Here is a 144,179-nt window from a genome sequence, read left to right as displayed (position 1 = left end):
TTCTCATTCTTGGTGTACATGGAGCAGAATCACTTGGATGGTAGGATAGGCAGGGCTGGTCTTTGTAAACTATATTTGACCCACAGGAGATTCCACTATCTCCACTGATTATGAGCCCTTGGCAGTCATTATTACTGTTGGGAATATGATGGGAAAGAACAATGCTTGAAAATATCTACGTCTGTTGTTTTCATGGCTTATGAATATACAAACCGTGAGTTTTCAATCAGACCATTTGGTCAGTATCACAAGTTCAGATACAACATCATCTCTCTTCACTCTTGTTTCTTCTTCTACTGACTTGACCATCAATCTCATGCCTTAGGTTACTGTGTCTAGTCCCAACTAGGAATTGTAATGGTGCTAATTCCTGGGAATTTGAATTGGGGATGAAGGAAGGGAGAAGTAAGTATAGACAACTGTCCATTATGAACAAAAAGACTGTGATTTCTCAGAATTTATTTGTCTCTAACACTGTAGTGGAATCTGTGAAACATAGTCTGAATTGGACAGGGCTGCACAGCAGGATTCAAACCACTGAAGTTTGTTTGAGAAGTTCTAGTCAATGTCAGTTCTCTTTACTATTGTTATTTTGGGCAGGAACCTTCACAAGGCCCTTTGGACTAAGGAGTTGGTAACTTGAGGAAAAGCAGAAAGGTTGGAATAGATTTTATTGAATCCCTGAGTTGAAGAGTTCTGTAGCTGAGGTTCTTATCAGTTGGCCGGTGAAGACTGGTCTGTTTTCATTGGTTTTTACTTGTTTGATGCAAAATCAGAAGAATATAGATAACATTACAGTTTTCCTTAAGGCTAAAATATTTTAATTCAAATTGCCATCCTTTATCCTGAAATTTAAAAACATTTTATTGGGAAAGAATTATTTTTCTTATGAAATAATGGTAAAATGAATGGGAGCCTTTAAAAATGTTATTACTGTCATGAATTGGCAAAATACTATTTCAGTCTCTTCCCCCAATTAATAAAATTATGATCTGTGAAAAAACAAACTGGGTAAACTTTGCTCTGTCATCTATTCTAAAGATATTTTAAAATGTGGCTGAACAGCCCTTCCTTTTTTCCCCCCAAATGACATCTTACATGGAAATTTACAGGCAAAGTGGAATTCTCTGAATAAAGTGGAGGTGGGGCGTGGTCTCCTTGCCTTCCGCTCAGCTTCTGAGATAACCCTTCCATAGAATCTTTGGGTTCCCTAAAACATAGTTTTATGTACTTATGTATGCATGTATTCAATTTATTTCTTTCAGCTTTATTGAGGTATAATTGATATATCAAATGGTAAGATATATATTTAAAGTGTGTATCCTGGTGATTCGATATACATATACATTGTGGAAGCATTCCCCCCTTCTCGTTAATTAACACATCCATCCCCTCCCATATTTATCCCTTTTTTTTTTTTTTTTTTTTTTTTTGCGGTACGCGGGCCTCTCACTGTTGTGGCCTCTCCCGTTGCGGAGCACAGGCTCCGGACGCGCAGGCTCAGCGGCCATGGCTCACGGGCCCAGCCGCTCCGCGGCATGTGGGATCCGCCCGGACCCAGGCACAAACCCGTGTCCCCTGCATTGGCAGGCGGACTCTCAACCACTGCACCACCAGGGAAACCCTATCCCTTTTTTATATAAGAACATTTAAGTCCTACTCTCAGCTAATTTCAATTTTACAATACAGTGTTATCTACTATAATTACCAGGGCTTACATTATATTCTCAGACCTTATTCATCTTCTAGCTGAATGTTTGTACCCCTTAGTTTTGGAAGCAGTGGCTTAGACCAGTGTTTCTCTCAACCTTGGCTTTATTTGACATTTTAGGCTGGAAAGTCTTTGTTGTGGGGTGTCCTGTGCATTGTAGGTTGTTTAGCCGCCTCCCGTGTCTTCACCTACTAGAAGCTGATAGCATCCGCCTCCTCCAGCTTTTTGGATGGAGACCAAAAATGTCTCCAGACATTGCTAAGTATCCCCTGAGGGGCACGATCACCTCTGGTTAAGAACCAATGGTTTAGACAGCAGAAGGACCCACCCAGCGGAGATGTGAAGAGATGAGCTAAGAAGTATTAAATGATGGTTTTTATTTCTTTGGTTTTTGTTCTTTTAAATCTGAAATCCTACTGCCTTTCCTATGTTCTAACTATGCTTTGGCCTCCATGCATCAGGAAAATGGAAGTCATAGCTGAAATGCAAAAAGAAGCTAAGTGAGATAATGCTGAGCTTCTGATCTCCTGAGGACTAGATCTTAGATTAAGCAATAACTATGGAAGAATACTTAGCTATCCTCTCTAACCTGGCACAGGGAATGAATACAAAAGCCTCTGGGCTGGAATAGACAGGCTAGAAATTTTGGGAAGGGAGTAAGAATATTAGGTGAAGTGTGAAAATTCTGTGTGTATGGTGAGGGTGGAGGACAGACTCTTTTAAAACTTGAAGATCTGAGATTAAAGGCACCGTTCCTCTCCCTGTGGGTGAAGGCAAAAAAAGCAGAGAATTGTCCTGTGCCACCATGGCTAGATGCCCAAGAGTAGAAATGGCAGTGTGGTCTGTCTAGGTGTGAGAAGACCAAAGAAAACCTGTTAAGTTTCCTGAAGCCACAGAGGGGGATGGGAGAATATGCAGAGGTTCTTGTGCCTCATTCCCTGCCCCTTGCCAAGTGTAAAGGAAGATTAGTTAAGAAAGATATCCATGGGCACACAGGGGTTTTATCCACATTGGAGGATGTGGAGAACAACCCTCTAGGGACTGGATAAGCCCCCAGTTATGTCTCAACTTGTGGGGGCAGAGATGGGGATTTTGTCTGAGGACCAGACAGGATACAGTGCATCTGAGATGATTCCATCACAGGAGAGATACTGGTCAAGATTGAGAAGTAGATCTATCCACCTCTCTGTACCAATGCCTCAGTCCCTTTGTGTCAACCCCAGAGAGGAGGAGAGGGGTGATGGGTCAGTCTTGAATTTCACTGAGTTTAAACCTGAAATATCTAAGGAAAATCATGATCATGAAAGCAACCGAATTTACCTCAATTTGATTAGATTACATTTTCTGCGCTTTGCTGAATAGAGCTTGAGATAGAAATCTATTCCTCTTCATTCCCACTTCTCATATTCCCCATAATATTGCCAGTAGAATGATCCTGTAAGTAAAACACCTTCATTCAAGTAAACAGATTCAGTACTGAAAAAATGTCTTTGCAAAAATGGCTAAAAGTACCAATGCAACCATTTAGCGACTAGGGTAGCACCAAGCGAAAGAGAAATAAAAACCACTCTGAGATGTAGGGGTACTGAGGTCTGTAGCCTGCTTTGAAATGCTTCAAAAAATAAGATGGATAAATTGGTGGATATATGAATATAGCAAAGTATTATTTATAGATTCTAAGGGGTGTGTATACGAACATTCACTGCAGAGTTCATTCAGTTTTTCTGCATGTTTGAAAATAGTCATTATAACATGTCAACAAAGCAATAAGGATTGTCACTGTACGTGTGACTAGTATTCAGATTAGGTTTATTATATAGTAGTAGAAATGTCAGAAATGGTTTTAACTCTTTAAATGCATCTATGTGTGTGTGCAGCTATGTGTATGTGTATATACAGCTGCTGCCCTGGACTCTTTAGGGTCATTTTTAGGATTAGCTGGCATTATCCCCACTTGCCCTTGCTTCTCACGTTTCACAACTCCTCCTGGAATTTTCTAATAATTGTACATCAGTGTGTTGTGGTTCATCATCTTGACTTGACACTTTTTTGGGGGGGGTGATGTAAATAAAAATACTTCTCACTACTACTGAGGCCTTTGAAACATAAATTAGAATTCCTTGTCCTAATTTGCCGTTGACAAGTCTTAGAGGCACAGGTAAAACAAAATTCTTGAACCAGCAAACTTGCTTCCACAAGTACAAAGGAATTTCAATAGTAGCCTCAGGAAAAAATGGATGAAACTGTCAGTCACATAAAAGAATTTAAGGGGGGAAAAGGACTGATGCTTCATCAAATGGGAGAATTCAAATGTTTCAGCATGTCACTGACCCCGGTACCAAATCTTACATTCTTTCAATCCCTAAAGATAAAGAAGATGGTTAGATGCCTCCATTAAGATCTACTAGAAAATGCTCACATCTCACATATAATTACATGGACCATTACCCTACGTAAAAATACCAAGTCTTAAGAACTTCTGGTGTGTAACTATTTTGAATGTTTGTGATGTTTCTTTTAAAATTGAGATATTAACATGTAATAAAATGCATTTATCTTAACTATTCAGTTTGATGAATTTTGACAGTGCAGCTGCTATTCAAAAATATTTATGACATTCTTAAATTGAGTCAAAACTTTAAAATAGTTTCAGGTATCTCACTGCTGATTAGCAGTGGTATGAAATCAATAGTGGGTTTTGCTGTAAGTAATAATTTTGAATAGTGCATGATCATCTTGAAGTCGTGTATAATAATGAACTTTCTTAAAATTCACTGTGATACATTTCCTGGGGAGGAAGAAACCTAACTAGTTGACTATAAATGTTTGGTTTTTATAGGCTTTAAAAATCTTAATGACCAAACCTGGGAGTCTTGACTGATGTAATTAATTTCACAGAAATTAAACTTTATTATGGCTGGGGAAAATGAATTCCAAAGAAAATAGTAAATTTGTATTTGATTGGTTTCACCCTTTCCAAGGGTACTGTGTTTCCCAGAAACAAACCGACTGCTATCATGGCCACTAGTAGCCATTGGCAGTGGAACCCCATCCTCCCAGCGCTAGGGATCCACCTCCAGGTCTGTTGTAGGGCCAGACACACATCTGGTGGGTCTGGTGTGCAGTGCTGGAATCTTACGCCCTGGCCCAAAGGCTCTTCACTCCAACAGGAACATTAAATATATATCTGCTCTGCAGCAGGTATTGGATAGGTACACTACAGCCCTTATAACCTTGTAACCTCCTTATTATACTATTCCCATTTTCAGGATGAGGCATCTGAGGCTCAGAACAGTTAGAAAACTTTCCAAGGTCATCCAGCTACTAAGTGATGAAGCTCTTAAGTAGTGTTTGTTGAACCCTATTGTCCAGAAAGTCAAAATAAAATTAAACTGATTCAGCAAAAAACCCCACCAAACTATATTAAAACACAGTTTCCTTTTAGGTATTCAAAACACATAGTTAATAAACATCTAGCACCATAAAAATGTTACCACCAATCCTAATGGTTTCTAAACTGTGTTCCTACTTAGAGAAGAGAAGAAGGGGATAACCCATAAATTCAGTTCAAAACTGCCCTACTTTTATCTGTTTAGTTTGTTTATACTCAGGCTGTTATAACAAAATACTGTAAACTAGATGGCTTTGTAAGAACAGACATTTATTTCTCATAGTTCCGGAGGCTGGGAAGTCCAAGATCATGGTGCTAGCATATTTGGTGCCTGGTGAAGGCTGCCTTTTGCTGTAACCTCATATGATGGAAGGAACAAGCTAGCTCCCTGGGGTCTCTTTTATATGGGTACTAACCCCGTTCATGAGAGCTCCACCCTCATGACCTAAGCACTACTCAGAAGCCCTACTGCCAATATCATCATCTGGGCATTAGGTTTCAACATATCAATTTTGGAGAAACACCAATATTCAGTCCTTAGCACTCATTTCATTTGAACAAGAGTTTCCACGGGAAGGAAGTCTGAAGACCACTGATCTGGTCTAACTATCCCATCTTACAGGTAAGGCAACTGGACCTACAGAGTGGCTTGTATAAGGTTATATAATACCAAAGAAAGTGGGAAAGCCTATACTTTCAGTTCTACTCAGTTCAGTAAGCATATATAGGGTTTCTGCTATGCATGTGGCCCTGAGCTAGATAAGTAAGTTAATATACAAAATCTTGGTCCTCTAGCAGCTCACAGTCTGTGGGGGAACTCAAGTTTCTTGACAACAAGGCCACTAACGTTTGCCCTATCATTTTGCTGCTTGTTTAATTCTGCCAGTTCATACACAGTCTCTAATTGGCCAGTCCTTAAAAGAGAGGACCATACTACACTAATGTCACACTAGAATGAATAGCTTTGCTTGCAACTCACTTATTAGATCCGCTTCCCTGCTCCTAAGAGGTTAGCTGCAGAGAATTGTGTACTTTGGGAAGAGGAATTAAGGAGAGAAAGAAGGGGATCGTCTGAAAGATGAAGAACTAATTGCTGAGGCGTCCTGAGTGGGTGGTAGGCAGGAGCATACAGCAGACAAACTTTGACTATACTGTGTCTTAACCCAAACCCCTTCTAGGCTTTAGAGTCTTGTGCATGGTACTGCAGGATCTTGGAAAGTCAGATAGCCCAAGTAAAAGTGTAACCATTGCCTTTGGCATGTAATAATCCTTAACAGTGTACTAATAATTGTAATAATTCTTAACATCAGTTTTCTCATCTCTAAAATAGTGATTACGATAGTACCTACCTCCTAGGACTTAATTGAGATGATGCATACAAAGTATTTGGGACAGTGCTCAGTAAAAGTGCCTCATAGCGGTCCTGACTATGGAATGGTACCCAGACCAGGTGAAGGGAACTGGCTATATTTTGAGTTGAATCACAATGACCTTGCCTGGTCCTCTGGCCAGGGCATTGGTTTCCTGTGCTTATCATAAAGTCAGAGTTCTGGGAAGGTACCTGGAGAATCTCTGCAAGGCATCTTGAATTATTCTTATTTTTGACTTGCTTTCAGAATTAGCTAATTCCTGGAGAGATAATCCAGATGCAGATTATAAACTTGCATGATAGACCTGCTCATGTGGGGAAAACCCATGGCTTCCTGACAGTGAACTTGGTCGCACCAACCAAGAAAAGAAAGGCCCTTGAGCAGATGGGAGCACAATTGCTTCTCTCGATGTTATCACTCCATGAACCAATGCTAGCCCTCTGCGCAGGTGGAGGTTCGTGTTTGAGCGCCATTGAACACTACCCATTTCCCTAATGCATCATAATTAAACACCTGTGCTAAAAAACTTCTCACTGATCCACTGTGGCAATTTGCTGGGTGCTCAACAGTCCTTGACATTTTCTATATCATACTTGGGAGGGTGGTCTCAAGGTTATGCTTTGGTTCTCTTAAAAAAAAAAAAAAAAAAAGGAGGGGGTAGCCTCCTTCCACTCTGTAGAAAACTCTGAGGGGTGGATTTCAGGACCTTTCAAGGACGCTCAGGTAAGAAAACATTTTGTGAATTTGGGAGCCATTTGTGCTTCCTCAAAAGCACAGTAATTGGGGCTTCCCTGGTGGTGCAGTGGTTGAGAGTCCGCCTGCGGATGCAGGGGATACAGGTTCGTGCCCCGGTCTGGGAAGATCCCACATGCCGCGAAGCGGCTGGGCCTGTGAGCCATGGCCGCTGAGCCTGTGCATCCGGAGCCTGTGCTCTGCAACGGGAGAGGCCACAACAGTGAGAGGCCCTGCAAAAAAAAAAGCACAGTAATTAAAATACATTGTCCAACAGTAAGATGACACAAGAGCTATGTATTTTTTTAAAGACATCACTGATGCAGTGAAGAGAATGTCTGGAAATGCAGTGCCTTTTAAATGAAGTTGGCTGTGCTAAAATGAGGAATATATGTAAAACAGGTGAACCAGAGTTGTCCTGTGTCATAAGGCTCAGCAAAAAAATGACGCTTTTAGGTTATCTTGTTCATAGTTGCAATACACATCCATACCCCATTGAGTATTTTTCTTTCATCTTGAACAGCAGATAGCAAACAGGTTTGGCCCTGGGCTAAAAGTGTGGCTTGAGTGAAGCCTATCTTCAACTTGTAATACTTCCCTTTCTTGGTGGTTACCTCACATTTTGGGTGTTGTGTGTCTTTGCTCTTTGAGTTGTTCCCTCTGTCAAAACAAGAGACAGTAAGACCTAATGGATACTGTTTGTTGAGTATCTATCTATCTACATCATCATCATCGTCTGCTTTACCTGTATTGTTCATGTAAAGTGAATAAGGTACATTTTTAACCCCCATGTTATACATGAGGGCATTTATACTGAGAGAGGTTAAGGCATGCTTATCATGTCATATAGCACTTAAGTGTTACAGTTGGGAATTGAACCTACAATCTGTGGGTCACTAAAGTCTGTGAACCTTCCACTCATGAGGGGCATCTGAATCCATGATTTGTGGTTGGTGATTACAGTATTTCTATAATTAACCTTTCAACAGTGTATCTTCTCAACTAGGAATTTTAATTTTAAGCTTTTAATTTCTAATACTGGAGGTTAAGGGAAAATCCTGTACATTATCAAGAAGATAGGGAGAACCTTGGAAATCCCTTCAGATATATGTTGTATAAGTAGGGGATTCTCCAGATTTTTCTTGATTTTGTCACTTTAAGTGATGGATTGTGGGAAAGATCTGTACCCTCAATTCTCTTCCCCTTTGCCCTTCTTCTTTATCTTCCCAGAAAAATCTACAGCCCTGCATTGATTCCTGGTCTGTAGAATGAGCAAGAACCCCTGAGGAAAATATCATCACTGTGGGTTTGGTGACTAGTGCTATGATTTTGTGTTTCCAGAATCAAATGAGTCCTCACTTCTTCTCAGTGATTCCCAATTCTTCCATTCATAGCAATAGCAATTCCACATTTTTATCATGTTCCACGGGATTTAACTGTCTCCCAGATGATGACCTCACCTACCATTCACAGAAAAAAAATGACAAAGTTCTCAGGTGAGAATTTCATATGCTCTCTGGGAACTCAGTGAATATTAAAACCACATCTATTGATTTTCTCTTTCTCTCTTTTTAGGAAATGATGTGTCTGTGCTCTTACTCAGAAACAATCATTGCATCTCTGTTCTGGATCCTCTTGGCCTCCCTACCTTGCTTCATCATTTATTCCTTTTCTCTTATGCAACTTTTATATTTTCATTTCAACTGATATCTTCCTCTTTCTTATCTTATACTCTAATTTCCCCTGTCTTAAAAAGAAATAATAATTTTGAAAACTAACCATGTTTCTCTTGATTTTGTATCTCTCTATATTATTCTGTCTCTGTATTTTTCTTTCAGGTTTGTTGGTGTGTGAAAGACTGACTTTTTTTTTTAATTGGGGTATAGTTGCTTTACAATGTTGTGTTAGTTTCTGCTGTACAGCAAAGTGAATCAGCTATACATGTACATATAACCGCTCCTGTTTGGATTTCCTTCCCATTTAGGTCACCACAGAACACTGAGTAGAGTTCCCTGTGCTACACAGCAGGTTCACATTAGTTATCTGTTTTATACATAGTAGTGTATATATGTCAATCCCAATCTCCCAATTCATCCTACCCCTCCTTTCCCACCTTGGTGTCCGTACGTTTGTTCTCTATGTCTGTGTCTCTGAAGACTGACTTCTTAACCATCCAGCCCCATCAACAAGCCAGTGACTTCTACTACCTACACTCTGATGATGTGAAATTCCGTATCTCTACCTCAGATCTTTACTTTGAGTTCTTGTTGACGTTACCACTTGGATGTACCATGGGATCCTCAAACTCTTTTTTTTTTTTTTTTTTTTGCGGTACGCGGGCCTCTCACTGTTGTGGCCTCTCCCGTTGCAGAGCACAGGCGCTCCGGACGCGCAGGCTCAGCGGCCATGGCTTATGGGCCCAGCCACTCCGTGGCATGTGGGATCTTCCCGGACCGGGGCATGAACCCGCGTCCCCTGCATCGGCAGGCAGACTCTCAACCACTGCGCCGCCAGGGAAGCCCCGTCAAACTCTTTATGCATTCATTCATCATCTCCCCTTACACAGCTCATCCTGCATCTTATTTCTGATCCTGATTAAGGACATCGTCTTCATCCAGATTCCCAAGCCAAAAATTGAGGAGTCTTTCTGTATACTTCCACCTCCCCACTTTCTTTCCAAATGCAATTTGTATCAGTTCTTACGCCTAAATATTCCTTAAAGTTGTCTTTTTTGTCTTATTACCAAGGCTTCAGTTCAGCCCTTCATCGTGTTGCCTGGACCACTCAGCAGTCTCCTGATTGTTATGATTATTACTATTGGAAACAGAGAAATCAGTTAAAATATTTTGCAGCAGTTTACTCCCCAAATAAAGGTTTCCTTAACTACGGTAAGGGCTTTGGAGACAGAGGCTGAGGGAAGCTTTGGCAGGGTGACCAGTGTGAAGAAAACAAAGAAGGTATAAAATAGTGAAAAACTAGAAAGATTACGTTACCCCCCAAAATGAAATACTTAGGTATAAATCTAGAAAAATATGTATAGGATTTATATGAGGAAAACTACAAAACTCTGATGAAAGATATCAAAAAAAAAAAACCCTTAAGTAAAAGGAGAGATTTTCCAAGTTTATGGATAGGAAGATTCAGTATTATCAGGATAGCAATTCTTCCCAACTTGATCTATAGATTCGGTACAATCCCAATCAAAATCCCAGGAAGTTATTTTGTGGATATTGACAGACGGATCTGAAGTTTACACAGAGAGGCACAAAACTAAGAATAGCCAACACAATATTGAAGGAGAAGAACAAAGTTGGAGAACTGGCAACTTCAGTTGGAGAACCTGACTACTTGACTTACTATACAGCTGCAGTAATCAAGACAGTATGGTATTGATGAAAGAATAAACAAATAGATCAGTGGAACAGAATAGAGGGACCAGAAATAGACCCACATAAATGTAGTCCACTGATCTCTGACAAAAAAGCAAAGGCAATACAATGGAGCAAAGATAGTCATTTCAATAAATAGTGCTAGAACAACTGGACATCCAAAAGCAGAAAATGGATCTAGATACAGACCTAACACCCTTCTAAAAATTAATGCAAAAGGGATACAGACCTAAATGTAAAATGCAGACCCATAAAACTCCTAGAAGATAATATAGGAGAAAATCTAGATGACCTTGAGTTTGGTGATGATGACGTTTTAGATCCATGATCCATGAAAGAAAAAAAATTGATAAGCTCAAGTTCATTAAAATTTAAAATTTATGCTCTGTGAAAGACAATGTCAAGAGAATTAGAACGTGTACTACAGACTGGGAGAAAATATTTGCAAAAGGCACATCTGATAAAGGATTGTTATACAAAATATGATAACTCTTAAAACTTAACAATCAGAAAACAAACAACCCAATTAAAAACGGGCTAAAGAACTTAACAGACGCCTCACTAAAGAAGATGTACAAATGGCAAATAAACATATGAGAAGATGCTTCATATCAAATGTAATCAGGGAAATGCAAATTAAAACAAAAATACCACTGAATACTTATTAGAATGGCTAAAATCTGGAACACTGCACTGACAACACCGCTTTGGAAGATAGTTTGGCCATTTCTTACAAAACCGAACATATTCTTTTATTCCATGACATTCTTCTCCGTGGTGAATGGACTGATAAACTGTGGTACATTCAGACATTGGAATATTATTCAGTGCTAAAAAGAAATGAGCTATAAAGCCGTGAAAAGACATAGAGGAAACTTAAATGCATATTACTAAGCTAAATAAGCCAATCTGAAAATGGTTCAGTCATCACACTGTATGATTGCAGCTATATGACATTCTGGAAATCGTAAGACTATGCATACGATAAGAAGATCAGTGCTTATCAGACTGGCAGGGAAGGATGGGGAAAGAGATGAATAGGTGAAACATAGAATTTTTAGGATTGTGAATATACTCTGTATGATACTATGATGGATATATGTCATTATACATTTGTCCAAACCCATAGAATGTGAAACACCAAGAGTGAACCCTAATGTAAACTATGGACTTCGAGTGATTATGATGTGTCAGTGCAGATTTATCAGTTGTAACAAATGTACCACTCTGGTTGTTGAGAATGGGGGAGGCTATGGATGTGTGGGGGTAGGGAGTATAGGGGAAATCAATATACTTTCTGCTCAATTTTGCTAAAAAAGTAAAGTCTTAACAACAACAATAATAAAGAAACAAAAGAGAGCTGACCAGGGAAATGCAGGAGATCTCTCAAGCAGCCCAAGACCCACTTGAAACACTCTATCTAGTGGCCCCATTCTGCACACTTGATGCCTCCAGCAGCTCCTATATAGGCGAAGAGAAAGCGGGCATGGGGCTTTGTAGTGGGTGGAGATTTTTGTGAATGTTAGGGTGAGGCAAATATATTTTACCTATGGGATGGATATGAGTCTTTAGGGGTCAGTAGATAAAGTATAGTAGACATAATAATGCCTTTCTGAAATAAATAGATCCTAATCCCTGGAATATATGAAAATTACATCATGTGGCTAAAGGGACTTTACAGGTGAGATTAAGTTAAAGATTTTGAGAGGGGGAGATTCTTGATTCTTACGGTGGACCCTAAATATAATTAAGAGTGTCCTTGTAAATGGGAGACTGAGGAAGACTTGACCAAAAGGATAACCTTATGTGATCACTGGAAAAAAAGGTTCAAGTGATGTACTTTGAAGATGAAGGAAAGGAGCCATGAGCTAAGGAATATAGGCAACCATCAGGAGGTGTAGCAGGCAAGGAAATAGATTTCTCCCTCAGAGCCTCTAGAAAGAACTAGTTCTGCTGACGCCTTGACTTTGGCCCAGCGAAACTGACTTTGGACTTTTGATCTCAAGAACTTTACGAGAATACATTTGTTGTTTTAAGCTGCTCAGTTTGTGGTAGTTTGTTATAGCAGCAATAGGAAACTAATACAGGCTTGATTCAGAGTTGAGGTTTCGGCAGAGACATGGGCAGAAAAGAAAAAGGCAAGATAGTAGGGAAGAGCTGGAACAGAGTAGCTGAAGTAATATTCCAAGTATTCAGTTTATTAGGGCAGAAGTGGAGATGTACAGGGACTGATAGGGAAAAAGTAGAAGGCTCAAGGGATTGGAGAGTCCAGTGCAGGACCAGGAGATTTCTACTTCGTCTGAAGTATTTGGGTGAATTGCTTGTAAATTATACAAATTAACCTGAGGTCAAAAACATTCCCGTACTACTGCAGCTAGTAATAATATAAATATCATTAACAATGGGTCTGTAAATCCATATAAATATCTTTGTTCACTTGTGGGACCAACAGATATTGGGTTGAAAGATAAATGGGAGTAAACATAAGAGACTATAATTTCCTGAATATTGTGGATTTTTCTAATAGGCACAACAGTGTTAGAAATTCTCTCTTTCATCTTCAAATATAGGTTGATCAAGTTGTTAACAAAATATTAAAAGTACATGCTTCATATATACACTACTATATTTAAGACAGATGACCAACAAGGACCTACTGTACGGCACTGGTAACTCTGCTCAATATTCTGTAATAACCTAAACGAGATAAAAACTTGAAAAAGAATATTGTTAATCAACTATGCTCCAATACAAAATAAAAATTTTTTAAAAAGTGCATGCTTCAGTAAAAATTTAGGAAAATAGTAGCTCAATCTGCATTAAGATAGAAATGAAAAAAAAAATCAGCTAACAAACCTGAAAATCTGCTCTTTGATAAAAACAAATAAAATAATAAAACTTTGTGATATATCTGAGTTCAAAGAAATGTCACAAGAAATCCTCACTCACAAATGTACACACACATAGGCAATTATGTGACTAGTAGAAGAGGTATAGCAAATTTGGGAACTTAAACATATCAAAGCCCATTGCAAAATATAATAGCAAATACAAGCCAATTTATTATTTGGATATCCATAAACAGTCACCAAATAAATATTTCAAAACTATTCAAAAAGATGTGCTCCTTCTAGATATTGTCTCACCAGAAAAGTCTTTCTGTACTAAGACATACACTTGGCCATAAGGCCATACTATTATAGTGTTCATATCAGATTCGTAAGAGTAATACGGATGCATTGTATTTATGTGACACTTTGCTTGGTACTTCTGTTACCTAGGAAAGCCTGCCTTCTTTTAGCGCTATTGCATGACTTAATTTATAGAGAAAGTGGCTGTCACTTTTTTCCGCATCTCTTCTCTCCTCTGGGTTGTTATGTCTTTCTATTGCTGTGAACTTCATGTAGTCCAACTATAAACCCATCCAAAGGAAAACTTAAACAGCTTCATTGTCAGCTGGACTGTATGCCTTTGTTCTGTAAGCAATAAAACTATATATCCCTGGCTAAATGTAAATAGATGAGGTTTAGTATTATCTTTCTAGAGATAAACTACAATGGTTGATTTTTCCACACTGAATCGTTCAATGGATTTTTTCCATGTGAAGTTTTTTATATGCGAATGAAACATATAAAGTATGGCATTAAATAGCATAAGTGTTTAAGTAGCACTGACATGGTAAGACTGGAAAATTACTTTCTAAGTTCTGATCCTTGTAATGCATTTAAAAGTCAGTACAACCAAACTGTCTTTGGCAGTAACACATTTCAATCATTCCAACAATGTTACAAATAATATACTGACTAATTGCATCAAAAGTGTATTATATATTAGGGCATAGATCAGCAAATTCCAGTTGATAGACCATACCTGGTCAGCTACCTGTCTTTGTAAATAAAGTTTTATCGGAACGTAGCCACACTTTTTCATTTACATATTGACTGTGGCTTCTTTAGCTCTGCAAGGACAGAGTTCAGTAGTTGTACCAGAGACCTAATGGTCTGCAAAGCCTAAACGATTTGCAATCAGTCCTTTTAAGAAAAAGCCCACCAACATCTGCATTAGACAAATATGCATGTGGTACTTATATTGTGCCTTATTTTGCTATTTATGTTGAATGTTCTGAGATAATTTTGCTTTCAAATTTTCTTTTTTCTTCACAAATGATTTAAGGGTCCTAGGAATTCTAGCCTCAATACCCAAACTTCACTTCTTGACAAAAATTTTTTTTTTTTGAAAATGTGGTGCCTATTTCTATAGTGTACTCCTTTCCTTTTAGAAAGTAAATGAATATTGAATTACCTCTTATATTCATGTTGTATGAGATTTTATCTAATGTGTGATTTCAAATCCAAATTCAAATCCTGTGAGTTAAATCCATAAATAACAGAGCCCATTCTGTGCAGTTTTATTAACAGTGGTAACTTCTTAAAAAAAAACAAAAACAAAACATTGGTAACTTCTTTAATGCCACTTTCATGAACTGTCTGACTTCAGACTCCTCATGTGATTGTGGTGTAAGCTAACTTACCTTACCTGTAAAATCAGACCAATAACTCTTATCTTCAGGGTGATGAAGCCCATTGGACTTCAGAGTCTATGCTCTTGACTGCTACTCCATGTTTAGTTGGAAGTGATGCTTCTTGATTGCCTAAAATATTATTAAGGGTCTATTTGCTCCCCCCAAGAGTCGCATATTTTGTAAAATGGGAGCCCTCATCATCTGCTTTCGCATGTTGGTCTGTGGATCTCCATTAACCTGTGGCAGGAAGCACAGGCCACTCTATATGGGCCCATCTGTCTTCACACAATATGTTTTGGTATATTGGGTGGACAAATGAGGCATGCGGTCCTTGGAAAGAAGAAGCAAAAGGGAGGTTTTCTCCTCTTAAAAGGAAGCCATCCTACAGTAAATACGCTGCTCTTTGCATTCCTGAGAAAGGTACATTTTCTTCTGGAGTCATGAGGAGGCAACCACATAGACCATGAATTAAATAGACAAGGTTCTTAAAAATACTCAATGAATTCTCTCTCCCAGGCCACCACAGTATTTGTAAGTGATCTCCTATAGGTGGTGGTTTAAATTCATTTGGACCCTTGTGTGCAAGTGAATTTGTGTTGAAATCTCCTTTTTTCCTAGAACAAAGCTAATGGAAATCTAATTCTGAGAAATAAAAATATACGTTAAATGCATTCAAATTCTCAACCATTTCCATTTCATTGGTTTTGGAGGAAGTTTAGTGACACTGCCCATAGGCAGAAGACAAATTCAGAAAAGATAGGAACCTGCCTGTATAGAAGATTTTGTAAGAGTTAAAATTCCTAGTTTTATTTACTAAGAAAAAAGGTTTAGTTAGGATTAAAATTACAATGCTTTCTATTTTAATGAGTACTGAAAATGAAAGACCCAAGCAGGGCTCTGTGACCCCCCAGGAGTGCTGGGGGATTCTGTGATGCTAGTGAAAGATGCATTTTAGAAATTTAACTTCTCTTTCTGTATTTTTATTGATGAGGCTTTTTAATCGTTTTATTGATGAGGCTAAACAATCATTGAGACTGTTCCTCCACCCACGCCTCCATCTAGCCAACTCTCAACAGCACCAAACCAGGTTAATGCAACTTCTACTCTTTCTGTGAATGGCCCAAAATACCTGGATTAGGAATTCTATGACTCTCTCATTAGGTTCATTTTGTGCTGTATTTGGAAATATCTATTCCATTAAACCAGTTGGTGGGTGACACTACTCCATGCACACAAAATGTTCTCTGTGACCTTGCTAGAATGGCTCCAGATGAAGCTTTCCTAAGCTGCCTAATTGTTCAGTGTGCCTGCCCTCCTGGTTCAGGGTACAATGTGAGCGCCTTTCTGCCGTCCACAAAAGGCAGGTACTCACCTTCAGCTCTGCTTTACTTGCTTTCAACTCTCACCTCTGATCCCTTAAGATGAGCGAGTAAGAGCCATCCAACCAGTAAATTCCTGGTCCATTCCTGACCAGGCAAATTACTTAACCTTATCTGTAAAATGGAAATTATAACAATAGTATTGACTTCATAGAGTCATATAATGAATAGATATTTTTAAAGGGCTTAGAAGAGTATCTGTGCCATGTTGTATACCTCCAAAGAATTAGTTCTAGATAATAAAATCAAAGTGTCCTCTGAAATGTGCAAAGCAGCATTTGTACAGAAATAAGCAATGATATTAATGTTCATTATTCTTATTAAGCTGAATATCAAATTAGCTTATATTTATAACTTCACTATGGTCTTATTCTTTGTTTCTTTCTGTTTATTTTTTCCCTTGTCACCTTCAATCTTACTTAGAACCCTTTCCCAACCGGTCTTCCAAGGATCTATGTCTGGTGTATTTCTATTCTATGATCTTGTTCACAGGTCACTCAATGCACTCGTTGTCACCTCATTCTCCAGCTATACCTCAATATTGGTTATGGTCTTCTTGGGAATATAAAACAATGGTATATCTTTCCAGAATGGTATATCAATAAGCTTACTATGTGTGTATGTGTGATGAGTTAACTAGAACCAGGGCATAACTCCAAGCATTAAGGTTTTGTGGGATTTGTTATTTGTATTTTTCCAATTCCTTTTGCGTTCATATATTTTCTTAAATAAGGACATAGCCCATCAAGATGGCTGTTACATGAAAATTCTGAAGACCCAACTCAATTTCTCTTCTTACTTTTTTATACCCACACTCCCCAGACATACTTGCAGATGTATCTTCAGCCTCTTCTTGGCAGTGGCCAGGTGTCTGACCCCTTGAACGACCAAAAATTATACCTCAAGCTCCATGTTACTCTGTCAGAGAAGTACACTTGGGGCTGCTATGGAGACCCTCATTTGCCATTTTGAGTTTTGCTGATTTTAGCGATTGAAAGAATGATTCCTGAGGCATAAACTTGACTGTAGGTCAAAGGATGTGACTTTCTCCAATTCTAGCAGCGGCTCTGGTTCTTTTATCTATAGGTCATCATAACCCACCTCCACAGTGAAAATCCCAGGCTTCTATTCTTAAATTCCTGACCCAATAATCTGAAGAATACCCCAATCTCCTCCCAAGGAGAGACTTTAACTTCCTTTTTCTAGTTCTGCTTCTAGAGAATGGATGCCTGATCCTAAATCTTACTTCTGTGACTGGAAAACTGCTACTTACTGTTTGGTCTCCATTTCTTTGGCTGACTACCCTGATCTGAGAGGTCTAACTGCTGGCCCGGATGGAGATTTGCAGTTCCTATATATCTTGGGTATTGTGTTTCTATATTAGGCGGACCCTTCTCTATTCACAGAAGGCTTCCTCCTCAGTACCTTCTAGGTCATTATCCTAATTCATCTCCAAGCTCCTTTCTGCTTTAAGTAACTAGGCTACAGTTGGGCTGGTTTCAAGTTGTGACATATTACAATTATAGAATAATATGTAATTGAATATTAGATTGTGTATTGCAGTTCTATTTGTGTATATAAGGTTTTTAAGAGATAATATGAATCAGAATTCTTTCACTCTATTTATTTTGAAATTTCCTATTTCAACTTGTAGTTCTAATAATTTTTATTTTATATATATTATGATATTTCTATATGTAAACAAGTTAAATATTGTTACACATTTCTAGTGAACTGAACTTTTTTTTTTATTATGTTGCGACTGATCTTTCTCCTTATAATAATGCAAAATATATTGTGCTTGATACTAACATAGTTACAACAGATTTCTTTTGGGTATTAGTTGCATGGTTTACCTTCCAAACTTTCTGTATATATATGTATTAGATGTGTATACATATATATGTATATATATGCAAACTGAGCCCTTTTTTGTCTTCAGAGCATTTAGTTTACTTTATTTAATGTAATTACTAATACATTTTAATATATTTGGCTTTATGTATACAATTTATTTGTGTTATCTCTTCTGTCTATTCTATATTTTTCTTTCCATCCTTTCTTTGGTGTTAATTCCATTTTTTCCTTCTAATCGTTCATAAGTTATACTTCTTTTACTGCTCATTCTGGAAATTTTATGGTATACATTTTTAACTTGTCAAAGTCAAAAGTTAATCATTGCCCTCACCTTCTAACCTGATAATGCAAGATTCTTAAAACATTTAACTTTATTGTTTATGCTTCTTCTTAAGTTAGTATTGTTCTGAATTTTACTTCTGGGTTGGCATTTTAAAACTCCAAGACATTATTATTGTTCTATTTAGTATTTATTTAGAACTACCCCCATTATGTTCCTCCATCTTTGTTATTTGTTTATTATCACATCCTTTTTTTTTTAACATCTTTATTGGAGTATAATTGCTTTACATTGTATATGTATACTTATATCCCCATATCCACTCCCTTTTGCATCTCCCTTCCACCCCTCTAGATGGTCACAAAGCACCGAGCTGATCTCCCCGTGCTATGCGGCTGCTTCCCACTAGCTATCTATTTTACATTTGGTAGTGTCTATATGTCGATGCCACTCTCTCACTTTGTCCCAGCTTACTCTTCCCCCTCTCCATATCCATAAGTCCATTCTCTACATCTGCATCTTTATTCCTGTCCTGCCCCTAGGTTCTTCAGAACCATTTTTCTTTTAGATTCCATATATGTGTGTTAGCATACAGTATTTGTTTTTCCCTTTCTGACTTACTTCACTCTGTCTGACAGACTCTAGGTCCATCCACCTCACTAGAAATAACTCAGTCTCGTTTCTTTTCATGGCTGAGTAATATTCCATTGTACATATGTGCCACATCTTCTTTATCCATTCATCTGTCGATGGACACTTAGGTTGCTTCCATGTCCCGGCTATTACAAATAGTGCTGCAATGAACATTGTATCACATCCTTTTTAAGATTGCTTCTGTCATTTTCTTCTGTGCTTTAGAATTTCCTTTACTATGGGTTGCAGTTGATAAACTTTGTCATTTTTGGGGGGGGGGCAGAGGTATCTGAAACAGAATAGACTTAAAATATCTTTAAGTCTTTCTCTTTCTTAAAAAATACTTTTGGTAGGTATAGGATTTGGAGTTGACAGTTATTATATTAAGCCCACTAAGACTTCCTTTCACTGACTTCTGTAACCATTTGTCACTTTAAAGACAGTTGTCAGTCTGTCATCCGTTTTAAAGTAATCTATTTTTCTTTTGGTTGTTGTTAAATGATTTTAATACTTAGTCTTTAACTTTTTTTGTGTTTGGCAGTTTTACGATGTGTATAGGTGTGGATTTATTTTATTTATCCTGCTGCAGATACCCCGTGCTTCCTGAATCTATGGATTGTTCTCTATTGTTATATTTGGGGAATTCTCTCCATTATCTCTTCAGATACTGCCACTGCCACATGTTGTTTCTCATCTCCTTCTGAGATGCCAATTAAATGTGTGTCAGACCATTTCATTCCATACATTCTCCATGCCTCCTAACTTTCAGTTACCTAATTTTCTCTTCAGTTATGTCTATTCTGTGGTTAAACTCATTTTTGAGTTTTAAATTTTAGTTATTTTATTTTTTATTTTCATTTTTTTCACATCTGATATATTTTTAAAAACTAGCTATTGATTCCCATTTGATATTTTAAGCTTATCTTTTATTTCTTTAAACATAGTCAACACAGTTATTTATAATCTTTGATAATCCCAATATCTCATTTCAGTAATTCCAGTATTCAATGTTTTGATGGTCCTATTTCTGTTTTCTCCCTTTACTGCTATTTATTGCTCATTCTGCCTTATTGGTATGCTTTGTTATTTTTATTATTTGTGTCTCATTTATCTTATAATATTATTCATAAAAATTCTTTCAGCACTAAGTTTAAGAGTTATAATCCTCCAAGGAGAGTTTCCATTATCTTCTGTCAGGTGCCTAATAAACTAGTTTCATGGCATGAGGTTTTCCTTTTTTTTTAATGAGAGGAGGTATATGAGATTTTGTATTGCAACTCCTACTGAAGGCAAGCATGTCACCACTCATAGACGTGACCGCTCTCTCCCAAAGAGAGATAAGACAACTTTACCGAGGAGTGGCGAGCTAAGAGAGCTTTGCTTCTGGTTCATCCTTATGCTGAGGGGATAGCCTTGTGAAGTCCCAAGCCTGTGAGTGGGAGAATCTTTTATTTAGTTTCCCCACTGTGGGCAGATCCTGGCTTTTGAGTATCTTGTGTTCCCAGACAGACTTGGAAGCCAGAGTCTGCTAAATTCAGCAAATGCCTCAAGACAAAAGTGGCTTCATTTAATTCTTTGAGTAAGAGCTTTTACTTAGATTTTGGCCTGTTAATTCTCTATAAATTGTCCATCTTTTGTTTTAATATGATGAAAATACATTATTCCTTTTTATCATAATATTTAGTTTTTTCTTTGGGAGAGGGGGCCAAGGAATGGTCTTAATAACTTAACTCACAATTCTAGAAACTTCAACCTTTTGATTGGTATTTTATATTCATATTTTACATCTATTTTATTAACAAGCTTACATTTATTTTTAAACAGATTCAAAATTTTTTTCTCCAATTTTTTAAGTAAATTTTTAGCTGGCCTTTCTTATTTTAAAATTCTAAGGCTTAAACCTGTATATCTATGCTGATTTCCTACCATAATTGGTCTTGGTAACAGCAAATAAGAAAAGCGTCAAAGAGAGGGTTTGTAACAGGTCCTTTCAGGATCTGCCTTATCTCACAATCATGGATGGAAATTTGGTATTAAAGCAAATAAAACAAAATTAATGGAGAAGTATTGGAGAACCTGGTCAAATAATCTGTTTAGTGTCAGCCATGGGATAACAGATTAGAGAGATTCAATGGTCCTTGGAGAGAGGGTGTGATAACTTCTTCCTAAACCTATTTCCCTTTCCCTTGTCTGGGCAGTGTTCTCCCAGTGGGTGTTCATGGATTCTGTTTAAAAAGTCCATCATATCTTTCTGTGAGTTTTACTGCTGTACGATGACATTTAGAAATTGTTCAACCAAATCATAATGGAAGGATTTGGAGGCACCATTGGGGGGTGTAAGAATTTCCCTCCCCTGTAGCTCTGGTAGTAAGAACATGGGCTCTCAGGTCAGAATGCCTGGGTTCATCTTGGGAGAGTGACCCATCCACTCACTCAGTGACTTAATTTCTTCATTTGTAAAATCAGAATAATAAGAGTATCTATCTCAGAGTTGTTGTGAATATCGAAAGAGTTTATACACGGAATGTGCTTTGAACTAAAGCTTACACTTAGTGTTTTATGAATCTTAAAGGGGATGGAGCTTTTCAATGCACAGTGGAGGATGAGTGAAAATACAAATACTTCTGGGAGAGGAAGTGCATGGATTATGTTCTCCTGAGCAGACTAGTTTTAGGGAGTGAGGTGCAACGGGATGGAGGGCATTAGATGCCTAAGGGATGGGAATGAGAAAGGAGTTTAGGACAGATGTACAGAGGTGCGGTTCTTAGCCTATTCACATTTAGCCCAGGGCTATTGCTTTTTTTGCCCCTCACTGCTCTCTTCCTTCAGTTACATAGGTCTAATTCTCTTTCTTAGAAGCCAGTGAGTATACAGACTGATTTTTCTTTTAACCAAGGAATATATTAAGTAAGGTTGAACATGAATTTTTATTGTGCCACAAGGGGAAAAAAACTGATTCAATTTGATTCTCAAGTGTATTCCTACACTGAATAATAATGACATCATTTAATTATTTAGACATTAGCTTCATTCGCATGTGTAGTTTGGGACCATTTAGGAAAAAAAGAACCTAGAAAGAACAATATTCTGTTTTTATTGTAGAACCCCACTGTTAAATATCTCACAGGCTAATGTTTAATCACATTCTTAGGCTTGCACAGTTCTTGATAATAATTAACCTGAAATAACTACTTTCATACGTGAGTTGGGGGACACATTTGCTCTTGTTGTTTCAATTTCCTTTCTCAGGAAGTTAAATGGTTAAAACTTGCAGATCTAAATTGCCCGTGAATAGCCATAAGAGGAAAAAGCCCATGAAATATGGAGATTGGGAAGTTTGTATGTATTTGCCAATACAAACCCAAGCATTTATCAAACATTTAAAGACTATATTTAAATGACTGTTTCTTTTCAATGTCATGGGACTAGAACATTAGCAAGTTTGAAAATCTTAGACCCCACTATGGGCAGTTTTTCTCCTGTTCTGGTGACTAAAATCAAGAAAAGGGAATTATCAAGCCACTCATTAAAGGTAACTTCGGTGAGCCAAGTTGTTGGTCTACAACACAAGGATTTTATGTATATATCTCTTATTTTCTCTCTACTTTTTCTCCTTCATTTCCTCTACCATACTTTGAACACACAAGCCTATTCATTTATCCAGGAGATGATATAATAGTTTTCCAATTAACTATAACAAAATCAATAATAACATGTTTCAGAATTTTAAAAGATTGCTGAATCACCAAATACGTATATTTATTTTGGTAGATTGTATTACTTTTCTAACTTTTCGATCCCTTCCCTGCTTGTTGCCATAAAAAGTCTTCTTGTCTTCAGAGTTTACTTCCTTACCTCATTGTCAGTTGGCCAAATAATTTGTTGGGCCATTGGAATGTGAGAAGTGACAGAACGCCAGACCCAGGTGGAAGTTTCTAGAGGCATCTCATGTTTCTGCTATTTCTTGTGCTTTTCCTGCTGCCACAAGAAGGCACATCTCAAATAAGAGCCACTTCTTCAACCAGAAAATGTATGTAGTAGAGCTACTGCCTATAAACTTCAGCCTCTGACTCATAAGAAAACCCAGAAATAAGTGTTTTTGTTCTAAACCACTGAGATTTGGAGTTGTTTCTTACTGCAGCAAAGTTGACTAATACATATGTTAAAATGACCTCTGGTATTTGTAATGAACACAAGAAATAAGTGTTTTTGTTCTAAACCACTGAGATTTGGAGTTGTTTCTTACTGCAGCAAAGTTGACTAATACATATGTTAAAATGACCTCTGGTATTTGTAATGAACTATAAACCTACTGAAGCTACATCGTGTAACATTATGTACATGGTAATGCCTCTCAGTGAGCCGTTTCGTTCTATTATTATTTATTTATTATTATTATTTTTTTGCGGTACACGGGCCTCTCACTGTTGTGGCCTCTCCCGTCGCGGAGCACAGGCTCCGGACGCGCAGGCTCAGCGGCCATGGCTCATGGGCCCAGCCGCCTCGCGGCATGTGGGATCTTCCCGAACCGGGGCACGAACCCGCGTCCCCTGCATCGGCACTCAGACTATCAACCACTGCGCCACCAGGGAAGCCCTCGTTTTATTATTTAATTACTGGTCTTTGAAAGCAGACCACTAAAAATTCTCATTAATAGCTAGATAAAAATGAGAGTTCACGGTCCTAGGTACTTCAAGGCTTCAAATTTTACCAGCTTACTATCTAAACCAAAATTATGTAGACAATTCACAGAGTGCAAATATTTTATTTTGTATTTGATATAATTACATATTGAGCCTTATATTTGGGGAAAATGTCCATATTTTTCTTGGCATACTTTCTTTTCATATTTTCAGTGTGCTTTTTGGAATTTTTAAAGCACTTACAGAACTAATTTTTCATGAAGATTTAGATTAAAGATAGAAAAGGGTATGTTGCCATGCATGTCAAATGAGGGAAAGCATGCAGAATATCTTTCTCTCCTTTGCACATCGAGTTTCTATTGTCAACAGGATTAAGTATTTCTCTTAAGGCGTATGTTTTTTGGATGCTTAAGGGATACATTCTCACGTCCATGTGATAGAGTAGCTTCTACTTTTACTAGAGGGAGATACTTTCATGCATCAAAAGTATGTGAGATTACTTTTTCAATTTTAATTGTTTCCCCCCACTTTTGATTGAAACTGTGTCACCAGGTTACTATTTTTAGATTATTGTCTCAGGGAAGTCACACAGGATGTCTTTGTATAAATACCTGTAGCCTATGGCAATGATTATTAATTCTTGGATAGAACCTCACCAGATTCTGCCCCAAAACACATTCCTAAAAGACACTATAAATGATCCTCGTACTTCAGGTTCTATCCTAAGTCAACTCCATCACCTCCTTGAAACTCCCTGATCACACCTGCCAGGACCAGTCTCTTCCCCTCTTTTACTCATCCATGTTGTACACTGGTGCCCATTACATTGGGGGTGCTTTGAGGGTGGGGAATGGTACCCTGCCACACCTCCACGCTCACTGAATACATGAGTCTGTCAGAGAAGGAGAGTATGCACTGATGAATAAACTAGATCCTGTGAAGTTTAGTAGGTGGGTATCAGCTGGTTTTTCTTATACTCTCATTAGCTCTTATCGCCCTCGCAGTACAGGGAGCTTCTTGAGGGCGGTCATCGTGTCCCTCCACTGTTGTCTCACACAGCACAAGGCACACAGTTGTTGCTGAGTATGTACTCACTGAATGTAATTGAATTGAGTTCAGTGGGTAGGAAATAACAAAGATTTGTTTGAATTGGGCTTCATTCATTTAGCATTGAAACACCAGTCCTCAGAGTCACAAATCTAGTCGTCATCACCTCACTGTTGGGGACAACTTGCACTAAAAAAAATCCATGGATGGCTGCTGAACCCATTCTCATTTTGTGAACAAAATTTAAGCAGTTGAGAGAAGAGAAGGACTCAGGCATTTTTGTATTCATTCACACCATCAGTGTGTGCTGGCTGGAGTAGGTGTTGGGTATAATGACCATTGTCACCCCACTCCATAGTACAGACATTTTCTGACCCCTGTGACAGTGCCTGGGGATGCAGGCATTTTGAAGTGTTTCCAGCACATGCCCAGAAGTAGAGGAAGCTCTCTGGATCTGGGGAGAAGAGCATGGTATCTTCCACCAGATATAGACATGAGTTTGAATCTCACTTCCATTACTTATGCTTATGAGCTGAAGTCTTTTCACATAAATGCTCTAAATCACAGTTGTCTCATTTATCGAATGGGAACCAATGCCTACTTCACAGGCTTCTGGGAGTGTAAGAGAGAAGGTGATGAGGTGCCCCTGCAGTGCCTGACACAGGGCTGAGATGTTAGCCTTTGTTACTGTTTACATCTCTAGTCCCTAGGTCTGGTATCTGGTAGGATAATAAGTGCTAAATCAAATTGACCCCAGTAAAAAAAAACTCTATTGGGCTCATGAAACAATTTCTGTTTTGATGACAGGAAAAGAAACTATGGAGAGGTCCATTAAATGTGAATTTTTATGAATTAGAGGAGGTGGAAAAGTCTTTGTTCTCCTAGCTATATATGGAACTGTGTGGTATAACTTACGCATCAATACTTTATTAAGTGTCTACTGTCTGATTAGCACCGAGAGCACTTTTTCATGTAACACAAAGGATTTAAAAACAGTAAAGACAGAACTGGTGTTGAAAATTGGTGAATTCTGTTGTGGAATTAGAAGGATGGCGGACAAAGCATCTAAACCAGAAGCACCTGCTGTCATGGTATCTGACATTCCGTGATTAGAAACCCATCCCTCTGTTGTTCATTACTACTTACCATGACAATGCCAGGCACTTGTGTAGCACCTTAGAGTTTATGATGCACTTTAATAGACACTATTTCAATTTATTATTTTTATACCAATCCAATGAAGTAAGAAGAAATTATTACTCCTATTTTGTAGATGACCATATAATTGGAAGTTTATGAAGCCAGGAAACCTCACTTCTACTCCAGAGCTCTTCTCCTCTGTGGACTTCTAAAGTCCTCTACTAATAGAGGAGATCTAGAAGTCTAGTTCCCAAAGAACGATGGGCCATTGGCTTCACAACGTCAGGGGTTCTTGGAGGGGTGAGAATTCTCTAAGGTAGGGTCTTCAGCCTGAACACACTGACATTTGGACATAACAGCTCTTTGCTGGAGGAGCTGTCCCGTGCACTGTAGGATATTTAGCAGCATACTTGCCCTTACCCATTAGATACCAATAACACCCCTCAACTGGGACAACAGAAAATGTCTCCAGCTGTTGCCAAATACCCCTTGGGAAGAGGGAGCAAAATCACATTCTCGTTGGGAGCCAGTGCTGCAGAGAAGAGGTAAAAAATAAACTTCACCTCTTCTATAGTTATCATCATGGCCAGATCTAAGCAGAAGTCCTGGAGCCAAGGCAGTTACTATTTTTCACAGATACAGGTACAGCCCTGCTTCTTAAGAATAGTTTAGTTGGTGCTGAAAGCTTTAGAATACAGCGGGGATAGTGAGACACTCATCCCTGAGGAAGAGATATGGCTAGTCTCATAGGGAGAAATCTGCTAATATTCCAAGGCATAAGCCCAAGTAAGACTATTCATTGAAACATAAAGAGGGAGAATTGTCCAATGAAATGTACCCAGGGTGGACCAACCACACATGCTCTTTTGTGTAGTGTGCTATATAACAAGCATGGGTGGTGCCACTATCTATTTCTGTCTCCAAAATACCTTGGACCCTTTCTCGCTGTCAGAACCACTCTGCTTTAATACTCTAAAGGGTGAAGTGTGGGAGAATACAAGACTATGAGTCTGGAGATGTAAGATTTGACTTTTTCGGGCTCTAGTCACTAGGGTGTAACCTTAGTTAGCACTTTACCTCCTTGGATCTAGTTTTCTATATCTGAAAAGGAGATTAATTTCAATATCTCCAAGCTTTAAGTTTGTATAGTTTTCCTACTCTTACGACCACAACTAAATCACTACTAATACTGCCAGCTAGTATGAATATAAGATTATACTGCAATGCACACCACCAGAAGTAATATGGTAATATTGGTGGTATCATTCCTGTAAAGTTAAAAAAATGTTCTAATGAAGCAGATTAAGGCTACTTACAATATATGCATCCTTGGGCTCAGGAGGACTAGGTAGGAAATGATCTACTTGGATATGAGAAATGAAGTAGCCAGGGCATTGAAATCCATAACTCACCATGGTTAATGAATCTTCCTCTCCCTAGCCCAATACCCCAGGCAAAAGATAGGCATTGGTACCTATTAAATAAGAGCTAGGAGAAAAGGAATTACAGTCAAAACCCTCTTAAGACATTTTCAAAGGAGCAGCCATTAAAACTTCTAAACCAGGAAATCATCCTTGGAGAGAAGTGAAAAATCGCAGGTACAGTGCCATGCAAATGTGGCCACTTAATGAATACTAGTGGATAGGAGGATGATAAGCATAAATGCACGCTGGAGGGAAAAGTGGGAAGCAGGAGCCTCTAAGGGGTGGTTAATGTTTTAACAAACTGTGAATTTGTACTAGAGGAAATGTCATCTGACCTGAAGATAGAGATTCTTAATGGACTGATTTCTCTCACTTCAAATTTGGGCTTCGGTGGTCATTATGGCCACACAGATGTAAGGGGCACATTTTCCGTTTTTCTGTTTTCAGAGGGAGGGACCATCACTTTCACAGTCAGATGCTCTCTTTGAAATGAAAAGGCCTGGACTTCCCTTCCCTCACCTGTGACTACTTCCCTGGGCAATAGGGGAAGTTACTGGGCACCTGTCCCTCTAGCCCTTAGTTCTGTAAAAGCAACAATAAAGACATGCAGACAAGCAACAATTAAATGATTGATTTCCTGAATTTATTGATTAAGGAAGTGCTTATAGGTGTTACCACAAGAGAAAAGTTAGCTTTTTAAGTAACTATTGTGGTAACATCAAAATGATCTCTCAAGAGAATTTAGAATTGGTCAAATTCCTTTGGGAACCTTTACTACCCTCTCCATAGAAGCATAGATATGGATGAATATTGGTGTTTTCTGCCACATCGTGCCCTTCTGGTCATCAGGTATCCACTGACTCCTTCCAGTCCAAAGTCCAATCAGTTACTGCATTGATCTTCACATCTAACCTCCAGATATCTGGTCATGATTTGATGATCTAAGAACCATAAAGGCAAATTATCCAAACATCAACTTTATTTAATATAAAATGGAGCAGAAGGGATGAGTTAATTGGAATATAGTATCTGTCACAGGCTATCTCTCCAGGAAGCAGACTCTAAGACAGGGACTACCATGCAGGAAGTTACCCAGGGAGTGCTCTTGGAGCCCACATGTAGAAGGGAAAGGAAGAAAGCGCAGTCCTCAGCCAATCCCATGATGAAACTGCAGGTGGCCCTGCAGAATTGCCCAAAGGTAGGATGAGCAGGCTGGACCATTATACCCTAGGTTGACCAGTTATTGGGTTTGGATGCCTCTGGAAAGGGGCATGACCTTGGACAAAATATGAGGCAGCTCTCAGCTACAGCTGAGACAGTTATTGAAATGTGCTGAGTGCTGCTGTCATGTGGCAGTTTTACCAAATAGTTACTACTGCACAATACAGATCAACAGTCTGCTATATCTGTTTCTTTGTCTTATATATTATATATTTGAGATATTCATTTTTGCAGCATGTCACTTCAAGCTACCAATTTCTGTATTTGTCACTAGGTTTACCACTAGAACAATCAACTCTCAAATCTCAGTGGCTCGACACTATGCAAGCATCTTTCTCATTCATATCATATCCAATGCATGTCAGGTGGTTCTCCTTCAAGCACTGATTCCAGTCTTGTGAATCAGCCCCCTTCCATCTTTTGATACCACCATCTGCAACAAATGGCATCTAAGATTTTCTAACAGGAGAAAGAAAACAGAGGATGGAGCTTGGGGGATTTGGAAAGGCTTGAAAATTAGGCTTGTTAGGCTGGAAAATTTCAGACATCACTTCTGCTCACATTCCACTGTCTGTGACTCAGTCAAATGCTTCTTTTAACTGCAAGGAGGCTTGGAAATATATTTTAGTGTGTGTATAGCATGAAGGGCACAAATAGAGTGTTGATGGGCAGCCATCTTTTGCTCCAGATGGGTTGGAGCAAGAATTTTTTTAAAAGTTGTGAAGGACCTTGTACTACCCTGTTATGGAAGCTCGACAATAATGTTGAAAAGTGATTAAGGGAGGTGGCTAAAGAGAAAGAGAGGTGGCCTAAAGAGAAAAATTAAAGGTGGCTGGTGAGGTATAGGAGAGGAGGATCCAGCAATGCAAAGTGAGAAGCAATATTCAGAGAGGTGTTGAAGAGTCTTAGGAGAGAGTGAGGTTCTAGAAGCCAAAGGAGGAAAGGTTTTCTAGAAATCTAAAGTATCAAATACTAGAGTGATCAAAATGATGGACAGTGAAAGGGCAAAAGCAATACCAAGTGCTAGAAAGGTGGGGGAACAGCCTGAATGTTGATATACACACTTTGGAAAACTCTATCGACTAATGATGAAAAAGAAGTGTATTTTTATGTGATCCAAAAGACATGTTTGGATGTTAATAGCAACACTATTTGTAATAGCCAAGAACTGGAAATGATTCAGATGCTCATCAGCAGTAGAATGGTTAAATAAGTTATGGTATAGTCATGCATTGGAATATGCTATTGTAATAAAAGTAAGCATTGTGGATAAATCTCACAAACAATGTTGAGCAAAAGAAGCCAGACGCAGAAAGTATATTCTACTTACATAAAATTTAAAACAGGCAAATCCAATCTATGGTATTAGAAATGAGGATAGTGGTTATCCTTGGTGGTTAGGTGTGGCTGGAAGGGGACAGGAGAGGTCTTTCTGGTAATGTTTGAGATTTGGGTAATGGTTACATGGTGTAATAGAATAATGACTCCCCCAAAGTATCTGGAATCTGTGAAAATGTCACCTTACATGGCTAAAAGGATTTGGGGTTGAGACTGGAAGATTAGATTAGTCTAGATTTTATGTATGTGTAAAATATGTGTGTGTGTATATATATACATACATTTATATATCAGACTTTAGTAAAAATTTATATTAAGAGAAGGATTGGACAGGAGAATTGTCTTTGGATTTAACAGTTAGATAGTCATTTATAACCCTATTGAAAGTAGTTTCAGTAGAGTGGTAGCAGTAGGAGCCAGATTATAGTGGCTTGGAAGGCAAAAGGAAGTTGAGGAAGGCAAAGAGTGGGTATGGATTCTTTCTTTAAAAGTTTACCAGTTATGGGAGAAAAAAGTTATGTTTTTAGTTGCGGGGTGGTGCATTGAGATAGGATTACGGGAAGAGTTCTATTTAGGCTGAGAGAGCCTTAAATAATGTTTTAGGCTGAAGGGAAGAAACTAGAGAAGTTATAGGAGAGAATGCTCAAATAAGAAAGAGATGAAAATAGTCTCTTTTTCAAAGATGAATATTTCCTTTTCTTTTCCCCCAGTAAGCAAGAGGAAAACTGAATATTTATCAACACATAAAGGAGCATCTGGAGATTTTATGCATATGGGAAGCTTAGTGCCCTTTCTGCTGCTCCATTAGGGTACCTGGACTAAGTTGTTTCATGTATATCTGTGTCAGTTAGCTATTGCTGTGGGACAACACACCCCAAACTTAGTTGCTTATGCTGAATATGATTTCTCTAGCTCCCGAGTTTATAGGTCAGTTGGATGGTTCTGTGGTCTGGGTTGGCTTGGTTGATCTTTGTTAGGCTTTCTCATTTGTCTGCCGTCAGCTGAGGAGTCAGCTGGTCTACAATGGCCCCAGCTGGTCTTGTATCCATCAGCAGGCTTGCCTTAGCTTATCTCACGGGAGAGGCAGGGTTTCAAGAGAGCAAGCGGAGCTATGTAAGACGTCTTGAGGCCTAGGCTTGTAACTGTCACCCGGTCACTTCCACCTCATTCTTCGGGGCAAATCGTGTCACGAGACAAGCCCAAATTCAGGCAGTGGAGAAATGAATTTAACCTTTTAGTGGGAAGAGCTACAGAATCACATTGCAAGAGGCATAGATACAGGGAAAGAAATAATTCAGGCCATTTTTGCAATCAATATACTATAATAGTCTTCCTTTTTTTTTGTTTTGGCTTCGCTGCGCGGCTTGCAGGATCTTAGTTCCCCGCCCAGGGATTGAACCCGTGCCCCTTGCAGTGGAAGCACAGAGTCCTAACCTAGGGACCGCCAGGGAAGTCCCTAAAATATTCTTTCCAAGTCATGGAATTATGGCCAAAGATAGCATTTGAGGGATATTTTTCTGTGTTGATTTAGCTCTAGCTTTGTTGTTACTCTGACTTCATTTTCTCAGGGGCTGCCTTCTAGTCCATAGGACAGACTCCTTTGGCCACTGGACAGTCAAGAATTGGGATGACTGGTGGTAGAGTGTTTGTTTTTCTGAGGTGTCCAGAAACTACTGACCCAATGTTCTGTAAGATCATGCCTTTGTACCTCTCCCAGTTTTAGAGGGAGGGAAATTTTGTTCATTAGTAGCTGAGATATGTAGTCAATACAGTATTCAGGTTTAGATTTATCAAGAGATAATTCAAATTATCTCACTTAACAGATTCCGGATCTGGTTAAACTCACTGAAAATCTGGATCAAATATTAGCTTTTCTATTACAGGGATATCAAATTTCGGATATGCTTCATTATGATTCGACTTCTTGGCACATGCTAAAAAGCACACCAGTGATCTCGTGAGAACGAATGTGAAACAGATCACAGACCAGGCTTTGGGTCAAAATGTCCCCTCCTCCTCTCCACCTTCTCATTCTATTTTTTTTTCCTGAATAGGATATACCCCATATTAATATTCAGTACAGATACCTAGCATGCAATTTATTATGTCAAACTGAAAAATGCCTGTGGTAATACAGGTTTTTATAGCTGTGGTTTTCTCCAACTCAAATTGTTTTGAGTATCTATGTGTCGGCAGAAAGTTCGACATAGGCTGGATACAGAAACCATGAGTGGACAGAAGACACCTTTAGGAACTACAAACCGGCAACGAGAAAGCCTTTTAGCTGTAAGTCAGCAGACTTTTATGTCAAGCTTGGCTGACTAATTATTGCTTATAATTTGCATTAGGATTAATTAACTAATTAGAGAGGAATGTCTGAAGGCAAAGTTATGGCTCTGCTTGTCAAGCTGAGGAGTTTAATTATTCTGATATTTTTAATTATAATCAGCTGCTGAATGAGTATTACATTGTCAGCTACTATCACTGAAACTAGGCTGGGCCACGGAGCCGGAGGAGTGATGGGTCGTCACTCTTCCTCCTACAGCATGGGAGAGGTATGACCCAGCCACCCCTAGGAAGAAAACTTCTAACAGCAGCAGTCTTTAAAACTGCACATACATCTGGATAAACCACTGCAATTCAGGTTGGTTTGCCAATTAAAAATGGAAGTAGAGACTTCTCCTAAGCAGAATAAAGAGATCTGCCTTGTGCCTATGTCTGACTGTAGCTGGCAAGGAGTCTTGGGAGGTGATCCTACGGACAGACTGGGCTTATCCTGGAAACTGCTTTGACTGTTCCAAAGAAAGTTACTAAATAAATGTGCCTAGTACAGGGTAAATACTCAGTAAAATTATTGAATAAATTGCGACATATCGGTATATACTACACAGAAACTAGCAAATTCAAATTAGCCCAGCAGCTAATTTCACAGGATACCTGGTAATTCTGCAAGAATATCAGAAATAAAAATCAAATCCTTCATCCTAGATGTTACAGTTAAACAATGGTGAGAAACATAGTGGAAAAAAAAGGCCTCCAAATGAGTCATCGAAAGATGAAAGATGATAATTTTTTCTTGGTGGTTGAAGAGCTAAAAACTTCTCAGATAATCACAACAAAGAAAGTCTAAACTGAAGTGACGTTAAAGGTTCCAAATGACTTACAAACTGGCAAAGGCCTGCAGATTTACTGTCCAGGCGCAACACAAATGTTGTACTGATTTCTTAAGATGCCCAGAAATGAATTCAAAGATCCTCAATCACACAGACACTCCATGAGAATCGGCAGTGTTTTCTTTGAGAGTGTGGTTTGGGAATGAGGTCAGACTATTAGCCCTTCATTATAACAAAAATGCTCTGCATTTAGCAGTTTTCCACCTTTGTACAGAGGGGAGCAAATAAGGGGACATGGCCATTCATAAAATGATAGCCTTGTAAGACCTGGAAAAATCTGTAGTGTTTAAGAGCATGGGTGCCTCTTTTTATTTATTTAACAAACACTTGTATAGCCTTTAACTTGTGCCTGGTACTGTTTGAAGCACTTGCAAATGACCTTATAAGAAACCCCCATATTGCTGAGGCCCAGAGGTTAAGGGACTTGCCCAGGGTAACACAACCAGCCTGCGCGGGGCTGGGAATTGAGCCCTGGCTCAAGAGGCCGTGCTCATCATGGCTATGATATGCTGACTCACTCGATGTGACTTGAATCCTGACCTCTCTTAATTCTCGTGTTCTCATCAGTCAGTGGGGAATAATAATAATACTTATATCATGGAGTTTTGGGGAGCATTCAATGAAGTAAGGCCTGTGGAGCATTTCTCACAGGTCCAAACTATAACACATGCTTCATATATGTGCTGTTTAGGTAGATACAGGTCCAGCTCCCCAATTTTGTACTGTTAGGAGCCAGGGATCAATGGTTAAGTGACTTGCCCAAAGTCAACATCAGCAGATATCTCAGCTAAGAGAGGGATGTTTGGTATACAGTTCCCAGTCCAAGTTCTTTCCAATGACTGCATCATGCTTTTAGAATGACTAATTTGTCTCCCAATTTGTCTGGGACTTTCCCAGTTTTACTACCGACAGTGCTGTGTCTCAGGAGACCTCTCCAAACCCCCTCAGAAACTCATCACCCTGCTTCTCATCTAATTGTTCTCTGCAGCAGACAGGTCATCCTGCCTTGCTCCCTGACTTCTGACTTCTTGGTGAAAAGTTCCCTCCAACTTTTAAACCCTTTGCACCAAACCTAAGTGAGAAAGCTCTAAATAGTCTCAGAGCATGCAAATATTTCTACTACCTTGGAAAACAATAGAATTGGCTGATCCTGTCACTGCTTTATCAAGTGTTCTTGTGTTCTGTTCACACACACACACTCACACACACACAATATCACAGAAGGTACAGCACCATGATAACACTTTAATGTATACTGCTTTACATTTTCAAAACACTTTCAGACCCGTTATCTCATTTGGCCTTGTTTAATCTTTGCAATGTTCTATCTCCATTTTGCCCGTGAGGAAATGGGAGCTCAGATAGTTATGACTTGCTGAAAGTCACAAACCTGGGCCTCTTACTCAAAGACTAATGCTCTTTTTCCTACCCGGTATTAGTACATGGTAGGACTTTATAATAATGGATAATTCTTTTCACTCAAGCCAGAGACAGGATAAGAATAGGGCACTTACCTCAGTGCAAAATTTAAGGAGTCATCAAAAAACTCAGTAATCAAGATAAATAATATTCTAATTTAATATTTGAGAAGTAAAAACGTATGCAAAAAACCATGATGAGCAAAATACCAACTTTAAAAAAAATGATTGGACATTCATATAGAAAAAAAATAATTTAGACAGACCGTATAGCCATCACAAAAATTAACTCAAAATGGATCGTAGACTGAAATGTAAAACACAAAACCGTGAAACTCCTAGAAGATAACTTAGGAGAAAATCTAGATGGGCATGGCAGTGCCTTTTTAGGTACAACACCAAAGAAATAACTTATGAAATATTTATGAAAGAAATAATTGCTAAGTTGGAATTCAATAAAATTAAAAACTTCTGCTCTGCAAGTGCTCTGTGATGACCTAGATGGGTGGGATGCGGGGGGAGGGAGGTCCAAGAGGGAGGGGATATATGTCTACATATAGCTGATTCGCTTCATTGTACGGCAGAAACTAACCCAATATTGTAAAGCAGTTATACTCCAATAAAAAAAAAAGACAGTGTCAAGAGAATTAGACAACAAACCACATATTGGGAGGAAATATTTGCAGAAGGCATATCTGATAAAGGGCTGTTATTCAAAATATACAACAGTAAGAAAACAACCAACCTGATTAAAAAATGTACCAAAGACTTTAACAGATATTTCACCAAAGAAACTATACAGATGGCAAATAAGCAGACAAAAGATGCTTCACATCATATTCCATCAGAGAAACGCAAAGTTAAAATAACAATGAGATACCACTACACACCTATTAGAATGGTCAAAATCCAGAATGCTGACAACATCAAATGCTGGTGAGGATGTGGAGCAACAGGAACTCTCATTCATTTCTGGGGGGAATGCAAAATGGTACAACCACTTGGGAAGATAGTTTGGCGGTTTCTTACAAAACTGAACATAGTCTTACCATAAGATTCAGCAGTGATGCTTCTTGGTATGTATGCAAATAAGCTGCGTACTTACGCCCACACAAAAATTTGCACATGTATATTTATAGCAGCTTTATTCATCATTGTTAAAACCTCTAAGTAACCAAGGTGAGTGAATGGATAAATAAACTGTTGTACATCCAGACAATGGAGTATCGTTCAGTGCCTGAAAGAAATTAGCTATCAAGCCATGAAAAGATACGGAGGAGCCTTAAATGCATATTAACAAGGAAAAGAAGGCAATCTGAAAAGGCTACATGCTGTATGATTCCAACTATACGATGTTCTGGAAAAGGCAAAACTATGAAGACAGGAAAAAGATCAGTGGTTGCTAGGGGTGGCAGGTGGGGCGAGATGAATGGGCAGAGCACAAAGGATTTTTAGGTCAGTGAAACTACTCTGTATGATGGTATAATGATTGATATATATCATTTTACTTTTGTCCAGATCCATAGAATGTACAACAGCAAGAGTAAACTATGGACTTTGGGTGATTATGATGTGTTAATGTAGGTTTATCCTTGGTTAAAAAAGTATACGATTTTGGTGAGTGGTGTTGATAATGGGGGAGGCTCTGCATGTGTGGGGCAGGGGGTATTTGGGAAATCTCTGTACCTCTCTCAATTTTGTGGTAAACCTTAAACTGCTCTGAAAAAAAAAGTCTTAAAAAAAGGCAGGATTTAATCCTGTGTTTTCGCAACCTTGCCTCACTCTCCTCACCCTAATCCTGGTCTTGCACACAAGTTCTTTTGCTGTAATGAAGAAGAATGAACTCCCTTGGTGGACTGGAATAAAGATTCAGTTAGTAAACTTTCTGGGTTCAGCAAACCTACCTCGTTCGTTTTCCTTTTTATTTTCTAACTTATTTCCTTCTTGGAGCATTTTCCTCTCTTTTTTTATTCAAGTGTAGCTGATTTACAATGTTGCATTAGTTTCAGGTGTACAGCAAAGTGATTCAACTATACATATACAAATATATATATATATATATACACACACACATACATATATATATTCTTTTTCAGATTCTTTTCCCTTATAGGTTATTACAAGATATTGAGTATGGTTCCCTATGCTATACAGTTAGGACCTTGTTGGTTATCTATTTTCTATATAGTGGTGTGTACACGCTAATCCCCAACTCCTAATTTATCCCTCCCCCCTTTCCCCTTTGGTAACCATAAGTTTATTGTCTATTTCTGTTTTGTAAATAAGTTCACTTGTATCATTTCCTCTCTTGTCAATACTTTTTATAATAGTTGTAAGAACCCGTCTTCTGAGTCATCTGTGGGTAATTCTCCAGAACCTGGACCTCCTAGAAAATGTGTGGCCTGCTTAACCTAGGCCCACCAAACACAGCTCACCCAGCATGGGCACGTCTGTGAGAATGGGCCATGGTGCAGGAGTGCTGCTGGGTCTTTCAGAAGCATGAACTGTAGCCGGAATTGCAAAGACAGCACTTACAGGGCCGGGGCGTTGGGGGACTGGGAGGGTCATCACGAAGGCGATGCCAGCAGCTCCTGGGGCTGCAGGTTCTTTCAGATGTTTATGATTTGGGGCCTGCCTTACAAAGAAATCTTCTGCTCCAAAAGGAAGTAGTGTACTCACCAGCAGGGGCTGGCTGACTGTTCTTGATTAGAGACCATCTGTGGTGAGTATTAGAAGTAAACGTCTCTGGAAAAAGTGTACACTTTTATGCTCTGGCATGCCATTTGCATCACACTGCCTCCTCGGCAAAATATGTTTAAAAAAATCTCAAGCTGGTTGCTTTTTTTTTTTCTTCCTCACCAGTCAGCATTCTTTTGCTTGAAAGGGCTTTCATCTACAAGGCTGCCTCTTCCTGTCACTTCCCTCACCCCTTAGGAATCAAAAGCCACTTCATCAAGCTCAGGCATCAAAATGAACAAAACAATGAGATTGTCAGTGTTCAATGACTAATGCAGATTTGCCGCCCATGATGCCGATATGGAGACAAGTGTGGAATACCTATAATGCTTTCTAATAACAGCAGGCGGATCAGCATTGTTTTCTCGGTTATATCACTAATTGTAAAGTAGGGCAAAGACGAAAATAGGGCAGAAAATCTTAGAGATGCTTTCACCTGAGAGGAAAAACAGGTCCTTCATTCCCAGAACACCAAAAAAGGGAAAATACCAATGTGGGTTTTTTGTTTTGTTTTGTTTTGTTTAGAGGGAAGAAACAGAAATGTATAGAGGGCAAACACACACGTGTATGCACACGTGCATATAACCCTGACACAAAGGGCACTAAACAAAAGACAGTGGTTCCCCAGTATGAGCAGAATACTGAGTACCTTAGAAGGAGAGATCTTATAGCCTCTTTGAATTCTTATTGTCCTTACAAAAGAAGTGTTTATCAACACAGGACCACCTCTGTTGTCACACATGGCTGTGAAAGAAACCATTCCACAAGAGTAAATATTTTAAGAAATGGGCATTTTTAAGGTCCCCAAACAATACATTGATCCTTTGGCCACTAAGGGGTGGACCACCTCATGAGGCTCTACCAGCCGTGATCAGTTATCATCCTGTGCTCTCACCCGGTGGTGCCTCTGGCGTCTTATTTACGTGCATAGAGTTTCTTGCCTGTATGCTAAGTCGCCCCAGACTCTACTTTTTCATCCAACGCCTTGTGTCAATTTCAGTAGTTTTTATATCCCCTTTGTTGACAGCTATCACTGTTGTCAACATTTCATCAAATTGTATCTGTCTCCAGAGGTCTTCCTAGCAGACCCAAATGTCTCTTCTGATTTATTCTTTTTACCTACTGTGGGTCGGTACACTGGGGAACCAAACGTTTTAGATTTCTGTCTAAAAGGAGGCTCCAAGAAAGGGCTTTTCTGTAGATCACGAGCATAAGCTTTAGGTCATGAGTTTAAGCTCCAACTTCTTCCTGTGTTCTGGATAGCTGAGCCTGCTAGGAAACTGAGTTTCAGGTACGTAGGATGTCTTGTTGTGAAGTTATTTTTACATAGGTCATCTCTCCAACATCACTATAAGCTCCCGTGTGGCAGGGACCCGTCTTACAAGATTCTGAATGTGTGCACTGCCTAGAGTGGAACTTTATACAGAGCTGGACTTTAACAAACATGTGATACATGGACCCTCCGAGCTTCAGTTTCCTCATTTACAATGCAATGGATGTTATCGCCACGAGCAATTCCCTGGGGAAAAGGGCCGCTAAAAATAAGATTATTCTAGTGTGTGTACCTGTGACACTATAAGGATGGTGAATCTCTTTTGTTCTTTCTAAGGTTATATTGGTCCTAATACTTGGTGCTCAAACAGCCTTTCTTTTATGAAATGGTGACTATAATAAGTGATTCTAAAAATGTCTTACCTGTGATGATATACTACATTGGCCATCCATTTCAGTATCTCAACTGAAATGAAACAAAACTATTATTAGTTTGTAAAAATCAGTTAAAAGTACTGAACTAGAGCAAAATTCCAATCATAACATTCTATTCATTTATAAGTGTTTCTTAAAATACACATATTTCTTAAAATATGTATAAACCTCAACAATACATGATAGATTGAATATATAAATAGGTTTAAGAAAGATTGGTTAAATTCCTTTAGGCACAGTCCCTCATGCATACTTAAAGTCAGCAAATTTCTGGAGGGACAGAGTTTACTTACTTCAGTTGATGTCATGAAAGCCTCCTGCACTTCCCAGGCTTTTCCTTTAGTTCCTCACAAAGTCAGAAAACAGGCCAGAACAATCGGCTATCTGACCCTGGAGGGCAATTCTGAAAGGTGTCTAAACATTCTTCCTTCACGTTCCAGCGGCCCCCATCCCACTCCCCTTGCCAGCTCTTGGTTCAGAAGAAGGTGAAGAAAAAGAGGAAAGAAGGGACGTTAGTTTAACTGTTGGGGTGTCTGCAAGAACACTTGCTTGAAACTCTCATCCAGGCATTTTTATGCTGAAATGCCCTTAGTGTGCAACTTGGCTCTGCTGAGGGAGGCTCAGTGAGAGTTGATACGTGTCACATGGGAAGTTCTTGGTGGGACAGCCATACGCTAAGGTGGGACAGAGCCGCCCAGCACAGACGAGTCATTTCTCCCCCGTGTTCTCTTCTGTCCTTGCGAAGAGAGGCACTGTGTGTGTCCCTGAGGACACGGGAAGGAAAACCCTCCGTCTCGTCTCCTCGGCTTCCTTGGCTGCAGCTTGCTTGGAATTGCTCGCCTGAACCAGTGGTTTCAGCGACGGCTGGCGAAGCGGCTACCCTCTTTCCCTTCAGGAGGTGGTGAGAACGGAGCAGGAAACTGAGTGGCAGGGGCAGCTGTGGAATGGAGTGGCCACAGCCGGGGTCACTGCCGTTGAGGAAACTCAGGAACAGTGCCTGGGACGTTACCCCCTCTCCACAGTTGTTTAGAAATGCTGAGTACTCAGCAAACACCTGAAACCCTTTGGAGGACAGACTATGTCATCCTTAGGGAACACTCCACTGGGCTGATTTTCTTTCATGACCTTTTCAAACCTTCATTTAGAGAGCCACCTAGTCTCGACATTCATACACTTACTTATTCAATAGGTATCTATTCAGCACTGAATGTGTGCCGTGTGCTGTGTGAGATTCTAGGGGTTCAAACATAAACGTCTGCCCTTGAGGAACCCATAGTCTGGCAGGACCTAGAAAGAGATGAGCACCCAACAATACTACAGTAGACTGAAGGGTCATCAAGGCTCCCACACTGTGTTCCAGGCATGGGTGGTGTGTGTGTGTGTGTGTGTGTGTGTGTGTGTGTGTGTGTGTGTGTGTGTGTGAGAGAGAGAGAGACTCTGCTGGTGATGACGAGAAGTAATCAGGGAAGAAGTTACCAGGGAGGTGAGATTGAAATTGGATATCACAGAAGTATGGGACCTTGTGGTGTACCAAGAGGGCGGGAAGGAAGTTGAGAACAGGGAGAACCACCTGTATGGAGACATGGAAGGATGGCCACGTTTGTAACTGGATAGATGAGGATGGCTGGAATATTGGGTGTGTGTTTGCTTGAGCTCATGGGAGATGCTGCTGGAAAGGGGACAGTTAAGACCCCATAGAGTTCCACAGGTTCTCATCCCCACTGAGGAGAGATGCTGGATTCCAGAAGCCCATTTCCGTTTTATGTCCTGCTCTTCACCTGAAACACAAAGAAGCAGGAGGGAACCCATGGGACATGAATTATGTATGTCAAGGTCAGCCGCTGAGCTGGCCGCTTTATATGTTATCTTAATCTTTACGAGCAACCAGAGAATTACGAGATGTTCACATTTGACAAATGTGAAAACTGGGTCTTGCCCAAAGCCACAAAGTCGGCATATGATAGTCTTGGATTTCTACTCGGACCTGTATGGATTTATAGTCCTTCTCAATTGTTGCTTCTGATGGTTACTTTCAAAAATGATGAATGACCCTCTTAATATGAATATAAAAATTGGATTAATTTTATGGACTTGGTGAAAAAAACGTGGGCTTTATTCCACAGACCACAAAATGCCCTTCAAAATGTCCTTCACGGGGACAAGGAGACTGGGAGCCCTGGAGGGGCTACCTAGGACTGCCACCGGCTGTCTGGGGGTGCCTGGCAGGAACAGAGCCCATCAAGCGGGAGAGAAGGGAGCAGCAGATAGCCAGTTGCAAGCCCTGGAGAAGCATTCCCAAATCAGGGGATTTGCATACTAAAATTGAAAGCATACTTGCATTCAGGAATCAAACGCATGCATTACCACTGTCCTGGAAATAGGCTGACTCAGACCATACAACTAAATAAAAGAATAATGTTTACTCAGAACTGATGTACTTGTTTAAAAAGTTAATGTTTTAAGCTTTCTGCCTTCTAGCCAAACATCGCTAATCTAATTAGAGCTTTCCAACCCCACTTGGCCTGCAAGCAGGCCTGCAGTGCATTGACTGCTCGCCAGACAGGATGGACCCCAGGCCCTTTCTCCTCGCCCCCTCAGCTTAAAAAGTTCAGCTGTACCCTCCTTCCCATCACCAAATGTTTTCTTCTCATTTCTAAGCCAGCCACCAGGCACATTCCAGCACTTTGCACTCACTCCCTAGAATCCTTTCGAAAGTGAGTTTATTTGGGTGATAGGTCTTTCCTTAAAGACATTCTTAGAACACTGTGTGGTGAACAGCACATATCTAATTGCAAAGGCAAGGAGATTTCAGCAGCAGAGGGATTTTATAACATAAGGCTGCTTCCAGAGGGGAAGGATCTTTGAGACTCTCCTACCTCAGACTGCAAGTTGGTTCTTTGAAACTTTTCCCCCATTCTCAAGTTGTAGCCGGCTAATTTTTACTGTCTAGGGGACTGGCAGGTGGTGGGCTGGAGAGGTTGTGGATGATGAAGTTTAAGTTTAAGTAGCCATAATCCCATTCTAAACCTAGTTTGCTTTTAATCTTTCAAGATCCAGGAAGGAGCGAGCGCAAAGGGTATTACAAAAAAATCATGAAATAAAAATATGAATGCCAGTCTGTGAAGTTTTCCTGCAATTTACACAGAATGGGAACTAGTCTGGCTGCAGTGGTGTCTGGGGGTGCTGGTTGAGAACAGGGGTGTAGCCCTGCGTTACTCCTCTCCAGTTCCCACAGCTGCTGACGCTGGAGGTGATGAAGGGATGGAGTAGAATTGGGATGAGGGGTAGTAACAGTGAACGTCTGGATCCCAGGACTCCCATTGTCTCAGAGCCCTCCCCTGTCTATCCCTCACTTCATATTTACACAACCCAGGAGGGGAGTTAGTGCAGGTATTGGTGTTCCCAGGTCACAAGGGAATCACGTGGGTCATAGCTGTTACGTGGTTTGCATAGCAGTGCACAGATGTTTCACACCACAGGTGGGATTAAACACTTAGTAAGTGCAATTTTCAAAGTTCTGAATGGTTAGGGTACTCAGTGTAAGGAATCGATAAGGTTCCTCCTCTTGCTCGTGTAAGTTTCTAGAAGTGAGATGGAGGGAGGCAAGATCATGACCATCTCTTCCTCATGTCAGCCCCCCCCCCCCACCTTCCAAAGGTTAAAGTATGTGTTAGTGTCACCTTCAAAAGGTTGAAGTATGTGTTAGTGTTAGTGACAAGGTACCCTGGGACCCAGTGAGGCACTTTTCCATCTTTGGATTCAGAACTCAGTGCATGACCCTTTCACCCTCTGCTGGGGCTGAGCAGCCTGACCCTTGTCCACACCCCAGGAGGCACTTGGCTCCTGCCTTTGCAAGCACTTAGGTCTCTTCGAGTCTGATGGTCTTATTTTCTTCCAAATCTCAACGTCTGAACCTTACATTAAGTTCTGGTGGGTGAGGTTTAAGAACCCTGTTGAGGAAGAGTTATGCAACTGTGAAACCAGCAGTTAAAACCAAAACCAAAACCAAGCAAACAAAACAAAACAGAAAGTGTGTTTATTGTTCAGAACAAATATGGTAGAGGGAAACCAGCTTATTTTCTCAAGCTTTTACTCAAACATATTAATGTTGAATGAATTTGGGGGGCACACTCTGATTTAGTTCACTTCTTCATGGTTTGCTTGAGTCAAATTCTGTGTCTTCCACTGAGAAAAAAGCTGTGGTCCTGCTTCCTACCTGCCTTGTTAATTATACTCCGCCCAAACACAGCGGTAGCGTTGCCATTATCTTATGGATCACGTGCCACGTTGCACAATACTTGCATTGTAACTCAGAATTCAGCCATCACCCAGTTGCAGTATAGGGGAGATTATATCAAAAGTAGTGTTTACAGTGTACTAATAGCCTCATAAAGATAAACATCGGAAATTCATTTGAAAACCTAAATCATTGTGTCAGTTCTTAAGTTTCCATAAACAGCTTCCTTATGTATGTGTCTCTGCTTTGGTGTGCATACAATTGCAAGGCTTTCAGCAGACCCTGCCTCTGCCCCATTCATAGAAGAGTGCGAGCACAGCCCACGGACACAGAGGAACATTTGGCTTCACAGGCCACCCCCACCGCCACTTCCCTTTGGTTCCAGGGCCAGACACACAGGGAGAGGAGACTTTCAATTTAGAAGCTGAGCAGACTGTTCAAACATACTTCCTGATGATATGTCTGAAGAGTCTTGTTCTGTTTGTGCTTCTACTCAGGAACGGAGTCTACGAGGCAACATTCTGACTCACTGTTTGGGTTCACATTTTTGAACGAAGAGAAAAAGGTTGATGCAGGACACCTGAAATGCCCATATTTCCCTATGCGAGGGCTAAGAATGCTGGTTCTGGAGTCAGAGAGACTTCAGGTTCAGCACCAGTTCCATCACTTGCTAACTGTACAAACTTGGATGAGGTACTACTTAACCTCTCTGAGCTTCAGTTTGCCTGATATTTCAAATGAGAATAATTTATCTCATAGGGTATTTGTGAGGTTTAACTAAGTGCACATAGAGCACCTATCCCAGTGCTCCATACCAAGCAAATGATCAGAAAGGTTAATTAGTATTATTATATTGGCCACCCTGGAGGACCACCTACAGGGTTGTTACAGAGAATAAATATGATAACGCCAGCGAAAGCTCTTGGCACAGCCTTTGGTCCATGCCCTTAGATTTTCTCGTATGGCAAGGAAAAAAATCGGTATTCATAGTCAATCCATGGATTTTAATTAGTGAGTAAAAGTAACTATCTCTCTAGTTTCCATGGGGATACAGGTGTGAGATTCTCTTTTAAAGGCCCTTCTCATTTCTATTTGCTGTTCCTTTGTTCTGAAACATGGTGGGTAGGTGGGCGTATTTCCAAAGCTGAAACATCTGGATGTGGTCGAGTCAAAACTTTGTCTGTGGTTTATCTTGTGATCGCTCAGGTTATCCCGGGAGACTAGAGACCAACTGGAGACTTCAGTTTTGGCATCCAAAGTAGGCTAGCATCCTCTGTAGATGAGCACCCAAGTACCAGGAATATATGTCTGTTGATACATAAATATATAAACAGGGTGAAAGCCAGTACCCTTAGCTGGTGGTGAGTCAGTCTGAGCCTCAAGAGCCAACAGGACTGTGAGGTGCTTCTTACGCAGAGCCCAGAGGCCCTTGGGTTGAAGTCTGATAGGATTTTAGGTCTAAGCACACCTTAGCAGGTAATAATGCCACCTGAAATTTCCATGGCACTATGTTCTTTTCAAAGAGCTTTCACATAAAATATCTTATCACAGTTGTTCTGTGATGTAGACAATGCAAAAAATTTCATCCCCACTTTACCTTTAGAAGAAAATGTAGGTTCAGAAACATTAAGTGGTTCCAGGAACACACTGAGCTGGGACAGCCTGGACCATGAAAAGGTGCTCCCATGGCACTGGAGAAAAAGCTGTGCCATGAGGAGAGGTCCCCTGGAAGGGTGAACAGCTAAAGAGGGGTTGCCTCTTATTTCTGGGATGGGGTCTCCTTATAAATGAGTTACCTCTGTGGTCCCTTGGATCCCACAAGCTGTGCTGATGTCTCCTGATTCCCAGTCCTTCTTGCCTACCTCAGGGATCCTCAGGTAGTTTGTGGTTCCCATTTCTTTTTGTTTTTCTAGTTATTTCTGAGACATACATTTTAAAGTAATAACTAGAATTATGACTTATAACATTATAACAGAACATATAAGATTTTTAGGAATTTCATGTAATGTCTGAAGCACTTATATTAACATATTTCCATACAAATAACCCAAAGAAAGTTTAGTATTAGATTTTTGTTTAGTTTTTTAATACAGCAGGTTCTTATTAGTCATCAATTTTATACACATTAGTGTATACATGTCAATCCCAATCGCCCAATTCAGCACACCACCATCCCCACCCACCTCGTGGTTTTCCCCCCTTGGTGTCCATATGTTTGTTCTCCACATCTGTGTCTCACCTTCTGCCCTGCAAACTGGCTCATCTGTACCATTTTTCTAGGTTCCACATACATGCGTTAATATACAATATTTGTTTTTCTCTTTCTGACTTACTTCACTCTGTATGACAGTCTCTAGATTCGTCCACATCTCAACAAATGACTCAATTTCATTCCTTTTTATGGTTGAGTAATATTCCATTGTATATACGTACCACAACTTCTTTATCCATTTATCTGTTGATGGGCATTTAGGTTGCTTCCATGACCTGGCTATTGTAAATAGTGCTGCAATGAACATTGGGGTGCATGTGTCTTTTTGAATTATAGTTTTCTCTGGGTATATGCCCAGTAGTGGGAGTGCTGGATCATATGGTAATTCTATTTTTAGTTTTTTTTTAAGGAACCTCCATACTGTTCTCCATAGTGGCTGTATCAATTTATATTCCCACAAACAATGCAAGAGGGTTCCCTTTTCTCCACACCCTCTCCAGCATTTGTTATTTGTAGATTTTCTGATGATGCCCATTCTAACTGGTGTGAGGTGATACCTCATTGTAGTTTTGATTTGCATTTCTCTAATAATTAGTGATGTTGAGCAGCTTATCATGTGCTTCTTGGCTATCTGTATGTCTTCTTTGGAGAAATGTCTATTTAGGTCTTTGGCCCATTTTTGGATTGGGTTGTTTGTTTCTTTAATATTGAGCTGCATGAGCTGTTCATATATTTTGGAGATTAATCCTTTGTCCATTGATTAGTTTGCAAATACTTTTTGTCTCCCATTCTGAGGGTTGTCTTTTCGTCTTGTTTATGGTTTCCTTTGCTGTGCAAAAGCTTTTAAGTTTCATTACATCCCACTTGTTTATTTTTGTTTTTATTTTCATTTCTCTAGGAGGTGGGTCAAAAAGGATCTTGCTGTGATTTATGTCATAGAGTGTTCTGCTTATGTTTTCCTCTAAGAGTTTTATAGTGTCTGGCCTTACATTTAGGTCTTTGATCCATTTTGAGTTTATTTTTGTGTATGGTGTTAGGGAGTGTTCTAATTTCATTCTTTTACATGTAGCTGTCCGGTTTTCCCAGTACCACTTATTGAAGAGACTGTCTTTTCTCCATTGTATATCTTTACCTCCTTTGTCATAGATTAGTTGACCATCAGTGTGTGGGTTTATCTCTGGGCTTTCTATCTTGTTCCATTGATCTGTGTTTCTGTTTTTGTGCCAGTACCATATTGTCTTGATTACTGTAGCTTTGTAGTATAGTCTGAAGTCAGGGAATCTGATTCCTCCAGCTCTGTTTTTTTCCCTCAAGACTGGTTTGGCTATTTGGGGTCTTTTATGTCTCCATACAAATTTTAAAATTATTTGTTCTAGTTCCGTAAAAAATGCCATTGGTCATTTGATAGGGATTGCATTGAGTCTGTAGATTGCTTTGGGTAGTATAGTCATTTTCACAATATTGATTATTGTAATCAAAGAACATGGTATATCTCTCCATCTGTTGGTATCATCTTTAATTTCTTTCATCAGTGTCTTATAGTTTTCTGCATACAGGTCTTTTGTCTTCCTAGGTAGTTTTATTCCTAGGTATTTTATTCTTTTTGTTGCAGTGGTAAATGGGAGTGTTTCCTTAATTTCTCTTTCAGATTTTTCATCATTAGTGTATAGGAATGCAAAAGATTTCTGTGCATTAATTTTGTATCCTGCAACTTTACCAACTTCATTGATTAGCTCTAGTAGTTTTCTGGTGGCATTTTTAGGATTCTCTATGTATAGTATCATGTCATCTGCAAACAGTGACAATTTTACTTCTTCTATTCCAATTTGTATTCCTTTTATTTCTTTTTCTTCTCTGATTGCCATGGCTAGGACTTCCAAAACTATGTTGAATAATAGTGGTGAGAGTGGACATCCTTGTCTCGTTCCTGATCTTAGAAGAAATGCTTTCAGTTTTTCACCATTGAGAATGATGTTTGCTGTGGGTTTGTCCTATATGGCCTTTATTATGTTGAGGTAGGTTCCCTCTATGCCCACTTTCTGGAGGGTTTTTATCATAAATTGGTGTTGAATTTTGTCAAAAGCTTACTCTGCATCTATTGAGATGATCATATGGTTTTTCTCCTTCAATTTGTTAATATGGTATTTCACACTGATTGATTTGCATATATCAAAGAATCTGTGTATTCCCGGGATAAACCCCACTTGATCATGGTGTATGATCCTTTTAATGTGCTGTTGGGTTCTGTTTGCTAGTATTCTGTTGAGGATTTTTGCATCTATATTCATCAGTGATATTGGTCTGTAATTTTCTTTTTTTGTGGTATCTTTTTCTGGTTTTGGTATCAGGGTGATGGTGGCCTCATAGAATGAGTTTTGGAGTGTTCCTTCCTCTGCAATTTTTTGGAAGAGTTTGAGAAGGATGGATGTTAGCTCTTCTCTAAATGTTTGATAGAATTCACCTGTGAAGCCATCTGGTCCTGGACTTTTGTTTTTTGGAAGATTTTTAATCACAGTCTCAATTTCATTACTTGTGATTGGTCTGTTCATATTTTCTATTTCTTCCTGGTTCAGCCTTGGAAGGTTATACCTTTCTAAGAATTTGTCCATTTCTTCCAGGTTGTCCATTTTATTGGCATAGAGTTTCTTGTAGTAGTCTCTTAGGATGTTTTGTATTTCTGCAGTGTGTGTTGTAACTTCTCCTTTTTCATTTCTAATTTTATTGATTTGAGTCCTCTCCCTCTTTTTCTCGATGAGTCTGGCTAATGGTTTATCAATTTTGTTTATCTTCTCAAAGAACCAGTTTTTAGTTTTATTGATCTTTGCTATTTTTTTCTTTGTTTCTATTTCATTTATTTCTGCTCTTATCTTTATGATTTCTTTCCTTCTGCCAACTTTGGGTTTTTTTGTTCTTCTTTCTCTCGTTCCTTTAGGTGTAAGGTTAGATTGTTTATTTGAGATGTTTCTTGTTTCTTGAGGTAGGCTTGTATAGCTATAAACGTCCCTCTTAGAACTGCTTTTGCTGCATCCCATAGGTTTTGGATCATCGTGTTTTGATTGTCATTTCTCTCTAGGTATTTTTTGATTTCCTCTTTGATTTCTTCAGTGATCTCTTTGTTATTTAGTAACGTATTGTTTAGCCTCCATGTTTTGTGATTTTTACGTTTTTTTCCCCTGTAATTCATTTCTAATCTCATAGCGTTGTGGTTAGAAAAGATGCTTGACATGATTTCAGTTTTCTTAAATTTACTGAGGCTTGATTTGTGACCCAGGATGTGATCTATCCTGAAGAATGTTCCGTGCGCACTTGAGAAGAAAGTGTAATCTGCTGTTTTTGGATGGCATGTCCTATAAATATCAATTAAATCTATCTGGTCTATTGTGTCATTTAAAGCTTCTGTTTCCTTATTTATTTTCATTTTGGATGATCTGTCCATTGGTGTAAGTGAGGTGTCAAAGTCTCCCACTATTATTGTGTTACTGTCAATTTCCTCTTTTATAGCTGTTAGCGGTTGCCTTATGTATTGAGGTCGTCCTATGTTGGGTGCATATATATTTATAATTGTTATATTTTCTTCTTGGATTAATCCCTTGATCATTATGTAGTATCCTTCCTTGTCTCTTGTAACATTCTTTATTTTAAAGTCTGTTTTATCTGATATGAGTATAGCTACTCCAGCTTTCTTTTGATTTCCATTTTCATGGAATATCTTTTTCCATCCCCTCACTTTCAGTCTGTATGTGTCCCTAGGTCTGAAGTGGGTCTCTTGTAGACAGCATATATATGGGTCTTGTTTTTGTATCCATTCAGGAAGCCTGTGTCTTTTTTTTTTTTTTTTTTTTTTTTTTCAGTACGCGGGCCTCTCACTGCTGTGGCCTCTCCCGTTGCGGAGCACAAGCTCCGGATGCGCAGGCTCAGCGGCCATGGCTTACGGGCCTAGCCGCTCCGCGGCATGTGGGATCTTCCCGGACCGGGGCATGAACCCATGTCCCCTGCATTGGCAGGCAGACTCTCAACCACTGCACCACCAGGGAAGCCCCAAGCCTGCGTGTTTTGTTTGGAGCATTCAATCCATTCACGGTTAAGGTAATTATCGATATGTATGTCCCTGTGACCATTTTATTCATTGTTTTCGGGGTTTTTTTTTGTAGGTCCTTTGCTTCTCTTGTGTTTCACCCTTAGAGAAGTTCCTTTAGCATTTGTTGTAGAGCTGATTTGGTGGTGCTGAATTCTCTTAGCTCTTGCTTGTCTGTAAAGCTTTTGATTTCTCCATCGAATCTGAATGAGATGCCTGCTGGGTAGAGTAATCTTTATTGTAGGTTCTTCCCCTTCATCACTTTAAGTATATCATGCCACTCCCTTTCCCTTCTGATTTGTAGAGTTTCTGCTGAGAAATCAGCTGTTAACCTTATGGGAGTTCCCTTGTATGTTATTTGTCATTTTTCCGTTGCTGCTTTTAATAGTTTTTCTTTGTCTTTAATTTTTGCCAATTTGATTACTATGTGTCTTGGCATGTTTCTCCTTGGGTTTATCCTGTATGGGACTCACTGCGCTTCCTGGACTTAGGTGGCTATTTCCTTTCCCATGTTAGGGAAGTTTTCTTCCCTGGTGGCGCAGTGGTTGAGAGTCCGCCTGCCGACGCAGGGGAAACTGGTTTGTGCCCTGGTCCAGGAGGATCCCACATGCCGCGGAGTGGCTGGGCCCGTGAGCCACGGCCACTGAGCCTGCGTGTCCAGAGCCTGTGCTCTGCAATGGGAGAGGCCACAACAGTGAGAGGCCCGCGTACCGCAAAAAAAAACGTTTTCAACTAAAATCTTTTCAAATATTTTCTCTGGTGCTTTCTCTCTCTCTTCTCCTTCTGGGATGCCTATAATGCGAATGTTGTTGCGTTTAATGTTGTCCCAGAGGTCTCTTAGGCTGTCTTCATTTCTTTTCATTCTTTTTTCTTTATTCTGTTCTGCAGCAGTGAATTCCACCATTCTGTCTTCCAGGTCACTTATCCATTTTTCTGCCTTAGTTATTCTGCTATTGATTCCTTCTACTGTAGTTTTCATTTCAGTTATTGTATTGTTCATCTCTGTTTGTTTGTTCTTTAATTCTTCTAGGTCTTTGTTAAACATTTCTTGCATCTTCTTGATCTTTGTCTCCATTCTTTTTCCGAGGTCCTGGATCATCTTCACTATCATTATTCTGAATTCTTTTTCTGGAAGGTTGCCTATCTCCTCTTCATTTAGTTATTTTTCTGGGGTTTTCTCTTGTTCCTTCATCTGGTACCTAGCCCTCTGCCTTTTCATCTTGTCTCTCTTTCTGTGAATGTGGTTTTTGTTCCATAGGCTGCAGGATAGTAGTTCCTCTTGCTTCTGCTGTCTGCCCTCCGTGGTTCCCATTTCTGATGTGAAATCCTTCTTGTGGTTACACACCTACCAGCTGCTGCCAGTATTGCTACCTCTATGAAAAGGTTCTCACACTTTTGTGTGCAACAGACTTATCTGTAATGTTCATTAAAAATGAACTCTGGATCAAATTTTGAAATTCTGATTTAAGAGACTCTGGATGGAAGTGTGTGTGTGTGTCTGTGTGTGTGTGTGTGTGTGTGTGTGTGTGTGTGTGTGCGTTGTGGATTCAGTGGTTGCTGAAACTGGCTTGGAAGAACCTATGGGGTGCATCTTTTCCTATGTCTGCATTCTGTGCCATAGTGTCTTGAAATCGGCTTTGGTGGGAGTTTTGGCCCATGGAGATCAGCAAATGTTACAAATCAGCACCTCTGCCCCAACCACTAGTTGGTTGTTGAACATTTACTGGCACACCACTGAGTGGTTCCATTGAGTTCCAGCTGCTCACTCAGCCCTCAGATAATTCAAACCTGTGCCTGTAAATCATAGGTGAGATACTCGGACAGACAGATCATAAACTGACAACTTCCTTTTCTTTGCCCTATTTTTCCCTGTGAAATATTTTTAAAAATGCAAATTATGCTTTTCCTTTCCAGGAAGGCTTAATTATATAATTTTTGTATTTCTAGTATATGTCACAGCTCTTTCCGTAATAAGAATCATTTAGCACCTACTATTTCCCAGCCCTATTCTAGTGAATAAAATAAAGCCCTTTCTCTTTTGGGACAAGCACAGAATTCAAAAGTCTATAACTCCTTGGAAATTTCATGGAATTGGAGGAGATTCCATGTAGCTGGAGCAAAGTGAGGGAGTGAGAGAATGATAAGGGATAAGACTGGCTTTGTATGCAGACACAAGTAAAGAGTTTGTATTTAATTTGAAGTTTAATAGGAAGCCTTCTTAAATCTCAAGCAGAGGAGATTTATGTTTCAAAAAGATCTCTCTGTTTGCTGTTTGGGAACTTACTGTAGAGGGCAAAAAAGAAATCTGGGTAATGAAACTCATTTTTTCTTAAATTTTTTCAAAGAAAAATTTTCTACAATCCCTTTAGGCCCTCTTAAGGACAGATTTCTTCCTTACAACTTCAGGAATCCATATCTTCGAGCTGAACACTGTGGGAGAATTGCATCATTGGTAAATAGGTGGAATCACTTCAGAAGCAACATGTTGTAAGAAGTTATATAAGTACTTTCTATTTTTTTAATACTTGATCTCTTTTGACCATTAGGCCCAGGCCCTAGACTTCAGGTTAAAAAACATTCAACCAGCACCATCCAATAGAATTTTCTGCAGTGATAAAAGTATTCCATAGTTGTGGTCTCCTAAAATGGTAGCTATCCTCCACATGTGGCTAATGAGCACTTGAAATATAGCTAGTGTGACTGAGGAGTTGGATTTTAAATTTTATTTAATTTTCATTAATTTAAATTTAAACAGCCACATGTGGCAAGTGGCTACCATATTGGACAGTGCAGCCCTAGAACTTCTATGTCTCTGGCCATGCAGGTGACATCTCTGAGCCCCTGTATTTAGTTAATAATACTTACCTGTTAGAAGAGGATTAAATGATACATGTAAAAGCATAAAGCCTGGTGTCTGGCAGCTCCCAGGACCACAGTGGAGGTTGGATTCAGTGGTGCACTGGAACAGGAATGAACTGGCTCATGAGAGTCAATTTCTCACATCCCTTCCCAACTCTGAGTTCATTGACAACATACTTAGTCGTGGTTGGAATATCTATACCATGGAAATCAGCAACCACTATACTTCGGGGCCCCCCACCCCATCCTAATCCAAGAGCCAGCTGTTAACAATTTACCAACACACCATTGGTAGGGTGCATTTACACATCCTATTTATTTATACTTGTTTCTACTACCAGAAATTTAATTCTTTCATGGATCCTTTTCCTTTTCATTATTTCTACAACATCGTTTTAGTATTCCATTTCCTTCCTTACCTGACTTTCACAAGCCTTCTGTGCTTTTGGGTTTCTGCTTCTGTGTTTCAGAGAAGCTTCTGCCTGAGGAAGTTATGCATCTTTTTTTTTTTCCTTTAATACAACTTCTAAATTTTAGGTCATTCCGGTTTGCCTATTCCTTCTTTGCTGTGAAGGAAGCAACCAGCTGGCTACACAATGTAGTCACAATGACACTTTCAGAGAAAAACCCGGATGCTCTGTGTCTCCCTCTGTCCACCCTAATCTTGGGCAGGTGCTCTGTCTTCAGTTCCTAAACTTTCACACTCACCAGCAAACCATTTTGTAAAACGATGCAAAGTACATCTCTGTTTTGCTCCTGTCTTCCTGTTTCCGGTTATTTTTACTGGTGTTTCATCTGCAAACTAGATTAGGAAGATTATGTATTCATTATTGATGACTCTTTTTTCTCAGCAATATGGTTTTAAGGTAACTATCCAAAAATTTTACGTCCCTAAACCCTATCTCAGCCAGGGACTTAGTAAAACATCTGCAGATAGTTTATCAGTTAAAAAGCTTACATTAAAGATGATACTGAATGAAGACCTTTTGCCGTCAAAACTGTTGAGAGCCTGTTTTGACTTGTGAGCTCTGACCTCTACCACAGGTTAACCCTGATTAAATTTCCAGGTGTGATCCCATCTGGATGAACTCTAAGAAACTCTACGCTATTGATTTTCAAAATACTTTCATTTTTTTTAAAGCAACAGAATCCTTTCTTCAAAGATAATTTACATGGAAGTCCAGTACATAAGAGGCAAATGCTGAGTTTTTCTGGTTTTGGTGTAGGCAACAAATCTACCCAGAAGGAGGGACTTTAAATAGAATCGTTTGAAAAACATTGACTTAATTTTTTTGAAGGCAGTTCCATTCTTTACCAATATTAAACAGCCATTCTGTGGGTGGACAGTCTTTCTGAACTATACTATATTTTCTCTTTTAAAAAACTATACATCTTGGTTTCTGAGGCCAATACTTTCTATAAATATCAAGAGAGCAAGCAGACTTTAGGTATGTCTTTTCTATCTAAATGCTAAACAAACAAACAAAAAGAGAGAGAGAGAGGGAACTGCTACAAAAAAATGGATAACTGTTGAATCATATGTCTCTGAAAACTAATATTATGTTAACTAATTTAATGCCACCTTCTATAGTTACCTGCCAATATAACAACCTTTAAAGCAAAAGAACAAAAATGAATTATTTGTTCTTCATAAAACACAAGATTTGAAAATGTATGAAATCCTTTAAGACAATTTACAGCATAATAACAATATACTTAAAATAGAATATTAATTTAATTTAATACATTTCTTGTGAAGTCATATAAGGCCTAAATAAGAAAAGCCTAGAAAGGTCTTTTCAAAAGTCTTGTACTCTTAGCAACAAATTTGCCTCGGCAGATTTATTAGTCAACAGTCTTACTCAAAGTAACAATCTAATTTGAATAGTATAAGGGTCAAAGTTAATTTGGAAATACTCAAGAGTAAAGAAGATTGGGTGTTAAATAGATTATTTATTCACTAGTAACCTCTGAACTGTTTCTAGAGAATAATTCGTTTTGACAAACAGCATGTCTATGGGCCACCATGTGGAAATAGGAATATTGTCTATGAAAGGAGGGTTTTGTTTGGGCTTCTTGCTTGATTTCTGCAGTAAGTCAACTGTTCATGTGTTTTCTATAATTACTCACATTTAATTTGTTTCTTAGTGCACAGCAGAAGCTCTGATGATAGAAACAATGTCTATTGAGTATTATAGGAAAGATCTGTAGTCTTCTCTTCTTCCAGGAAAGATTCCTAATCTGGAGTCCCAGGACCCACAGTCAGCAGCTGACAGTTGGGATTTAAGAAATTTTTCAGCTCCTAAAATTGTAAAAAACAGAACATTTGTATATATAACATGTGTGATTTTCTAAGGAGTTCTAACTTTTACAATCTTCTTAAAAGGATTCGTGTGAAAAAAAAAGATAAAGAGAACCTATCAAAACATTATATTCTTTTTTTAAATTAAAGTGTAGCTGATTTATAATGTTTCAGATGTACAGCAAAGTGATTGTTTTATATATATGTATATGTGTGTATATATATATATATATATATATATATATATATATACACACACACATACATATTCTTTTCCATTATGGTTTATTATAAGATATTAAACATAGTTCCCTGTGCTATGCAGTAGGTCCTTGTTGTTTATCCAATTTATATATAGTAATGTATATCTGCTAATCCCAAACTCCTAATTTATCCTTCCCCCACTTTCCCCTTTGGTAACTGTAAGTTTGTTTTCTATGTCTCAGTGTCTGTTTCTGTTTTGTAAATAAGTTCATTTGTATCATATTTTAGATTCCACATATAAGTGATATCATGTGGTATTGTCTTTCTCTGTCTGACTCAATTCACTTAGTATGATAATATCTAGGTCCATCCATGTTGCTGCAAATGGCATTATTTCTATCTTTTTATGGCTGAGTAATATTCCATTGTATGTATATATACATATAACATCTTCTTTATTCATTCATCTATCGATGTACATTTAGATTATATCCTTGATCGTATTATCTTGAACCTTGTCTTCCTGCCTGACTCACTTACCTCCTTCTTGCCCAAGAATAAACCAGGCTAAATGGTGTTTCAAGTTTGAACCCAAAGTTTTGTAGAAGTTTTGAGAAATAGACCTGTGAAATCTTTAATCCCATCTTGTTGGAAAGCTGCTGAGGATATTGTTTATCATGTTATTAAGAACCTTCCCTAAGAAGACCCATTTCAGAAAATTCTTCTACAGATTATCCTTCTTAAAGACTTCACTTCTCCCATGAAATTGACTCTTTTTTTTTTTTTTTTTTGATAATAAGTCTGGAATCAACTCTAAGCATCAAAAGCTGCGTGAGGGCTCACACTACCTGCATAGTGTTGCACGATCCTGGCCCTGGTTTTGAGTTTCTGCTCTTATTGTTATTTTTCTTTCTATTCTTATTTATATGTTCTATTTTTTATTCACTGTTGATGTAAGCCTTCTCAAAGGAGAGTTAAGGGGAAAAGTAAATGAATATCCAACCTGCAAGTGGGGAAATTAAATTTCAGTTTGGTGGCTACCTCAAAGTAACAGAGCCCATTCCACGTGTATTCTTCAACCCAGGCCTCTCACATACCAGATCTGTTCTTTGGATAGTTTGCCCTATAGACGGCTCAAAATACTGGTTATTAGGAAGCAGGGAGACTTGTACATCTATGGGAAACTCCCCTCCCCTCTCTCCCTTCCCAAGTTGTGAAACTACACCCTCTTTAGCTTTCTGGAAGTATTACCTTACTACAGGCGATGTAGTGACTATGAAATTTGTCTTTTCTGTTTGCAAGAGCATTTTAGGAAAGTGGGAGTAGGAAGGCTTCCCTGGTGGCACAGTGGTTGAGAGTCCGCCTGCCGATGCAGGGGACACGGGTTTGTGCCCCGGTCCGGGAGGATCCCACGTGCCGCGCAGCGGCTGGGCCCGTGAGCCATGGCCGCTGAGCCTGCGCGTCCGGAGCCTGTGCTCCGCAACGGGAGAGGCCACAACAGTGAGAGGGCCGCGTACCGCAAAAAAAAAAAAAAAAAAAAGTGGGAGTAGGAGCAGAGTGCAAGACAAGCGTGGGGGCAGAAAAGCTTTGGTTGCATGTCTTCCTGCTCTTTCTGCCTGCGTCCCCTCTTGCAGAGAGAGAGAGAGTATTATAGTTGTGAGAACATGGACTGTGTAGCCGAACAGATCCATAAAGTCCAGCTCCCCACTTGCTACCTGTGTGACCTAGGGAAAGTTGCTTCACCTATTTGTGCAAAATTATCCTTTATCCTCTAAGGATAGGATAGTTGTGCCTGTTGAGGAGTTAATGTATATAAAGCACTTAGAACAGGGCCTGGTGTATAATACAATCTCAGCATGTATTATATATTATAATTACTGCCAGAACTCTGGATAGGTACTGCATGAACATTCTCACCTTGTGGAAAGAGATTGCTTGGAAAACGTAGGAAAGTCAGCTCTTTCTCCTACCTGTAAAAAACATTAGTCCTCTGTGTATTTTCACCAGGGCAGAATTCAGTGAGCACAGAAAATGGGTTTAAGAAACATCCAGATGTCATTTCGCATACAAATCAAGAGCAGGGTCTGAATTTCAAACCATTCCTTTGGTACCTGCCCAAATCGATTTTGGCTGAGAGCGGGAGGGATGGAGTGGGAAGAAGTCATCGAAATTGCGTGCACAGTGTTGTTGTTCCAACTTGGGAGGTTGGAGTGAAGCCACCTCGAAGGTTTGGCCTTGTATGTTTGTGATCCTAGGAAATTTCCCCAGCATGAAAGTTGTGCTTCGGGGAACAGAAAGAAATAATGATTTTTGTATCTGTAAATAAGGCCGTTGCTATGTGTGAGTGGCAGTGTTCCAGAGACATTAGCTATTTTCACTTTCTTGTGGTCCACCCATGAATTACAAAGCGCAAAAGGGTGTTCCCTTCCCAGCTGAAAATAGCTTTTGGCAACATTTTCTGACACAGTTCTTCAATGCACCACGGGACCTGTCACCTCAATCATTTTGTGTTCCCTTTCATCCTCCCACAAAAGTGATTTTAAGAAGGGAGGGTAACTGATCAGATGAAGCCAAGAGATGTGTGAGTGTGTTAATAACAACCTGTCAAAACCTGGGATAGCCAGATGCAAACATGCTAGATTAGGGGTGAGGTGGGCTCCTAAACTGCTCATAACCTGATTTACCTTAAACTCTGCAAGTGTCCCTTTCTCCACCCATCCTGAGAATGATATTCTCCTCTCATCTTCACCAATATCGTGCTAATCAGTAGCAAACCTTTTTTTTTTTAAATTTTTTTTAAAGCATATGCAAGGCTCACAACTCATAAAAATCCACTCCTGGCCTCCTTGATTCCCAGAAGAATATTCTTTACTGGGAGAAACTCAATCACATCATCATCAAGTATTTCACGGGAATTTTAACATCATGAAGTCCAAATCTTCAAGTAAGCCTTGGCACTGGAGATAAATGGAAGCCTTAAGAGATACAAAATGGACCACTTTGGTCCAAGTATTGTTCCAAATGCTTTACTTATATTAATTAATTTAGACCTCCATAAAGACGTCATGAGTTTAGTACTAGGATTACCACCATTTTACAGGTAAAGAAACTGAGGCACAGAGGAGCTAAGGATCTTGCTTATGTTTGTACAACCCATTAGGAATTAGAGGAAGGATTCAAACCCAGGTAGGTGTCTCCAGGAAACTTTTCTGGCCGTACCATGTGGCCTCTTGTGATAAAGACAACGTACTACAAGGTTGTCAGTTCTTCTGAGAGACAGTGATAATTGAGAATTCAGTGAGGTTTCTTCCCTTCTTACGGATCAGCTGGAGTAGAAATATAAAAAAACTCCAGTTGCCCAGGTACATTAGAGATTGCTTAGGTCCAAAGACATCTCACAGCTAGTTGGTGAGAGACCCAGGGCTCAAAATCTGGCTTCCTTTCTCCTTGTTTCTTGACCATCTCTTATACCACGAGTGACTAATTAAAGTGGGTTTCACTGAGAAATATTCTCAAAGAAGTCTTCCTTGTTTCCTCCTGTGTTCTGTTCCACTCCCAGTGCCTCCTACTTCAAGATGTGGAATGCCAGAAGGAGGATGGCCAGGTGGTCAAGATCCTGGGATTTGAGTCCCGACTCTGACATTTTCTAGCTGTGTGAGCCTAGGCAACACTCTTTATCCTGGGACCACGTATCTCCCCATCTAGACAATGGTAGTAAATGCCTGCCTTTTTTGTTTTTAAATTGGGGTATAGTTGTTTTACAATGTTGTGTTAGTTTCTACTGTACAGCGAGGTGGAATTCCCTGTGCTATCCAGTACGTTCTCATTAGTTATCTATTTTATACATAGTAGTGTATATATGTCAGTCCCAATCTCCCAATTCATCCCACCCTTCGTTTCCCCACTTGGTGTCCATACATTTGTTCTCTAAGTCTGTGTCTCTGTTTCTGCCTTGCAAACAGGTTCATCTGTACCATTTTTCTAGATTCCACATATATGTGTAAATACACGATATTTGTTTTTCTCTTTCTGACATATTTCACTCTGTATGACAGTCTCTAGGTCCATCCACATCTCTACAAATGACCCAATTTCTTTCCTTTCTGTGACTGAGTAATATTCCATTGTATATATGTACCATACCTTCTTTATCCATCCATCTGTTGATGAGCATTTAGGTTGCTTCCATGACCTGTAAATGCCTGCCTTTTTTTCATGTCCTTGGGATTTTTTCAAGAATCAACATTTCTATATCTGTAGATCTCTGCTACTTGAGGTATGGTCCACACATCAGTGGCACTTGGGCCAGTTAGAAATAAGGGATCTCAGGCACAACTTCAAATCTACTGAATCCGAATCAGCGTTTTAACAAGATCTTTGAGGGATCTGTGTCACATTAAAGTTTGAGAAGCACCATGAAAGTGTCACAGCTTTCAAGCACAGCACAGAGAGGAAGGGTTGCTATGGCTTTCCACCTCTTCCCGCCTCTCCCTTCTGCTGCTCTAAAAGGGTAATTCAGGCCACGAATCCCTTACTCTCAAAACCAGTTTTGGAATCCAGAATTTTTTGTATTTTGAAAGGCAATATGCTACATGTGCTGTATATTATTTAACACCTTCAGTAGCATCAGGGTAGCTAGCACCCTTAAATAAAGCACAGTGACTATTATACTGAGTGAGATCGATAAAGATGAAATAAATCTTTATTATTATCTTCAGTGTGGTTGCTGCAAACTTTGAAGATAACTTTTGGGCTTCAGAGATTTTTGGGGTTTGGAATGGCTGGTGAAGACTGTGGATTTGAACTTCCCAGGGACGTGCTGACCTTGGTCTGGTAGAGCTCTGGGATGTCATTTTCACCTGGAGCAGCTCTTCTCTGGGCAAAGCCTGTGTGGCCATGGTTGGACCAAGGGTGGGAACATGAGGTCCCAGGATGATGCTGCCCCAGGATTCTCTGGGGTACCATCTGGGGCTTCCCGCCTCTGCAAGATCCTACTGACCGCCTAAACCCAAGGCAGATGCATGGTTTGGGGGAGAGAGACAGCTCATTTTCTCCTTTGTCCTGGAATATTAAGCCTGAGCAAAAAGTGGAGTGGGTAGTAGGTGTAGGCAGCTCTCTTCACATCACAACAAAAATAGCATGATTCCTAAGAAGAAGGGAACTTAGCTTATTGTTGCTTTTTAATCCTCCAGAAATCAAATAAATAACTCAATGAAATTAAAATGTCTCTTGAAGGTATTAATGATGAGGGTGCTTTAATTACATAAACAAATGTTCTAATGATAAAACTTCTCAAAAAAAAAAAAAACCAAACAAAAAAACAGAACAAACTACACCCCCAATCTGATCCTTCACACTCTCCCTTTTACAACTACCTTAAACTTACTCAAATTATGTCTGAGGGCTCCAGCAGGCAGAACATTTGGGCTGCGTCTCTAGCATGGATGCCTTTGTTGTAGCTCTGCTGGAAGAAAAAGAAAGGGGAAAAAAATCCATTAGTGTAACTTCATCACTGATACTCAAAATAAGATCTACCTGAAAGGAAAAACCCTTTGAAGAGCCTGCAAGGTTTAAAAGATGGAAAAGAATAAAGCATCTGGTTCAGAAGAGTTAGTGTCTGATCCCAGCTCTTCCCCAAGCTGCTGGGAGGAACTGGGACACTCTCCTCTATTTGTCATCTGGTGGGTAGGTGATGCTGGACCAACAGGGTATGCCTTTCCCACCAGAGATATCTGCCAACTCACCCCAGAGCCCTTCCAGAGACAGTGGAACGGAAACGACCAGCTGCTCCAAAGTGAGCCAGCTCTGGAGCGTGTATAGGAACTCATGTCTGATGACGCCCAGAGCTTCTTTTATTAGGGCAGGATCTTCATTTGTATTATTTCAGTTAATCTTCATAAAACCCTGGGAGATTATTCCCGCATTCTGTGGAGCAGGAAACTGCAGCTCAGGAGGTTAAGTTAATTGCCAGAGGCCACACAGCTAGAACCCAGGTCTGCCTAACCCCCAAAGCTGTTCTCTTAAGCACTGTGGCTTCCAGTTTTATCCCGAGGCTTAGACTTGCTTGAGGAGCCCTGGAGTTCAGAGTATAGTTGAGGTGCCCTGGGCAGCAAGGCTGGACATAAGTACTGTCCACAGAAAAGGTGTTGGGTAAGGAGTGAGGGGGCAGCAGGACCAGGACTCATGAGTCCACAGGTGATTTATGGCTCCTTTTCAACCTGCCTTCTTTCTTATAATCATAGGATTATAGTGATGAAATGAAACTCCTAAAACCAATCTATCCCCTGCCTTTAGGCAGTGGTTCATTTAAACCAGACAATTTTCTCCCTTTGTTTAAAGTTCTTAAGAGGCAGAATTTCCAAATCACTCAAAGATACCTATGACAGGGGCTCACAGGTCTCGTAGTGATTAATCTTTTTGTGATAATAAGCCCAAATTAATTTCCAAACATTTATTGAGTCCCTACATTGTGCCCTGTGCTTAGGTGGTGTGTGTGTGTGTGTGTGTGTGTGTATGTGTGTGTGTGTGTGTGTGTGTGTGTGTTAGGTGTTATAAGGAGGCACAGGTAGCTTGTCCTTAGATTTCTTATAATTTTCTTGGATCAAGAGTAATACACTTGTAGTAATTAAAACCCACTTTAGATATATTCAAAAATTACTAGCTAAGTAGCAGTAATCTACTTCTGATTCTGCCAGAAATGAGCCATATGACTTGGTACATGTCACTGACATTCAGCTTCCTCTTGTTGGAAAGTGAGGGGCAGGCAATCTTGCCATGACGGTTGCCTAGCAGCCTGCAGAATACAGGTTCTGGGATGTGTGGTGGAGACTGTGAGGGTGATAAGAGCTCAGAAGAGGAGAGCTCCCGGAGGGACTGGCTAAGGCTTTGGGGAAGAGGAGGGACTTCAGTTGGTTCCTGAAGAATGGGTAGCCTTGGCCTAGGGAGAGGGGAGGACACTTAGGAAGACAGCGGGAAACAAGAATAAGCATTACCTGTTGACCAGCTAGTGAGGGGCCAGCTGAGGGCACAGCTGGGAAGGGAAGAGTGGAGACAAATTAACTAAAATTGCACTTAGACTTGAGGTATTGGGGTTAGAGGGGGCATCTCATTAAAAACAACAACAACCAAAAAGAAAGGTAAAAGAAGAGAGAAAGGAACTTATAGAGCCCCTGCAGTACCCCAGGCACCAAGCTAGGTTCTTGAGATCTAGAACCCTCTCCACCTTCCAGAAGTAGAAATTAGTTTTCTCACCCTACAGATGATGCAGTGAGGCTCAGAGAGGTAAAGTAACTTGCCTCTGGTCACCTTGTAAGAATGGATTCAGGTCTATTGAGCTCAAAGCCTGAGATTTCTGGATGGGCCAGGATATGAATTATATATGTGGTGGAAGTTTTATGAAAAAGTGGAGTGAGGGCTTCCCTGGTGGCGCAGTGGTTGAGAGTCTGCTGGCAGATGCAGGGGACATGGGTTCGTGCCCCGGTCCGGGAAGATCCCACATGCCGCGGGGCGGCTGGGCCCGTGAGCCGTGGCCGCTGAGCCTGCGCGTCCGGAGCCTGTGCTCCGCAGCGGGAGAGGCCGCAACAGTGAGAGGCCCGCGTACCGCAAAAAAAAAAAAAAAAAAAAAAAAAAAAGTGGAGTGAGAATCACCTAGCGTTAAGGAAACCAGAGGAACGCAGAGGTGAGGCAAGCTTAAGGGCAGCAGGATGAGGCAGAGAGCAGTCGTTCTAAGGAATATTCTGGAAGACTTGAAGGGAAAGTAGATTGGTTATGGTGTTACGGTGCTAGGAATGGATAAATAAAAGATGATGACAATGTCTGGAATATGAAAAACTTGGAAATCCTTGACTCTACAGATACCAAATAGGAAGAGAAGCTCGTTTGGAGATGAAGATGACAAATCTCAGACATGCGGAGTCTGAGGCGAAAGTGATCTCCTCCGTGGCGTGTCCAGAAGGATGCTGCCGCAGTGGATGCAGGAGTCTAGGCTTAAAGGCAGGGCTAGTGACAAAGCCATGGGGATTATTAGTGAAGAGAGCTAATGGAAATCTTGAAAAAGGGGGAACTCTGCAATGGAGATAAGAGAATGGAGCTCTCTCAGGAGGTATATGGGAAGAGCAGCAGAGGTCTGCATGGGAGACAGAGTGGGTATGCAAGAACACAGGAACACCAGAGTGCAGAACACCTCGAAGCTGCGTGGAAAGCGACTTACAGGAAAGTGGGGCCGAATGAGGAGGGCAGGGGTGTGGGGGCGCATTAATCCTCAGAAATTCTCATTATAACAGAGAAGTCTATTAGAATGGAAGATCCAGACCATTTGTGTGTGTGTGTGCATCATTTCAAAGATCTTTTCTCTTTTGCTATTTCTTCAGGCAAATTGTATAATTATAATCCTCAGATTTTCTGCAAGAGAAAAGCTCTATTGCAAAATTTGCTCTGATATAGCTTTATACTGGAAAACAGTACACTTTCCTAGGTTTCCATAGGGTGTTAACTGCCGAAATTGTCATACAGATCTTTGGAGCAATTACAGGCTCACTTGATAATCATTTAAGTTCCTCCCGTGAGCCAGGCTCTGGGTTAGGCAGGCAGAGTCTCACCTCTCTACTCATCCACAAGCCCTGTTATCATCAGCTCAGCTAGACAAAGGGAGTAGAAGAGGGAAAAGGATGCCCCTGGGAGACTGAGGGCAGCTAGTGGCTGAACCAGTTTCAGCCTCAGTAGAGCTGGGGATAAATTGCATTTCGCTTCCAAACAGTGTGACCCTCAATTGCATAAACAAGCCTGAAGTGAATGTCAGCTCTAGCCCAGGAAGCCACTTTCCTCAAGGCAGATTGGCAGGGAGCTCAGGGGTTTTGCCCCTTTCCCCCCCAACCGTGATCATCTGTTGGGATCAGGTGGGTGTCACCCCAGCAATCAATACCCTGGGTGAGCTGCAGGGGCAGGAAGGGCAGCAAGTGGGCTGGGCCATTCCTCAAACCTCCTTTGACCTTCAAACTGAGTGTTCGCCTGCCTGCTTTGCAAAGGTAAATCCAGTCTGTTTGAAATGAGTACAGATTTAGTTAAAAATGAGGTATGTCCCTTCTTCCATGATACTCATTTCCCTGACAAGCAGGAGTTTTGGAAAATCGCAGTGGATTCGTCTCTGCAGCTCTCTCTCTCCATCCCCTGCCACACCACTTAGACACACAGAAGCTTTTCTATTCTGCATGTTTTCATACATGCAGCCAAATATGGAGGAAGGAGAAAGCCTTTAAAAATAATAATAATCTTCTATTTTTCTTTGTCGGATGAAAATTTCCTGCACTTTTGTTCATGTCAACGCAAAATTATGCTTCTGCAAGTTGAGGTGGTGGCAGTTCCTGAACACAGTTATATTTTGCAGATAACAGGATTAACTTGGATGTGGGTAATAAGTTGGTGAATCTCCCCCCGGCCATTTCTCAACACTGTGAGAGCACTAATCCTTTATGCTTTGATGTCTTCTAGCTTTCCATCAGGTGCGCCATGGACTATTTGTCCTGGGGCAGTCAGCTCTCTTATAAGATCTCATAGTGTCCTCATTAGCTGCGCCTATTTACCCAGCCAGCCTGTTGAACCCAATTTATAGTTTATGTGATTAATTCCCAAAGTACAGTAAACCCTAGCTCTAAGGCTCTCTATTATATGACTGCATCTCCTTTAAGGGCAAACACAGCTCCAGCTCTTTTGCTATGTGACTGCCTCGTATATGATACGCTAATAATTTTACTCTTGACGACGCATTGAACATCTTTCTATACACTTTCTTTACAGCACAAAAGAATGTTCCATAAAGAAAAGGATACTCCATATTGGACTGTAAAGTGCTAACTCTGTGCGGGAGTCTTTGTTTTTTTTTTGCTTTAAAAATGTTATTTTAGCTGATAATGTGGCACCGCCCTCCTGTCAGGTTTGAATAGGAAATTGGCAAACCATGTTACTGTACAACTCTTTATCTACCGAATTATAAGTTTCAAAAGGCTTAAGAGGTAATGTGGCAGCACAAACCCATGGGCTCCTTCTCATCCTTAACATGCAGGCTTGGAAGATAAAAGGTTCAAGTGCATGCATGTGCACGTGTGTGTGTGTGTGTGTGTGTCTGTAGGGAGCCAGAGAGGGAGACAAAGACAGAAAGCAAAATGAGGAGAGGCACTCTCAAGGCACCGTATGTCAACTTTGTTGCCATTTTTTCTCACAGCAGAAAGAATTATGGAAAAAGTCACTTACAGTTGGAACAAGAGGGAAAAAAATAACCGCTACACCAGTGGTTCTCAGCTGGGAGTATTCCCCTGGGACACTGGACATTGTCTAGAGATATTTTTGGTTATCACAACTCAGGGGCACGCTACTGGCATCCAGTGGATAGAGGCCAGGAATATGGCTAAACGTTCTACAGGCAACTCCTATGACAAAAGTTATTTGGCCCCAAATGCCTAGAGTGTCAAGGCTGAGAAATCCTGCCTTGCACCTTTGGGTGACGGAATTGAAAGTGGGAAACTTAATCGCTTCTGCTTAACTGACCTCAAAGTGCATGAAGAGACAGTGGCTTCATGTCATTTCAAATATTCTGACCCTCAATCTGCAATCCTTTGAAATACAGAGAGTAATGCTTGACTCTCTCATGGGGATGCAGGAAGAATCATTCATAAAACACACTGTAAAGTTTTTATAAAACTTCCAAGTACTGTAATAAATTTGACGTTGATACCTTTCAGTTACAAAATTCTTGACTTTATGACTAACCAGGGAATTATCACAATCTGTAAAAATTCAGTCTGTGATAGACTGTCCTAAGGCAGAACTTAATTCTCAGTGATACTGCATATTTTTTGTTTTGTTTTTCAAAATACCGTCAACTCTTGATTTTCCTCATAAATGGAAAAAGTGATAATCTCAAGAAGATGAGATTCAAAAATTTCTTTTAATTGAGCGGCATAAATTAGACATTTTTAGTATTAAAATAAGCTTACATTTGCAGAGCATGTAATGATGACAGATCATATAGAAGAAGTGCTTACTCTGTCCTAGGAACTGTGCTGAGCATTCTAAACAGATTATATCCATTAATCCCTAAAATAATCCTATGAGGTAAATTGCTGTTATGATCACCAATTTACTGAGCAGTAAACTGAGGTTTACAATGGTTATGTGACTTACTTAACCACACATAGTAAGAGGCAGTGACTGGATCCAAACTGGAATCTTTCTGACTCCAGAATCTGAGCCCTTAGCCACTCCATCACAACACATTGCTTGGGTTCTAACTACCGAGGAATTTCATTAGGACTAACATTCATGGTTTTCCTATTATCTGTTATTGAAACACACTGGACTGAAATCTCTTGAATTTAGCAACTCAAGCATATTTTTATTTCATAGTTGGTAAAAGTAGAGTAGTTCCTGAGAAATAGGTAGAAAGTAGAACATTCTTTTATGTCCTCTTCAGTTGCCTGAGGAAAGTTAGAGAGTGACAATGCCTTCTCACAATTCAGCATAGTGGGAACCTCAGCAATTCTTTGCAGAGCAAAGCTTTTCCTCTTCTGCCTGGGGAGGGGGTACTTTAGGATGCTAAGTAGATCAGCTCTGGGCTCAGAGAAAAACAGTCCTAACTAGACATTGGTTAATCTGGAATAAAGAGCATGATATCAATAGTGATAACAAGGTAAGGTTTTCCTTTCTTCTCTGACCATCATCACCACACCCTCCCCTCAAAAAAACAAAAACCCTTTCAACACTAGAAGGCTTATGATAGACATAATTTCTCTGAAATTTTCACATGCTCCACAAAGTAGCTTAGGCATATAGAGGTTGGGGAGGTGTAGAGTACTCTGAGTTTAGGAGGCTGAGAGAGAGAGAGAAAAAAAAAGTAAAACGAAGACAGTGTTATGGGGCATCTGCTATAGGCCATTGAAATGGTAGGTGAGGAAAAACCAGCTGGTGAGGTCAGTTGAACTCTCATAACGTTGAACTCCGAAGGGACTTGGATTCCCCGGACATCTGCTGGGTTAAAGACCCACGAAGGATCAAAGGAGTTACTGAATTGGAGAACTGCAACTTTCTGTTACCAACCATAGCTAATGTAATTAAAGGAGAAATTATGTTCGACCCCCTGCTCGTGGACAGGTAAGATTTTATTGAAAGTAGGAAAGCAAGAGATAGGTTGAATACTATTGCCCATGTGATGATGTGTACATAGCAGAGTAAAAATGAGAAAACTGAATGCAACAGTACCAGGGAATTAAACTCTGAGGAAGCATATTAAGCAATGGAGTAAGGATGCGAGAAAATATTAAAACTCCGGAAGGTGGTAGCGGGCCAGAGCAGTCTTGGGGACAGTCATAACTGCAACTTTCTGGACTGCAATTCCTCAGAAAGAGAAAGGTGGAGAAACGATCTAATAAACCCTCACGCAGCTGAGGCTGCGTGTCAGCTTGGTGTGGGCTAGGCAATGCTGTCCAGGAAGTGCTGCAGCCCCACAGCAGTTAAAGCTCTCAGGGCAGTGGAGATAAGGACAGCAAGTCATCTAGAATCCATTAACGATAACAAGAGGGTTAAAGTGAAACCGGGATTTTTTTGAGATACGCTAGGCAAATGGAAGAGGTCAGAGAGAAAGTTGTCCCGAGTATCTTACTGAAGCAAGGCTGAGAGTTCAGAAGTCATGAATTCAGATTTTAATCCCAGTTCTTTCTAAGATATGAGGACAAGGACTTGACTTATTGGCATCTAAAGTTTCCCCTTCGGTGAGAGTGAGAGGAGCCAGTGTTCAAGTAACTAAGCAGAAAGATATCGATTGTTGAAATTTCAGGAAGCTCTGAAAAGCTCCAGGGTTCTCCCCACATATCATCAAAGCCATTAATGTCTGGCTGTATTCAATAGTGAAGTTAAAATATGCCTGGCAAGGATAACACATTACATTTCATCAAGGGTGCAGAGGTACTTTCCTCCGAATAGGCTTTAAATTGGACCTTGGCATTAATTTGGCCATTCGAAGATGGAGGTCACCAATGAGTAGGAAGACATGGCCTGAACTGGGCGATGGTGAAGTTGGAATACAGGTTTTATCTACCTCATAAGCTTGTGTCAAGACAGTTACAAAATGGTACTAATTCTCACCATATCATGGTCTACCACAGGTGACACTTCTTTAACGCAGCCAAAAAAAGAGAGGGAACAATAAACTGAGGGAAGATCTTTCTTAACTATTCTCTCTCTCTCTCTCTCTCTCTCTCTCTCTCTCTCTCTCTATATATATATATATATATATATATATATATATATATATATATATAGTGATTGTTGAGGGCAGTAATTGCTGGTTGTAGGAGAGAGAGAGGTGATTGATCCATCTCGATTCGCTTTTTGCCTTGGGGATACATTCCTGGTAGAAAGGAACTTCCCTTCTCCAACTGTAGAGGAAAAGCATCATACTCTGATAGAACTATAAAATAGCCCATCTGCAAGGGGTCTTAAAAGTAAACTAAATCCTGCCTCCTCTCTTTAGAATGAAAAAATTGAGACACAATGAAGATGTTTGGCCCACTCAGCTCATTATTAGTGTCAGATCCTGGAGACTCCTGACATCAAAGAGACACCATTGGCAGTAAAGTGATATATGGAATAACCAGAAAACACTTTTTCTCCCCCAAGCACTTCTAACAACTTAACTGCTTAGACTGCTGTCTCCCTTTCTCCCCTCTTGCCTCTCACTTCTGTCTTTGACTCTTATATTTTTGGAAAGTAAGAAAATAAGCATTCTGTTTTTCAAGAAATTGTAAGATAAAAAATAAAACTAAAGTTTCCTTTGATCTTTCTTTCCCCACACTGTGGTTCTCTATTGCCATTCCTAGAGGCAATGACATGTGCCTTTAGGAATGGCATGAACTTTTTTTGGTTTACTCTTTTTAGTCTTTTTTACATACCCATATTTGAATCCATTGAGAATATATAACACTGAAAAAATATGTAGTGTGTGTGTATTTACAATTATAAATGATTTCATGCTGCACATATAATTCTCAGCCTGCTTTTGCTGCTCAAGCATTTTTTTGATATTAATGTTGATATAATATTGATCTAGTTCATTTCTTTACACTATGGTATAGTATTTTATTTCATAAATATTTCACATTTTCTTACTGTATTCATTTATTGATGTTGTTTTGATTTTTTCCTATTATAAACAATGATGATTGAAAATGCTGTATCTGCCTCTTGGTGTACATGTACCAAGGACTCTCAAGGTTACCTACCAAGAAATTGAATCTTTGGTTTTTATGAAATGCATAATTGTAGGACTCCTAACAATTTGACCTCCAAAGTAGCTAAGCTAATTTGCACTACCATCAGTAGAATATTAAAATACTAATTATTTTACATCTCCAAACGCTCTTCTGTGATTTATAACAAATTCTACATTCCAACTTGAGGCTTGAAGTAATGTAACAAACAAACCCCTAATTAAGTTATTATTCGTTCACTTTTTTCTGTCATTTGTTCATTTATTTAGTGAATGCTGACTGCCCGCCATATGCCTGACCCTGTGCTAAGAGCTAGTGATGCAAAGATGACCAGTCTAGGCCCATGAGGACCTCAGAGTTTAGTGAAGAAAAAAAAGGTATAAGTAAGGAAAACCCTACGTTTTTATAGATATAACAAAGGTACAGGCAAGGAGTTCTTCAAGGATAGAGATGGAAGGGGTTAAACTAAAAAAAAGGAATGGTTGGAATATGGTTGGAGAAGACTTGAGCCAAGAAGGAGGAGGAGACATTCTCTGGAAGGACAGTAGGTAAGGTGAGAGAATGTTCCAGAAATAGAATTTGTACCATCGAGTAAAAGTTATACTACTCAGTGATTGAGTTCTTTTATTGAGTACCTGCAATGTGCGCACATTAATAAACACAGTCTCTGCTGTAAAGTGCTCATAAAACTATTGAGGGTTCATGCAGTCTTTAATGGAGCCAGTATTCAAATCCGTGTCTAGCTGACTCCACTGCATGTGCTCTTAGCCATCATGTTCCCCTGCCCCTGATGGCATTTCTAATCTCTATTCTACCTTACTGTTTGTTTATTTATTTCTCATTATGGAATCCTACTGTATCAAAAGACTGTTTAAATAATCTCCTCCCTTCACTCATCACCAAAAGATAAATTAGTATCTTCTCAACAAATTTTACCTCCTTGAAGCCAAATCAGTACTTTCAAAAAAAGAAAAAAAGATTGTCACTCTGACTAACTAAACTAATATATTTTGGTAGCCTCCATAATCAAAGAAACCATCAGATAAGTACAAAAAAAGTACAATTTCAAGTTGTAAATTCAATAAAGCACCTTTGAATAATTTGCTCTTGAAAGACATTAGCTGGTTGACAGATGATCTTACCACAGTATTTGTCTCCTCCCCATAAAATACATTCAAATGTAGTCAAACAAATCACATACAACTGCTCTCCTAGTTTTTGAAAAGAAAAATTCCTCTCCGTCCTCTAACATTCTGTCTATACTGATTCCTTTGTATTATAATGCACCCCTGTGTTATCACAGTACTATGGTATTCTCTCTGCTTCTTACAAATTAAACACCTGTGAGATAAAATGAGATATGGAATTGTTTTGAGTATTCAGACCAGTTCAAATATTTCCCAAACTTTCTTGGTATAGGAAAATACCAGATGTGTTTTCCTTGAAAGAAAAAGATAAATAAGCTTAGATGTATTTCCGGGTAAATTTAATCCATCTGTTGTTGATTAGCTGATTGATATAAAAAATATTTCACTGAAGCGACACGAATAAAGGACTCTTTATTAACTCTTTGTAAAAGTGTAGGTAGATTTCTTTGTTCTTAGATATGAGTAAGAATTTTTTGGCATAAGAATTTTATATTTCTCATGTATAAAGTTTGGTGTTGAAAATCTGATGATTCTTTGGAACGTTGAGATTTTAGAAGGGGGGATTGCCATGTGTGAGCCCTGATGGTTCTCAACACAGGCAGCATGGTGCAGTGGTTGCGTGTGTGGGTGACAGAGTCAGACTACGTCAGTATCAGTCCTGCATCTACCAGTTACGCACTGTGCAGTTTTATTCAAATTATGTAACTTGCTATGCCTCTGTTTCTCGTTTCTACAGTGAAGATAATAATAGAATTATCCCAAAGGTTAAATAATTTAAAGCATGTGCAACAAAACAGGCACACAATACATGCTGATACACGTTGCCCATCGTTACATATCAGACTACAAGGATATTACCAATTCCTAGCAATAAAATGGGTCCCCAATGTTATTTCACATTCCTAGAACCCATCCCACCAAATCCGAGTCAGCAGTGTTCTTTACAGTCACTTTAGGTGGCTGTGCTGTAGGTGGCTTTCATATGTTGGCAAGAGAAACACTGTGTTGGGAACTGATTTGGGACAGAAGCATCATATTTCATGTAGATATCAATTCTATAGGAAGCTGTGTAAATTTTTTCCTTTGGAAGATTTTCTGTTGACTAATGTAAAGTTTCACAAATTTGGTCAGTGCTGAACCTTTCCAACAGGGCTCTTGTGGGGCAACGAGTTTAGGGTAGCCCTGACCTCTATAAACCCACCAGATGCATTCAATTCAATGTGATCTCTATGATCGTGAAGATATATTTTAATCACATTTGCACACTCCTGACATCATGCTTTCCCACCATTCCCCTCAGCTCCATCAACACCACAAGGAGGTGTATGATTATCTTGGACATTGATTAAATTAAGCTTATTTGATGAGTTAGAAGCACGGGATCAGTACTTAGTGGAGAAAGAGCTGTTCATGTTCAAATAAAACTGGCATTGGGGGGTCCAGTGGTTAGGACTCTGTGCTTTCACTGCTGTGGGCCTGGGTTCAATCCCTGGTGGGGGAACTAAGATCCCACAAGCCGCAAAGTGCAGCCAAAAAAAAAAAAAAAAAAAAAACACACTGGCATTAGGCAAACAGTGCAGTGACTGGTTGAGTAAGTACTTTCCTTTTGTCTGCATTCTATAGTAGCAAATGAAAGAAAGTCAGACCAGAAGTGTTCTTGGTCGCTGTTTAACACTATCACAGCAGGCTTTTGACTTATAGGGACATTTATAAGCAAATGAAGTATATACAAATTAAATCTCAGACATCAGCAATATTAAATATCAAAGGGATTATCTCATTGTTTACAGGCACAGGCCTGGTTGATATTCAAAATATTTAACAGCTGTTATATCTTTGACACTCACTGACTAATCAGAACAAACAAACATTAGAGAAAATCATCTAGTACAGCTGTATTGCCCAGACCAGTTGAGTATTATCCCTTCTATGCTCTTTTAGTCATTTGGGAATTAGTGAAGGCAAGTATTACCTGAACACATTCATAGAGATGTTGTGGTCAGGAAAACAGAAGCAGATATGTCAACAGAGAGAATTTAATATCGGAAATTGTTAAACAAGGGTTGGAGGACTGAAAAAAGCAAAATAGAAACACTGAGGTAACAAACATATAAGAACTGTAAGAAGCAGCTACCATTCCTAGAGCTGGGGGAACAGAGTAAAGATATTGGAATGACTAGAAGCAATAAACTTAGTGAAGAAGCAACACAGATTGGGATTCAGCTTCTGAAAAGGGTATTCCACTTACTCAGGAGCTCTGAAGGGGCCCAGTGGAGCTAAGTACTCAGACTTCTGAGCGGGAGACACTCCTCTGATGGCATAATACTTCTGAGGCAGAGTGATGGGCGGTTTCTGGATTACAAACATTACATATGTATGGAAAGGTTGAGAGACAGTAGCTTCAAAATCAGCACAGTTGACTAGATGTTTCTGTAGGTACTGATAAACTCATAAAGAGTCATCATTTGTGGCATATACATATGTTATATATATAACAAGAACTTATGTATATTTATTGTTTGATATATATGTATATGGTTATGTAAAGTTCTAAAGCCACAGAAACTTTGATAAGTTAAATAACTTATTTACTAATTTTTGCGGTACGCGGGCCTCTCACTGTTGTGGCCTCTCCCGTTGCGGAGCACAGGCTCCGGACGCGCAGGCTCAGCGGCCATGGCTCACGGGCCCAGCCGCTCCGCGGCATGTGGGATCTTCCCGGACCGGGGCACGAACCCGTGTCCCCTGCATGGGCAGGCGGACTCTCAACCACTGCACCACCAGGGAAGCCCTACTAATTTATTTTAAATGTATTTGTGAGGTTCCCTTACTGGCAAACGCAGTAAGCTAGAATCTTGAAACCCTTCAACCACAAAATACCTAAAAATGCCAGATAAAATAGTTTTAGGCCCTCTTTTAAATAAATGTTCTAAGAAACAGGAACAGGAATATAGGAAAGTAAGTGTACACTGAAGTCACTGGGTGACAGAAGCATCTACTGATCAGATACCTCCTGATAATGGGAAGTCGGGGCTTAGGTTTCAATGTCTGCCTAGGGGTTGGGGTAGGAAAGATAAAGCTCTGAGATGTCCAGGAGGTGAGGAAGTAGAACAAAAGGCTGCCATTCCTTCCCCAGCCTGAAGTTTTCTATGATCCAGGAAACTCCACACCCTCAGGGAAGTGAATTGGGAAAAAAGCACCCTATAGCTGGAAATTGGTGGTCTAGGTTGTGACTCTAGGTAGAGAAGAAAAAATTCTTCCTGGAGAATTTGTGTCCAAAACCCAGCATTTATATGGATTTGGAACTTGAATTCATATCAGTTTCTTGAAATGAGAACTGTAAGTTGAGAATTCTTTTTTAAAGAGTACCTAGGTAGGTAGTACCTCTAAGTGCCTGCAGAAACAAACAGTATCCTCTCTGGAGGAAAACATCTTCAATCCAGTTCTAAAAGACTTTCCTGAGATAGAGTACCAATGATTAAGGACGCACAAGAAAAAATTAACAAAGCCATGAGGAAAAAAAACCAAACACCACGAGTGAGAGTCAGCAAAAACAATAAGCAGTAGAACCAGACCTCAGACCCAAAAGTCTTCAGATATTGGAATTTTATGATATATAATATTAAAAAACTATTAAAGACATATAAAAGTGAATCAACAATATGTATCAGAAGCAGGAGTTAGAGAAAATGATAGTCAATTTGACAAGGAACCAAATAGAAAAATGTAAGAGAAATTAAATATTCTGTGGATGGAACAAGGAGGCTCTGGAACAAGGAGGGATATGGGGGGACCTGTGTGGATGGATAGCTTCACAGTAAAAGGAGATGGGCTCTGTGAGAGTAATCCCATGTGTACTGAGGGTACACCAGGGACCAGATGCACCTTACAATGGTTTTGAACTTATTTATATGACTCCAAGACAAAAAGAGAGTAGACTCCCCAATTGACTGAAATTGAGTTCCCTTCTGTGTGGGTTTGAAATAGAAGTAAAGGTCAAATATAGAAATACATTACTTTTTTGTACATCTGATTGTGCATCCTTTGGGCATTTTGAAAATCTGAGAAAAGGTCATGTGATTACAAAACACGTTGCTGAGACTTGAAAAGCTGAAACAAGGAGAATGCAAAGTGTAAAAGATTTCAAATTTCAAGTTAGTAGGAGCTGGATGGAAACATTTTAAAAGAGGTATAGTTTTTAGGAGAGCGAATCTGCTAAAAAGGAATGTTTCTTGAATGACATAAGAAAGCAATTTATGAAAGGGGTTATCTGGCAGTTCTGGGGGGTGGGTTTGGTATACATTTACTTTCAAGAATTTGTTTTTTTTTTTAAACACATACATATGCATTCAATGTTAACCTTAATGTTTTAATCCTAACCCCCCATTTTTTTAATGAGCCCTGATCTTGCCAACTGTGGCTTTTCCAACCATGGCACATTCAACGAATATTGCTCTTAATTGGCAAGAAATTTAATTCCACTTATTAAGAAGGAGGAGGGATGGGTGTACTTTTAAAAGATTTTCCAAATAGGTTGAAACAAACAGGGCTTAATTCCTTATTTAACAAAATTAAGTACCCAAAACACTCAGTTGCTGGACTGTTCCAGGTAATATTGATATGCTTTTATTAAGTTTATACTTTTTACTTTTTAGTGGCTCCTATTACATAGTCAGCTCTAGATAATGGAAAATCTTAATTTGGAGAAAAACTATGCATTGATATATAGGGACTAATACTAAAAATAAGTCCTCAACTTAAAGTTGCAATATTATTCTACCATCAGAATTCAGTATTTATGATATTTAATGAAACGATAAGCAATATTTTTGAGGTTGGAAAAGCAGAAGAAAGAAAATCAAATTTGAATTATTATGATATGCTAGTCATTGAATCTATTAAATCCACTTGCCCTTAAGACTTCTTGCTGTAGTGGAAAGCATTTCACAAGGTTATAATTACATTTTGTTTCTTCCCCCCTTTGCATTTAGGCTGTAGCTTTATTAAATTATTCATTATAATATACCAACTTTAAACCCAAATAGTGTATAAATACAAGATCATGTAACTTCAACACAGTATTAGAGCCTTAGGAGCTAAACAGAGGTATGTATTCTACTGTATTATTTTCTGATTTTCACTTGTATTCTCCATGGCTTTAACTGCCCTTACTGCCATAAATTAAATACTCTGCAGCCTTACCAGTGTAGCTTTATTCCTTCTCCAGATGTAACCACTGGATACCCAGACCCTGGATGAAAGGCTGGGTGACTCTTACACTTACATATTACTTTTCTCCAAATGACAACAAACAACACAGTGCAGGCAGTGAGCGTATATGTGGATTTTTTTAATTGGGGAAACTAAGTTACGGGAAGGCCAGAAAAACATGTTTCAGTAAAGAAAATAATATAATTTTATTATATTTGTACAAAGGTTTTGTCATAATCAGAAGTTAGAAGGCATTGCCCTGTTATCCAGCTCTTATGACTTGTGATCATTTGAGTTAAAAAAAAAAAAAAACCAAAGAAACGTCCAAATTGAGGGTTTCAGCATTGCATCTTTGTGTGTGTGCATGCATATGTGTGTCGTTGTGTTTGTTGTAAGAGATAAGCTATTTTTAACTCAAAATTTGCATTGGGATAATGCCACCACCAGCTTTACCTAAACTTCATCATGTCATTTCTGTATTTTCATCTATCTACATATAACTGGCTCCAGTGTCAGTTTTTCTCAGCCCCACCCTGATAAACTTGTTTGAATGAAAAGAAAAATCTACATTTACCTTCTTTTGGAGGGGAGAAACAGACTCATTTTTGCACTCCTTATGTATCATAGAGTCTGAACATAATAGGTGCTCAGTAAATGTTTGCTAAACCAATAAGAGAAAAAATTGTAGATGTCTGCAACCATGGTTTTACATAATATATCCCAGTGTACTTCTCCAAGTTCAGGCATAGTTCCTCAGAAGGAACGTTGTTACCAGTTAACCTATTTCCTTATAGTTCTTTTTATATTTATTTATGTACACATACATCTACATTCACACCCACAAACAGAATTTTTCTACTTCCTGACATAAATGGAATCATACTATCTTCTAAAATATGATTTTTTTCTTAGCAGGTATTTTTTAGAAATTTTTGCCATGTCACTTCGTAGAGACGTACAACATTTTTTTAATGATTTCATAGGATAGGTGTTCTATAATTCATTTAATAGCTCCCAACTTGATGAGCATTTAGGCTGTTTACTATTTTTCCTTTGCAAACTTTTATACTTTAACAATTTGATGGGTGTAAATCATACCCCATTTTAATTCTTGAACAATCCTCACCACAAGTGAGGTTGATCATTTTCACTCATGAATGCTTTCAGGCACACTATTTGCATACTTGGCCCATTTTCTCTTGGTTGGTTAATAGAAGAATTTATAAGCTCGGACGAGTGTGATTACTGCTGTGCTTGGACTTGACCTTGTCAACCTTGCTGTGTGTTTATTGGCGTGTTTCCTTCTTTCTTCGCTCTTTTCCTTCCTCTTTCTTTCCTGACGCTGTCTTATGTGAATGGATTGAATTATTTTTATTTACCTCATTTCCTTCTATTTCTAAAATTCTGGCTAAATTTTAGCCTATGTATTTAAACTTTTTTGCCATCGTTTGGGGGTTGATCAGTGTGTTTTGTTCCTCTGAAGATGACAAAAAGCTTAGCATGTTTCCATTTCACTCCTCCTCAGCATCTCCTGTGTTGAGATCATTTGAGATTTTAATTCCAAACTATTCCTTTATATTACACATCTATAATTATTCAGACTTAACTGTAAATGTCCTGTATCTAAAACATACTCCTTCATTTCTATCCATTAACTGTTTATTGTAGTTACAGTTGATTTTACAATTTGTCCTGGAGGATATTATGCTTAGTAAAATGTCAGACAGAGAAAGACAAATACTGTATGTTTTTACTTATATGTGGAATCTAAAAAATAAAACAACAAAGGAGTATAAAAACACAGAAATAGACTCAAATACAGAGAACAAACTGGTGGCTACCAATGGAGAGAGGGTAGAGGAGGGACAAGATAGGTGAAGGGGATTAAGAGGTACAAACTACTAGGTATAAAATAAATAAGACACAAGGATGTAATGTACAGCACAGGGAATATAGCCAATACTTTATAATAACTTTACATGGAGTAAGAGCTATAAAAATATCAATCACTATGCTGTATACCTGAAACTAATATAATATTATAAGTCAACTATACTTCAGTTAAAATAATTAATTAAATGTTTTCCTTAGGTATTTTTTTGTTTCAGTGGAATGTAACTTTCTGGAAACTTTTTTTAAAAGAAAGTTTTTGTAAACAGTACATTTCTTTTGCTCTTGCACTTGAATGCTAGCTTGACTGGGCATGAAATTCCTGGTCAAAGTAATGCCATCTCTGAATTTTGAGGATATTGTTTCATTGTCTAGCACTCAGTGTTGTCAATGGGAAGTCTGATGCCAATCTGATTCTTTTGGCTTTATGGGCAATATTTTTTTCAAAACATTTTGTGATTTGGTAATAATATTTGTGAAATTTTACAAAAGTGAGCTTAGGATACCTATTTGCTAATCCCTTTGGAAACTGAGTCTACTCATTATGGAATCTTTCAATATTCAGTCTTATTTATCTTTAGCTCTACTACTTATCAGTTTATCTCATTCAGCATTTTCATTCTCTCTAGTGTCTTTAGAACTATTTTAAGTAGGTGTTGGCCTCTGGACACAGTCTCAGTATGTGTTTATTTCTATTTAATAATTTTCATCTCTTTGTTGTTTAGTGATTATTCTGGGAGAATTCTCTGACTCTCTCCACATATTATTCTCCCAACCCTCCCTAACTTTATTTATTTATTAAAAAAAATTATTTATTTTATTTATTTATTTTTGGCTGTGTTGGGTCTTCGTTGCTGTGCGCGGGCTTTCTCTAGTTGCGGCGACCGGGGGCTACTCTTCGCTGCGGTGCATGGGCTTCTCATTGTGGTGGCTTCTCTCGTTGTGGAGCATGGGGTCTAGGCATGCGGGCTTCAGTAGTTGTAGCACGCGGGCTCAGTAGTTGTGGCTCATGGGCTCTAGAGCACAGGCTCAGTAGTTGTGGCGCATGGGCTTCGTTGCTCCGCGGCATGTGGGATCTTCCCAGACCAGGAATCGAACCCGTGTTCCCTGCATTGGCAGGCAGATTCTTAACCACTGCACCACCAGGGAAGCCCCCTCCCTAACTTTATTGTGTACATTCTGCTGTTCACTCCATACACTTCAGTATATTTAAAATTTTGAGAATTATTTATTTATTCCAAGACAAGCAGTTGTGTTTTCTAAATGGCTGATACAGCTTTTTTTTATTTCTATGAGATTCTGTAAGGCTTATTTAAATTTTTTTTCAGTTTGCACTATTAACTCTCTTTTCCCAAGTGTTCGTTCTTTTCTTGATTTAGTTTGGTGTTTCTCTTTCCAGGTGTTGGTTGAACTTAAATATCTAGTGATTCTTCCTTGTCTGCTGTCACCTTTGTGTTTGTGTTGTGTTTGTGAATTTCTCTTTGTATATTCATGCATGTTAATTCTTATTTAAGATTTTAATTTTGGATGATTGTTGGGGAGGAAGACAAATGTGCCAGTAGCTTATCTTCTGGGTAAAGCGTTTGCCTCTTCCTTCTAAATGCCACTAACTCCCTATGGTTCCTCCCTTCCCTGAGTACCCAGACTCATTGCTTTGCCTGGGGGTATATATACTGTATTGCAACCTACTAGGGCAAGCTGTGGAAGGATAAAAGCCAGGATGCCCAGGTATTCTGTATGAATATTCTCAAATAATGGCTCTGATGATGACTTTGGAGCTCTTTTCCACTCCCTGTCTCTGTTTCCTCAAGAGTGAAGCATTCCCAGCACCACCTCCACTTTGGCAGACATGTTCTTATGGAAATTTTGGTTGCTTTTTTCCTAGAAGCTCAATCTCATCTTCTTTCAATATTTCATGAATACTTAAAAATTTCTTACCCCAAAGTGGCATGCCTTCTTATTTCCCTCATTGTCATAGATGAATAGATCTCTCTAGCTCTCTAATTCTGTTCTTATCTCTGTCTCTCTGCTCATATCCATAACATCTACGCCTATAACCATTTCCATAAATAAATCCCTATTATTATGCATAGTTCCATGTCTTTTGGGCCATATCTTGGGGTTTGGGGTAGACAAGATGTAGGTACCTAAGTTTATTCATGACATCTTGTTTTAATCTCCTAAAGTGGTCTTTAAATTGACCTTTATTCTGTGACCTTTATACTTTATTTATTTCTATAAAAAGGAAGGTGTAACATTATAACTTAGGTTAGTGAAATCCTTTCTGTCAACACCTAAGATAGTAGAGCCGAATAGCATCGTTTCTAATGATTTAACTAATGTAGGTATGGAGCTCAAAGATCCTAAAGGAAGAGAATGTTAACATGTTACTTACACTGTCTTTCCTAAATATTGGATATCTCCAAACAAGGTTGTAGCAAGTACAGGATCAAAGGCAATTAAAGACTGGATTTTCTGAAAACTGCCTGAAGTGTCTATATTCTGGGTTGTTGATTAAACAAAGATTGATATGCTTGAGATACCATATGGGCAGGCCAGAGTTGACATTCCATTATACAAATTTAAAGCATATCTTATCCTTGTCCCGATGGAAGGCTGTCCTCTATCTGTAGGAAGGTTCACCCAAAACTTCTTTTTTTCTTAAACAATGAGCTTAGACTGATCTATGGTAGAAAGCAGACAACTAACTATTCATGCGAAAACCGCATTTCTTGGTCATAAAGTATAGAAGACATAACAGGTCCCTTCCCTACCACTGTAATGTAGTAATCTCAACACAATTCCTAACACTGCTTCTAAAGGATGGGTAAAGAATGTTGTAAAGTGTTTAAATCACAAAAGAATCATTATGAACTTGACTATAAATTACTTTTATTTTCGTAATCTTACTGCTTATATAAAAGGTCAAGCACAAATATTTTTAGACCCGTGTCATAATGAAGTGATCACTTTCAATGTAGTCTAGATGTTGATGTCAAGAAAGGAAAAAAGGCCAAAACAGTAATCCTAACTCTTGATTAGAGGCACAAGTGAAATTGTCCCTTACTTATGTCATAGGTTGGTCTTTACCCTTATTTGATTCTGCTATGGAAGAGACCACTAAAAGTTGCTTTCTTCACTGAATCATTCAGAGATTTTGGGAAGCAATAATCCAATTCAGATTTTCTATGGAAGAAACTCTACTATATTTATTCTTGATCCTGGCTCTTACATATTTTGTAAAACTGTTAGCTCATGAATGCCTGGTGTTGACAAATTAGTTCTAACATCTAAAGGAGTCAGAGACTGAAAGCTAGACCAGAATAAAAATATATATGAGTTTGTATAGGTGACAGGTATCCTAGAAACTGACCTACTGAGTTTAGTGCGGGCTAGTCTGCCCTGATTTCTTTCAAGTTTGTTTTGCCAGGAGATTGGTTGGGAAAGAATTTAAAATTAGGACAAAATGAGGTATCTTGAAAACAGATACTCTTAGAGGTGAGAATAGTAGGGCGCCACTCTCCCTTGTTCTGTTATATTCTCAGCAGAGGGTCTTGCGGTGTAGGCGGGGATTCTTTGTTTCTGTCATTCGGAAATGTTCAAAAAGTCCTTATGATCATAAAAAACGAAGTAACTTGCCTTTCTATAACTATTTTGTATTTAATCTATTTCAGGAATGTGTAGCTACATCTAGGTAAGCCAGACTCCAAAATGGATTTTTACTTTACCGCCATTTTGCCTGTTTATATCAACGAAACTAAACACTTAAGCGCTATATATCTCCTTCACATGTTACTGAATATAAGCATTTCAAAACATAATTTTGGACTAGACTGTATCTTACATTCTCTCTAAGCCCAGAGATATAAGAACACACACACACACACGCACAAATGCATGCACACATGCACATACGCACTCACACATGCACATACGCACTCACAGATACACACTTGGTAGTTTTGTTTTAGCTTCATCATAGAAAAATAGCTGTGTATGCAAAGACGTGCGCCCAGTTAGCATGCCATTAAGACAGGCAAATAGAAATAGAAATGGGCAATGGAAATTAAATAACACGAATAACTTCTTGGAAGTTGTTTTTCCTTGCAATTAGCAGCACACACCTCATGACTTCTTGAGGGGTCCTGGTAGGCCTGAAGAGTAAATATTCCTCGGCAGTCGCTTTATATTTTCCCTCAGATGAGTTGTTTTTAATGGTAAAAGCAGTAGGGTGCAGCCGATATATAGAAAAAGTGACAGGTGCCAGTTTTGTTATTAAATCCCAGCCTCGGAGCCTCTGAATTTCAAATGAGGCCTCTTATTGGCTGCGTGTGTGAGGGGTCAGGGATGGGAAAGCGTGACCGGAGCAGAATGGGTTTCACTTCACTGAGCCACTCCAAAGTCTTCATTAAACATGGACATAACATTTGCACTTGTTTTGTTTGTTCTAGACAGTTTGGATAATTACCCTCTGAAATGGTGTGCACCCATGTAGATTTGTGTATTTATGAAGGGGAGGGGGTATTGGGGCATGGGGAGAGGAGGACGAAGGTTCATTGCACTATTTATTTTAATCCTTCAGTGATGATTGTATTTCTCAACCTCCATACTGAACCTTATCAGTTGCCCCTTAAAACTGCTAGTTCAGGTCATTCAGTTGAAATTGTATTTTATTCTAAGGGTAGCTTTTCACAGTTCTCATTTCTTTTTCTCCTCCCCCTCCTGGAGGGTCTGAGGACCCCCATTGACTTGGGAAAGAACTCTGCCCTCTACCAGAAAAGACTAAAGGAGAGAACTCAACCTTAAAAAGAAAAGACAACCAGCCTATGAACTGCCTCCCCTCAAAATAAAAGAGGTCAGACAGAGATGGGAGGCAAGGAGCAGGGTCCTTTGTCATTACCTTGTCATTCTCCTTAGAATAGTGTATTGAGAAGGTCAGCAATTCCGAGAAAGCCATTGTTGAGTGGTCTGTACACAGGATTCATGATCAAGCACATCTAGGCAATAAGTCTTAGCCTTTCTTCATGAATTTTGCAGGGAATTTAGTTTTTTGTTAGTTAGTTGTTGGTTAACTGTATCTTTCACTTGATTAGCAGGCCATTTGCTCCCTCCTTACCTGAAAAAGTAGATAATCTCAATATTTCTTTGTAGTGAGGGGAGAAAACTGAGGCAGCCAGTCCTTTAATGCCACCTAACAAAAACCCTAGTCACCATAACTGAGGATGGGAGACATTCTTTCTGCAGACAACTATGGCATAAGAGAACACCCAATCATAGCATCTTACTTCTCGTTCTCTCAGGTACATCATCAGAGGTAGGTATAGGTAACATTATTAAGAGCTTGTTATGTGGAAGACACCATCCTGAGTGTTTGACACCTATTTAATTCTCATAACAACCTCATGAGGAAAGTATTATTATTGTTGTTATTATTGTAATTATTTTTAAAATGATGATTCCTTTTTTTTTTTTTTTGACCACACCTCACAGCATGTGGGATCTTAGTTCCCTCAACGGAGATAGATCCCGTGCCCCCTGCAGTGGACGTGCAGAGTTTTAACCACTGGACCTCCAGGGAAGTCCTGATGATTCTAAGGCATTGAGAAATTGAGTAACTTGCCTAAGCCAGAAAGGTACTAATAAGTACCTGAGCTGGGATTTGAGCTCACATAGCATTTGGCCCCAGAGTGTGTGATCTTAACCACCATGCCTCTCATGAAAGGGAGGTAGAGCAGGCATTAGATACAGTGAGAGACCAAGAACTTAGAGACACTCTTTATAGTCCAAAGTATTAGAGCTGGACGAAGAGCCAAGTGTCCCTACATCTTTGTCTAGATTTCCCCTACTGAAACCATCTAAGGATTGTATATCTCTAGAAATGGCACCTGAAGAGCCAGTCCTCCTAGGTAAACAGGGTACAGAGAAAAAAATCTCTTTCATGGAGTTGCCATCCTTGGGATGTGAAGGGTGGAAGGCACCAGAGCCTATGTGTACCTCATGCTCTACTAGATACTGTGTGCAATTAAACCAAAAAACAGTTTTGAACTTAGGAATCTCACAGTCTAGTAGGAAGCCAAGACATGGAACTAATGGGACGCAAAAGTTAATAGAGTTTTCCTTATTTCAGGATGTGCCTACCCGATGATTGAAAAAAAAAAAAGATCAACCAACTGATTATTTTGTCTAACAATTTGTTGCCACTTTTCATCCTTAAAAAAGGAATGAACGAACCTCACTGTTGAAAATTTCAGAGTGAAGGGGAGTCCATGTGGATCAACAGTACTTTCTGAGGACATGTTTGCAGCTCAGCCGTGACAGACACTTTCAGATACAGACTTTTGGAGGCAGAGTAGTTAGCAGGCGGTGAGCACACACGGTCCATCAGAGTGTGGATTGAGCCTGTGCCCTCAGCGTCCAGTTGCATGAGAGTATTGTTCAAAGGAGGTGACAGACTCCATCCACAAATAAATATGGGCACAAATAGTCATAAAAAAAAATACCGTGTAGGAAAGTTTCATAGACATTAGAAGAGAGAGACAAAGCTAATATTTACAAGGACCTTATACTTGCACTGGAAATAATATGATGTAAACTTATTTTTAAAAACCTAGAGAAAAGGAGCTTCCCTGGTGGCGCAGTGGTTGAGAGTCCGCGTGCCGATGCAGGGTACTCGGGTTCGTGCCCTGGTCCAGGAAGATCCCACATGCTGTGGAGCGGCTGGGCCCGTGAGCCATGGCTGCTGAGCCTACATGTCCGGAGCCTGTGCTCCGCAGCGGGAGAGGCCACAACAGTGAGAGGCCTGCGTACCGCAAAAAAAAAGAAAAAACCTAGAGAAAAATACAAGACCATACACCCAGGTACCATGGGTGCATACTTGTGTAGGAGTGAAACTAGTAAGGGGAAAAGCTAAATAGTTTTAATGTTAGTTTATGTCAGCATTTGTATTGTCTTCTCTTAAGATTTTTTTTTAAAGCCTATTTAGAGTGAGAGTGATGAACGTATAATTTGTTAGTTTATGGCTTCAGATGTGACCTTCTTCTCTACAATAAGCTTGCCTGATGTGCTCAGTTTTAGGTGTGTTAGGTAGGAATGGGCATATTTACTTGCACAGTGTGTGCTGGAAACCCCAGCTGGTCTGCCCACCTTTCTTCTGGGGCCTTGATTTTCCAAGTATGTTGAAAACTTGGGGCCATTTGCTGCCTGGTGCTTCCTACAATGCCATAGGGTATGTGAGACCAGGAACTGTGGCCGGCCTTTAGCAGCATGGGGGAGCCTTGCTGTTCAGGGAGTCTTGGATGTTTAGCGCCTGCAGGAAAATACAGGTAGTGGTGAGGCTACCCAGGTTACTTTTACATACAACTGTGTATGCAAAAAACTATATACTGCGGAAAAAGAGGTTACGTACCTGATTTCAGTACAAGGAAATGTTCTGGGTTTTAGCACTACAAGAACCTTGGAAGACATTGGATTCAAATCTTTTCCAGGACAGAGATTCCTTCCGACGACACTCGAAACCCTTATCTGCTTAAACTTGCAGTAATGAGGAATTTACCAACTTTCGAGGCACCGTATTCCTTAAGTTGAAGCATGCCTTTCGGCATCTTTCCCTGGCTCTTCTTTATAAAGCTGCACAAAATAAATTGTTCTTTCTAAATCTTCAATAAACCAAAGTCAACTCAGACCACTGACCAGACCTCATATGGGCAATCTTTCATCTTCTGAGTTACTCTGCTTTCTGTTTCATTTGCACATCTTAAAATGTGCAACTCAAAATTAAGCACCACAGGTGTCCTCAGACAAGAGCTCAGGTGGTAAGACGCGTCTCCATTGAGCAGGACACCATGTCTTTTTTAATAAAACCCAAGATGATGTTAACTTGTTAGAAGCTCTGTATCCCCTTGACTGGTGGTTGTCAACTGGGTGATTTTGCCCCCAGGGAACATTTGGCGTTGTCTGGAGCTTGGTTGTCCTACCTGGTAGGGTACTAGAAGCATCTAGTGTAGTGGGTAAAGACCTGGAATGCTGCTAAAAATCCTCCAAAGCACACCCACAACAAAGAATGACCTGGTCCTGAATGTCAATAGATCTGCGGTTGAGAAATCCCCATCTTGATTACAGACATCCTGAAGACAAGCTTCACCTGAACGCCAAAGCTAGCACTGAAAGGAATAAGGGAGTCAGAAATGCACTTAGTTTACAGTAAGGAGGAAGTCTAAGTGTGCAGAAGGGTGTGAGCCTCGGGCTGATACCCCTCCTGCAGCATTAGCCAGAAAGCAAGCTTTGGACGTTTTTAGGAGGAAGAGACGGACAGAAAGCTCAGTGTATCACAAGGGCATCAGATTCGTACGGCAAGTCTCCCCAGAAGGCAAGCCAGAATGTAAAACTGCCTCTGCCCCAGAAAGGAAGCAATAGTAATCACGTTTGCAAATTAAACGCTTAGCAGAAAACAAAGGTCTTGGTATAATTAGCAGTTTAAACATTCTCTGGTGGGAGGATCATCCTTGGGAAGTGATTCAAATCTAAAGTCTCTGGGACTGAGGAGAGTGAGGTGACATCAGAAGAGGTCACCTTTGTTATGAATCATTTAGTAAGCAGTAAGGGAGTTAAACACAGGAAATTTATTGATTTTCTTTAATAATTCAGAAAATGCAATTTAAAATGACATAACCCTGACAAAAATGAAAATAATACCCATTTTGCCTAGAATGTGGATAAATAGGCATTTCCATAGTGGTTATGGGAGTAGAAATTGATCTACTTTTCTAAAATATAAGTTAGAAAATCTGTAAGGAAAGCCCTAAAAATGCACAACCCGATGACTCGTCTCTCGGAGATTGTCGTAAAGGATAATTACATTTAAGGAAAAATATTTAACAATAAGAAATGCTTATTTCTGTACTGTTTGAGGGACCAGACTAAATATTTTTAAATGGGGATAGGTTAAATAAATCATGACATATCACAGAATAGAATATTATGCCATCATTAAAGTTATATGAGAATATATTTATTGACATGAAAATATGGCATGCCCACAAAATTGTATTAAATGAAAAAAGAAAATGCACATATTTTTGTATGTAGCCATTAAGTGGGCATTGCAGGGAAAGACCTGGATTACAAATTTTTGTTGCATGTTTGTACTTTCTCATTTTTGATACTAAGTGCTGCTTTTTTAAAACAAAAAAATAGAAGTAATTTTTAAATATGAGTAATCTTAGAAAAAAGAAAGCCCATAAAACTGTCAAAAGAAATGTATACCACTTTAATAAGTAATTAACAAGAGGTATGTATAATAGACTGATGAAAAAAGCATTTTAAAAGTCTGAGGAAACAGTAAAATTAGGCCAGGTAATAATAATGAATGTCTTTGATTGCCCAGACTTAGGCAGGATATTATAAGAGATGAGATTTTCACAAAGAACAAAGGATTGTTTCCTAGAACAGGCAGTTCACAAGCAAAAGAAATGCACTCCTTCGACTGTTGCATTGAAGAGCTGATTCAGAAGATAATGGTAAACGAGTCCGAAACCAATTAGAAAGAATCTTTACTGAAAGGGAAGGAGCAAATCTGATCATTGTTAGGACTTCTAAGTATTTAAATAGTATTGAGACGAGGATTTAAAACAGGGATGAAAAAAACAAACAGCAATATAGGACCCACTGAGGGGTCCTCTGTCTAGAATCCTACAGTGAATTGCGTAGTCATCTCTGGATTTGTGAGCTCCCCTCAGTATCCAAGTGGTTAACTACGGGGTTCAGACCAACCAGATAAAGCGTTTATGGATCAGTGCGTACAGGCCAGGCATGGCAAAGAGGGTGTTAAGTCTGTCTACGGCGTAAATTGATGATCCTATGCTATTGGTTACAACTAGGTCTTACTGCACACGTCTTTCTATAGCAAAGAGGGCCATCCAAAGGTTGGCAGCCAAAAGGAACAGTTCAAACAAAATGTGAAACATCCTTTTCCCTTTGCCTAACTGTATAAGGAGGTCTCTGCATCTGGTACTCCCTGTGCGGTCCAGGTGTCAGAGCCTCCAGAGAGGCCTGTTGAAGTTAGAGAAAATCCAAAGAAAGGCTGCAAAGTAGACTTTGCAAGGAGTAAGCAGTAAGGAGAGGTAGGGAAGGAGAAAAAAGGAGGCAAATTGGATGTAATGAATGTTAGTTTTCCTTCCAGGTAACAGAAACTGTGCTGGGCCTTTGCACAAGCTACCTTATTTATTCCTCAAAGTTCACGTAACTGGCAAGACAAACGATCTACCAATCCAATTTTTATTATTCTCAATTCATTTCGAGAACATGGTGTATCTCAGCTCCTCACTTTCTGGCTGTGTGACTTCAGGGAGTGATTTAACTTCCCTGTGTCTAGTTTGTATAATAAGTCTGAAAACCAGCATTCAAGAAGTGGTTAACTCTGTGGTCTTGTTCACTCAAGTCTGGGTGCTCTAGAATGAGGTGCTCTTGAAGTTTGAGTTTTGGCCAAGCTGTTCTCCCTCCCTTCGCTTCACGTGGCTGGTAATGAGCTTAGGATGGCCTTCAGGTGGATGTGACATGCATGAGGCTGCTACCTACAGCTGGCCTGACTTAGTCATATCCCTGTGTTTCTACATGTGAGACAATCTGCTAGACTCATGGAAAAAAAAAGCATTCCTCCCTTTGAGCCCCAAGCTGACACAAAGGCAAAGACTGAGCTAAATTGCTCCCATCAGCATTTGTTTTTAAATGAAAGGAACGAGGATTTGAAGGGAGTGGCTAACCCAGAGACCCCTCGGCTGAGGGCACTTAGAGGCTTATCTTTGCAGGCTCCAAAATGTAATTTTATTAAGGGAAAATAGCAGCCTAATGTCTCCAAATGTTTTAATTATTTATCCACCGCTGTTTCAACTTGTCCTCTGATGTTGGCTGTGAGTCAGATGCAGATTTAAGCAGTGTTTTAGCAATTATTACACCAGCATTAACTTTTCTTCTGTATTAGAAATCAAATCAAAGGACTTTTTCCCCTTGTTGTTAATTCATTTTTTTACAACAGGGATGAAAATATTAACATCTCAGGAGGGAAAATAAAATCGTAAAGTAGTTCAGAAGGTCATAAGCATCCCTGTCAACAGAGTTCCAAGAAAAAAAAAACAACAACCCAACAACAACATATATTTGCACCTCCAAAACAAGCTTCCTGGGCCAAACGTATTTTGGAAAGAAGCAAAAGCCTCAACAGCCAAAGGGGGTGAGTCCCTGCCTCCAAGACCGACCCTACCTGAGTTACTAAAGCTACTCTGTGTCTTAGTTTTCTTATGAGAAATAAGGTATGTGAAAATCCTGCTGCATCTTACATCATCTATTTAATTTGATTTAAATGACTATGTTTTGAGGCATCAAGGTATGGTTGGCACTTTGATGGAGCTGCACTAATCTATAATAATGTTTTAAAGTACCAGACAAAATTACCTGCTGAATAGGAGCAAATTAAATCTTTTGCCTTCCTGAGTGTGAAGTATTAAATAGGGACGCATCCTCTTCTGTCTTTAATTCCATACCTTGCTTGAGAAAGCAAAGAGAGGAAAAGTGGCTGTATTACTCCATATGTGGAACAGGAAGCTCTAGCTTTCTGATGAGAGAATTGTAGATTCTGAAGGTTGGAAGAGGCCTTAGAGGCGAGGCAGTGCACCCAGGAGGTCCTCCGTTTAAATAAAGTGAAACTGACTGCAGTTCTAGGGAGGAGGGCCAAGTTGGCCTACCCTGCATCTTTTACAACTTTCAGATCAAATAGTCTTCAAAAGCTGTTTTTAAAAGAGCCCTTATTTAGGGCTTCCCTGGTGGCGCAGTGGTTAAGAGTCCGCCTGCCGATGCAGGGGGCACGGGTTCGTGCCCCGGTCTGGGAAGATCCCATATGCCGCCGGGTGGCTGGGCCCGTGAGCCATGGCCGCCGAGCCTGCGCGTCCCGAGCCTGTGCTCCGCAACGGGAGAGGCCACAACACTGAGAGGCCCGCGTACCGCAAAAAAAAAAAAAAAAAAAAAAAAAAGAGCCCTTATTTAAATGATCGTCTACTGTTGCATAAGTTGTAGCCTTTTAACCATAAACTCATTTATAAGCTAAATTAGATCAATGGTGACAAAAACCATGGGGAAAAGATTTATTGTACTTTAAATTTCAGTTAATCTAGATGTAGAGAAATATACTAAGAAATAAGTAATTCAAGATAGAAAGTGATGAAAGACACTCACCATGGTGCTAAATCAATAAAATGTATATTAAATGCCTGCTGGGTCAAGGCATGGTATAGTCAGCCCTCTGTATTGATTGGTTCCACATCCTGGGATTCATTTGGGAAAAAAATTGAAAAAAATTTCTAGAAAGTTCCAAAAAGCAAAACTTGAATTTGCAGTGCACTGACAACTATTTACTTTACATTGTATTAGGTATTATAGGTAATCTAGAGATTTTAAGTATATGGGAAGATGTGCATAGGTTATAAGCAAATACTACGTCATTGCCTATGAGACTTGGGTGTCGGCAGATCTTGGTATCTGCAGGTGTCCTGGAGCCAATCCCCCATGGATGCCAAGGGATGACTATAGTGGTGCTTCAGAGAAACAGACAAAGTACGATGTATGCTTTGACTCCAGGAAGACTATCCCTTCAGTGTTTTCAGAGACCAAGGCCTTTTTGCAGAATATGGAGGAGTCACCACTGGGGCCAAGGGAAGTTCAGGAAAGCACTGCAAGACCGGGACCCCTGTTAACTGCTTCACTCCAAGCATCTTTTGGGGGAGAGAGCTTCCTCTCACTATTTCACTTGAAAAAGATTCTAGTATTTTAAATTAAACTTTGAAGATCAGCTAATGCCTTTATTTTGGAGATGATAAAATATATAAGCAAATAGTATTACCCTATATACACATTTTTTGTATTTCCTCTCATTGTTCCCCTTTTCTGTAAGGTCATCATAAATTCCTCAGAAGGAAAAAATTTTGTTTGCTTAACAGAATTTTAAAAAGCCACAGGTTATGGCCATCGTTTTCCCTGTGGGTTGCTTGATGAAGAAATCATATATGTTTCTGTTACTGCCTCTACTTTTAGATTTATTTTGCATTGCAAGTCCAATAAATTTTAAGTTCTCTTTGCTAATTAAAATTAGATTTTTTTCAACTGAAAAGAATTTACTAAATCCCTAATATAGATTCAGAATAGAAGTTCATACCAAGAGCAGGTAAGGGAAGGTGTAGATATAAAATAAGTTTAAAACATGGCCCTGCCCGTGAGGATGTTATAGTCTTGCTGGGCAGACAAGAGGAAAACCCAAAAAGTCACAATAATTAAGAGGAAGTTTCTTTATGGAAAAATTTCCTTTCTCCGGCTAACCTTCATGAGGTGAAGAGCATCAAATAGAAAGAGCAGACTGGGTAAGTGATGGGAGGAAGAGGTCATGTGAAAGAGAAATAAAAATGCCAGCTCTTAAGAGTTTTTCCAACATCACAAAATATTAACTAAGGAGAAAAACTAGTACCTTTGGAAGACGTTGCTGCCAAGGGGCTTGGCATTTCCATAATGGTGGGGAAGGAGAGACGTCTCTGATTTCCATAGTATTTTGTAATTAAGTTGGTGCTCTTATGGAAAATTAATTGGTTTTTGGATAATGAAATAGAAAGAAATATTCAGACTGTGGCATATTAAAAGAAATTCTCTTTAATAGACGCAATGTCAGCCTGATAACGTGGTTTTGCTCCCCCAGGTGCTCAGATGCAGTTTCAGAGTAGCCCGAGAGAGCCTCAGCGGCTCAACAGTTAAGCAAGCTTCTCCCTTGCAACTAAAGCTAAGCAGATTAATTAAAACTTAAAAGCATTATGATTTAGTTATGAATAACAGTTTGCAGGTGACAGAGCTCCCCGTCTATAATTCACCATAACAAAATGACACTTGGGCTCGCTGCTGCTATAATTAGCTTTTGATATACTATTTCTTGGAAATTTCTCGCCAGCCACAGCCTGTGTGTTTCCAGATGTCCTGCACATACTTAAAAATGGTAAACATTAATTTATAGGGATGACAGCTGTGGGTCAAGTTTGAGGTTGATTGATAATTCCTTATTCAAATGTGTGCCTATGTGCCTTCATTTGTCATCTGCTAGCGAAACAGAAAGCCATTCTACCACATTCCTAGTTAATATTTCATTTTTTTCATAAATTATCTGTAAAAGCAAAAGCAATAGAATGTAGACCTTTCTTCACCATATGGCATGACATATTAATGGAGTGGAGGGTTTTAAAAAATTATTTTGCAGCCAGAAGTGTTGTGATCTGTTAGCCCAATACCCTGTATTTGCACAGTGATAAGCACACAGTGGGCACACAATAAATGTCGCCTAGTGACCGCAAGGGAGCTCAAAATGCTTTCTCGAAGACAGGCCGTAATTTCTCCCAGCTGCTGTCCCATTTTATAAATTAAGGAATAGCAGACCTGTGAAGTTTTCCTAAGAGGTGATAAAGTGATTCCTCTCTAGGTCAAGTTCAACTTGAGGGTAGAGAAAATGACCCGTGCTCACAGAAAACGTCTTCTCTCTGAATTATTTATTGGGTTAGATTCAAAATGCACGCCTGACCGAACCTTCTTTCTCTTTGACTCCTTGTATGAAGGCAAAAGAGATCCCTGAAACAGAAAGGAAAATTCAGTCCTTTGGCTAATTGTCTTATCTATAAGGCACCAGGTTGGTTGACTGAACTTTCCACCAAACTGGCAGACTTCTTTTTTGGTTTTGAAATGACAGTTGGTTCAGGATTTTGGTACTTTGGTACATAGTCAGGATGTACTGAATGGCATAGTCTTCAGAATTCAGATTCAGGCATAGTCAGAATGCCTGAATCCCCACTATGAAATTATAGGCTGCAATTACACGACAACAAAAGATCTCATCAGTGCAATAAGGTATGCAATGGAACTAGTTTTAGCACTGTGTATCCAGCTACTTTATTACCATAACCTTATTCATACAAACAAGGGACTAGATACTCTTATTGAGGCACCAGAAACAAATTGAGATTCAGAAAGATACTAGGCTTCCTGGAAACAGGGCAGATTTGTCATCTATGTTTCATAGTCACTGAATAATCATGAACAGATTATTCTACAAAGTATCCCTGTAAACCAGAAAATGTTATTTCAGTTTAAAGTTATTATAAAATATTGCCTATATTTTCCTGTACTGTACAACGTATCCTTGTCGCTTATTTATTTTATAAGTAGCAATTTGTACCTCTTAATCCCCGAGTCCTATCTTGCCCCTCCCCACTTCCCTCTCCTCACAGGTAACCACTAGTTTGTTCTCTATATCTGTGAGTCTGTTTCTGTTTTGTTATATTCATTCCTTTGTTTTCTTTTTAGATTCCACATATAAATGATAACATAGTATTTGTCTTTCTCTGTCTTACTTATTTCACTAAGCATAATACCCTCTAGGTCTATCCATGCTGTTGCAAACGGCAGAATTTCATTTTTTTGTGACTAATATTACACTGTATATATATATTAATTCCATATCTTGGCTATTGTAAGTAATGCTGCTATGAAAATTGAGGTGCATATATCTTTTTGAATTAGTGTTTTCGGCTTTTTTGATACATACCCAGGAGTGGATTGCCGGATCACATGGTACTTCTATTTTCAGTCTTTTGAGGATCCTCCATACTGTTTTACATAGTGGCTGCACCAATTTTACATTTCCACCAGCAGAGTACTAGGGTTCCCTTTTCTACATTCCTCCCCAACATTTGTTATTTATAGACTCTTCGATGATAGCCATTCTGACAGGAGTGAGATGATATCTCATTGTAGTTTTGATTTACATTTTCCTGATGTTTGATGATGTTGAGCGTATTTTCATGGACCTGTTGGCCATCTGTATGTCTTCCTTGGAATAATGTCTATTCATACCTTCTGCCCATTTTTAAATTGGAATGTTTGGGTTTTTGCTATTGAGTTGTATGAGTTCTTTATATATTTTGGATATTAGCCTCTTATCAGATATATCATTTGCAATTATTTTCTCCCATTCAGTAGAATATCTTTCCATTTTGTTGATGGTGTCCTCTGCTGTGCAGAAGCCTTTTAGTTTGTTTATTTTCGCTCTTGTTGCTTTTGCTTTTGGTGTCAGATTCAAAAAAATCATCTCCAAGTCCAATGCCGAGGAACTAATGCTTATGTTTTCTTCTAGGAGTTTAATGGTTTCAGGTCTCACATTCAAGTCTTTAATCCCTTTTGAGTTAATTTTTGTGTTTGGTGTAAGACAGTGGCCCAGTTTCATTCTTTTGCATCTGGCTGTGCAGTTTTCCCAAGACCGTTTATTGAAGAGACTGTTCTTTCCCATTGTATATTCCTGGCTCCCTTGTTGTAAATTAATTGACCATATATGCATTTATTTCTGGGGTCTCTATTCTGGTCCATTGGTCTATGTGTCTGTTTTTATGCTGATACCAAGCTACTTTCATACTATAGCTTTGTAATATAGTTTGAAATCAGGGAGTGTGATGTCTCCAGCTTTTTTCTTTCTCAAAATTGCCTTGGCTATATGGGGTATTTTGTAATTACATACAAATTCTAGGATTGTTTGTTTTATTTTTGTGAAAAATACCATTGGAGTTTTGATAGGAATTGCACTGAATCTGTATATTGCTTTGGGGGTATGGACATTTTAAAAATATTAATTCAATATACAGGACTTTTACCTCTTTAGTTAAATTTATTCCTAGGTATTGATATTTTATTCTTTTTGATGTGATTGTAAATGGGATTGATTTCTTAATTTCTCTTTCTGATAGTCTGTTATTACTGTAAAGAAACACAACAGGTTTTTATGGATTGGTTTTCATATCAAGCAGCTTTGCTGAATTTGTTTATTATTTCAAAGAATTTTTTGATAGAGTTTTGAGGATTTTCTCTATATAATATCATGTCATCTGGAAATAGTGACAGTTTTACTTCTTCCTTTCCAGTTTAGACACATTATATTTCTTTTTCTTACCTAACTGCTCTGGCTAGAACTTCCAATACTGTGTTGAATAAAGATGGCAAGAGTGGGCATCCTTGTCTTGTTCTTGATCTTAAAGGAAAAACCTTAAGCTTTTCACCATTGAGTATGATGTTAACTGTGGGTTTGTCATATATGCCTTTATTAAGTTGAGGTACATTCCCTCTCTACCTGCTTTGTTGAGATTTTTTATTGTAAGTGGATTTTTTATTATAAACATTTATCAAATGCTTTTTATGCATATCTTGAAATGATCATGTGATTTTTATCCTTCATTTTGTTAATGTGGTGTATCACATTTGTGGATGTTGAACCATGCTTGCATCCCTGGAATAAATTTCACTTGATCATGATATATGATCCTTTTAATGTATTACTGAATTCAGTTTGCTAATATTCTGTTGAGGATTTTTGCATCTATGTTCATCCAGGATATTGACCTGTAATTTTCTTCTTTGCATGTCATCCTTGTCTGGTTTTAGTGTCAAGGTAATACTGACCTCATAAAGTGTGTTTGGAAGAGTCCCCCCTTCTGCTTTATTGGAAGAGTTTTGAGAAAATTTGGTATTAATTCTTCTTTGAATGTTTGATGTAATTCACCAGTGAAGCTGCCTGGCCCTGGACTTTTGTATATTGGGAGGTTTTTGATTACTGATTCAGTCTACTTGCTAGTAATTGAACTGTTCAGACTTTTTAAATTTCATCATGATTCAGTCTTGGTTGGTTGCTTGTTCCTAGGAATTTTCCTAAGTCTTCTAGGTTGTCCAATTTGTTGGCATATAATTGTTCATGGTGATCTCTTATGATTCTTTGTGTTTCTGTAGTATCAGTTGTAATATCTCCTCTTTCATTCCTAGTTTTATTTATTTGAGTTCCCTCTCTTTTTTTGTTGGTGAGTCTAGCTAAGTTTGTCAATTTTGTTTATCTTTTCAGAGAACCAGCTCTTAGTTTTATTGATCTTATTGTCTTTTTTGTCTCCAGTTCATTTATTTCTGCTCTAATCTTTGCTATTTTCTTCCTTCTGCTAACTTTGGACTTCATTTGGACTTCTTTTTCTAGTTCCTGAGGTGTAAAGTTAGGTTGTTAATTTGACACTTTTCTTGTTTCCTAAGGTAGGCATTCATTGCTGTGACCTTCCCTTTAGAACTGTTTTTGCTGCATCCCATAAATTTTGGTGTGTTACATTTCCATTTTTGTTTGTATCAAGGTATTCATTGATTTCTCTTTTGATTTCTTCTTTGACCCATTGGTTTTTCAGTAGCATGTTGTTTAATCTCCACATACTTGTGAATTTTCCAGTTTCTTTGTGTAATTAATTGCTAGTTGCATACCATTGTGGTCAAAAAAGAAATTTGATACAATTTCAGTCCTCTTAAATTTATTAAGACTTGTTTTGTGACCTAACATATGATCTGTCTTGGAAAATGTTCCATGTGCATGTGGGAAAAATGTGTATTCTGTTGCTTTTGGTTGGAATGTTCTGTATCTGTTAAGTTCATCTGTTCTAGCATGTTGTTTAAGGCTGATGTTTCCTTATTGATTTTCTATCTGGATGATCTATCCATTGATGTAAGTGGTGCATTAAAGTCCTTTGCTATTATTGTATATCTGTCTATTTCTCCTTTTAGGTCTGTCAATATTTGCTTTGTATATTTAGGTGCTCCTATGTTGGGTGTATAAATATTTACAAATGTTATATCCTCTTGTTGGACTGACCCCTTTATCATTATGTAACACCCTTCTTTGACTCTTACTACAGTCTTTGTTTTAAAATTTATTTTGTCTGGTATGAGTATAGCTACTCCAGCTTTCTTCTGGTTTCCATTTGTATGGAATATCTTTTTCATCCCTTCACTTTCAATCTGTGTGTGTCCTTACATCTAAAGTATGTCTCTGTAAGCAGCACATAAATGATTATTGTCTTTTTATCTGTTTAGCCACTCTATGTCTTGACTGGAGAATTTAGTCCATTTACATTTAAAGTAATTATTGATAGGTATGTGCTTATTGCCATATTGTTAAATTTTTCTAGCTGTTTTTGTACTTCTTCTTTGTTCCTTTCTTCTTCTCTTGCTCTCTTCCTTTGTGGTTTGATGACTTTCTTTAGTTATATGCTTAAATTCCTTTCTCTTTATCTTTTGTGTATTTACTATAGGTTTTTACTTTGTGGCTACCATGAGGCTTACATGTTATACACACACACATGCACACACACACACATACACAGAAAGGGAGAGGGAGAGAGAGAGAGAGAGAGAGAGAATGAGAGAGAGAGAAAAATCTTATCATGTACATGATTCAGATTTCAGAGTTTTCAGTACCTCTATAACCATATTACATTAACAAAACCTCTGGCATTTCACACAAAATGCACTCTGGCAGGTGATTGGATATTGTGGAGAATACTGTCTACTACTCCACACAACATCCCCTTCTTGTGGACTCAAGAAGAATGTTCTCTCCAACTTAACACTGGGAGAAGTTGAGCTGCTTCTTAGTAGTTGCTGAAATGTTGCCAATATTTTGGAAACTTTGAGTTATGCTTCTTTTGTCTTCGGACACTAGGGAACTCAGGAACCATTTGCCATCCATACTTATATACAGGAGTTTGTGTACACTTAGTATACAATTTTATCCCATTTCAATTTACTTGTCTACCCTAAATTTCTCTTTATTTTTGGCATTTTCTCCTATGATACTATGTGCACTTTTTAGAGGCCACAGTTTTTTTTGAAAAACAAAGCAAAAATAGGGTAAAAAACGATAAAGAACTAAAGGCCAGAAGGAGGAAAATTAGGAGAAGAAGAGGGAAGAAAGAAAAAAAAAAGAAAATCTGAAATGGGTTGAAAAATTGTACAGTTGATTTGGGCCGCATAAATAGCTAAGGGAATGATTTACACACCACCACTACATTCTTAGCAAATCAAATCTTGGAATGCTTTTTCAATGTTCTTTTCTGCCAAACTTCTTTTTGTTGTTGATGTTGTTTTTTGTTTGTTTGTTTTTGGAGTTGCTTAACTTCTTGTGAACTTACTCTGGTAAGAGTTCCCGGTGGGTAAGTACCACATCTCATTCATCTTAGCATTTCCCCAGCCTAGCACTTTGTCTAGAACATAATAGAAGCTTAGTAAGTAGGCACTAATTGAAAAACATCATGCAGTACTCAGATGTTTAGGATGGTATGAAATATTTTGGTATTTATTTAATGTTGGCTCTTTTAATTATTTCACCAGAAGCACAATAATAAGGTGAAAAAGAAACAGCTAGTGCTTATGGTGGGGGTGGAAGAGGGTTCTGTCAATGATTTTTCTTCTGCATGAAAAGGACACAGCTCTTTCAAATTCAGCAGCTGAGTGGATCCATATGCCTTCCAGGCAGAGTGTAGCCAGGGTAATGCTACAGATAATGTAATTAATTAACCCTTTTGTAGTCTCAGAATTTCAAACTTCTAGGTAATGGCATTTGTATAGTAATTTTCCTTGGTTCTATGTAAGATCTTTAACAGAATCACAAGATTCGCATTTAAATGTAAATGGTGGAAGGAAGGCAATGGAAGTTATTAAAATGAACACTTGATAAATTTGGATAAAAGTGGCTTAGTACAATAAACTGTATCTTACATGGTTATTTGTATTCAGGAAATCATTGGTGAATGCCCACAGTTGTGAGCCCTCCATATTTGAAAAATAAACCAAAAAATTCATGTGCTCAATTTCCCCAATTCTCTCTGCTTCTCTCCCCACCTCCTGCTGCTCCTCCTTCTTTCCCATTCATTCATGTCTCGAAATTCGAGCAGAACATTATCTAAACAATGAACAATTCTTCTGCTTTATGATTATAATTGTACACATTTTGAAGAAGTTTTTTTCTCCTATCCCTTACAAAAGGATATCTTACCCCAACCCTTCTCTTTCCAATTGTGGAAATCAGTAGTATTAATGTGCCCGGTATTCATTTGTATTGATGAAGGTATAAATATAGCTATTGAATTGTGAGTCTTTAAACAGACATACTTAAAAAATCTTCAATATAATCTTGCCTAAATGTTATTTCAATGCCAGTTAAATCCAAAGACTGAAGATGATAGTAAATACAACCCTCTTATTTCACTTCTGGGGCTGTACTCTTTGGCCAGCCTGCGGTCTTTTGCAGAAAATGAGATTGGTTGCTTCAGTTCAGTTTTAGAAAATAATTTATAACAAAAATAGCTTATGATAGTCACATTAGTAAACAAGGATAGAGAGGATTTAATGAGTGGGAGTGCCTGGAAAACACTAAAATGACACAAAGGCAGAGGGTGTGTAGGCAGAAGAGGAGGGATGTTCTGTCAAAAGATACAGTAAATGTTTCATTCTAGGGGAATTTAATATATGAAGCAAGTAGACTTAATTTTAGTTGAGTATCAAACATATTCTCAGATGTAAGTTAATTTTCCTATATCAATGAGACTTCAAGTTTGGCAATAGAATATGATTGTGAGTTTCTGAATTGACAGAAACTATTGTCAGGGAATTGACAATTGAAGGCACGATTGTTAAGATATCCAGAATTGGGAAACTGAGAGCTTGTTAAAATATGGCCCAAATCCAGACCTTGTGAGATAATTGCCTACTTGAGCTGGCATTTGTAATCAGTTGTGACTGTGTGCCATCCTTACATCCTGTAAGTTTAGGGTTTTGGATAGCTAGGGGTAAGCTGTTTATAAACAGAAAAGAAAATAGTTTTATATCATGAAGTTTCCCATGGATTTATTTGCCTTGGGTCACATTCTGTCATTCCTGATGTAACACATATGCTATTTATATTATAATCATATCGTTAAAGCTATAGATACCTCTGCAGATGTGGATAGAAATGAAACATTTCTATTCCTTTTGTTTTGTTCTTCCCATTGGGTATCCTGTTGTACTTCGGTCTCTGTGAGATTGGAAGCTCTGAAAGCACATGTTTCAAGTAGGAGGTGTCTCTTTGCTCTCCTCTGCAGGTGTCTGGTATCAAGCCACAAGCCCAGGGGACCTCCAATAAATAGACATTTACCGCTACAACTGCAACTACCACATATAAAGATCAATAGAATAAAAAACTGAGTCCTACTCCAGGCTCCATGGTAATTTTGTTTTGACGAAACCCCAGGGCCAGTAAGGAGGGATCTATGGGAGGGAAAGACTGGAGAAGAAGGAAATTTTACCTGGTTTCTTATAATGACAAAACACATAAACTTGTTGAACACAGAAACGCTCTTCTAAGCATCTTCTGTGGACTAAGTGGGAAGGAAAGAGAAAGAGATAGATTGCATTTCTCTTCAAATATCCTGGTTTGTTAAACTTCTTCCTCCCATAATATCTAAGAAAATGAATGCAGTGTATTGCTTTACCCTGAACGTGGTCCATTCCATCATCATTGTCATTTCAGTAGAAATGCATTTCCACTCAGAGGATGATTTAAATAAAAGATTCCCCACTTGTAATCCAAGCTCCTTGGGCTCTGTGTTCCATTTCCTTTTTCTTTACCTTTTCTTAATTTTTTTTAAATTTTATCTTTGAACTATTTAGTTCAATTTGTGTTTAGAAAAAAGAGGCCTCTTTTATCTAAGGGAATAGAGATATGGTGGTTGGCTATTTCATTCACATTCTCCATCTAAATGTAATTTCAACGTCTTTTTGTTTTGCATTTAACAAATATAGATGTTTGCACAGAGGAATTTAGCTAATTTACATCTGTATCAGAAAAAAATATTCTTTGGGGTTTTTTAACTACTAATTCTGCAAGGAAAGCTTGTTAGTGGTTTTAGGGTAGAATTTTAAAAACAGAAGAAAAGTGGGGTCATCAATGAAAGGTCTGCCCTGCTCTTCTGACTTTAAGGCCGTGCCTAGTTTTCAGGTCTATAAACTTCTAGTATTCTCTAGACCCTCCTTCAATATGTACAGAATTCCAGCATTTGAGCTACTGATATGATGGCTTGCAGATCTGTCCTAAGAAATTTTTTCTTAATACATAAGAGGTTCTGTGGGATGTCAGACTTTCTCTAGTCAATACTTTTTTATATATTTAAAATAGTTAATCAACAGACACCTACTGTATACCACAGGGAACTCTGCTCAATATTCTGTAATAACCTAAACAGGAAAAGAATTTGAAAAAGAATAGGATACATGTATATGTATAACTGATTCACTTTGCTGTACACCTGAAACTAACACATTGTTAATCAACTATACTCCAGTATAAAATTTTAAAATTTTTAAAAATACTTTTTTAAATGATAAATTTGTCAAATTCTAGGGCCTTGAAAAGGAGGCCTCCATGCTGCATTTTTCTAAAGTTTCCATTTCCTTCATTCTTCACTGTAACTATATTGTGTTTTCCTTTGACTTTCTTTCCTTGCTGCTGGGTAAATTGATCCTTCTTCATATTTGTTTCCCCAAACTCCCTCAACTTCATGTATCTCTTGGCACAGGGCTACCTATAAGCACCTTAGAAAATAGAGCAAAACAAAATATTCAGCTATGTGGCTAATGAGGTAGTATAGTATTTATAATAGCAACGTCATAATTTAATTAAACAAATTGCATTATACCCCAAAATGCTATTTTACTGCTATTAAAATAATGATTGTAAACAATTTACAATGATACAAGAAAATATTTATTATGTAATAAGTTATTATAGCAACTACAAAACTATGGATAATATAATCTCAACTGCATTCAAAAGTGTATACATAGAAAAAAGGCTGGAATGTAGTACACCAAAATGTACAATGATTATCTTTGATTGTTTGGCTTATTTTACAAATATTCTGCCTTGAGCATGTATTTCCAGCACAAAGTACTGACAAAACAATTTACTCAGAACCTACTGGATGTTTGGTACTGCGCTAGGTGCGTGCAGCTATTATCATGTTTAATGCTTGGCACACACTGTAAAGTAGTTATGAATTTCATTTTGCATAGAAGAAACCCTTATCCCAGAGACGCTGTATAAATCATATTAGGTCACACAGCTAGTAATAATAATTATCATCCCCATTTTACAGGTGGAAACACCAAGGCTCAGAGAGATTAATTAACTTGCTTAAGGTCATCTTGCAAATAAGTAGCAGTATGGATTTGAACCCAGATCTTTCCGAGTGCAAATGTTCAAGTATTTCCAACATATCGCACTGTCTCTCTAAAAACAAATAAACAATGACAATGGCAACAAAAACAGTACATTAAAAAGTGTGATAAAGAAAGAAGGATATCCAGTAGGAAACAGGAATACTTTGTCTCTGCATCATTATCTCAGCTGGTCAGCTGTTCTTGCTAAGCCCTCTGGTCATTGTCCTTGTTTGTAGATCTGTGTATCATGTATGAAACACACAATACCTTTTTCATAGTGTCTGTCTTCTGAGAATTTCAAAATTCACATAATAAATATTTCCTGGTGTCTTAGTAAATGTTTTTTGTTGTTTTATCTAGTAATAATCCTTGTTTAACATCAAGCTTCAGAGAGTTGAAAATTAAAATTAAGCTTCAGAGAGTTGAAAAGTTTGTATCCATTCCCAGTCTGCAAATAATGCATGCTCTGAGATTATATTCATAGTGTTTTTTCTTGACTAATGGTTTCCTGTTATTGGGCTCAGAAAATGCATATAAAAAGTGCAAACATTACTGGCATAAATATGGTATGTCACCAAAAACTGCTGTGGAAACTCAAAGATAGATAAGAAATAATGAGGTTTATAGATTCATTAGCATTTGAATGATGAAACATGTATATGTGTTACTTCTTTGATCAATACTGCCCTGGAGGGAAAGTACTGTATTTAATTGTCTTTCACAGACCTTCCACTGTGGACATCTGGTTGTTATGCAGTCCTGTAGCAGGACATTTCATTGCCTCAGTGTTGTAGAATTCAAGTTGCTATTTTATTACCAGCGATGGTATATGTTATGAGAAAAACATATGAAAGGCATGGTCAAAATGCTAGAAACACAGCCAGGAGGGTGCCTCTATTCTCTCTGCATTGCCTGGACTTGACTAGGAGGCATGCTATAGGTAAACATGTCATATCATTCTAGGTAGTTTTCAAATTTGAGTGTTTTATTATATGTGTTGTTTTAATTATCTACATCTGTGAGCTATTTCATTAGATGAGTTCCACTGCATTATGAATGCTTCCTTTTCGTAGACGCCTTTCATTTTGAAATCTCACAAATTTGTGAACTTTGCATATGCATAAAAGGCCAAGGCAATATTTAATTGTGGGGAAAAAATCAAGTGCATTAGAGGCAGAGAGACCTGGCATCAAGGGCTGACATCATTGTTTTCCAGCTATGTGATTTTTCAGGAAATTATTCAATCCATGAATGCGTTACTTTCCCAATCTGTGAAATGGGGACATTAGTACCTATCTCATGGAATCTTAAACAAGTAGCACAAATAAAAAAGCCTGACTCATTGTGTAAATTATTTTCTTTCTCCCTTTTACCTCTTCTCAGTTATCTGTACTGACGAAGTATTCAGAGTGAGCTAGTGTACGTAGTAATAATCTAAAACAAAATTTAGTAAAAGTTTATTTTTTTTAACTAGAAATGTATTAGATGATGTTTATGGGGGAGGGGCAGAGGTTTGCCTAGTTGAAGCTTGTAATAAAATTAGGTACCTCGGTGCTGACCAGTTAACGTGCAGGAGTGTGCTGCAGAAGCAAACACACGGCTGATGGGAGCTAGCAGCCAGTGTGGATGTCAAATATACCCTGAATAATCTGTAAGTGGATAACTGAGAATTTCTTATATTTAGTTTCTATGCTTATGACCTGGTGGCACACATGAGGGATGGGGTAATCCAGGAGTTAATGGAGGGCAAATTTTAAAATGCCCCAAAACTTATCTTGCTATAGAGAAGGATGCCGGTGCCTACCAGGTTTCTGCTTGTTAATTTCTGTGGTTGCTGCTACTGGGGAAATTGTCCTCATTTGCATTGTCTTTCAGTGACCTACCTGGAGGCAAACACCTGCAGACACTTTATGTTCACAGAAGTATCACTTGGGACAGAGACCCACATCCATTCAGTGCAGCCAACTATGTTAAAATAACATTATGGGCAAATATTTCAAAGCTTAACATTTCAAATGGTCGCTTCACATACTACTTTACCCTCTCTTATTGCTCTTGAGTAATATATATCGCTGCCAACATAACTTCTTGGCCACTCCTTTGCCCTGTGTTTTTAACTTTTCAGATGGAATTCTTACAGAGTTTTAATTGTAGGTTCAGTAACTGCATTCACTTTTTTTAAGAGAAAAGAAAAAGTCCCTGGTGAAAGAATGACTTGATTTCAGTGGGAAAAAAAAAAGAATAAAAAAAATAAAGCGGAAATGCATTTGGAAATGCGAATAGTTATATGTTACTTACAAATTATGCATGTGTGTGTGATTACATATTAAAGAGAATCTGTTATAAAATTTATCATTTGCATATTGTACCATATATAAATTTGTTTATTCTAAATATAAGTATATATGTATGTATAATGAAAAATATATATTGTCCACATAATGATAATTTATAAATTTTACATTTTAAGAAAAATGGTCTGGACAGGAAAATTCTGAATGTGTATTAGCATTTTTTAAGAGGTATAAGTTTTTAAAAAAAAAATTATGTCCGGGGCTTTCCTGGTGGCGCAGTGGTTGAGAGTCCGCCTGCTGATGCAGGGGACATGGGTTCGTGCCCCGGTCCGGCAAGATCCCACATGCCGCGGAGCGGCTGTGCCCGTGAGCCATGGCCGCTGAGCCTGCGCGTCCGGAGCCTGTGCTCTGCAACGGGAGAGGCCACAACAGTGAGGCCCGCGTACCGATAAAAAAAAAAAAAAAAAATTATGTCCTTTGACATAGAATTCAGAATTCTCCGAAATAATGGTTTGGAGTTGAAATGTTTCCTTTCTTGAATTAATGTTCAAAGTCTTGTTTTATTTAATTAATTTATTTTTATTTGTATGTGCTTTAATAGTTATAGCAAAATAGATTCAGCTAGTTTGGGGTTACATGAGATTTTTTTTTTAAAGTACTTCTTCCCTCTGTAATGTCAAGATACTGTTTACACTGAAGCTATAAACTTTATGTTGGCTTAGTTACAGAGCTCACTGAAGGAGGAAATGAGTCATATTTAAAGAAAAATAGGTTAACAATTTTCAAAGTGATCATGACAGATTAAAATGTTTAGCACAAATGCAGTCAAAATGCATTTTAATTTTAATACAAGCTTCAAGTAGGCAAACCTCTGCCCCTCCCCCATAAACATCATCTAATACATTTCTAGTTAAAAAAAATAAACTTTTACTAAATTTTGTTTTAGATTATTACTACGTACACTAGCTCACTCTGAATACTTTGTCAGTTATTATTTTTTTTAATGGCTGAAATAACTAAAAAGTCTGCCTTAAAGACTTCTTTCCCTTAGGCAGCCATACTTAAAGATTCTGGTGTTTCGGTTTTAGCTTTTCATTTAGCCCCTACTTAACCATGGAAATAAAGAATACAATTTGGGGTATTTTATATACATGACATTCACCAATTAATCTTTTTACTGGTATTGAGAAGCATCAGGTAAATCCTCTAACGACTACTGGGGGTAGATTGGGTTCATGTGTATTTTGAAGAAGAGGAAACTGAGAGACAGAAAGGAAATATGTTACATACACATGCAGAGACGGGATGTGGCCATAAATATATTCTGCTTAGCGATCCTAGGACTCACATTATAAGAGCAAACAGCAGATGAACTCCCATTTCCAGTAAGGCTACAAAGCCCCTGGCCAAGACCCCTTCCTTCCTTCAGTGCCACGCAATAGCTATCATCCCGCTAGCGCCTGCGTCTTTTCTCCTCAACTCGACTGTGGCTTATGAGGATTTGTACTTTCTTATTACCGTCCTAGTCCACTCTGTCCAACATCCTACTTTCCATAAGGATCAAGTTTTATTAGTTATTTGGTTGAAAAAAATTCCTGTGACTATTGTAGTGCACATAGAATGATTTACTTTATAGAGTTAAAATATTTAAAGAAATGAAAGGAATACAGTGGATGCTAAAATAGGTGAGGCTTTTTAGAAATTATTATTATTTTTTAAAAACTTTTTATTTTATATTGGGGTATAGCCAATTAACAATGTTGTGATAGTTTCAGGTGCACAGCAATGATATCTATTGATGTGATTCATACATCTCGGAACTAAGTTCAGTATCACCTATTATGGCTTTTAATAACGGTTACTTTCTGTTTTCTTCTAGGAAACCATCAGGTGTCTCCTGGGCCCATAACAGAATCTGCCTGCTCTTCCTGAGCAGAATTCAAGATTCTCTGTTCTCCCGGGCCATAGCCACTAAGTGGGGAAGCTGAGGCATTTCTACTCCTCAGACCAGGTAAAATACATCGTAGCTTCAAGAGAAGAGTAGCTTGATTTTGTTTGGATCTGAATTCTCCATAATGGAGAATTGTAATAATCACATGTTGAATATATTTGCTGCTATTTTCATTTCCCTTGTATAGAATAATCCAGCCAGGGAGAGTTTGGGGGAAGAAACTGGAAATGTATAGAACTGCTAGGAAGAGATGCACCAACCCCTCGTTAGAATTTGAGACCAGCTCAGCTGATTAGTGGATAGACACACTAAGGCACCACACTTCCTCCCTCTGATGGAGTCCATGTTAATTTTGAAAATCTAAAACCAAAGACTCATTACCCCCAAGAGGATGTGTTCTAAGTCAAGGTGCAGAAGAGGCCAATGGATGTGCCCGGCATATCTGTCCCGCAGCCCGTGGGTGTATAGTAGAATCAGAAGTTGCCAGGATAAATTTCTCCCCAAGCAATCTCTTTTCCTAGTTTTTCCATGAAGAAACCTGACACAAATCTGAAAATATTCATTTCTGATTACCAGCGTCTTCATTTGCAAGTCCTGTTCGTTTTTCCTTCTCCCGCTCCCAGCCCACCTGCTCTGACCCCTGGTACATTTCAGAGAGGGGAAGAGAATCCAGGAGGAGAGACTGTGAACTTAGACACAAAATAAGTCAAGGGAGAAATGAAGTACTAATTAAGAAAGCCGGGGTGTTATGCAAATGCTCCTGCACCAAAGGCAGCCTAATGAGTGTGCCCGGAGTGGCTGGGCGTCTTCGCTGCGCTGACAGCTGGCTCCCAGGAAGGTCAGGCGCAGGCGGGGCGAGAGAGCATAATCCTTCAGATTGGCAGCTCTGCCCCCTGGTCACCGTTTGATTATCTCCCAAATTGCTGTATTTCACAGAGATAATGATTTTTTATGGTCACAGATTTGAAGACAACTGCTGTATCCTCAGGGTTGTCGTTCTGCAAGGAGCTGAGGCTGCTTCCTTCAGAGGACAGAGAGGGGAGAGAGAGTTTCTTCTCCTTTTCTCTCCTTTGCAACTTCCTGGAATGTTTTCTTATCATCATGAAAGCAATATCTATTATTAAGGGAACCACCCCAGTTCTGATTAGTCCCAACCCTTTTCCTGTTCCTTATCCAGTGCTTGGGTCTGGAAGTCTCTTACTCTGCTCTTCCAAGTGTTCCAGAACTTTCTCACACTCAGGAGAAGGATGCTGTTCTCTCTGCATACCTCAAATTTTCTGTACGTAAAATGAGAAGAGGAAGGTTCACCTGGTGCCTCTTAAGAATCATGTGTATGAGTGTAAGAGTGAATGTGGATGTGTGTGTGGGGGGGTAATTCATCTGCACCATTACTTGGGGCCCATCTGGGAGCTCAGGACGGAGCAGGTCACCTCTGCTGAACCCAGGTGGAGCTTGCCCAAGGTGGGGAATGAGGCTGTGAGTTCTTTTTTAAAAATGTTTATTGAAATGCAGTTGATTTACAATGCTGTGTAAGTTTCAGGTGTACAGCAAAGTGATTCAATTATATATATATATGTACGTAAGTATACATATATATATATTCTTTTTTAGATTGTTTTCTATTATAGGTCATTACAAGATATTGAGTATAGTATACTGTGCTATATAGTAGGTCCTTGTTGGTCGATCAATATCATTTGCGTTCTTTTAAAAAGCCTTCAAGGTGGAAACTTTTGCCTGGGGTTCCCAAGTAGGATTTTCATTTAATTCTGATGTAAAAGCAATCAGGAAAAAAAAAATGTTTAACCATATGATTACTCCCCTTGAAGACTGGTTTATTTAACATTAGTTAAATGATTACTTGTGAGCTCAGGACTAAAAAGAGCATACTTATTTTTCTTTAAGAGAGTGACCACCGAAGTTGCGAAGTTCCAGTGTGAACTTGATTGTCTATTGATACTGAGACGTGACTGTAATAATCTGAACCCAGTTTCTGCAAGGATGCTCTTCTGACCTGGTAAGTGAACATCAAGGTTTTACCACTGGAAGCGCTGCAACTTGGAAACCATCATGTTTCAGTTCAGCCTTAATTATTTCAACATTGCTGGCATTTTAATATTTATGAAGAAAAGGATTGCCTGGAATTCATATTTTAAATCAATTCTCTCATCTTAATTGAAGGAAAGGTAAACAGTGTAAATGAAACCCACTTGGCTTGAGGTCTTGCTGATGTGAATCTAGAAAACACAAATTCAAAGGTGGCTTGATTTTATCCTGTTTCCTATCAAATATTAATTTCCTAATATTTTCACTATTTCTACTGTATTTAGTTAATATGCATTTATTTTATTTTAAAGTATGGAAGTTATTTATATGTGGGGGTCTATGCGTTGATCTACAGAGCTGTCTTCAGAATTTAAAAAAGGGAATATACTATCATTTATCTTCCCATATCTGCAACTAGAAAAAATGCAAAACTGAGCGCTTCTGCAGGTTGACTACCCACACATGCATCAGCAGGTCTAGCCATTTTTTTTTTAACCTGAAAGGCCTGTCTCTACTCCTAGATAAGTTTACGTTGAGAAATATGTTACTAGCCTCACTAGAGAGATAAGATGCTTCCTTGGCATTTTGGTGCACCTTCATATTATGAGTAACAAAGCCTGATTTTTTTTTAGGCATTATAATCGGCCCTCTGTATTCTCAGGGGATTGATTCCAGGATCCCTGCAGATACCAAAATCCATGGATACCTTTTACAGAATGTTGTAGTACAGCTGGCCCTCAGTATCCATGGGATCCAGATCTGTGGTTGGTTGAATCCCTGGACGGAACCTGTGTATAGTGAGGGCTGCCTGTAAATTATTTTTCAACAATTTCAATGATTCTTACCAAGTATTGCTCTACGAGTAAAGGAAAAAAAAAAAACATTTAGCAAGGTTAGGAGGGCAAGGTGAAGGGATTGGGATTGCTGTTCTAGATGGGCTGGCCACGGCTCTTGAGCAGCTGGTATTGAGCTGAGACTTGGAAAGCCATGTGCATATCAAGGAGAAGAGTGTCCAGACAGAAGAAACAGGGGAGGTCATGCATGGCTTGTTTGAGAAATAGCAAGGAGAGCATCGTGTCTGGAATGGAGTATATACAAGGGAAAGGCTGGGAGACGAGAACTGGGCATGGCTTGGAACCAGGTCATAGATGTTTTATAGATGATGGGGGGAGCGTGGATTCTGTTCTAAGTGGAATGGACAGCTTTAAACAGCCTTCTGCAGATGGATGTTGAGGATTTCCACTGTTCACAATGATGAAAACACTGAAGTGGACATCCTTGCGTATAAACCTTTGTATGTGTACATTCATTCATCCATTAAATAAATATTATTGAGTGCCACTCTGTGCCACTGCTGTGCTAGGCACTGGGGATCCAGCTGTGAAGAGAGCAGACATAGCCTTTCCAACACAGAGCTTACAGTATATGGGGTATATGAGCTCCTATATTTATCTTCAGTGTATATTTTAATTATTTTTAAGGGACCAGTCTTAGAAATGAAATTACTCCATCAAAATGGATGCTCATTTCAAATCATACATACATGGATTATATATTTAAAAGTAAATGTCCATACTGTTCCCAAGAAAAGTTGTACCACTGTACCACTGTACAGTCATATAGTGTCATTTCTAAATATTTAAAATATGCAAATGTTATAATGCTATAAGGACTAACTTTCCGTGTTGATCACTGTGGAGATATTAAGTGTATCTGCAGCATAAATTTCTGAGTGGAATTGCTGGGTCACATGGTATGTTCATTCATAATTTTTTGGATAGTGCCAAACTTACGTCCATAGAGGTTGTACTAAGCCGTGTATGAAAGTGTTGTTTCACGTAAACTACCTGCCTCCTTGATAGGTGCAAAATAGTAGCTGTGTAGTTTCAATTTGCATTTCCCTGATTAGGAATGAGTTTGAGCATAGTTTAATATGTTTTAGAGCCATTTATTTGTATTTCTTTTTTTGGTGAATTTTCTGTTAACGCATTTTTTTTTTTTTTTTTTTTTTTTTGCGGTACGCGGGCCTCTCACTGCTGTGGCCTCTCCCGTTGCGGAGCACAGGCTCCAGACGCGCAGGCTCAGCGGCCATGGCTCACGGGCCCAGCCGCTCCGCGGCACGTGGGATCCGCCTGGACCGGGGCACGAACCCGCGTCCCCTGCATCGGCAGGCGGACTCTCAACCACTGTGCCACCAGGGAAGACCTGTTGATGCATTTTGCCCATTTTTTTTTGCACTAGTTTGTTGGTATATTTATTATTTATTTATATAAGCTCCTTGTGTTTTAAAGAAGTATGTGTTACACATATGTTCCCCAGTTAATAATCTTTTCCGTTTTGGTTTTACTTATGGAAGTTTTTGCCACACACAGATTTTTTTTTTATTTTTATAGAATTGAATTATTCTATCTTTTCTTTTATGGGTTTAATGTTTTGTCTTCTAGGGGAAGGTTTAAATGAGTTGCAAATTCTATAAATTCATAAGATTCTGGTTTGAGTTTATAATTATGTCTGCCTTTCTCTCTTCTTCTGAATTTAAGTTGTTTGAGAGCAGAATTTGTGTGAATTAACTTGTATAAATGGCTTTATATGAACGAATCCCTTTAATCCCCGTAATATCCCAAAGAAGTTGGTACAATTATTATTGTCATTTTACAGAGGAGTAACCTGAGGCTCAGAGAGGTTGAGTCACTTGCTTAGTATCACACAGCTACCAAGTTAAGATGTCAGGATTCCAGATCATGTATTAGGATGCATGGGAGGCATAGTCAATGAAAGTTAACAGATTTTTCTGTAGAACAGAATCAACTGTTGCAATCTGTGACCATAGGATACCAAGTGTCACCATAATCACCCTCTCCCAGACCCCGACTCCCCCCCCAACATAGATGAACCATCCCGAGACAGCTGTGCAAAAGGTATATTTTTCCAAAATCATATGTAAAAGAGCCTAAAGCTGAACTTATTGAACAACTTATTGAACAACAACTCTTTCTCATATAGAGACATTAAAAAAATGGGAATTCCTTCCCTGCCCCTCCTTATACCAAGAGAGGTTTGCATACCAAGCTTTCTAGACTTATCTGTGGGGTTGAGCTTAAGCCATCAGCCAAGCAGAAACCTATTGATGACCTAGAACTGGACAACAGTGGATTTAGGCATGGGCAACACGAAGAGGTATGAGTCATGTAAGTTTTTAAGCTCTAATGTGCTCCCCATTTGCAACTGCACAACACCTGGGTGCTGCATTTGATTTGCAGCATCTGTATGGGCAGGGAAACTTCAAGGAGTCTTCAAAGAGACAACGTGCTGGCACTGCCCTCTTGAATGGGGTTTCTGGTTAACAAATTGATAAACTGGGCAGTCATTCCATCTGAATACCCATACTAAACAAAACTAAAAAGGCTACCTTTGCACATTTTCAGACAATAAATATATCTTAGAAGTTTGTCTTTGTGGCAACCTCTGCGTTCCTATTGAAGGAACATCATTAATCACTTCATTCAATGTTGGCTATGTTTATCAATTTTTCACCCCAGAAGCGTTTTTCATTATTTTTAAGTGAGTAATGCTAACTATAAGCATTAAAATAAAATCACTTTGCCTCCTTTTAACTCTAGACTTGACTTTTCTGTATCTAAGTATCCAGTCTCCTATGCACAGCACCACTGATAAAAATGTAGGAAATTGACCCCAGTTTATTCAATGCATGTTTAGTGTGAACCTGCTACTTGCCAGGAAATCTGAACCCCTGAATTCCAGGACTCAGAACCATCATCATGGTGAATTTTAGAGTATTTTAACACTCTCAAAATAAATCTCATACACTTTTAGCTCTCACCCCCTATTCTCCCAACCCCCTCCTCCTAGCTGTAGGCAACTACTAACCTACTTTCTGTCAACATAGCTTTCCCCGTTCTGGACATTTCATATGAGTGGAATATATATGTTATCTTTTGTGACTAGCTTCTTTCACTTAGCATCGTGTTTTCAAGGTTCATCCATGTTGTAGCATGTATCGGTCCTTCCTTTCTTTTTTATGGCCAAGTAATATTCCACTGTATGGATATACCATATTTTGTTTCTCTTTTTATCAGTAATTGACACCTGGGTTGTTTCCACCTTTGGCCTATTGTGAATAAGGCAGCTATAAACATTTGTGTTTAAGTTTCTTTGTGGACATCTGTCTTAATTTCTCTTACATATATATCCAGGAGTAGAATTCTGAACCATATGGTGACTCTGTGTTTAATCTTTTGAGGAACTTCCAGACTTTTCCAAACTCGCTTCACCATTTTATAGTGTCTCCAGCAGTGTATGAGGATTCCAACTTTTCTATATCCTCACAAACCGTTGTTATTAGTTGTTAGTAATTTTGATTATAGCCAACTTAGTGGCTATGAAGTGGCATGTCTTTATAGTTTTAGTTTGTTGTTCCCTGATGGCTAATGATTTCCAGCATCATTTTGGGTGCTTATTGGCCATTTGTATATCTTCCTTGGAGAAATGTCTATTCATATCCTTTGCGTACTTAGTAACTGGGTTGCCTTTTTACTATTGAGTTGTAAGAGTTCTTTATGTATTATGGATAAAAGTACCTTATCAGATACATGATTTGCAAATATTTTCTTCCATTCTGTGGATTGTTTTTTCACTTTCTTGATGGTATCCTTGGAAAAACGGAAGTTTTTAATTTTGATGACGTCAAACTTACCTATTATTTTTATTTGATGCTTGTGCTTTTGGTGTCATGTCTAAGAATTTTTTGCCCAAACCAAGGTCATGAAGGTTTACCCCTCTATTTTTTTTCTAAGGTATGTAGTTTTAACTCTTATTTTAAGTCTTTGATATATTTTGAGTTTGTTTTTACATATGGTGTGAGATAAGGGTCCAAATTAATTCTTCTGCATGGGGCTACCCAGTTGTCCCAGCACCATTTGTTGAAAGGCTATTGTGTCCCCATTGCATCATCTTGGAAATTTTGTCTAAAAACAGTTGACCATAGATGTATGGATTTATTTATAGACTTTCAATTCCATTCCATTGATCTGAATGTCTGTCCTTGTGCTGGTACCACACTGTCTTGATTACAGTTGCTTTGTAGTGAGTTTTGAAATAAGGAAATATGAACCCTCCTACTTTGTTCTTTCTCAAGATTGCTTTGGCTACTCTGGGTCCCTTACAAATTCAGATGAAGAGTAAAATCAGCTTGTCAATTTATATGTAGAAATCAGATGGGATTCTGATAGGGATTTTGTTGAGACTGCAGATCAACTGGGGAATATTACCATTTTAACCATGTTAAGTCTTCTGATTCATGAGCAACGTATGTGGGATCTACATGTCAGGTTTGCTTCTACTCAGAGTCTTTGCATTTTTTTCCTTTTCTTTTTTTTTTTTTGCGGTACGCGAGCCCCTCATGTTGTGGCCTCTCCCGTTGCGGAGCACAGGCTCCGGACGCGCAGGCTCAGCGGCCATGGCTCACGGGCCCAGCCGCTCTGCGGCATGTGGGATCTTCCTGGACGGGGGCACGAACCCGTGTCCCCTGCATTGGCACGCGGACTCTCAACCACTGCACCATCAGGGAAGTCCTGCATTTTTTTCTTTTGATGCTCACCCCTGAATGTTCCCTGACCTTCAGATGTTTCCTCAAATGCACCTTCTCAGTGAGGCCCTCTAGGCCAACACTTTATCCTTCACACGCACCTCTTTTCTCTGTTTTCTACATTATCTTATTTCTTAACAATTATCATTATTTATTATATTTTTCTAAGCCCTAAGAATACAACAATGAGCAAAATGAACAAAAATCCTTGCTGTCGTGGGGTTTACATTCTAGCAGGAATACAGATAATTTTAAAAAAGAAAAATATGTAAAATGTGCAGAATGATAATAATACATCCCGTGTGAAAACTAATGTGAGAGAAAGAAAAACCATGTTAGGATTGCAACGATGAATAAATACAGTCTTAGACAAGGTGGCCAGAGGCCAAGGACAAGCCAGGGAGGCAGGTGGGTATCTAGGGAAAGAGTATTTGGCAGAGGGAACTGTATGTGCAAAGGCCTAGAGGTGGGAACAGACTTGGACTTTCAGAGAGCAGTTGGGAAACCAGAGTGGCTACAGCACCGTCAGACTGAACTAGGGAAGTGGTAAGAGGTAAGGAGTGAGCCAGCCATTTAGGGCCTTGTAGGTCATTTTGAATAGAATTCAGTGTTCAAGGAGATTAGGGATTTTGTCTAAAGGAACATACTCTGTATGTGGCTTGTGCTCCCAAGTGTTTATGATAAGAATAAAGGAAGAGAAAGCAGAAGTGAAGTAATAACATTGTCTGATGTCTAACACCATAGCAGTGTTTTATAAACTATCTGGATATTTTAATTAACTGCATGATTGCCTCAGCTATCAACTGTGCCTAAATGGATACTAGTTATGTCATTTATTAACATAGAATATTTTAACATGCTCGCTTCCTCCCTCCTTTGGGCCTGGAGGACTTTAGTTGGTTTACCTCTCAGGTCTGCTGTAAAACCCACTGTTGGTATGTTTGGTGAAGAATACTTCAGATATCTTTAGGCCATGATAATATAATTTAATGCTAGCAATTTGGATCACTGGGTTGTGCGTGGGGAACTCAATGAGAGAGGCACATTTTGAATATAGTAGATAGATAGATGATAGATAGAATCACTAATAGAAGCATGTGCATTTTTGACTGGTTAGTATCCCTATTTAGCCTGCAGTTCCTCTGACCTGGTGATAAAAGTGTTTGTTTTGAATAATTCCATGGCACTTTTACAAATTTAAACGTTCCCAGGATAAGGACAATTCAAACAATAGTGTATAAACAGTAAAGAATGGCAGGGCCTGTGGCTAAACTGGAGAATATATGCCCCGCCTACAGGCAATCAAATTCAAATTTTTAAAAAATTCAACTCCGTCTAAACAAAAATTGTCAGCTCTTGGTTACTACACAAGGCTGGCACTCTGCTAAAATCGTTAGGCGAATTACCTCATTAAGTCCTCCTAATAAATTATATGAGGCAGGTGCCCCTATAACCCCCATTTTCCTGCTGTGAAAACTAAGACTCAGCAAAGATAAGTAGGTAACTATGAAGATGTAGAGTCAGAATGTAGAGACAAGCATTCTGGTTTCATAATCTATATTCTTAATCTATGTTCTTAATCACTGTAATAAGCAAACTGTAACTGGCAGATAATCAACCAGTTATTTTTCCCCCCCATGGATTATGAAGAAAGTAGGATTTGGAAACATGTAGAGGAGCATTATCCTATAGATATAAATGCAAGCCACATATGTAATTTAAAATTTTCTTGTAGCCTCATTTAAAAGAATTTTAAAAACCATGAAATTAATCTCAATAATATGTATTTTTAATCCAATGTATTCAAAATATTACTATAATATGTAATCAATGTAAAAATTATTGATGAGTTAGTTTGTATTCTTTCTAATATGAGGTCTTGGGAATTGGTGTCTGTTTTACACAGCTCAAATAAGAGTAGCCACATTTCCAGGGCTCTGTAGCTATAGCGGGATTATGGCTACCATAGTGGATAGTAAAGATTCAGACGATTAGCTGCATTTTTCACATTTAATTTTTCCTTCTAGATGATTTAATTAATCATCTAGAGCTGTAATTTAATTAAACTCCATTTTCTTAGAGGTAAAACAGGAACTCCACCAGTATAATAATTATAGGGGAGGAGGTGCCAGCAGGTGCTATCTTCTGATCTCATTAATAAGTTTGTATGAACTCTCAGCACAAAGAGTTTGAGATCCTGTAAATTTATGGCCTAAGTTATATGGGGTTTACACATATGTACTGATGTTACCTAAACTATCCCTTCCTATAACATTCTCTTTATGAACCAGTTCAGTGGATGGAATATTTATATGCTTTTACTATGAACGTAAGCATTATAAAGGAACTATGCTTTGTGCTAGCTTAAATAGATTTGGAAAGCAAAGTGGAAAAACTATAGCTTTATGATAAACGTTATCACCCCCCTTTAATGCATTATTATATTTTATAGTTAGAATGGAACATTGAGGCACTTGTGCAGAATATATAAAAGCACTGAGGCATTGAAGGAGACCAAAAATTACATTTGAGCCTCTTAATTTAGGAAAAAAACAGTGTATTCTCAGACAGCTGCAGCATCCACTCAAGTTAAAAATATACTAACGTGTCAACAACCTCCAACCCGTAATCCTGCCAGGATAAAATTAAATAAAACAATCTCCCCCAAATTATTAAAGTTGAAGTCTTTAGGGGAATGCCCTATATTTTACCTTAAATTACTAAACTACAGACGTGTCTGTGTACCTCTGTACTGTGTAACTGTATACAGATGTACCCCCATGTTATGCAATGGACTCTCTCCTTAAAAAAAAGTAGAGTGCAAATTCAATATTAAAAATCCTTTAAATGGACTAGGGGAGCTTACTATTTAAATTTTTTTATAATGAGATTAATCACCCCCTAATTCCTCTTTTTGGCAAGGTAAAGTTTTAATATAGGATTTTTGTAGTTTTTAAAAATCATGTTTCAGAAGGTATGGAGAAGCAAGAAAAAAAACTAGTACTACAGGTACACGGTCTGGGATGTACCCACCCTACACTGGATCCTGTTCCATTTCACCTACACAGTTCTCTTCTTTTCCCTGTCTTATCATCATGCAAACATACTCTAGTTTTCCCATTAAAAGAAAAAATTCTTCTCATAACCCCATTTTGACTTTCGTCTACCACCATTTTTCTCCCCTTGACAGCAAAATGCCTGGAAAGGGTTACCTACTTGTGTCTCAGATTCCTCTCCTCAGATGGTGAGTTCCATACTTTGTGAGTTTGTCAAAAAATTTCTGAGATTGTTGTCCTTAGTTTTCTATAAAATAATAAGAACTAAAAGACCAAAAGTCTTTTCGATATTAAGGAAACAGGTGCACAAATGTGTTCAGACATTCCTTTTCCCCACCAAAAATGTCTTGTTTCTAACTGTGTTAGTTTGGTAGGGCTGCCATAACAAAAGACCACAAACTGGATTAATTAGAAACAGAAATTTATTGTCTCACCGTTCTGGAGGCTAGAAGTCTGAAATCAAAGTGTTGGCAAAGCCATGTTCCCTCTAAAGGTGTTAAGAAAAGATCTGCTCCATGCTTCTCTGCTAATTTCTGGTAGCCTCAAATGTTTCTTGTTTTGTAGATGGTTGTCTTCTCCCTGTGTCTCTTCGTGTGTCTGTATTCAAATTTTCCTTTTTTATAAGGACACCAATCATATGGAATTATGGCTCACCCTAATGACCTCATGTTAACTTGATTACCTCTGTAAAGAATGCATGTCCAGATAAGGTCACATTGTGAGGTACTAGGGGTTAGGACTTCAACATATATTTTTGTGGGGGGAGCACAGTTCAACTCATAACAACCAAAATCCAAAATCTGGTTTTCCTTTGATCCATCTGTAGGGATATGGATCTCAAATATGCTGGAAAAGCTTGACCTGTTCTTCAGAACAGGGTCTGCAGATTCATGTGACTCTAACTAGATAAAATGATTGTTCATAGTTGTTAACTGAGATTGACACTACTGTCCCTTATAAAGAAATGAAAGGGTTTTATGGAATATGTTTATCCATTCATCCATCCATCCATCTGTGTCCATCTTTCTATCCAAATATCCATTTATTGTTTTCACAAAAATTATTGGGCACCTACTATAGATTTAGTATTCGGCAAAGTACTGGGTGGGGTGGGGGGATGGCATACAATGGCAAGATTGAGTCGTCTTTGCTTTCAGGAAAGTGTAATGTAGATGGTAAGACAAGACTTAACATGGGGAAACTGAAGTAAACCAGACTGAAGGAGATGTCTTTTTGTAGTTTAAGTCATGACTGACCAAGTATTATGCTGGGGATATCACTAATTAAGATGTTAGCAACATTCTTCACAAAGGTATGGCCTGGATTGGCGCCATATCAGCTGGCTTAAGTTTTGAATTCTGTTTACGATAATCTTGTTTTGAAATTGACACCCTAGCTTTGAAGTCCTTGCTCCAGCTTGATCAAGCCTCGCAATATTTCTTCTCTCCCTTTTTGGTTGAAGGTGAGGCAATCACAGTGCTGCCTATAGGCTCAGCCCAGCCTAAGTATGGGGCCAGTTCTCATGTAAATGGCATCAGTTCACTCAAGGTCTAGATTGTCCCTGATGGCCCATGACATATTCATCCACTGGTCTGTTTTTCCCTACTTACAGCTCTTGAAGGAAGTAGAGAAAACCTAGAAAGTATAGGGTCAGCCTTCTCCATGCAGTTTCTGGGGGCCCAGTGGTCCAAGGGCATAAGGGAAGATCTACTGTTTAACCCCTCATTTTCTACACTCCATGAGAGCTACCCCAGTGAGTGGGCCTCTCACTGTTGTGGCCTCTCCCGTTGCGGAGCACAGACTCCGGACGCGCAGGCCCAGCGGCCATGGCTCACGGACCCAGCCGCTCCGCGGCATGTGGGATCTTCCCGGACCGGGGCATGAACCCGTGTCCCCTGCATCGGCAGGCGGACTCTCAACCACTGTGCCACCAGGAAAGTCCATCCCACCATCCTTTTAGTGCACTTATTTTCCACTTAAATTATCAGAGCTGGTTTCTGTTACTTCTAACAAAACCTCTCTGACTAATGCACTCTCTACCTCCAAATCTCAGGCTTGAGAAAGTTTTAAGCCCCTCACAGTTCCTAAGGGGCTAATAGTGTTTATTGCCTCCTCCACATCCCTCGAAGGACTACCCAGGTAATTTCCCAGTGCCGTGAGAACTGCTCACTTTTTCCTCTTGATGCTTACCAGTATCTCTGGTATTCTTTATTCCCATCCTTGTCTACCATTTATCCTTGCTGATAAGATACACTTAGATTATCCTTAGAATAATATCCTGGCCTCTGTTCCTAAGTGCATCCCCTTCCAATTCTCTTATCTAGGCCCAATGTCTCCCATTTCCTCAGTCTTGACAACATAACGTCATCAATTATTCTGTGTCCATTAATGTTACATTTCATATCTCCTCTTTCACGCTTGTGACTCCGGCTGTGCTTCCAGATTGCATTTGCTGATCATATTACCCTTGCCTGGTATCCTCATCCTCTCAACCTTAACCCAAAACAAGACCTCAAAATCACATGGGTGATATCCAACCCACATCTGCTTAATCTGAATCTTTGGCAGTGAGGCCCAGCAGAGGGACCATATATTTTTAGAAGCTCCCCAAATCATTTTATTCATAGCCATTTAGAATATACGACCTCACATTATGGCTTTACTTTCAATGGTCTCTCCCTCTGTGTGCATTTAGAGTTCTGCATACTCAGCCTTGATGGCCAGTATTCAGGATCACTCTTGAGCCAAGGAATTTGGACCTTCATTCTCTCCGAAGAAGAAATGGTTTCTAACCTATTTTACAATGTCACTGGCTAGTTCAGATCACCTTGGAATGGAACCAGATTGAGCAACCAGAGTTGTTTGGGGTTTTTTAGGCTCTGGAATGATCTCTGTCTCCTCGTTAGACACCTATGTTCAATTATAAGCCCACAAACTTAATTGTTACCTAGGTATCAGATCCCCTCTAATACCCGTTCACGTCACCATCCTTCATAGCACTTACTGGCGGGTAATAGTATGCCTATTTTATAATTATTTACTATACATTTGTCTTTTTCACTATAAGTTTGATGAAAACAGGGATTTTGTTTTGTATAATTCATAGAACAGTGTCTAGTACATAGTAGATATTCAATGAGTATATGTTGAATAAGTGAATAAATGCATATCTCCACCTAGACCTTTCATAGACACCTCAAATATAACATGTCTTAAAAGGAATGATTATCTTTTCCCCAAATCTTTCCTCCTCTACAGGTTGTCTTTTTTTCTTTTAATTAAACTTTTTATTTAAGAATAGCTTTAGATTTACAGTCATTGATCTGTTTACCATCTCTATGGTTTTGCCTCTTCCAGAACGTCATGTAAATAAAAATCATTCAGAATGTGGGTTTTTCATACTGGCTTCTTTCACTTCGTGATATACAATTAGTGAAATAAATCTATGTTTTTGCATGGCACGTTATCTCACTCTTTTTCTCACTGAATACTGTGTTGTGTAGATGTACCACAGTTTGCTTACCCTTCACCTATTGGAGGACATCTCAGTTGCTTCCAGATTTTGGTGATTTTGATAAACTGTTATAAAGATTCACGTTTAGGTTTTGTATAGACCTACAGTCTGACACCAGCTGGAATAAATATCTAGAAGTGCAGTCGCTGGATAAGACTAGTTAGCTCCTTAAGGAACTGCCAAACTCCAGGGACTGCACCATTTTGCATCACTACCAGCAATGAATGAGAGTTCCTGTTGCTCCGTATTCTCACCAGCAACTGGTGGTGTCATTTAAAAGAGATTTATCCATTCTAATATGTACAGTGGTATCTCTGTTGTTGTAATCTTCCTTTCCCGAATAACAAATGATGTTGAGTGTTGGTTTGTCTTGTTGAATGTTTGACATATGTGGTATACAACCCACTGTTTACCACCTTCTGTCCCCCACTATCTCACAGACGCTCTAAGAGCAGAGACTTGCAATATCGTATTCAGCTCTGTATTTTCTAAACAGTGCCTGGCACAGAGCAGACATTCATTAAGTGTGATAGCTGACTGGATGACTATCTTGGGACTGAAGGCGAGGACTGGTGGTCTTATTCTTCAGAAGAGAAGGACCACTGTATTTTGCCCATTTAAGACTGCATTAAAGCAGTGGAAGTAGGATCCTGATAATAGGCTTGAAGAGCTCAACTGTCCAAAGCCAGAAGATAAACATAAATCTCATTCATTCATTTATTCTCTACCATTTGCCAAGCACTATAGTCTCAGTGCTCCCCCCTTCCATCTCCCATGCTAGGGGTTAAAATTAAAGCTGCAAAGTGTCTGCTTGCTTATTTGGTCTAGCATGAGACTATCTGTATTTTAAATATGACATGAGAATAAAACTCATCTCTTTCCTACTTCATGAACAGGCTCCACATAGGGTCTCAGTGGAATAATGTTTATTGCTGTATCAAACGTTAATTATAATCTCCGTTAGGATTACATTCTGTTCTAGAATGGGAGTCCATAAGAGCTTGAGAATGAGTTTTCAGAAAGAAACAAAAGGCCAGGAAAAAAAATCTCATCCAAAAAGCACACACTTAAGAACCTATGCCATATGTATCCATACGCATGCTGAGAAATCCAGTGATTTTATTTGCTAAGTGTGTTGTCTCATGTGCCTTCCACCTAATTTGTTTGACCACAGCATTACACAGGACACACACACACACACACACACAAACGCTCAAAGCTCTTCTATTTTAAAATCCCCCAAATGCCACAAGATCTGAGTTTATGAACGTTGAATAAACTTGGGCCGTAGGGAGTGTAGAGAGGATCTGAATGCATTTTAACTGCCAAGCGAGTTACAAGTATGAGGCACAAAGACCCTGCTGGACACTGTTCAGAAGGGCTCAGGACCTCCATCCTACAAGACCCACTGTGAGCCAAGCTTAGTGCCCTAATGGAGTAAAGTTTAGGCTCCCGGTCATGTCGAGAATTACCTCAATACAGTTTTATTTGTGTCTCAAGATTTTATCTTTAAAAGAAAATAAGAATGAGATGTTTGTCTTTTACTGATTGAGATGCTTCCAAGAGAAAGTATTGAAGTACTCAGAGGTGTTTATGAGGTTTATCAGGTGACTGAAGTTTAGGAGAGAGAAACAGAGAAGGGAGAAAGTAGGAGGAAATGGAGAAAAACTCAATTTATAGGGATAGCTTTGTTTTTCCACTAGCAAATATTATATATCATCTCACCACCTTTAAGATGGTTTCCTGTGAATAACTTTAATATTTCTTTTATTCTTTGGTAATTATGATAATGTAAACTTTAATCATTTATTCTTTTTTTAAACTCATGCTAGATCCAGAAACCCCCCTCCATCTACTAGTTGCCCTAACTCTTATAAATCATCTTGAGTTGGCATAAGTTAATTGAAGTCTCGTGGGAAAAGCCTATTATGAAGTAATGGATTCCAGTACCTGCTCTTTCTGATAACCTACCTTTGCAGTCTTCATTTTCATCCTGTGAACTTTTTGCGCTATTCTCCTGTCGCTTTGTACTATAAGTTCTCCCCTCTCATATATTCACACGCTTAACATTTTCCTCCTTCTTCTCTTTGTTTATCTGTTCTTTTACCCCCCTCCCTGCCTTTGAATGTTCTCATTTACCTTTGGGTTCTTGCTGGACCAAAGCTCTTTATCCTCCGGGCAAGCTTAGCGTTTAGTGGTAGTGAGAACAGGCATTGGTCATTGCCAAGGCACGTTCAACTTTTAAGGTACTTAATGGTTTCCGCGTTATTTTATACTTAATTCTATTTTTTGCTTCTCCCGGCTCTCATTAGATTATGCATGTGCGGATGATTCATCTCTGCATCTGCCAGAATTCCTAGACTATATTTCATGCTCCCTTATTGTCTGTTGGATGAATATAGGAATGAATGAATGCACAAATAATGAATGCATGAATTTTACTTGTTTCCAAGGGACCCACCCTGACATATCCCTGGAGACACTGTCCATGGATGCCAGGCCAGCTTTCCAGCACTCCCATAAAGAAGCCAAGGGGCATCACGGCCCTTTTCAGTTTGGTTGGTTTTAGAACTGCTTTAAAAAGTAATCCACTTTCATTTTTCATGAAATCCAGGGAAATCCTGCATCATTGAAACAATCCAAATGAAAGTAAATCAAAGTGAATTTAAAGTATTATTGCAGATATAAACACACAAAAAGGTTATTTGTCATTTTCCCACAAATTGGGCTAGAACCTAGATAGCATCTTGTATTTTCTGAGAGCTGACATTGACTAAGGTTTCTTTTTTTTTTTTTTTTTTTTGCGGTACGTGGGCCTCTCACTGTTGTGGCCTCTCCTGTTGCGGAGCACAGGCTCTGGACGCGCAGGCTCAGCGGCCATGGCTCACGGGCCCAGCCGTTCTGTGGCATGTGGGATCTTCCTGGACTGGGGCACGAACCCGTGTCCCCTGCATCGGCAGGCGGACTCTCAACCACTGCGCCACCAGGGAAGCCCATGGTTTCTTTGATCAATGCATATAAGAAAGGAACTAGAAAGACCACACTTGGATAAGACAAAAGTCTATATGGCCATTGTTTATTTTACAGTAGAACACAGCATAACTGCCAAACATTGAAGCAGGTAACTAGTAGTTCTACCAACTCATCTTTAGGTAACTGCCTTATATATTACATAAAAACATAAATTTGTGTTCTCCTCTCATTAATTACATTTTATCATAATTATGTCATCATGCATATAAACTTGTAAAATTATCATATACCAAAAGTGATTTTTTAAAATTAATTTATTTTTTATTTATTTATTTTTGGCTTCGTTGGGTCTTCATTGCTGCACGTAGGTGTTCTCTAGTTGCGGCAAGCAGGGGCTACTCTTCGTTGCAGCGCGCGGGCTTCTCACTGCAGTGGCTTCTTTTGTTGTGGAGCATGGGCTCTAGGTGCATGGGCTTCATTAGTTGTGGCACGCAGGCTCAGTAGTTGTGGCTTATGGGCTCTAGAGCACAGGCTCAATAGTTGTGGCACATGGGCTTAGTTGCTTCGCGGCATGTGGGATCTTTCTAGACTAGGGATCGAACCTCTGTCCCCTGCATTGGCAGGAGGATTCTCAACCACTGTGCCACCAGAGAAGTCCCTCCAAAAGTGATTTAACAGCACATTTCATGCCACTGATAAGCACAGACTCTTAATCATCTCAGTAAAAGAGATGTTAACGTTTCCTCTTATTCTGGATTTCCTACTCTCTCATAGCAGACTGCCATCTCTTTGTCTCCAATGTTCCATGCACCTCAGTCTTCCATGCACCTCAAAATCTATTCATGTAATAGAAGGTAGACTTTGGGGGAAACTGTGGAATGTATAGATCGCTATGGATTTACCTTAACCCATAATAGACTTTACCTTTTCAATCTCAATTTTAAGTTGTAAATATATAAAATATTCTGCTATTAAAGTACCCAAATTAGGATTTGTCCTTAGAAGATATCTCAAACATAGAGCAATTCAATGTTTTGCAAAATATTAGGCTTTCTTTTTCATGTAAATGCCACAGGCAGACAGGATTCTGTGCCCGCTCCTACCTCTGTGCGTTTCCTGAATAAACATCTAGAGTTTGATAATCTATCATCCGCGTGCAGCTCATCACCTTAAAGGCATGATTAAACGAGGGAATCACAAAAGCCATTGGTACAACACACAGGTATATAAGCACAACAAAGGAAATTTTCTGTCAAAGCAGTGCCAAATTAATTTGCCCCTCCGTATTTAATCACGCATGATAGGTTTTATTGCTGCTTCTGTAATCTTACTTTTATTAAGACTGCTATCAAACTCAGAATTCAAGGATTTTATTACCTCAGGTGCCTCACAAATATAAAACAAAACATATTTATGCATAGGAATTTAGAGTCATAGCTAATGAATTCATTTTTATTTTTACCTTCAAAGTTAGTCTACGTATGTAGAAAATTCTTATGGTGAATATCTTAATTTCTTTACAATGGAAATATAATTAATATTGGTAGGTGTGTTCATACTCCTTCTCTTTAAAGAAGGATGCCCCCAAACCCCATTTGGCGTAATTTCCTGAGAACTACCTGTGTGAAGACACAAAGACACATGGTACATACACTTGAAATGATAATAATTAGAAAGTTAAAATGACTATAATTGAAGCCAAACAGAGCAGATACTCAAAACAGAACACTTCTTAATTTTCTCCTGATGTTTTTAAATACCTATGTATTTAGTGTCTGCCTCTTTTTTTTTAGAGTGTAAGTTCCAGGAAGGGAGAGATTTTGTCTTACATATTGATGTATCCTCAGTGTCTAGAACATTGCCTGGCATAGACAGTGTTCAATAAATATTGATTGAATGAATAAGATCCAGAGTCACTCTGTAGCTAAGTGTAGAATGAGCAGTGCTAACCCACACATAGTCCCTGTGTACTTGGAATTACCAGAGAAGACCTCAGGAAAGAAGTTATACTTAAAGTTGGATGGGAAGGATGGGTAGGTAGCCTTTCACTTCTCAATTTACTTCTGCCAACAGATTAATACCCTGAAGTCATCAGTCATTACTGGGATGATAAATCCTTGGGCATATCAAAGATTCTTCTTTTAAAGAGTTTTACGTTTTAGCATCTATTTTGACCAGTTCAGGCCAAAACACCATAGTAAACAAAGCAAAATAAAATGAATACTCAGGAACGCATCATGCCTTAAATACATGCCTTAAATGATTTACTGGCTGGAGCCACTGATGGTTACACTTGCACGTGAGGATCCTGGCAGCGCATAGACCTCACTTGAAATGTTTCAGAGGACAGGTCCTGACAAAACAAAGCCCGTGGCAGGGCAAGTGTAGTTTCTTTGAATAACAAGTTTAGAGGGAACTTGGATTACTTTTTAAAGCAGTTCTAATACCAACCAAACTGGAAAGGGCCCATGATGCCCCTTGGCTTCTTTATGGGAGCACTGAAAAGCTGGCCTGGCATCCAGGGGCAACGTCTCCAAGGATATGTCAGGGTGGGTCCCTTGGAACTCATGCTACAATGAAGTATGTTTGTATTCTAGACTTTACATTCACTCTAATTGTAGAAAGCAAGGTTTCAGTTCTGCTAAAGTCATAGCAGAGTTATGTGCCTTTATTATGATTAGATACCCTTATTGAGAACACATACATTTGGAGAAATGTGCATTGAATTTGGGAGAAATAGTGACATGATGGAAAGTACACAGATGCCAGGGTCAGACTGTCTTGTCTTTATGACTCGACTTAAATGTAACAGCAGTGTGATCTTGGGGAAATTAATTAACTTTTGGTAGCTCCACATTTTTTTCATTAAAAAAGAGACTACTTTAAGGATAAAATATCTAGAGTAGTACTTGGCCCATGGTAGGGATTAATTAAGTGTAGTAGTGAAAGTAATAATAGCTATTATTTATTAAGCATTTACTGTGAACCAGAAACTAAAAAGTATTTCATATTTATTATCCCAATTGCTCCTCACAAAAATGCTATGAAATGGGTATAATTATTATCTTTACTCAACAGACTTAACAGGCCTGGGAACTGTGATTCAAAAAATGTTAAATAACTTTTCCAAGCTCACAGAGCAAGAAAGTGGTAAAGGTGGGATTAAATCCAAGAAAAATGACTGAGCTTGAATCCGAGATTTCAGTCGCTTTGTCAAACTTCCTTTCCAAATAATAGGAAATTTGTGTTAAATAATAATAATTAATGTGGTATACTATCAGTCTCAAGCACATTGGCTTGACAACATAGCAAAATGGAAGGAGAATAATTAACTAAACAACCAGAATTTATTGAGTTACTCCTATGCTCCAGGTGCTGTGCCTTATACGTTTTCTCACTTAATCTTCAGAGGTGGATATTATTATTCTGCATTTTATAAATGTTGAAACTGAGGCTTAGAGAGGTTAAAGCACTTGCTTTAGTCACTTACAACTGAGAGCCAGTACTGGAACGAAGGCTCATGTAAAGCAGTGAACGGAGCCACAAGGAAGAGAAGAGTTCAGAAGTGAAGAGGGGAGGGTGGCAATGGCTGGGAGTGTGGCAGGAGAGGTAGTCAGGGCCAGACGTCCAGGGCTGTGGATGCCTTGCTGTGGACCTTAGTCTTTATCCTGAGTAATAGTTCTAAAACAGAGAATTAATATGATCAGCTAAGACATTTCTTTTAGGCTTTGAAAAAAAAGATTTCATTAGAAACCTCCATCAAAAACAGTCTGAAATGTGTTTTGCATTATAAAGTTTTAAACATTCTATTCAAACCAACTTTCTTTAAGTAAAAACTTGATGGCATCATCAAAGCCATGTTGATACAATAATTCCATTATCCTCTTGCTTGATGGGGGGAAGGGCTTGGTTAAGTCTCACCCAGTTTACCCTGAATAGTATGTCCTGGTTGGCGCCATTAACATAGAGCTCCAGCTGCCTTTTGTCCTGCAGGGAGATGTCCAATCATCCACTGAATGGTGGCCTATAGGCAGGATGGGAAGGCAAATGGTGAAGCCTCCATCCGCCCACTTCTTAACGAGGTCCCCCCCGGAAGGAAAACTGGAGACTAAGTAGTTTTCTCTGGTCTTGGTGTTGGTGACGGAGACGTTCAGTCGGTGGTGGGCCAGCTCATGTGCGTTGCAGGGGAGAATCAACTCCATTCCGCTCCTTGGATGGCAGATGACGAGCAGGACATGGCAGCAATCTTCCCTCAGCTAAGACATATTTTAAAAAGATATCTCCAATATCAAGGTAGTGGGTCCCCTTAGAGAGCTCAGTGTGGCACAGAACTATCAGTGGGCTGCCTAGATTCCCACTAATCATATTTCCTCCTCCTGGGCACTGAGAAGGACTATATTCCCCAACTTTCCTTGCAGTTACGTTGGGTCCACGCAACTGAGATCCAGTAAAAATGATGTTCACTCCTTTCAAGTCTGACTACAAATCACCCTGGGCAGTACTTCCACACTCTTGTTTCCCTTTCCCCAATGACAGTGGTAGTTGTGGACAGAAAATGGATCCCTGATTTATCACTTACAAGACTCCCAGCAGGACCACTGACCTTCATTGCTCTATGCAATATTAATCAAAAGGAGAAAACATGTTTTATTGTATTAAGCCACTGAAATCTGGAGTTTTATTTGTTACAGTCGATCAATTCTTTTCCTTCCTAGCCTCTCTTGACTAATTAATATTCTGTATTCTCATAGGAGGAAAAGTACTTCCTATGGTATGCATGAAAGCTAAGATTGACAAGGCATGTGATCCTGATCATTCTATTTTATTTTTGCGGTACGCGGGCCTCTCACTGCTGTGGCCTCTCTGGTTGCGGAGCACAGGCTCCGGATGCACAGGCTCAGCGGCCATGGCTCACGGGCCCAGCCACTCTGCAGCATGTAGGATCTGCCCGGACCGGGGCCCGGACCGGGGCATGAACCCGTGTCCCCTGCATCGGCAGGCGGACTCTCAACCACTGCGCCACCAGGGAAGCCCGATCATTCTATTTTTGCAGAGCAGATAGTGTTGTTGGTTCTGGGACCTGTTAAGATGTTTCCTGAGAGCAGAGTGCTTTGATTCTGTCAATGTGACAGCCAGCCTCCAAAATGATCCCTAATAATCTTTGCTTCCTGGTATTCATGCCTTTGTTCAGTCCTCTTTTACATTGAATTAGGGCTGACTTATGTGACCAATGGAATACTGTGGAGATGATGGTATGTGACTTCAGGTAATAAAATTCTTTGCAGCTTCTGCTTTGGTCTCTTGGATCATTCACTCTAGAAGAAGCCAGATGCCATCCCATGAAGACACTAAGCAACCCCATGGAGAGACCCATGTGGAGAGGACTGAGGCCTTCTGCCAATGTCCAGCATGGCCTTGCTAGCTGCATGAGTGAGCCACAGTAGAAGCGGATCCTCCAGCCCCAGTCAAGCCTCCAGATGACTACAGCCCTCAGCCTCCTGAGTTTTCCAGCTGATGTCCCAGATGATGTGGAGCAGAAACAAGCCATCCCCACTGTGCCCTTTCGGATCCATGACCTGTGAAACCATGAGAAATGCCAGCTGATTATTGTTGATTTAGTTCAGGACGTTTTAGGGCAGTATGTTATGCTGCAGTATACTACGACAGCCACTAATGTCGGATGGAATCAAAGAAGACCCAAATAGGATTCCTGAACACAAAGTGGCCTGGAGGCCTGATTCTGGGCTAGTGGGCCTGTCTGCGTCTGGTGTGGACTTCTGGCTTCTATGGTAGCTCTTCAGCAGAGCTGTGGCTGCTTTCCCTCTACTTACTCTGCCTGGTTCTAGGAGCAACCGCAGTAGATGATGCTTGTGCTCTCTGTGACTGGACAAAGAACCTGGGGCACCTTTTCTCATTGAATGATGAGCTTTCTAAGTAGAATGGCAAGACATTTCTTTTAAGGTGTGCTGTTGTTATTTAATCCCTAATTTGAATTATCTTGAAAGTCAAATGGAATTAGAAAGAGAGTGTTAGCCTGTTTTAGAGACACGTTCCTTGTCACAGATTGAACTAAAATGAAGGTTCTATTGGCTAATCCATTTTCTTTCTTTTAGAAACTGCGATTGGGTAATCACGTAGTGAGAAGATCACTGGATTGAAAGTCAAATGACTTTGTCTCAAGCCCTGACCATACCTTTTGACAGCTAGATAATGTTGAAGAAATTACTAAATATTTCCCTCACTATAAAATTCAGGAGATGCTGATGATACCTAAATAAAAGGAATTAGATTGTTGTGAGAGTGAGGGTAGATAATACACTGGGCCTGTTTTGGTAAAATATAAAAGGTTGCATCAATATTTTATTCAAAGGACATGTACTAAGTGTGTACTAGGGTTCAACCACCATTCTCGAATTTGCAAAGGAGCAGCAAATGGATTAAAAGCCATGCCTTCATAGAGATAACCTTATATGCAGGTAGAGTCATGTATTAGTTTTCTATTGCTGTCATAACACATTACCACAAAATTAGTTACTTAACACAATACAAATGTATGATCTTACAGTTCTGGATCTTTGAAGTCCAACATGGGTCTCACTTGGCTAACATCAGGGTGGAGGTGGAGCTGCTTTACTTGCTAGAGGCTCTATGGGAGAATCATTTTCCTTGTCTTTCCCGCCTTCAAAGAGACTGCCTACATTCCTTGACTCATGGCCTCCTTTCTCCATCTTCAAAGGTAGCACTGTAGCACCTTTCTGACCAGTCTTCTGTAGTTGCATCCCTCTTTGATTCCCATCATTCTTCTGCATCCCTCTTCCACCTCTTGTAACTACACAGAGCCCACCTAGATAACCCAGGATATCTTAAGGTCCTTCAGTTAATTATGTCTGCAAATTCACAGGTTCTGGGGATTAGGTTATAGATATCTTTGGGGGCCATTGTTCTGCTTACCACATAAAGTACACTTTAGTTGCGTTGAAATGCTCTAAATGACTACTTGCTCTTCAGTTTATATCAATATAACCAAAATCATACAGCACAGCTTACAATTTTATTATTATTGTTTTGTTTTGTACCCTAAGCTTATGCCTGACTTACAAGAATTAGGTTTTAAGAAATTATTCCTTCCCAGTTCTATCTAGAATTTTGCAGTTGATTTTCCCTTAAACTATTGGGAGGTAGAGGTGGAAAAGAACCTGATAGGCAAAGGAGAAAACCCAATTCATTTATTATTTCTATGTAAAGCCTGGGTGCATGATATCTTATTCATTGACCTGGATCAGAACCAGTGTTGAAATCTTATTGCAGAGATGTAATGCTATGACCCTGAGGAATGAATTTAGTTCAGAACAAACAAGACCATCAGTGACAGTCACTGTCTATTTCTGGCACATTAAGTCAAGATTTTTTGGAGTGTCAGAATCTGTTATAACTTGGATTGAAATATGACAACCTGTCAAAAAATTTCCACAACTGATAACATCCCCTTGAGGTTAATAGTCAAAATTATAAGATGGAATAATTTGTGTAATATAATTCATAAATTCCTTGTCATGAAATCTCAGGGGTGGGATTTTATACGTATGTAGTCAGTTTTGCTGCACCACTATGTAATACTTGATCCCTTATGCTTGAAATATATTTACAAAATAGAGTAAGACACATTTCAAGTCAATTCAGTTTGATAAGAGTTTGTAGGTAATTGATGATACATGATGCACACTCCTAGGTGCTGTGGGAGGTACATTAGAGGAATAAAAGATGGCTCTCACTGAAAAGCTTGTTGCTGTAAACTATGTAAACACGGAAAATAACTGAAGAACATTACAAATCAATATTCTCCAGCCCGCCATAGACCAATGAACTATGAAAGCTCGGTGGGTTCTGTTGACATGATAAAGGCTGAAGGGATATTTAGGGACTCAGGATAGATTTAAAAAGTGTGGGGAGGGGCTTCCCTGGTGGCGCAGTGGTTGAGAGTCCGCCTGCCGATGCAGGGGACACGGGTTCGTGCCCCGGTCTGGGAAGATCCCACATGCCGCGGAGCGGCTGGGCCCGTGAGCCGTGGCCGCTGAGCCTGCGCGTCCGGAGCCTGTGCTCCGCAACGGGAGAGGCCACAACAGTGAGAGGCCCACGTACCGCAAAAAAAAAAAAAAAAGATATAAATGTAGTGTTTGCTGTTTAATCTGTGATACACATTGTAAATAAACTGGATGTCATTACAATCAGGGAGCCAACCTAGTTGGCATATGGCAGAATAACAATTGTTTCCTTATATTCAGAAATTTCTGGATCATCTAGAATCTTCTTGGTTTTATCTGAAGTACTGTCTTTTGGAAATTCAGATGAAAAAGAGAGAATATTCTTGCTTGCTTATCCCTCAATTGAAATAAAAGATAAAGGGAGGGAAAAAAAATCAGGGAGGTTTCCCTTCCTTACCCTACGTGCAGGTTTACTGAAAAATTTATTTCCGACCATGAGCCAGGGCTACAGATTCCCATGTGGGAGATGCCTTTAACTCATTTCAATTTGTCAGGCTGAAGAATCTTGGCGCTTTTATAGCTGGGGAGGAAAAACATTGGATCTTCATTTTTCTGTTGCTCTAAGTAGGGTTATATATGGAGGGAAATAGATTTGGGGAAAAAATGTCCAAAGAGTTTGACTTTTACTTACTTAGTTATTTAAAACAGAGTATATATGGTTTAAGATAAAATAGAATATCAACTTTAGAAGGTGTGTGTACATAAATAACTTTTAACTTTGTGGATGAAAATTAGGATTTTACTTGAAGGGCTGTTCGAAATTATTCATCGGTGCTCTGCTTAGCATATTCTCTTGAAAAATCCACTTAGAAGAAACAATAGGATTTCATATCTTCAAATAAGATGCTTAAAAATAGGAGACTCCAGGGCTTCCCTGGTGGCGCAGTGGTTGAGAGTCCGCCTGCCGATGCAGGGGACGCGGGTTCGTGCCCCGGTCCGGGAAGATCCCACATGCCGCGCAGCGGCTGGGCCCGTGAGCCATGGCCGCTGAGCCTGCGCGTCCGGAGCCTGTGCTCCGCTAACGGGAGAGGCCACAACAGTGAGAGGCCCGCATACCGCAAAAAAAAAATAAAAAAAAATAGGAGACTCCTAAAATCTCCTAAGATCTCCTAAAAATAGGAGACTTTATTTAATTGCTTTTATACGTCTCTTGCCTGTGTAAGGTTGTCCTCACCCTTGTTTCGTCCTTGGTAGTTTTTGGTCTAGTTTTAAGCACTCCTGGCTTTTTCCTGCTTCTTTCCATTAGAACTACTTCCACAGCCCAATAGACTGTTAAGAAAGTTTGAGGGTTTTTTATATAATGATTTTTTTTTCTCTGAAATTCTTCGTTTTTTTTTTAAACAGTGTTTCTCCATCCAGTTATATCTCTCTTTAATTATGCTTTAGCTATGCCTAAATAATTCTTTCTCCACTTTAGTTTTCATACCCTTAGGTTATTTTAAGCAATCATCATGTCTCTCATCAGCTATGCTTTTAAGCTTGAAATGGCAGCCTTATTGACCGATGATGCTATTTGAAATCTAGTGTTTGTAAATATAAGTTTGTGATTGTAGGACTTAAAGCATTGGATGGGAGTAAAATATTTTATTTATTTACTTTCATTTACTTCTTTGTGCTGCCAAAGGGAAAAGGACAGAAAACAGTATTTGCTCTGAAAGCTGTAGAAGAAGGTGTTTGACTTAGTTCATTCTTTCTGTGCTTCTATGAACATTTTCTCAGAGGGGGAGAATTTAGCTCCATAGTATTTCTTTATGAAAAATTACCCTATGTGTTTTCTATAAGAAGTAAAGAGACTTTTCAGAAAAGTGAGAGCTAATTTATAAACAGATCTTAATGCATCTGAGATGTATAGGAGTTAAGAAAAAAGAAAACACTGCTATATGTACTTATGTATTTCTGAAAATTTGTTTCAAACTGTATTTAGTTAATTGCTTCACTATGATACCAGTATTTTAGTTCCTTATGTGTTAAACACTGGAGTAAGAAAGAATAAGAAAGTCCTGGATCTTGCCCTTCAGAAGGGCATTCCACAGTAAGGAATAAAAACAGGTGAGCAGATAATAAAAATGCAAATGCAGTAAAGTGCCAAAATAAATGAGTAAGAACAATCTGGAATTTTAAAACATCGATTGTCCTGTAGGTAAAGTGAAAAATTCTAAAGAAATATAATCACTACCAGCTCCCCCAATTACTTTCTAAATTTGGATATTTGCATATTATTATTTTTTTAATTGGGAGGGTAATTAAGTTGTTGGCAAGGTATTCAGTTTCGTGTTTTTTACTAGAATTGGAGCTTTTATATGTCAGAGTTAATGTATAATTATATAAAATGGGAAGAAACGTCTTAAAAAGACCACTTAAAAATTTAGTTCACAATTCAAAGGAAGTTTAAAAATGTGATTTAAAATACATCATAGCATCACACTAAAGAGAACTAGCCTCATTTACAATCTCATATTGCGCTAAATTAAGAATTTGGTGTCATGGCAGCCAACTAATTGATATGTAGACACAACCCATTGGGAACATAGGGCAATAGTTAGGACTATGTTCACCATATTTCATCTAGATAATCCTGCTTTAAAAAGCTAGATATTTTATCCTATTTTTTCAATGTCCTACCAAAATAAGGTTTTTGCCTCTGGCCTGAGCTGACCATTTATAGGTAAATTATTAATTGATTGACTGGATTATCACAAGAAGAATAGGACCCAGCATTAGGTTCATTAAAATAATAGGAAGGAAAAACAGTTGGTCTACTTATTTTGACATCTAAGCTTCTAAATCAAAATTATATTTTATAGTTTTCTGCATAAAGGTCTTTTGCTCCTTAGGTAGATTTATTCCTAGGTATTTGATTCTTCTTGTTGCAGTGGTAAATGGGAGTGTTTCCTTAATTTCTCTTTCAGATTTTTCATCATTAGTGTATAGGAATGCCAGAGATTTCTGTGCATTAATTTTGTATCCTGCTACTTTACCAAATTCATTGATTAGCTTTAGTAGTTTTCTGGTAGCATCATTAGCATTCTCTATGTATAGTATCATGTCATCAGCAAACAGTGACAGCTTTACTTCTTTTCCGATTTGGATTCCTTTTATTTCTTTTTCTTCTCTGATTGCTGTGGCTAAAACTTACAAAACTATGTTGAATAATAGTGGTGAGAGTGGACAGCCTTGTCTTGTTCCTGATCTTAGAGGAAATGCTTTCAGTTTTTCACCATTGACAATGCTGTTTGCTGTGGGTTTGTTGTATATGGCCTTTATTATTTTGAGGTAAGTTCCCTCTATGCCTATTTTCTGGAGGGTTTTTATCATAAATGGGTGTTGAATTTTGTCAAAAGCTTCTTCTGAATCTATTGAGATGATCATATGGTTTTTATTCTTCAGTTTGTTAATATGGCTTATCACATTGATTGATTTGCATATATTGAAGAATCCTTGCATTCCTGGGAAAAAACCCACTTGATCATGGTGTATGATACTTTTAATGTGCTGTTGGATTCTGTTTGCTCATATATTGTTGAGGATTTTTGCATCTATGTTCATCACTGATATCGGCCTGTAGTTTTCTTTCTTTGTGACACTGATGAAAGAAATTAAAGATGATACAAACAGATGGAGAGTTATACCATGTTCTTGGATTGGAAGAATCAACATTGTGAAAATGACTATACTACCCAAAGCAATCTACAGGTTCAGTGCAATCCCTATCAAACTACCAGTGGCATTTTTCACAGGACTAGAACAAAAAAAAAAATCACAATTTGTATGGAAACACAAAAGATCCCGAATAGCCAAAGCAATCTTGAGAAAGAAAAACAGAGCTGGAGGAATCAGGTGCCCAGACTTCAGACTATACTACAAAGCTACGGTAATCAAGAGAGTATGGTACTGGCACAAAAACAGAAATATAGATCAATGGAACAGGATAGAAAGCCCAGAGATAAACCCACACACATATGGTCACCTTATTTTTGAGAAAGGAGGCAAGAATATACAGTGGAGAAAAGACAGCCTCTTCAATAAGTGGTGCTGGGAAAATTTGACAACTACATGTAAAAGAATGAAATTAGAACACTCCCTAATACCATACACAAAAATAAACTCAAAATCTATTAAAGACCTAAATGTAAGGCCAGACACTATCAAACTCTTGGGGAAAACATAGGCAGAACACTCTATGACATGAATCACAGCAAGATCCTTTTTGGCCCACCTCCTAGAGAAATGGCAATAAAAACAATAATAAACAAATGGGACCTAATGAAACTTCAAAGCTTTTGCACAGCAAAGGAAACCATAAGCAAGACGAAAAGACCACCCTCAGAATGGGAGAGAATATTTGCAAATGAAGCAACCGACAAAGGATTAATCTCCAAAATTTACAAGCAGCTCATGCAGCTCAATATCAAAAAAGCAAACAACCCAATCCAAAAATGGACAGAAGACCTAAATAGACATTTCTCCAAAGAAGATATAAAGATTGCCAACAAACACATGAAAGGATGCTCAACATCTCTAATCATTAGAGAAATGCAAATCAAAACCACGAGGAGGTATCACATCACATGGGTCAGAATGGCCATCATCAAAAAATCTACAAACAGTAAATGCTGGAGAGGGTGTGGGGAAAAGGGAACCCTCTTGCACTGTTGGTAGGAATGTAAATTGATACAGCCACTATGGAGAACAGTATGGAGGTTCCTTAAGAAACTAAAAATAGAATTACCATATGACCCAGCAATCCCACTACTGGGCATATACCCTGAGAAAACCATAATTCAAAAAGCGTCATGTACCACAATGTTCATTGCAGCTCTATTTACAATAGCCAGGATATGGAAGCAAGCTAAGTGTCCATTAGCAGATGAATGGATAAAGAAGATGTGGCACATATATACAATGGAATATTACTCAGCCGTAAAAAGAAATGAAAGCGAGTTATTTGTAGAGAGGTGGATGGACCTAGAGTCCGTCATACAGAGCGAAGTAAGTCAGAAAGAGAAAAACAAATACCATATGCTAACGCATACATATGGAATCTAAAAAAATGAAAATGGTTCTGAAGAACCTAGGGGGAGGACAGGAATAAAGACGCAGGTGTAGAGAATGGACTTGAGGACACGAGGAGGAGGAAGGGTAAGCTGGGATGGAGTGAGAGAGTGGCATGGACATATATACACTACCAAATGTAAAATAGATAGGTAGTGGGAAGCAGCCACATAGCACAGGGAGGTCAGCTCGGTGCTTTATGACCATCTAGAGGGGTGGGATAGGGAGGGTGAGAGGGAGATGCAAGAGGGAAGAGATATGGGAACACATGTATATGTATAACTGATTCACTTTGTTATAAAGCAGAAACTAACACACCATTATAAAGCAATTATACTCCAATAAAGATGTTAAAAAAATATTTTAATGAACAGTACTTAGTCACTATGCCAGTGACTACATTGAAAAAGTTGCATTTTGTTTAATAGAATAAAACTGTAATTTCATGCCAGTACAAATCAAAATAGTAGCAAAGTAACTGCCAGCTTTAAATACATTTATTAAGATAATAAATTTATTAATATAATAGTTGATGTTTTCAGAGGTTCAGAGCACTGTCTCTGCAGTAATACTTCTATGGACAAGCTAAATTTGCATTAGTCTGCCTTGCCAAAGTAAGTTAAATTTTAGGTCAAATTAATTAGAGCTCTTTGAGCATTTGGTGTACATAAAGGTAGAAAAATGAACTTGAAGCTTTGGAAGATGGTGTTTAAGATTAAATGAGGAGTACTGTTGCATTTGGACTGGTTAATATTGTTATCTGTATACTCTTTACCATATAGTAAGCACACGTTCTAAGGATAGTTTGGGGAACAGTTTAAAGCGTAGTTTAAATAGATTTTAGGGTCTCAACTTTCTCATCTTAAAAGCTGAGAGTAGTAATTTGTGCCTTGCAGGGTTGCTCCAAGGATATGATGGCTAGTGTACATACAGGACCTAGCACATAATAAACGTTCAACAAACAGAAGCTGTAGTTGTCAGAAATGTCTTTCTCACGTGCACATGTTTTTGTGAGGTGCAGATTATTGCCCCAAGTCATAAAGCTCACCATTATATAGAAAGCACGTTAAATTCATAAAAGTGGGGAAATCTATAGGGAAACCGCAGAGAGGGAGATTCTCCCACTTTCAAAGTTGGCACTCACCCTAAGCCTCCTCAAAAACCCAGACAGACAGCACCAAGGACCCAGACAGACAGCACAAGGACCCAGACAGACAGCACCAAGGATGGGCAGAAAGGAAGTGAGGAAGGCTGACACCAGCCAGCCTGTGGTGCTGCTACCGTCAGGGCCAGCCCACCTGCCTCCCCTTGCAAACCCTTATGGGGCCTCACACTCACCTCCCCTGCCATCACCCAAGCTCCACGTGAGCACAGAAGTGTCCCGTGGTAGCCAGACCATCACTCAGTTACTGCCACAATTATTCACCTACAGCAGATTCCAGAATTCTCTGCTCCTGGATTCAGGGGATGTGCTGTAAGACTCTTCGAGCCTGGAGGCAATTAGCAGGAGACCAGAAAAAATAAAGGTGATGGCAGTCAAATTGTAAAAGCTGAAACCAACTAGCAATGTGAGGGTGAACTTGATATAGTTTGAGAGAGGGAAATATCTGTCACGTGTCTCTGTTTTCTTAACAAATGTGAATGAGTATTCAATAAAAATATTAGTTTTCACTTAGCTCTCTGAACTGTAGCCCCATAGCACAGTTGTTTGAGGTTCCCATTACTGGATTTCTGGGTTTAAGAGTAGAACTTTTAAACAAAAAGGGTCAACTAGTCCTAAAGTTAGATCTCTAGAAAAATTATAAGTTCTTTTGGTATTGATAGTTTAAATTTTACTTACTTGAATTTCTTCAATAAAAAGAAAGACAATAAGAGAAAAATACTGTAAAGAGAAAATACCCTATTTGCTGAATTAAAATGTATGATTTTTAATAAGAATTTCATATGAATCCTCCTCCACACCTAATCCCACTTAACTATTTACTTTCTATAGCAAAAAAAAGGAGTTATAAATACAGCTGAAAGATATGTTAATTACTCACGTGAAAGACAAGCGACAGTAAACATGAGAACAACACATAACAATACATGCATGCGCACAGAAACCATTACAATGCCTGATTCTTTTGAAAAAGTACCCATCTAGAAAAGAATATATAGCGTAGGGCAGGTTTTGCCCTTCGTGCCTATGATTAGAGTCCTAATGCTATGTTGCCTTAAACCGTGCCAATTTCATTTCTACAGTGAAATACACTTTAGAGGATGGGAAGAAAACCGATTATTTAATCAAAGGGAGGGAGAAAACCAAAGTAATCCACTGTATCTCATGAAGGAGTAGAGGTTGGGGTTAGGAAAAACCTCAGAAAGCATTATAATAATGGTACTTCTTTATTTTAAGTAACAAATAAAATAGCAAAACATTTTTTTTCCCATCATAAAACTGACTTTGATCCCCAGTACAGCCATTGAGTGGAAAATTGAACCACAGTATAATTGCTTTCCCTGTGACTGATAAAGTGGTGTAACAAATTTTGTGTTTGAATGATAAAATCAGCAATTGGCCCCTAGCATTTCCCTCTGCCATTCCTCCAAGGACACTCAAGTCCCATCAGGCTCCAGGGCAAGAGAAAGGATGGAAGAACTAACTGTAAATCTACTCCAAGTTATTGTTGGATTTCTCTTGCTTACTTGCTTAAGGAAATAAAAAAATAAAATAAAAATGTCCATGTTTGTCTTTAATGCCTAATATAAATCACTTCCGAATGTGAGGGGGAAAAAAAAACAGCTTTCGTTGAAAACTGATTACAGATGTAAAAAAAAAAAAAAAAAAAATTTAAAGCCATAGTAAGAAAAATTATTTTACTCAAGAGCAAAATCTTGTTAGAATGGGGAAATTGTCTTCGGAGTCCCAGGGACAAATGCTACAGCTGTTTGAGGCAGAGGCACAGCCAGAAAGATGCAGGAAGGAAACCATTTGTGAGCTCATTATGACAGCACTTAACTGTGGAAAGACACTTCCACTTTCCGGGTGGAAGCTCAGCAGAGCTCACCTGCCCATCACCACAGCTGAGTTTCCCAGCTTATTTGGGGTAACGATCCCAAATGGCTGTGCCGGTTGTGAAATTCTGTGGATCCCTCTCAATTTTTTTTTTTTTTTTTTTTTTTTTTTTTTGTAATACGCGGGCCTCTCACTGTTGTGGCCTCTTCCATTGCGGAGCACAGGCTCCGGACACGCATGCTCAGCGGCCATGGCTCACGGGCCCAGCCGCTCCGCGGCATGTGGGATCTTCCCGGACCGGGGCACGAACCCGTGTCCCCTGCATCGGCAGGCGGACTCTCAACCACTGCGCCACCAGGGAAGCCCCCCTCTCAATTTTTTAATTTAGCTGGTATATTTTCCAGAAGAGGGTAAATTCCAAGCCCCTAGAAGAGACACTGATGGTATTAGTGTATCTGGTAGAGGGGGAGGGGAGAAGAAGTTCCCAGTGAAGCAAGGGCCCTACAATGAAAGCCTGAAAGCTTCAATCTGGGTGTCTTTGTGGAAGCTCATCTTGCACTGAAACACTTGGTTTGCACACCCGGACCCAGATTTGGTCATCTGCAGGTACCTACTGAAATTCAGCTTTACACAAAGAAAATGTGTTTCTTGAGTAGTGCTTCTGTTTTTTTTTTTTTTAATTTATTTATTTTATTTATTAACTTTTGGCTGCACTGGGTCTTCATTGCTGCGCGCGGGCTTTCTCTAGTTGCGGTGAGTGGGGCCTACTCTTCGTTGTGGTGCGCAGGCTTCTCATTGCAGTGGCTTCTCTTGTTGCGGAGCATGGGCTCTAGGCATGTGAGCTCAGTAGTTGTGGCGCACAGGCTTAGTTGCTCCGCGGCATGTGGGATCTTCCCAGACCAGGGCTCGAACCCGTGTCCCCTGCATTGGCAGGTGGATTCTCAACCACTGTGCCACCAGGGAAGCCCCAGTGCTTCTGTTTTGACCTGGAGATACGGCAACATGCAGAGACCCAAGGAAAAATGTTTGCAAAGATCGACTTCTTCAAGCTTCACAGAAGCTCTTCATTTCATTTGGTGCACTCAGATTAAAGCACAGTCCTGTAGTAGGAGGGGTTGGGGGAGGGATGGAGTTGGGGGAGGGTTGGGGTTAGCAGACGTAAGCTATTATATATACAAAGCATAAACAACAAGGTCCTGCTGTACAGCACAGGGATATATTCGATGTCCTATGATAAACCAGAATGAAAAAAAGACTGCATATGTATGTATAACGCAGAAATTAACACAACATTGTAAATCAATTATACTTCAATTAAAAAAAAATAACTTAAAAAAAAAAAAAACAGTCCCTAAAAGCAGTCAGCCAGCCTCTCCAGCACTTGGTACTTGATACAATGGAGAACCCTAACGGGCAGCCTTATGAGCAATTTTGTAAAATTATCCTAATACTTTTTTTGTTTTCCAGATTTCTGTGTGAGCATAAATAGCATTTGTTTCATAGTTTATATATACTTTGGACCTCTTGAGTTGTTTTTCTAATTTTAATGTTGGAAATTTTCAACATGTGTAAAAACAGAAGTGTCAGTATCCTGACAGACCCATCACTCATGTCCACAGTTGTTAGGTGGAAAGCAGTGGAATCCATGGGAAACTGTGTCATCTCCATGCTTTCACCCTTGCTGCTGCCGGAATACTCTACGTGGCAGACAGAGTGAGCCTTTAAAACGTAGTAGGTCAGGTAGAATCCCTGTTCAGATCCTCCGCTGGCTCCCTGCAGTGGGTTGAATAGCGCCTCCTGTCCCCACTCAATAGATAATATCTGTCCCGACTGCCGGAACCTGTGAATATGACTTTATTTGGGAAAAGAGTCTTTGTGGGGGTAATTAAATTAAGAAGCTCGAGATGAGATCATCTTGGCTGTAGGGTGAGCCCCAAATCCAATGACAGGTGTCCTTATAAAGAGAAAGGCAGAGGAAAATTTGGGGCGTACAGACATAGAGCAGGAGGTGATGGGACGACAAGGGCAGAGGCTGGTGTGATGTGTCTACAAGCCAAGGAAGGCCAAGGGTTGCAGCAGCCACCGGAAGCCAAGAGGAAGCCACAGAACAGATTCTCTGTCAGAGCTCGCAGAGGGAACCAGTCCTGATGACACCTCGATCTCAGATTTCTGGCCTCCAGAACCGTGAGAGAAAAATGTGCTGTTGTTTGAAGCCACCGAGTTTGTGGTAATTTATGATGACAGGCATGGGAAACTAACCTTCACAGTTGTCTCCACGAGGCTCTACATGATCCGGCCTCCGTCCATGTCTCTCCGACCTTGTTGCTGTCTTGCTCAGCTCCTGTTGTACTGACGCTTCTGCTGTTCTTTGGCCGTGATAGGTTCAGTGCTGTCTCAAGCCTCTGGACTTCACCTCTAGAAGGCATTTCCCCCAGATCTTCACTGGACTGGCTTCTCCTTTTCATTCAGATCCCTATTAAATGCTGCTCCTTAGGGAGGCCTTCCCTCATCATCCTGCTTAAAATAGCCAGTTCATTCCCCACACATCGTTCTCACTTCTTGCACGGCTTTATTTGTCTTAATGTAGTACTTATCACCACCTGACAACCCACCAGCATTTTCCTGTTTATTAGTTTATTTTGTTCCACTTTAATTTCAGGCTCCTTGGAAGCAGGAAATTTTCCTCTTGTTCACTCAATCTTCAACACCTAGAATAGTGTCTGGGTCTGGAATGAATACTTGTTGAATGACTGATTTAACCTGAAACCTAGAAAAATTGACTTGGATTTCTATGGCAGCGTTCTATTTTGCAGGAAATGCATCAGTGGTCCACCTCTCAAGGCACGCATCCTCAGAGATCTTGGAACTTCATTGTAATAATTGTCATCTTAAAATAAACTACCTCTCTGAAACTGGATTCCAGGCAACCAGTTTTCAAAAACAAAAGGGGGAATCTTGATGAGTTTGCCTCCAGGGCAAGAGTGGCTTGGCGAGGCTCCCTGGGAAGCACACCTTGATTTATCCCATCAGGTATCCTCTTCGGCAGTCCCAGGGGGCGCTAGATGGCCATGGTACACCTGCTTCAGATGTATGTCAGTGATTCTCTAAGAAAGGAGAGAAGACAAGGATTGGAGTTGGTGTTTGAGCACAAGGTGGAAGAAAGCAAATGGGATTAGGAATATAGTTCATTTTTTTCCCATGAGCCAAACAGTCACTTTCCTTGATGTCAAAAGAAGAACCAAAGAGGATGCATTGACAATTTAACCATCTCTGGCTTAAGTTTTTTAAGAGGATGGTATTTGAAGATTCACCTTAGAGACCACTTGAAACTTACTTAGAATGTTGAGGGAGAGAATACTGCATGTTTCGGTCACCAAGAAAAGACAATGGAAGTATTTAGAAATATAGTTAATTTTAAAGATGATGACAACAACTAACAGAAACTACATTACCTTTCAAGTAATGAAGGACTTCAGCCAAGAAACTGGAGGCAAAGTCAAGATAAATGACAGTGTACCCAGTTGGGCAAATGCCACAGGGAACAGGACGAGCCAGGATCAGTGCTATTTAACATTTTTATTTATGATCCGGTTGAGAGAACGAGGAACACAGTCATGAAATGTGCAGATGCTACCAAATTCAGAGGCATTGCAGATTCAAGGGAGAAGAGAGAAAGGAGACCAATGAGCGGGCAGAGAGAAAACGAATTTCCACTTGGAAGATCTACCAGAGGAAACAGATGAAATACTGAAAGCAGTAATGCTGAAAAGAATGTCTGTTATTCCAAAAAGAGGACTCAGATTTAAAGTAAAGCTCTAAAAAGGTTAGTTTGGGTTACCAGGAGCTCTGAGATCTTAAGACACCACAGGATGTGGGATCTTAAAAAACAAGACAGGGGAACAAATGGAAAACTTTCTGAATCTCATTCCAGCCCCTTTACTCCTTCCAAGGGGGAGACTAGGGAGAGGTCAACTGGCTATTTACAGGTTTCTCATTCTAAGTATAAGGATCCTAGAAGATAGATCTGTCTGAGGTCCGGCTAACCCAACTCCGGAGGGTTTGACAAACTCGTGTATCAACTTGTCCCGCTGATCAACTCAGAGCTGGCTAACATTTTTATGAGGGTAAAATGAAACAAACCCATTTATTATTACAGGTGCTTGGAAATTTACACTCTCAAGATTGAATCAAAATAAAAATAATTTAATTTTTATACTTACAGATAGAAAAATGGGGAACAAGAAAAAGAGTAAAATAAAGGAAAGAAGGAGTGCAGAACAGTCCAGGCATAGGAGCCCTAGAACATGAGCTTAGGATAGTGAATGAGATGTTTTGAGAGGCTTTTCCCATATCTGATAGCCAGAGTACCCTAAATTTAATTAGTGCTGGTTTTCCAGCCTCACCACAATGGACATGTTGAGGCAAATGATTCCTTGTTTTGGAAAGGGGGTGATATATGACCTGAGCATTCCAGGATGTTTAGTGACATTAGGGAACCCCACCCTAGTTGTGACAACCACAGTTATCACCAGACATTGCTAAATGTCCTCCTCCAGTGGAGAACTACTCAGCTGGATCAGTGGAATTGGAGAAACATCCTCCAAGCTGGGAAATGTTTCTGTGGATTGCCAATAGAAAGATGCTTTTTCTCTGTATCTCTATAGACTCTCTGTGGCCTGGTGGTTTAGGTAGCCTTTGAAGTTTCAGAAAGGATGTAAAGATATTTGGCCAAGTCACTGGGTTTGAGATGCATTTTTTCATTTGACTCCAAACAGGCATGGAAATCTGGAAAACTCTCCCATTTCCTTTTAGGACTTCAGGATACACTTATGGCTTTAAAGCTTCCAACGTGCCGGCCCTGGGCTGGCCTATCTTAGGGGGGTGGTGACCTACAGAGATGACGCATGGTGGCTCTCCTTGGTCCATCCTTCCCAGAGCAGAGCGTTGCCCTGTCCACTGAGACTTGAGTCCACTGAGCTAGTGTTTGATTTTGAAAAGAAGGGTGGCTGAGCTGCAGCCTGACCAGC

The sequence above is a fragment of the Tursiops truncatus genome, chromosome 10, assembly GCF_011762595.2.
Source record: "Tursiops truncatus isolate mTurTru1 chromosome 10, mTurTru1.mat.Y, whole genome shotgun sequence".
NCBI classification, from domain to species: domain Eukaryota; kingdom Metazoa; phylum Chordata; class Mammalia; order Artiodactyla; family Delphinidae; genus Tursiops; species Tursiops truncatus.
The sequence above is the reverse complement of the archived record's forward strand: the minus strand, read 5'-3'. Positions refer to the sequence as shown.